General features: G+C 40.0%; 1 protein-coding gene across 3 annotated transcripts; it reads right to left on the reverse strand.

Moving 5' to 3' along the window:
• Positions 1–14,776: 14,776 nt before the first annotated feature.
• LOC149323708 (CDC42 small effector protein 2) lies at positions 14,777–117,457 on the reverse strand. Of its 3 annotated transcripts, none has more exons than XM_089491288.1 (5): positions 117,038–117,457; positions 53,689–54,017; positions 23,391–23,492; positions 18,376–18,492; positions 14,777–17,441 (listed from the first exon to the last, which is right to left on the reverse strand). In XM_089491288.1, the coding sequence occupies exons 2-4, from the start codon at positions 53,740–53,742 to the stop codon at positions 18,394–18,396; spliced, it is 255 nt and encodes an 84-aa protein (XP_089347414.1). In that variant the 5' UTR covers positions 53,743–54,017; positions 117,038–117,457; the 3' UTR covers positions 14,777–17,441; positions 18,376–18,393. The 3 variants fall into 3 exon arrangements, with proteins under 3 accessions (XP_089347414.1, XP_089347415.1, XP_089347416.1); XM_089491289.1 differs by lacking the exon at positions 117,038–117,457 and adding an exon at positions 116,111–116,216; XM_089491290.1 differs by lacking the exon at positions 117,038–117,457 and adding an exon at positions 115,773–115,884.
• Between the last annotated feature and the right edge of the window lie 26,722 nt (positions 117,458–144,179).

The following is a 144,179-nucleotide window of genomic DNA, read 5'->3' on the forward strand; positions in this document are numbered from 1 at the left end:
CATGCTCAGTGGGGCTCTGGACATTGTCCTCCTTCCCTGCCCCCTCCTTAGCTGTCATCCTTCATTGGGATGAAGGAGCAGTCAGGGGATGATGGGATAGGTGGCAGGTTGGCAGAGAGGGTGAGATGGGGATGCTGGAGCAGTCGGGGGATGATGGAATGGATGGCAGGTGGTCACTCGGGCCAGGATTGGGATGCAGGAGAACGCAGGGGATGATGGGATAGGTCACTGGGGGTCACTGGAGCCAGGATCGGGATGCAGGAGAAGGCAGAGGATGATGGGATAGGTCGCTGGGGGTCACGAGCCAGGATCAGGATGCAGGAGAAGGAAGAGGATGATGGGATAGGTATCTGGGGGTCACTGGAGCCAGGATCGGGATGCAGGAGAAGGAAGAGGATGATGGGATAGGTCACTGGGGGTCACTGGAGCCAGGATCAGGATGCAGGAGAAGGCAGAGGATGATGGGATAGGTGGCAGAGGGGGCTAGATGGGCTGAAGGAGGAGGAGGGGAATGATGGAGCAGGACGCAGGGGGCCAAGTGGGGTGACATCGGGGTGGTTTTCCACACCAGACCAATTTGAAGTGAAATTGAAGTGTGCCTGAATGCGAATTCTGTGAATTCCCCTTTTTTCTGAATTCATCAGAAAAGCAAATATTGGCGTATCCACACTTGTCATCTTGTGCTCTGAAATGTTCAGAATGCATTTCCAAGGTTTTCTTTTTAATAACTAGAATCACAAGCAACTCACCCGTATTACCGAGAGAACGGTCCCTGTGAGAAGCCAGGGACCAGCATCTGAAGAGGCAGACAGTATTTTAAATAGGCCTCTACTCAATGTGGATAAAGGAATGGGATGTATGCCCACTAGAGTCTGAATTGCCTTTGCAGACAGGCTATATTTCTGTACAAAAAGAGACCCCCCCCCAAGCTATGGAATGATGCCAGGAAACCTTGGCAAACAGTCTTGGGAGCTATCTAGTAAGATGTAACTCATCCAGAATCACATCAGTTTTGTGTACGGGAATAACACAAAATACATTAAGTACCAGTTTTCAACAAGAAAGGAAAACAGTGCAATAACATTATTTCAAATGCTATGTCCAGGGTAGTGATTGTAATAATAATAAAAAAGACAGGGTATAATGGGTGAGAAGGATTCAAACCTGCTAATGGTGAGAAGAAGGAGAGTGTTCTCTCTTTCAAGAGCAATAAAACTAAAATTGTATTTTGTAACTAGAAATCTTTTTCTTTAACTAGCAAAAACATACAGCTGCCCATTCATCCAGGTAAGGGTGTGTTCAGGGAGAAGTAGTTATGAAGAGTGAAGGCTTAGTGCAACCCATATTGCCTGACATACAAGAGCAAGAGTTGCGAATGTATTTCATCCCAGCCCAGAAGCTCATTCCATTTTTAAAGTATTCATAATTAAGTTTTACAGACAAGGAAGACCTGGAAGGTATAGAAGGTGTGGGAGACCATAATCTTTTTACCATCATCTTCCAACTTTGCATTTTCAGCTGATTGTTTCATTAATACGGAAAAATAGCCAAACAACTAAAAATGTACACCAAAATGAAAAGAGTCAGTCTGGTGTAGTGGCTTGAGTATTAGAGCAGTGATTCCCAAACTTTGGCCACTTCTTGTTTCAAAAAAGGCCACTCTTGAGTGTAAATCAGCTTCAAACATGGTGGAAATGCCCCCCACACTCCCCCGGAGGGCATGTGGGGGCATTGTGGAGCACAGAGAATAAAGTTGGAAAAAATCTGACTTTTACTCCCACATGAGCCCTGAATGCCACACTTTGCTCACCCTGTTCTAATCCAGGGGCATGCTTTTATGAGGGCCCCTTGATGTTTCTACTTTGGAGAAGGGATTGTGGACTGGTTGTTACTTCCTCCTTCCTTTCAGTTGCAACATTGTTCTGTAGCATGCAAGTGCGTTTGAAGAACTTTTAATGTTGGATTGTGACCTGGAGTGGCCTGCTGGCTTCAAGATCTTATTGAAATCCTTCTTTCTGTGTTTATCAAACTTCTTTCTTTTCTTCTTATCATATATTTTAATTCCTTTAGTTATGTTTCCTAATGTCCCAAGCCCATCTTGATCTTCTGGCCAATCAGTTCTCAAATAATGTATGAATTATGTTATTGTTAGAAACCACATGGGATTAACCTGGTAACCATACAGTACAACCTCCCATATCCAGCCTACCATTGGTTTCACTTACCTATCTGAAAAAAAAATTCTCTCTAAGCATTTTCTAGGGTCTTCAATATGATTCTATGGGGCCATTCAGACTACCTTTTCCCCTGAGTCCCAAACTGGATTAAAAGTGGGATGTTCCCACTGGCGCTGGTTTATGCAAACCCAGATCGGGGCTTTGCACACCTGATCTGGGGTAAACCCCCCTCAGCACGGGTTTTCTGAAAGTGGGGTATTCACCATTTCTTTTTGTAAAATCTGGTGCAAGTGAATGTAAACATGGCCACCGATTATGATCAGGTCAAGTTCGGGGGAGGGATAAAGGTCAGAGGGGGGCAGTGGGTGGAACATGCCTCCCTTCTCTCACCAGTTGGGGGACATTCCCATCCCCTCTCCCAGTTTGCTTTCAGTGGACATTGACCATAAAGTTGCATAGGAGAACAAACCATTCATTTCAATAGGATTCAGTATTATCTGCGATTATGCACTTCCACAGTAAATCTGGGAATATATGTCTGTGGATATGGTGATTGTACTGTATTTCTCACTAACAAGCCTGCTAGAATTTAAATGGGCCCCAATGTTGAAAGAGGATGAAACACAGGAAGTGAAGCAAGCATCTACTCAATAAGAACTGATTGTTTTGCAGGCTCCAAAATGGACTCTGGCTTCCAAAGGAAGTGTAACACTATACACAAGTATCTTAAGATGGGTCACAGTTCCAAATGAACAGTGTTTCCATCTGTTCTGAATTTTATTTTCATGCAATGCAACCCTGGATGTTGCATTGGTGGAACACACATTGCTTCTTTCCCCCCATTGATTTCTCTGAGTATGCATTAAGAGCCAGTGGGCTTATGAGTACAGAACCAGTTCCCTCTCTACTGATCATGAGTGCACTGAAATGTGATACAGCTTCTCTTGAGCACCCAGGGAAAAAGCAGTAACCACCATCTTCAATGTAATAGTGCACCTCATCACTTGGTGCAAGAGAGTAGCTAGGATGCCCTTGGTCACACTGCAGCCCCTGATGAGTGTGCAGAAAGTGGTGCCTACAACTTCCCTAACTGATGTTGAACATGCAACATCCAAAGAAGTCCCTAAGGTGGCACAAATATGAGTTACACTGGTATATATCATCAACAGGATTCTGTTTTGTCCATATTCAAGCCATTGACTTCATACACAAGAACAGAAACTGCACAACATCCTTTGAATCTGATCAAAAGGAGAGGAAGAGTTACCTATCATGAGCAAAATGGGTGCCAACACACTTGGAAACTCTCCCAGGTAGTTTAATTGAGATATGGAACACTTAAAGGGGACAGAATAGAATCTCAGAAAACCGAACAAGGGAATGTTTATGGAGAAAGCCAGCATCTTCTGCCATCACCTCCAGACTTTACTTTCCAGGAGGACTAGAATCACGGCAGTAATTTTTCCACCTCTATTTTCACCATAAAATGATGATACAGAAAGCGACTCTCAAGGATGATAGTCCTAAAAGCCACTGAAAGGTGCAAGGCAACCAACAGTGTCCAGTGGAGGTCATGCTCTGAGTTGACATCAATTGATTTAATTGTTTGTTTCAACTAGAGAAGACACATTGAATCAATGGAACTTATATAAATGTTAATTGACCATGCTCTCATTGATTCAGTGCATCTATTCTAGCTGGAACTAAGAATGGGATGCAGTCCTAAAATTCTGTTTGTGCTTTACTGCTCCCTATTTATATGCCTTCACCAATAGAACCTGCTCCTCCAGCTATCAGAGTTCTAGCTGTAAATATCTCACTGTACTATTTGATCTCCCTTAAGACTCATTAAACTATCCTCTTAAGACTATCCAAGTATGCAAAGCTTTTATTCTTACAAGAGTCAATTTTCTACTCACAAGAGTACTCTAATGCTTACTTTCTTAAAAGAATTCATTCTCAGTTCAGACTCTGTCCATGTAGAAAAGGAGTCCCTGGAACTTTAACACAGACTTCTGAATAGTCATTTCTATTTGATGTGAAATGTTGCTTTATTCGTTCTCTTCTGTTCAGTTTCCTCAGATGAGAGACTAGGCTTCTTATGTTACTGGGCAGGTGGTTATTTTCAAAAACTGCCAAGGAACTTGCAAAACCACCTGAGTATTCTTTGCCTAAGAAAACTCTATGAAATCATGGGGTCGTCATAAGTTGGCAGGTGGCTAGAAGGCGCATACCCATTTACATGAACATTAGAGCACATCCATTTCAGCTGAAGTTAATACGTTGTATCTTATTTCTCTCTTGTTTAACGAGTTTGAGTTGAATGAGTTTTATGACAATAATCAACCACCACACCATGCTGGCTCTTAATACTTCCCATTAAAATTTATATTTCCCTTTAAATCAGATTATTATTATTATTATTATTATTATTATTATATTTATCAATTGTGTATTTGGTATTGAACTCTCCATGTGTTTTATTATTGAATCTCTGTAAATTACAAAAGGTTATTTTTTTAAAAAAAAAGTTGAGAGAGATTGTAATTCTGTTCATTTATCCTTGTTCAGTCAACCCTTCAACCCCAACCTGGCAAAACAGAAGAGAAACCGATAGCTCTGATCACAATAAAGTGGAAGTCAGAGGGTTAGTAGATACCAACCTTGTTGCTGTTGATGGATCCATCTCTCTCACACTTTGTTGTTGCCCTTCTTAGTCTTGCAAAGAATCCAAGTAGGGAGCTGCTCATGAATGACCAAAGAGGATAACTAATGATATAAGGAAGAATCAGTTGGGTGGATACTAACCACAGAAACATGCTTCACCTCCCTCCCTTTCCACCTTGGAAGGCCTCATAAAACTCCTTGACCTTAGTATTCATGTTCTCTCAGCCATAGAGGAAGGCAAAGGCAAACCCCCTTTAAACAAATCTTGCCAAGAAACCCCCATGATAGTTTGCCTTAGAGTTGCCATAAGCCAGAAATGACTAGAAGGAACATAACAACAACAAGGTGAAGAATGCTTCAGGGAAAATGCAGAGGTGAGACAACTGAACCACACATAAATACATGATGTTGTAGAAGGAGGTATTGAACATTTACTTGTGCAATATCCCCTCCTCAATAAGACAGACTTCCTAGCACATGACCATCTATCAATTGGGAGAGGGTTGAAGGTATCCTGACAGTATCTGGTTGGAGTGCCACTGCTTGGAGAAGATAACAGAATCATGTTCCTGGATTTCTAATGAACATCTCCTACGTTGTAGATGTAGGTGGGCAATGTTGTTGTTTTCTCTCAGATGTGGAACTGCAGACAGCCACTGTTCTCTGCTCTACTCTAGCCACTAAATGGCTGTGGGGGCATGCTCCAGTGCTGGGAAAATGCTTTGTGCAGAGGACAAACAAGTAGCCAAGTCAAATACAGAGGTGGAACATGATGCTGTGCCTCCACAATGTCACATCTCATCCAATGGTGGCTTGGGAATGCTGTCAGTGAAGGATCTAGTGCATGGGTCAATGAAGGTTCGACATGTTTTGAAAACTACATGAAAACAACCAGCAACAGCCTCTATTAGAGCAGTGATTCTCAAAGTGGGCAGTACTCCCCCCCTTTGGGTGGTGGAAAGTGGATGGTAGTGCCCCCCTGTAGGAGGGTGAGGGGAAAGGGGGCAACAGGGAAGCAGTGAGGAAAAATGGTGTGGCAGGTGTCCTTCACTAGGGAAAGACATAGGGAAGCAGCAGCAAGCAAACAAGGGGAACCAGCAGACTTTAGGACCATGGTGGGGATGAGGAGCTAGAAGTGGCAGCAGAGAAGAACTTGCTGCAAAAAGGAGTTTTCACATTGGGACCCTACTTAAGCTTTGTGAACTTTGCTGGGACTTGTCTGGTCAGTTGGAGCTGCAATGCTGCTCCTGCTTTCTTTTATCGAAGTGGCAGACAGCAGAGGTTTGTGTGTGTGGCGGCGGGGGCGGCGGTATGATTTGAAACTGTATGGGGAAAGTACATCTCTGGGGAAGGAGTATCTGGAGTAGATTCTTTGAAAAAGTCTTTCACCTCTCTTGCCTCTCTCAGATTAAGAGTCCTTCTTTGCTAGGGAGAAGCTTCTTCCTTTGCTGTGCAAAGGCTGGCATGGAGGAGAGGCTTCTTGGTTGATGCTCAGCCAGAGTTCCTGCACCAAGGTGACCCTCTGCAAAGGGAGTAGTGATCAAGCAGCAAGTCAAGCAGTGACTGAGAAGCCTCTCACTCATGCAGTTAGAGATTCCTCACCTGTGCAACATATACAGTAAAGGTTCACTAGACATATCTCCCTTGTAATATGAATGCATCAGATACCAACAGAAATGTCTGGCAGTGACACCTGATAAACATCCTGGTGGTGAAGCAGTCTACAAATTGTGAGCAGTACTTAAAAGAGTGAAAGCTATTTTTGAGTCTAAAGTGAGAAATCAATTATTTCTCTTGGACAATTTTATTATTTGCATGAAAATGATTTACAGCTGCAGTTCACTAACCCACCATTAAGCATGGCTAAGCAAATGGACATCAATGGGAGAAAGCATATATTTGTATAGCACCATGGTGGAATTTCTTGGTGAGAAGGAATGGAATATGGTGGAATGATGGGGGACAGGGTAGTATATTTATTGTTTTATGTACAGCGCTGTGCAAATCTACAGTGCTATATAAATAAAGAATAATAATAATAATTATAATATTAATAAAGTCAAAATGCAGATGTGTTAATTTTTAGTGTTTTCAGCCAAAGCTTTTGGCACCTCCACATATCTGATTCACCAAAAGACTGGAGAAATATAAAGAAGAACATGTTAGTTTCAGCAGCATAGTATGGGAATGGTGATTCAGACAAGATTATTCTACCAGTAGTACATAAAAAGAGGTAATTCGTTTGATGAACTTGACCTATCTGACTGAACTGGTAAAGAACCAGCTCAAGCACTAATTGAAAATATATACAGCCAATTTTGACTGTTATATTTCATTCCTTTCCCCACATTCTTTTTGGCTAAGCTCATTTGCATGAAAAAGGATCTTAGATTTTTAAGTTCATTACTTCCCACTGCTTATTCTGTATAATCCCTTGTGAATATGATGCTGATGCCATTCAGCAGGAGAGGATTAGAGTAACCTCAGGTGGGAAACACAGTAGCAATGGACTTCTAAGACAGACTTGCTTTTTACTCACAAAGCTTCCACAAGGGATGGGAAAAAAAGAGGGGCCAGAGAGCCGGATAATGTGGCATGTCAGTAGAACTGACTGGTTTAAGGAGCTTTGAAAAACCTCCCATTTGTGCAAAAGCAAAGCAAAGGCAGCTTCCCCTCTCCCAAATCCTTTCCCTGTAATAAATGAAGATTTTTGTATGAAGTCTGATTTTCTCATTTTTATTTTGCAGCTTTTCTTTTCTAATTCAGTCCTGGCCAAAAATAACAAAAAATAACTGGGGGGGGGGGGGGGACCTGCTCTTTATTTCCCCTTTGTGCTCTCCTGCTGAGCTCATGACATGTAATTTTGTTCTTCCAGCAAAATGATCTGACATTGATGTTCAGGTGCCAAAATATTCATTTCTGTATTGCTTATGGCATGCTTAATGCCTATCAGGAGCCTCAGAACTGTGGCCATGGGATTGAAGCCATTAAGATTTAACATAAACACCAAAATGAGAGCAATTCTAATAAAATCGTGTTTTCTAACTCAAGTATAGAAGTGTTTTGAATTGTTTATCCATCATCTATGTGAAAAATGCATAAACACTGTTGGCTGCCCCCCAAATCTTGTGATTTAACCTACCTAGAGGTTTCCTCCTCTTCTAGTCTGATCCTGCGCATGTACCCACAAGTAAGTGCCTTTGAATTCCATCTTGTATCTTTAATTTATAAAGGATTACACAGGATTCTTAAAACAGCTGTCAATTTTATAACTAAATAATTTTACATCCTGAGATTCATGAGGCTTCCAGCAGTCTGTGACTGCTACTCAAATATTGTACTTGCTTTTGTTAATCCAGCTCTTTACGAGAAGAACAGAGATTGGTGTTACTATTGGAAAAAAGTGAAAATTAAAATACAATTGGCAAATATTTTAGTTTCCTACAACATATTTTTCCTGGTAGAGTCTGCCCTACACATTTATGGGGGGGTTAGGGGTGTAGGATCCTCCCAATGAAAAAAGAAACCATGAATATTGTAAGCTCCCCCCCCCCCCCGCAATGCATGCTACAGACCCCTTTCCCAGCAACAGCTGTAGCCCATCCCTCTAGGACATCAGAACTGATTAAAGCAGGCAGTGGCTAATCCACTCCTTGTCCCACTCCCTTGCCTCCAGTCCTGCCAACAGCACCAGCCCATCACTACCTTTCCCACCTTGACACTATGATACCTCAGCCAGAGTCCCCCACCTTCTGTCCTACCAACAGTGCCAGCACATCACTCCCTTTTCCACCTTGGAACCACAACACTACAGCCAGACTTTCAAAGGTCCTTAGGCAGTGATTCACCTCCTTAAATTAGTTTCAGTGTCCTAGAGGGATGTAAGGGCTTTGAAAATATGGCTGAGGCATCATGGTGTCAAGGTGGGAAAGGGAACAACTGTCTGGTGCTGTTGGCAGGACAGGAAGTGGAGAGAGGGAGGGAGGGAGGAGGAGGTGAGCAGGGGCGAAGTCGAGCCACTTAAGCAGCAGCTACAAAATCACAAATAATCAAATCCGCAAAAGAAAAACCAGCGAATGTGGAAGACAAGTCTATTTAAAATGTTTGTTTATATATTATTAATAATTCATTTTAGTTAGGATTATTTGTATGTCATTATGCAGTTGTGTGTAAGTATTTGTTTTACGTTCATGTGTATTTTGTTTTGTTTATGTGTATTTTATTATATATTTAATAATTTTTTTTAAATAATTCATTTTGATTTTGTTCCGATTATGAATAATCAGTTACTACAACATAAAAATCATAATGTAAATTGACAGCACAAAAATGTATGAGTTACTTTTAATAACAAATCTGAAGTTTGCGTAACCATAGTTGTTCTAGTGGTGTCTCTTCATGCAAGCCATTCTGGCTCATTGCTGATGTGATTACACATCTTTATTATTCTTTTAAAGCAATGATTCATTAAGTATAAACAGAGGTACTCTTGTGGGTGTGTGAATAACAAGTCCCTTAATTTCCTTTGGATAGTGCTAAAATGGTATGCACACTAGAAGGAAGTTTTCAGAATTAACATGACTCATTTTACCTTTGGTGTGATGGAACTTCCCTATGATAAGAACAGCACCCACTTTGTACACTCATTGTGTTGTATTCTGCATCAACAAACTGACTTAGCACCACATAGCAAAACAGTCCTTTCTCCTCCTTCTCACATGTTCCCAGGTTGGCTCCAAAGTGTTTCTCCAGCCCTCCAGAGTATTTAGAGACCATTGGGTTTGTGTTCAGGGGATCCACTTTTGTCAGTGGAATTAAACCATTAAGTAGCCATTTTCTATTATTTTTGGATTCCATTGCTATATATCACAAAGTGACAAACCAAAAACAGCTGGGTTTTCTTAAGGCTTGTCAGGAATAGCAATAGACAACTTGCCTGCCATACAACGTTGGGAATTAGGTACGATGGGTTATAGAGTAGAAATGGTATTGGTAAATTGTGATGATCTCACACACAGGTGCTGAGAGAATGCTGGAAGGGAAGCAAACATGCAACAAGTCCTTTCTGTGAAAAAAATCTAGTTGTAACAATAAAGAATGAGAAGAACTCAGAAATCCAAGTTATTTTTAATAACCTCTGGCAGGATTAAATCCTCTCCTGGAGCCTTCTCTAATCTTAATCGAGCTATCAGGCTTTTGATCTCAGTACAACGGATTAGATAAATGAACATCTAGCTGGGTTTTGTAATCTGATGAAAAATGTGTTTGATACAGTATTTTATACGACATAAGGATGTTTATTTATATTTATTTAATGGCTCCCTTTTCTATATGTTTAAAGAGTTTTAAATTGATTGTATTCTGCCTTTCTCATGCTGGTCTAAGACTGTAATAAAGATCTTTGTACTTTGAGAGAAGTGTGTTTATTAATTATAACAAATTAGAATTAAGGCCACCTGAACTTTGAAAACTGTATGTAGGTTACTTAGGCAATTTTAATGCTGGCTGGTCAGCTTTGACAATGAAGTCATTAGATTGGTTAATAAAGGTTTTCTGAGTTTTAACTACTGAATCCTGGACTTGTGAACTAAGTATCCTGCTGGACTTAACAAGATTACACCTTGAGCACCATTATTTTGCACTAAATGTAGAGCAGGGGCAAAAATCTTTCAACCCTCCAAATGGCACTAGACTGAAATTGCCATCATTCCTCACATGCTGGCTTTGAGGATTTGGAGTCCAACAAACTTTTAGAGAGCCACATACGTCCCACTCCAGATATAGAGGAGCTATTAGATTCTAGAGTGAGACAAAGGATGAGTCAAATCACTGGAGATGACTAGATCAGGATATATAGGCAGTGACAATAGTTTGACCTGCATTTCTCCTTTCTCCTTCATGAAGCAGCTTTAAACCTAACATATTGGAGCAGATCAAAGCACCCCCAGGCTTCATAGATAAACTAGTCTCTTTCTCTCTAGTGGTACCTGATAGAGGTTGTCAGAAGTAGGGCAGGATTCATGGAAAGTAGGCCAGAAGTGTGCCTGAGACACAGATGCTTGCTGTGAACTCAGCTGGGGAGATGAAGCTCATGCTGTAGAAGCCTAAGTGAAAGTGACACAAGTATATTTCTGCTTTTGATTTGGTGGCTCTTATCAGAACACACAAAGAAAGCAGCTACACAACCTGACCCACATGCTCATACCATTGGCATATCCATACTCATACATGTACCCAACATATTAAATGATTTAAACAATGGTTGGTCCACACAGGCCAGAATAGTGTTAAGTATTGCTTCATTAATTTCTGCCAGACATAGTTCTCTATTATGGCTATCACACACCTACCATGGAAGCCTTCATAATGTTATATAATACACTTTCTTACACTGACAGTGTAATCCTTTATTCACTTACCTGATAGTAAATCCATAGAAAATGCAATGAAGCTTACTTCTGAATAGAAATGTGTATGATTTTACTGCAACTGATAAACTGGAGCACATATCCATTATAAGAATGGGATAGTAAAGCAACAAGTTGCTTTAGGACCCATTTTGATAAGCTTTTTATAATCCATGGGGGTGGGATTCTGAAGGGAGTTCTGCTTCCTCAATGGAGTAGTGATGCCAGAATGCACAAGTGAGTTCTCAGTGAGCTGCTCCTAATATTGAGCTCACTGAGATAATTCAACTGCTAGCTCTTTTCTACTAACTTTCCCATGGCTGCCTTTGAGACTTAAAATTGTAGGGTGGCCTCTCCACTCTCAGTTTTCTGAGTAATTATTGCAGTCTAGGGGAAAGCATAGTCTGCACACAGCTGAGGTCTGTGTTGCTCACAAGCTGTGTAAAATAAGCTATGGACCCTTAGGATTTGGGGGCAGAGGAAAGAAAGGGAGGGACAAGGAGGTATAAAGCTGCTAGTATCATACTAAAATGTTAGTATTTAAGGTTTGTGTTGTAAAGATTTGGCATGGTAACATATCTTTGGGGACTCCTTGCCCCCCAAAAAACCACAACTAGAAAAAGACAAAACAAGAAAAGCTTAACCCAGTTTCAGTGTGATTTCCACAGTCTTCCTTTTCCTAAGGTCACCCCCCAAATCATCATCTGAATTTCAGAGACAGTCTGCTTTAAAACTAGCTGTGTTGAGCAAAAAAAGCTGGTGCCTTCATGTTCCACCTGTGGGTGTCACAGAGGCAATAACAGAGGTTTTCCATATGCTCTTATGAAGTTATTGCTTCAAAAATCCTCCAACTTCTTCTGTTCATTTGCACTATTTATATGTATACAGTCGCGCCCCCCCCCCCCATCTGCAGACTTGATGATCTATGGAGGGGTGACCTGCCATTGAGCTGAATGGGGCACGCTTCCGCAGTGTGTGCCCTATGCTTGCGTGCATTTATACGTTCAGCGAAATATGCAATACTTGATCTGTATATATATATTTTGTCTTCTTGAATCTTTACAATTATCCTTTTTTCCCCCCTTTTCTTTTTTTAAGCTTACAGCAAGTCATTTTCCCGTCTTGTTGGCATTCTGGAAATAATTTTGTTTAACACATTTTAATTCCCCCCCCCCCAACTTTCTACACTATATTTATTGAAAGTTGCTTCTGTAGTAATTTAACTTCTTTAAGTATCCTTAAGTTAGATGGATCCTTTTTTAAATTTTTCCAATTTCTTCTGTAATTTTCTGAATGTTTTCTTTATATTTTATTTTTATTTTGCAGCTAAGTATGAAAAACCTCTCATCACAGCTTTTGAGGCCTCCCATACAGTTATTTCAATTCCTGTTCTCTTTCCTTCTCCTCAAAATAGTTCTCCTCAGAACAGTACTTCAATATTTCCTTCTCAATTATTTCTGTATTTTGCAACAAGTCATCGTTCAGACACCAAGAGAATTCTTTCTTCTCATTCTTTAACGTTAAAAATATTGGGTTATGGTCTGATAAGTTTTTAGTTTGTATGTCCATTTTTATGATTTTAGGGCAAAGTGATCTAGATGTTTTAAAAAAACTATTCTTGAATATGATTTATGCCTTTCAGAATAAAAGGTGTAGTCTTTCGCCTTCCCATACAAATGTCTCCAGGTGTCTATTAGCTCAAAGGTGTCCAGCATTTTAAAGAAAGATCTTGGTAATTTACCTTGGTTTTTTGTTGCCTGTTTTATTGATGATCTGTCCAGCTTTGGCTCTGACACTGTTCCAGTTTCCTAGCATAATTATAGAGTCATAATTGTACTCTTGCATTCTGTTAAGCACTCTTTGATAGAATTTATCTGCTCTCCTGAGGAGCATACACTCCTACCAATAATGCTTTTTGATTTTGTATAATTATTTCTGTTCCAATGTAGTCACCATTTATATCATTGAATATTTCTGTTGCTTGAAATCTTGTGGAGACATATATAATTAGCCTTTTTCCTTTCTGAAGATATTTTTTTGACAATCTGTTATCTTTTCTCTTAATGTGCGTTTCCTGTAGACAAAATATATCTTGTCTAAAAGGGAAATACGCAAATGCTTAAATGATCCAGTGTGTTGTTACTGGCTGCCAGTAGCATCACTAGGGCCTAGTGTGGTAACTCATGCTGTCACCCCCAGGTTGCCTGGCACATCCCCACCCCCCTCAGGAGTAGATGGGCTGCTGTGGAAGAGAAAGGATGGCCTCTTTGTTGCTGATAGGGAGGTGGACTGGGATACCTGAAGGGACTTTGTCCTTCCTCCAGGCTGTTTCAGTCTACTTGATGTATCTGCAAGTCCAAAAAGAGGTTGAGGTGCCATTTGGCAAAAGGAGAAGATTCCAGTTCACACACTCAAGGCCTCCAGAGGGAAAGCTACTTAGAATCAATCCCATGGGGAGATACGTAGGGTCTGAAATGCTGGTGGGACTAGATGCTCTGGCTGTACAGCTGTAGGGAGGCAGGATAGAATTCTTGGGTGGACTCCTGGAGCCCCTTCTGGGAAAAGCTTGGACACTTGGCCCCTTCTGCAGCATGGAGAGGCCAGGCAAATGGTCCATCATGAGTAGATCGGGCCTCTGCAGAAGAAAGGCCACCAGGCAGGTGGACCAGGACACCTAAAAACATTCTGTCTGCTTCCCATGCTGTTCTCGTCTACCTGCCTTTTTTCCAGCTACCAAAGGGGTCCAGGTGCCATTCAGCAATGGAAGAGCCTCTAGGAGTTTGTAATGGCATGCCAACGGTGTACTGGCTGTCCACCTTGCCCCCTCCAGCTAGGTGGGCTGGGTCCTTCCCATGACCTTTCTCCAGGAGTCCTGATCTACTCGCAGAGGGGAGCAACAGTACACTCTACAACACAAGGCAGCCCCTTCCCACCAGCACACCAGGTGACACTCCCTGCTAAGGTGCCACCTCCCTCTGAGGTATCATGAGTGCAGCCCACATGCACCTAGTGATGCCTCTACTTGCTGCTGTCACTTCTTGCAGAAATTCTTAATAATAATAATTTATTATTATTATTATTATTATTATTATTATTATTATTATTATTAGAGACCTTCTTACATATCTCTTCATTGGGAGACCGCCAATGAATACCAGGTTCTGTCAGCTATATTTTTGAAGAAGGAACTGGCAAAACCAGCTCTGATTAAAAAGTTGACTTGGTAGCAATTAAGAACAACAACAAAGACATCCTAAAATAACAGAACAGCAGAACCATGTATCATGCATTAGCATGTGTGCACCATTGTGTATGCATGCACAAGTGTGTAAATTAAATATTGGTGTGGGGAAAAAAATCCTAAAAGTTGCCTCAGTGTAGGTTCTCTCCTTCATGCAGTTGGATGTAGTCAGCTATATGTGAAAATATAAAACAATTTCTCTAGGCTGGTTGATTTGTCCAAATTTGTCCTGATTACAATAAAGAAATAGGTAAACCGGCAACTGAAAGAAAACATTTATTGAATCAAAAGTCAATACTCTCCTTTTAATATCTACAAGACAACATTGAACTTACAGTATTTAAGAATGAACATAATGTACAAAAAATGTATGTTTGTTATAAAAATATGTCTCTCTTTTCTGGCGACTGAGCTGTGGATTATTATTTCATTTTATTTTTTGTGGACCTCGGATACCCTCTTTAAATTTGATTTTCTGTCAGTGACAATAAAAAAAATGGTCCTGAAAGCCTAGAATAATTTGAAGAGCATTTTTAAAAAGACATTTGAAATCTTGACCATGACAACATCTACTAGAATGCCCACATATTTGGCACAAGCAGCCAGAAGGTAGTTTCAGTCAGTAAAAATATCTGACTGGCCTACTGGAACCATTATTTACTCAACACTGCATTGCCTCCTCTGCATGCAGTGGGCATTGGAGAAGTCAGAGGTCCAGGTCACAGATATAGGATAACAGCTGGTATATCTGCTCAGCTACTACTTGTTCTCTTATCAGCAATGCTTACACAGATTACCAAATCAACAGAATGGGCCCAGCAGTGATCTTGGATAAGGCTATCATTCTATTATCGTTTGAAGAATGCTGACCAGGGTTTTGGTTTTGTGTCCATGTAATTTATCCTTTATGTTGATATTTTCCCCTTACATATGAATGGGAGTGGAGAAAATATCAACAGGGATTAACTACAAAGCAATGCTACTGTGTAATTGCCCTGTAGTTCCAGTGACATTTGCATTTAGTTTCTGTATGAAATGAAACACAAATATATCTCTCTCTCTGTGTACTTGTCACCTATGAAGATTTTTAAGTCCAATTAGGCTCAGTTATTCCACTTGCCAGTTAGGATGTTAAGAATTGTGCATGAGGAGGATTTTAAGTATATTTTTAATAAAATATTTTGCTAGTGTTCAATCAACTGACTTCAGTTCTTTGTGACAAAGGGAACATGAGGATGGACAAGACAAAAAGAAAAAAAAAAGGGGGGGAGGGCAAAAAAAGAAGGAAAGGGGATCACTTACAGAAATATTTCCAAAACAGTGCAATATTAAAACACAATTTTCACACTTTGTGAAAGAGGAACATGCTTTGGAACCTGAGCAAACGGCTTATTTACCACTAAAGCAAAAAGCCACCCTGTATGTTCTTTTTGCTGGCATCAGTTCCTGCCAGGTTACTATGTTGCTCACAGCAACTTACATGGCCCCTAAATATTTAGTACGCAGAAACTGCCAACTACTTGAGAGGTCAACTAAATTCCAGCTATAATACTGCAGGCAGTTTAACATGCTGCTACTGGAAATACCAGAATGGCCTAAAATTAAGCATTAAAAAAAAGGAGGAGGGGAGAGCTTGGAAGTAATTCTTTGAAATTAATTTTTTGCCACTATTTTACAAAAAATAAAATAAAATTAACAACCATTTCAAAAGCCCTTGTTTTAATTGTTATCTTGATGACACCAATGAGTTTTGCAGTGTTTAATGGTTGTTACTTTAATTTGTTACTGCAGCAAAGTAATTTAGAGGTTTTGATTGATTTTTAAAATTTAAAAATAGCATATACTATCAAATAATGCAATAATATAATGTCTTATGTTTTCACTAATAGAATTTAATGTCAACAAATTAATTTTCATTGTAATGGCAACTTTAACACATTAGCACCAATGCTAAAATTTCCAAGCTCGGGGTAGGGGGAGGCAGGAAAAAATAGGGGAAAGCAGTCAAATATAATGCCTCTTTAACCAGACAAAAGCGCCACCACAACATTTAGCTTGTACGTTACTACACTGGCTTACAATCTTGAGGTCAGCTCTTTCAAAATAAATATATTGAACATTTACAACAAAATGCCTTATGAATGCAAGCTCCCTCTTTATTATCTCAAGACCAGCTGGATCAAAACCCAAAGACAATGTATTTTCCAAAGCAGCTAAAAGTTACAAGTCCTCCCTACACACCCGCAAGAGATTGGCATGGTTGGGTGCTACTGCAAAACTTTTTAATAAGCAATAGTATCATCAACCTGCAAGAACAAGCATTTTTTTAAAAAAACACCTAAAGTAATTTTTTTTGGCACCCAACAGGCCACCATACCAAGCAATTTCACATAGCATGCGGTCATATACTTTGCTGATTTCTGACTGTGTGAAATGATAATTGTGCTTGCAGGTCCCAGACCGTTAAAAATACCTATATTAACAATGACAGGTCTGACACATTAATAGGAACCCAATTACAGAAAAGGAAATAAAGATTTTTTTTTAAAAAAAGCAACATATGAGAAGAGCACAAAAAGGGCCTTGCAGAGGAAACACAAAATTCAAATCAACCCAGTATTGAACCATATGTTGAGAATTTAGTTTACTTAAAATGTTTTTTTTTTAAAAAAACACTGACAGTAAATGGAAAAAAACTCCCCAAAACAACTTAACCAATACTATATCCACAGATGTTTTGGTAGCAGTGAAATGTAAGATTGCCACTGGAAAGGCACGACAAGACCAGTTTAAAATATCATCCTCAAAAGCAGAATGGGAATGTTTCAATGGCGAAATCACAAGGGGTGGATGATGAGCCATCAACTTCTCTTGTCATGAGCACAGGAAGCAGTCACCAAGGCATAAAGAGAAGGACACAGGAAAGAAGGTACAGAAATTCATAAGAGCCTGTAAAGAGCAAAGTGCCACATGAATAAAACTTGCAAAACAACATACTCAAATGAAGGAATAGAAACATCTATTAAGAGGAATAAAATACAGCTGTCACTGAAGATATCATCTATAGCTTGAAATCTCCTTCATAGTTAATGTATAGGAAAATATGTGCTATGTTCTGAGTGAAGCATGGAAACATTAATCTTTTAGGTTATAGAGTCTTGTGCTGGCCTAGTGGACTTTTCCAAGCTTTGCTTTTGACACCATTCAACATATTTTTCCCCACCAGCTGTAGCCAATATTTCAAGAGTGGAGAAAATTAGACCAGGCCACCACAGTTTAAGTGTGGGATGTGGGATCTACAGTCCTACAGCATCTGGATGGACACATATTCCTTACCCCTGCAATGATTCATAGTGGGGTTACGGAACTGTATAGCATAGCACCATGTTAAGTGTTCCTGTGATAAAATCACTTTATTTTATCTGGAACAACAAATGCATTAATATCCAATTACACAACCATTTGAGGTTTTACTGTAATGCATTCCTCCTGCTCTCATCTCTGCATTCAACTCTTCAGATTCTGGCACTAAGAAAAAAATTCAAGTGCAAATACTTCCTACAAAGATGAGAACACTGAGTGCCTAAAGCTAATTCTTGATGGATAAGTGCATGAAATCAGTTTAACCAAATCTTTACAAATAAATGGTACTAGAAATACTTGCTCTTTATTATCTCTCTTTGCTTAACACAGCACACAAATTTTTACACACATCATCCCCCTTTCTCACTCCAATCCAAGCTCAGCATTTTAGATTAACAAATCTAAACAAGTTTGCTATTTAGAGAACTGTTTTAAAGGGGTATTGCAGCTTACAATCATGTCTCAGCTAGGCAGCAGCAATAGGCAAGAACATCTACAAAAGTTATATTGTAATACTCACTGGAAATATGTGCCCCAGTTATCCTGCCTTTGTATCTACAAGCTGCATTTGAACATTTGCAGACATGCCTCCTCCATAGCCTCCTTTGGACTGCATTTGGTTCTGAATTGAACTCACCTAGACAAACAAGGATAAGGTAGAAAAGACAGATCTATGTGAGACATGAACTTGTTTATTAAATCAGTGCAAGATCACTGCCAAATTACAGCTTTCCTAGAGATAGCCAAACTATTGTTGGAAAAAGGACACATCAGCTATGCTTGTTCTTCCCCCTTGTTCCATTATATGTCAGTTCGATCTTTTCACTGCACAGAGAACTGAATCACTTTCATAAGACTGAAAAAATCTGTTAAGACTTATGTCCTCCATGGACTGATTCATATACATGCATATGAATACAGCTTGGGAGTTATGATTGGGGTAACAAGGACAGAATGACATTCCTTTTAAAAATAACAGAACAAATGGTAATGTAACAACATGCCTTTACTTGTTACTCCAAAATGGTTGCTGGGGGTCACTTTGGGGAGATTTTTGGCCACTTTTGTGATTTTCATAGAATCAGAGAAATTTAAAAATTACAAGGGGCTGCAAGAGCAATCTAGTCCAACTGCCTAGAATGCAGGAATACACAACCACATCAAATTTGTGCAGGAATACGCAAATACAAGTAAGTCTACATATGCATCACTTGATGCTTTAAGCTTTCTTCATACCTTACTAACAAGAATATTTCACTCAGTCAAGGGTCACTGCCATGAAAAAGTCTATGCATCTGGCAAACAGGGTTTCCTCTCCTAGGCAATCTATATGCATAGATCTCTACAAGTGTAAGCCTTTCTTTGTAAATGTCTACTTTGTTGTGTTGCTTTAGGGATCCAACCCGTCAATGTGGCCTTGTTATTTCACGACTAGCCATTATATGAGCAATGCAAAGCGGGGCATCTGATTACTTATGGCTGCAGTGTGATGGGTCTTCAAGAAAAAGTATGAATGGTTTTGTCTGTGATGGTCATTTCATCACATTGCAATTAACGTGTGTGTGTGTGTGTGTGTGTGTGTGTGTGTGTGTAATGTGTATGATCTCAAGCTATAAATATGGCATCAAAATAAAGGTGTGTTTTTTTAAAAAGAGAGAAGACAAATAATATCAACTGTAAAAGAAACTTCAGAAATGCAGTGTATGATTAATGTTGCATGTGTCCTAAAAATAACTCTATATAATAAGGTTGACAGATACATAACCATGTGAATGAAATGCCTCTCTAAAGAGATAGAGTAGGCTTTGACTTCTGAAAAATACAGTAATGCATAATCTGGCACAAAAGATTTATTTGTTTTCTAACTGACCCAACTCCCTTCCCTTTCAAGAGGGGATTGATTTAAGTGGAATGTTGATAGATGAAATAAATACTTCTTGGATCAAGTAAATAAAAGAGACAAAAGGTTTTGCAACCCTGTCCATAACAGTCTAGCACATTTCTCACTGGGATTTGCAAATCATGAATCAAAACAGTCACTGCTGTTAAAGACAACAAACTGTAATATTAGCGAAGCCTCTCTGGGTGCAACAAAGATGCAAAAAAGGCAGAACACAAAGTTGCTGTGATGGACACACACACAAATACAAAAATCTTACTCAGATCTTTGAGGTATGTATTACTGTGCAGTGCATTATTTTATACTGTATATTTGTGACAGCTGACAGTGAAAAAAGGGGATAAGAAGAAAATCAATTCGAGATGCGGTGCTGGGAAACAGTGCTAAGGATAGTGTGGGGCAGCCAGAAAGTCAAATAAATGGGTCCCTGAACTGATCAAGCCTGAAATCAACCTGGAAGCCAAGATGATCCAACTGAGGCTATCATACTTTGGCAACATCACAAGAAGGCATGGCTCGTTAGAAAAGACAATAATGCTAGAATAGGTAGAGGGTAGTAGAAAGAGAGAGAAACTGCATGCCAGATGGATAGATTCAATCAGGGAGGTCACAAATCTGAATTTGCAGGAACTATGGTGGGTTACAGACCGCCATAAGGGATGTCCTTAGGACGTCCCATTTTGAAAAAGAGGCGTCTCTTCCAGAGGCCCCTACTCCTGTTACAGACAGAGTCCGTAACAAACGGTGGCAGCCTTTCCACACGGCCGCCGCCATATTGATGTAGCGGACACTGTGCGTCCACACGTCATGCCCCGGAAGTGACTCCACGAGTGCGCGACTAGTGCCTCACGACGTCTTTTCCGGGGCCCAGCAGTTTGGCTGCTGCGGCTCCCGGACGCTGCAAGCGGCGGCGGTGGGAGACCGCTGCATTTCGGCGGTCTGTAACCCACCTTAGAGACAAAGCAGACTGGCTTTAAACACCGGCTTCCCAGCATTTTGGGGGTGTTTAGATGCTACATGCCCCCAAGATGCCTGGAAGCCACCCAGCTGCCCAGACATGGGCTGGCTTCTGGGCACTCCAGCAGCGTGGCATTTACATGCTGCAGGAGCACAGTAAACCCGGGCTGGGTGGAAAAAGCCAGCTTTTTTCCAGTGCAAAAAGGAGTGGCAATCTGCTGATTATTTTTGGCTTTGCAAAAAGGAGGATTGGGGCTGTGGTGTGTGGTTGCCATGGTCCCAAATCTAACTTTCTCAGGGGGGCAGGGGATTGTAGAAATGTCTCACCCACAGGGTTGCCATGAGTCGAGGCTGACCCGAAAGAAGTTAACAACAACAACAACAACAACAACAACAACAACAACATTTTTTTCCAGTTTTAAAATTCAAGTGTCTATTTTCATCTTCAAACATGGCCCCATGTTTGCACAAGCATTCTTGTGTCATTTTATCAACAATTGTCTCTTTCTCTGTGCATTTGTGAGTGGTCACTACACTATGTTACAAATAACATGTCTGAAAATGTACTTATAATCAATTTACGTATAATTTATATAATATATTTATATTTATAAAATATAGTATCTTAGAGTGATATATCAGGATTGTTCAGGCTTCTAACATTGTAAGTTCTAAAATACACAAAGCATAAAATGGCTGTTATAGAGATCACTGATGGTCCGCACCTTCAGAGCATATCCTTCTCACATGTAGACAGTTTATCACTGGAAAGAAAGCTCCCAACCCACCCTAGGAATGGACAGGGCTTCCTCTATCCCTCCTTTGAAGATGCTGTTGTGGAGAAACAAAAAGGACAAGGATATCTTAGGCGGGATCTACACCGCCAAAAAGGGGCATGGCAGTGGCGATTCTAGGGTTAGGGAGTGCACACCATTCGTACGCTCCCTAACCCTAGGACATACTCTGTATGTCAAAATGGCAGCGCCCTGTCTACATGGGCACTGTCATTTTGACGGGACAGACGTGCTGTGTACAAATGGCGTGGTGCGGGCGTCACATCATGGCGCCACTGTAGGGTGCTCGTACTTCCCTTTCGGAGCTCCTTCTGCCGCGCATATTGCTGGTGCAGCCTTTAAACAGCCGTGCCAGCGATACAGAGAGAAAGGGGCCGAGCAGCCCCAAAAGGGCGGTCTGTACCCCGCCTTAGTCACCCTGCACTTGCATGGCAAGGTGATGTCTAAAGCTATTCTCTACTTAGCAGAGTTTGAGCATCACCTATCCCACGTCAGCTCAGCCCTAACTCCTCTTGCACTCTAAAGAAAACATGCAAATTTCTGAATTCTTGCTTCCAAAGTTGCATTGCCCTTTTCCTACAGATAGAGGATCTCCCCACAATGATGTAAAATTTCTTTGTGATTTCTCTTGTCCAATGTGTTGTGTACGTGCATGCATGCTTTCTGCACCTGTTGGGGTTTGGATTCAGTTATATAAATCTTTCCAAGCTACTCCATTGGACAAATTGCAAGAAAGATAGAGGCAGTTTCTCTGAAGAAACTAGTTAATGTATGTATTTGTATGTCTTTTTAAAACAAACACTAGTGACTGCATTTGGATATCACACAACCACCATGACCAGAAAAGACAAGTAATCCCTGGTGTGACAATCAGAAGAACAACTGGATCGTTCAAATATTATATTGATGACACTATTACAATTCCTCTTAACACTGCAGATCGCTCATGGAAGGGGAGTAGAAGCTCAGTCTGCTGAATCTCAGTTGACAGGAGAACTATTAGCAGCAGCTGATTTGGAGAACTACAATCACTACATATTCCCTACCCTATTGCCTTACTCTATTGTGAGTAAGTATGGATCATGAAAAAAACCAATTATTTACAACTGTGATCATGAATTCTAGCATTATTTTTTTACTAGATAATGCTGCAAGATTGTGAGCTATAATTTCTGATACTAGATGAGAGAGCACATCTTCTTAGAATAGACACCAAACTGTATGACACATAATTCTTCCTTCTCTTCTTTGCAATAGGCGGTCTGTCATTTAGTTTCTCTCTGCCACAGACATCAATTCACTTCAATGTTTATACAATACATTAAGGCCACAATCCTATAAACACTTACCTGGGAGTAACTTCCACTGAATGCAATAAGGATTAGTTCTTCGTAGATGGATTATTTCTTAGTTGACACACGTAAGACTGAGCTGTAGTTATCATAAATTTGTTTTCTAGATTTCATTTAATAAGAGTTCCTTGACTAGAAACATGCTAGGTCTTAATTAACTAATGGATTCATTTGCACTTTTGGAATTTCCACTTAGTTTCCTTTCTTATTCTCTCTTTATAAAAACTGGTTTGTTTTTCTGTTCAGCCATCTGTATAAACTGGCTTTTCTGTACAAGAGCTGTAAAACTGTCCAGCCAAAATACCCATAACTCAGTAAGCTCTATCATAGTAAAACTCTGTATGAATCACAACACCATCACATTACTTTAAAATGTGAGCCATTTAACATTTGTGACTTTAAAAATACACATAAAACCTGAAATATTTTTTAATCTAAAATCTAGGGTAGAGAAGTTTGGTTCTAAATTATGGATCTTTTCAATCTAAATCTAAATCTAAAAAGCTATGGAATTCTTAGCAATAATACTTACCGAATTCATTCCACTAAAGAGGTCTCCTGAGCCTACATGAGCCGTGTGAACAAAGTTTGTTGGCTCACCAATCATACTCCGATCAATCCGTCGCCGTCTCTTCTGAAAGGTTGAGAAACAGATGATAAACTGGTTTAATCAACAATGGAAATGAGGTTTAAATATGAGACATGGGACAGATATTAAATGTAACTAAATAAAAGTTACTTTTAACAGCTTACCAGAGCTTCATTACATTTTCAGATCAGAACTCAAATTCTTGATTAAAAGCGCCACCTTTATGATTTCTTTTTTTCTTCCTTAAAAGAATTGCCTCTGAGTGTTATAACAAAAAGACCCAACTCCACTAGAAGTGGTCTCATTTGTCAGACTATCTGTTTATTTGAACGTATCCATCTGTTAGAACCTCTCAAGCTTTCATCCACCATTTACCATTTCAATTCCCAAAGCCCCATCAGCATGGATGATGATTTTGGGAGTTGAAACCTAAAGTATCTGAAGGAACAGTGTTTGAGAACCATTGGGGCAGTTGGAATTTTCTGCTCACTGGTCCCATCCTCTTTGTCTTCAATACAAATACTTGTTACTTTCCAAAGGACCAATGAAAACAAGCCCTCAGTCATTTAGAGCACATTTTGGGGTTCTTCAAAAAACAACACTCTTCTTTTGAAAAGTGCTGCACGTGGCTGTGGTATGTGTTCAATTTGTTGTTGTTTTTTTACTATATTATTGCTAATTCCTTGCAACAACATAACAATTACTTCAAGTCTGATTATTACTTTATACCTCCATTTGAAAAGCTTGTCCCTTTTGCATATTAGGCCTTAAGAGCATATCCAATTGTTAGTTTCCAATAGAGCGGGGCCACTGAATCACTGAAACCTACGTTGCCTAACTCCTGTTGATCCAATAAATTTCATTCTAGCTGGGACTAGTAATTGGATTTAGGCTTTAGTTCTTACAGAATTACTGCTATATTTTTCCTAAAATTGAATCACTCCCAGTGACAAATAGCAAATTCAGCAACCTAATAATATGGAGAGAGAGCCAGCAGAGTGTAGTTGAGTGTTAGACAATGACTCTGGCATGTAGGATTCAAATCCCCACTTGGCCATGAAAATCCACTAGTGACCTTGGGCAAGTCATTCTCTCAGCCTCAGAAGGCAAATGCAACCCCCTTCTGAAGAAAACCCCATGATAGGTTTGGTTCATGTTAGGATCACCATAAGTCAGAAACATTTTGAAGGCATACAACAACAACATGATATGGACAGGGGCTACCTTTTTGATTTAAAACACAGTGAGTAGCCAGACACTTTATTTTTTCTGGTTCAAGTTTCTTTCTCAATATTTCTATTCAGCAAAGTGAAATTACAGTAATCACTCAAATATCCAACAAATACTGTTCTCTTAACTGTCAGTCAGGTAGAAGCAAAGAATCCATATCTCTTCTGAATAATTCAGTCAAGAAAAACACAATTGTTCCCAAAAGATTTCTTGATCCACTATAAACATTTCTCTATCACATATTTTAAAGGAATCAGCATCCTTCAACCCATGTGATAAGATGGTAAGACCACCTAGAGCTTTGGGTGGGAGTTTACACGTCTCATCAGCAGGATATCTGCTGTCCAAACACTGTCCCTGTTGAATCACTGCAAATCAAAGCCACAGCTGAGAATACATCATGGGCCATAGCCCATAAACACAAGGTATGTTTGGAATGAACTCAGGCCCACAATAGACATGCCCTTTTCACAGACTCCCTGCTTTTACTGGACAACTAACACACTGGTCTGCTTGAACTCTGTTACATAAATGTTAAGCATGGAAAAGCATGCCAGAATTACAAAAAATAAAATAAAATAAATGCTGGCACTATAATCATAAACACATGTATTTGGATAAGAGTTCCATCAATTTCAAAGGAATTTATTTTAGAGTGCTTAAGGTTATAGCCAAATCCTGTCACCCAATTTAGCCAGTGGAAGGTACCCAAAAAGTGTTATCAACTGGAGGAAGGCAAAGAGACTGACATACGGTGTATATTTTTTTAAAAATCAGCCTGGATGTACTCAAAAGATACCCAGAGTATGATGTGGAGGAACACAACTACAAAACATTGCTTGTGTAACAGTTATAGTTATGAAGAAACTGGAAGACCACAAGCATTCCCTCTGAGACATCAGGAGACACTGGACCTAGTCCCTGTGACATAACTGAGCCAATTATATTCGGAATAAAAGTTACAGCAAACAGGAAAGATCCTATATACCTGTGTGTATGCCTTTAAGTCACCTGTCAGGTTATGACAATTCAATTACATAAAATTTTCTTAGGAAAGAAATACTCAGAGGTGGTTTTGCTAGTTCCTTTCTCTGAAATATAGCCTACAGCACCTGGTACTTGTTGGCGGTCTATCATCCAAGAACTAACCAGAGCTGACCCTCCTTACCTTCCAAGATCAGACAAGATCTGGTGCCTTTAGAGCATTTGCACAGTATAAATAAATGCCATTGCAGTTACCATTAATCCCACAGTTTTCAAGCAAATGCACAATAGACAACAGTTAATTAGCTCCTCAACCATCAAGTAAAAAAGATCTCTCTCTCTCTCTCCCTCCCCCTCATTCTTTCAGTGCGTGTTCATCTGTCTACTTACAAAATGATTGGCAGCACTAGGACCTCCATATACAAAGATTCTGAGAAAAATTCAGTTTCTTGTGAAACTAGTTTTAGTTGTAGTATTCCACCAGGATTCTGGTCATTTGGGTTTCTTGATAAATACTGTATGTGTATTTACTTCACAAAACTGCCTGAGTCAGGCAATTTGTCCATTTAGTTGGCATTGTTTACAATGGCTGGCAGCTGCTCTCCCAGTTTTCTAACAGGAAACTCTCCCATCCATAAATGGAAATCCCAGAAACTGAACTTGGAACCTCCTGTGTGAAAAGCACATGCTCTACCACCAGCCAGGATGTTGGGGAACTTACTGGGGATACTAAAAACAACAGTTCCTGGTGATCCCACCAATATTATGGTTATAGAACCCTATAAGAGCCATTTTACTATGTCATTGAGATTGCACCCATTATCTTACTGGTTTCAGAAAATTGTTCCATTTCTCTCAGGAAGAAGGTGAGTTTTGTTTTCAAAGATGGCTTCTTGGCACTTTAATGACTGAGCTATAACTGTTTACCACAAGCAAGCTGATGATAGGGTAACTGGCTTAACATGAAACACTACTCTTTGGGATAGTAGATAAAATAATATGTGAAAATCTCTTTTGGTTTCTCTGGACACTGTATATCATCCCCTCCTCTTCTACCTATTAATGGACACTTTTTGCAGAGAGACCTGTATTTCACTTTAGTATCTAAAACATGAAGGACCCACAACCAGAATATATATCAGTTTACAGCCCATTGGACTGATCCATGTGAAGACTAAAAGTGAGGAGGTGATGTGGGCATGTCCATGAGCTCCACTTCCAGTATCCCAATCCATTCAGCTCCCAACCTATCCAGGGTGAGTTGGAAGGTCTGACGTGGATCGAAAGCTGGGTGGATGAGTTTTTATTTGCATTTCCTTGAACAGAAGTAGAAATCTCCATAAAATCAGGAACCTAATAATGTTGCCATTTCCAGAGGTTGTTTCTGCCCATACCCTTCTACCTCAGCCCCCAATGCAATTTCTATAGTCTTCAGAAGATGCTTTATGGGCATGAAACCAGCTTCTGTCAGCCTATATTCATGCACATTTTCTGTGTTAAACCCCATTAATTTTCATTTTCATTGTACCAGTTACATAGGACAAAAACAGGTAAAATAAAACATGATTTGCTATTTTTATACGATCCTAAGAATATTCTTGTATATAAGTATGAAATGTTGAGCATGAATCAGGGCTCCGGGTTTATAGATTTAAAAATAGGGTATATTCATAAATCCAATACCTCATTTGGATCTCTACCATTAGCTCAATACAGAGGGTAGCTTGCAGACACATCTACATCTGTAATGCCACACTGGACTTCATTGTGACCCACCTTCCCTTCTCCTATGATCTTGTTGCCACATGCCATGCTAGATGGTGAATTCCAGGAGCTGTAGTCAAAATAATATTTTCCCTAAGCTCTGGAGGACAGATTAATTCAGTTAAGTTTGGGTTCAGAATGGGAAAAATAAGCAAATCCCCCCACAATTTTTTAAAACAAGCCATTAAGATATGTTACTGATAGTGCTATGATTTTTCTACACATTAAGGAGTTGGACTTTTGGAACTAGATTCTCAAGTTACTATGACAACTGAGACACTAGCTGAAATTGTTCCTGTTTTGAAGTGGCTAAGCAGAAACTTCACACCCACACAGACTTCTGTTGACTACATATAAGGTCCTTGTATCTGGATTTTTTTCATATGTGAATCTGTAGTCTTTTTCACTCCCACACTCCTCTTTCTCTTTTAGGGCCAACTTCATACAAGAAAAATTGCCCTTGCAGACCTTTCATCCTTGCAGGAAATTGTAGGTGTAATACATGTACAATTTTATCCACCAATTAAAAAAAAAACCTGTAGAAAATCCAGGTCTCAGTGAAGTAGTGCAATATGGATTCCTGCTTGAAAAACTGTCAGGAAAAGCCATCACTAGACTTGCTACTAATCCAGAAAATACATTTTATAGCTCTTTCCATACCAATGTGGCAACGTTGGGTAAATACTATCATGGCAGAGCTACATCTCCCTATTTCATTGAATGCCTACTATGAAAAATAGTCACAGGGAATTGAAACATTCCTCTACCCCATCTTTCTAAATTACTACTTGTTGCAAAGGTAAAACTGGTTCAATTGTAGATGGGTGTCTGATTTTCAAAGGATTATGACCAGAGGCTGGATTATTTTTCTAATTAGCAGTGTTGAAGCTTTCACATAACCTCCGCATGAACTTGTCTTTATACATCTGCCTCTACTTGTCTGGCCTATCTTTGCACATCCTTTCTGTACTTCTCAGTTGCTCCTGCAAGAGCTCATATAGCCCCAACATTATTACTGTTCCACAGCACACTCATTTGCTGCTAAGGAAGCAAGTGCACGAGCATCAACACTACAACTAGTAGTGGTTATAGTACGGTTGCAGCTGTAGCCACACATTAACAGATGTAACTAAGTAAAATATAACTTCTTGCATTAAAAGAGTTTAATAATTACATTATTTTTTTAAATAAATAACAATTAAAATATTGTTTTTAACATGAAAATCATTGAATTCATACCATCAGAGAGTTTTCTCTTATGCATGAGTGCTACACAAGCAGTGTTGCCAATTTCGCGACTTTCATGAGAAAACGGGGACTTTTCAGAGTTTTTCGTGTGATTTTCGTGCCTGGCTCTAATTCAGTGCCTTTTCCGTGACTTTGGCCCTTTCAGCTCCAGACTGCTGGAGTGTAACAGTTTTCAGCCAATCAGAGGAGAGGGCTGGAGAAAAAACTCTCTCTCTCTCTCTCTCAATGACTCCCTCTGAGAGCGAGGACCGAGCAAGAGCAAACCAACCAACCAACCAACCAACCAACCAACTGTTTGGAGGAATCACACTAACAGTTTTCAGCCAATCAGAGAGAGGACAGTGATTGCACCCCCCCCCCTCAGGCATTCAGGCTCCAGGGGAAAGCAAAGTGGCTGCTGTGTGATCATGTGAATGTGATGTCCCTGAGAGAGTGTGTGTTATTGATTAAATATGCCTCTGAGCATGGGCAGAGCACCTGGTAAGTTGGCACCCCTGCTGCCCTGTCTTCCCAGAATTTTGTTTTGTGGCTCTCTTTTCGTTCCCTTTTCTACTGCCATCCATACTGCAGAAATAATCCAGTTTGGCACTGCTTCTAACTGCAAGGCTCCCTGCGATGATGGGATTCTGGGCAGAACAAACCACCAAGCCCAGAATTTCAAGCATGGAGCCCTGGCTGCCGGTAAAAGCAGTGTCTCAACATGTCACAACAAACTACAATTTCCAGGATTCCCTGGTTTGACAAGGGAATTGCCTCCACACTTCCAGATCACAGCCCCAGAGAATGAGTCTACAGGATATCAGGGTTGCCAGTTTAAGTCCACTTCTTCAACTGCATTTGGATTTAATAATGATAATAATAATAATGGTGATGATGATAGAGAGATCTTGTAGCACCTTTGAGTCTCACTGAAAAAAAAGTTGGCAGCATGAGCTTTCCTAGACTTAAGCGTATTTCCTCAGATGCATGGGAATTGTACTTCATTGTGGCACCAGAGCTCTTTCTCATAAAACTACAATTCCCAGGGTTCCCTAGCACTGAGCCAGGGCAGTTAAAGCGGTCTCAAACTGGATTATTTCTGCAGTATGGATTGGACCTTGAGCATTTTTAATAACTAAGGTCCAAAACACACTGCAGAAATAATCCAGTTTCTGACCGCTTTAACTCTCCTCGCTCAGTGCTAGGGAATCCTGGGAATTGTAGTTTGTTGTGGCACCAGAGCTCTTTTTGATAAAGAAGGCTCAAAACTACACTTCCCAGGGTTCCCTAGCACTGAGCCAGGGCAGTTAAAGCAGTCTCAAACTGGATTATTTCTGCAGTGTGTCTTGGACCCAACTCAGGCTGCATCTTCACTCCAGACTCCAGAGACAATTCCCAGGATTCCATAGCACTGAGCCAGGGCACCTAAAGTGGTCTTGAACTGGTTTATTTCTGCAGTGTGTCTTGGACCTAACCCAGGCTGCATCTTCACTCCAGAGACAACCCAGTTTCATACCGTTTTTACTGCCATGGCCCAGTGCTATGAAATCCTGGGAATTGTAGTTTGTTGTCACACCAGAGTTTGCTGAGAGAGAAGGTTAAATGTCTCTGAAAACTAGAATTCCCAGGGTTCCCTAGCACTGAGCCATGGTAATTAAAAGGGTGTCAAACTGGATATATTTCTGCAGTGCGGTTGCAGCCTAAAACATTTCTATTTGGCACAAAGCTTCCTGAACCCCCTTCATGTCAAAATAAATATCTTAAAAGGACTGAAAGATTCTTTGTTTGGTTCAATGGTGATTTTGAGAGTTGAAATAAGTTACAATTATTTTTATTCAATTATGTTTACGTTTATTTGCAAAACATCCGCCATTTGAACATTATGGGAATTTTCCGGGAATTGTGACTGAATATTCCGTGTGATCTGGGGGGATTCAGCGGGTTTTGGACAAACATTTCCGGGAATTATCTTCGAGGCTTGTTGGCAACACTGTACACAAGTATCAATCCAGGGCAGAGGAGACAGATCTATTTGGAATAAAAGTAGCTTACTAAACCTAATGGCTGACATGGATTCTGCAACCAACCATGCTTCAAAAATATTCTCTCTCTCTCTCTCTCTCTCTCTCTCTCACACACACACACACATCTTGATTTTGCTGTTTTATATAAGGGACACAATTTTACATCACTGTATATAATGGAATTTGAGCATCAACAGATTTTGGTATCCTGGAGCCAAACCCCAGCAGATACCAAGGGCCCACTGTGTATATACATACTGGAAGGAAGGAAGGAAGGAAGGACTTCTTTCAAATTCTTATTTTTAACCAGGACTCCTCACACACACTTTCATATGATTTATCAAAGTGCTAAAAAAAAATGACAACAATTTTCTGTCTATCTAAAAAATGAACTCAGAACTCTCTCTTTTTCTCTATATATCCTAGTTCCTGTGAAGATAGTTTGTTGGGCCTGGACATATATCAATAGTTATTGGCAAACTATATAGATACCATTTCTCCCCAAACAAAGCAATTCATTTTGTAAATCAGATTTTGCATAAAAGTTTTTTTTGTTGGCATATGTCCCTTCTATTTTGAGTGGTGTTTTTAGCACAAAGATCAACCGGGACACTCCAGCATGTTCTTAGGGGAATATATCATATTTCTCACATTCAAAACAATCATCAATCAGCAATTCTGCCATTTATAGTGTGTCTGTGTGTGTGTTTTTGAGGGTTTGACTTCGCTGGCATTATGAAACAGATCCTTACATTGATCATCTTCATGTTACATTGCTGGGCCATGAACTTCTTTTCTTTTTACCTAACTCAGGACACCATCGCCTTAGCAATCTTTGAAAATATGCAGCTTCTAACCTGAAACTGCCATTACATTACAAATGTCTTGCTCAGCACATGATGAAACTAGCAATTGCAGTTCATGCTTCTCAAACAGTAACATTTATCAGATGATTCCTGAAAATGATCATTCTTTCAAGAAACATGTTTAAACAAGATGGTGGGGGAAATCCACCTTTAATTCTACAAACTCACACAAACTCCTTTAAAAAAATATTTAGGAAACAGAATATATATACAAGGTCGCCCCCCCCCCCCCCCATAAAAAGGAACTCTAACTTTCTATATTCTCATAAAGAATACAGAACAATGGCTAACATTTGAAAATCCACAAATGATTTTCAGTAACTCCCAGTTTTCTATATGAAATGTTTATTTGTATTTAAATTAGGGTGAGTACTGTATGGCTCTCCTGATGTCATTAGACGACAACTCCCACCCTAAGCCAGCAGACCCAATGACAAGGAATGCTGGGAGCTACAGTACAACAAAATCTAGAGATCCATTCAATTCACACTCCATCTCTAAATTTTAAATTCTAAAATTTATTGTCATTTTATAAAAATTAGGTGTATGAAAAGCTACAACAAATTTCTTGTTTAGGAATACATTAATTCAGATTTCTAAGGGAATTCAACATGGTTATTTTTATTTTGAACAATACATTTTATGACGGCATCATGCGAAGCAGTTGGCTAGTTGTTCTTGAAACACTGGCCAAGAGATGAAGATCTACACAAATGCTAGGACATTGATAGGCAAGAGCGAAGTAGATGACTGGTCATAATCACACTGTGATTAATCATTATGATATTTATGCTACAAGGTAGGATCTCCAGATGATTTTACTACATCCTGATGGTTGCCAGATGTTTCTGATGATAACTCCCATGATTCATGACCACTAAACATACTGAAAGGAAGTATAGGAGTTATAGTCCAAAATATCTGAAGGACACCAAACTGCTGTATCTGAAGGAAACCTTGCTATAAGTGTAAAAATCAACTACAGTAACTAACTCGGAATTTAGTGTAGAAAGTATGCTCATATTTATGTTTGAAAATAACTGTATTGCATTATTACTGGGCCATATCACAGGAAGAAATTCATAACTGAATTGGGACACTGCAAGATAGATCTTTATAAGAAAGCCTGCAGTCTTCCTCCAAACTTGAAACATGAAGAATCTCAAGGACCAAGGAAAAAATAAGAAGTGACTGCAGCTAAAAGAACATTCCAGATTCCTACTACTAAAAGAAGTACCACCTTAAAATGTAATACTGTATAATAATTTGTAAGAATTCTTGAGAGTTTCTAAAGTGACTCCTACAGTACTTATAAGCAAAAACAGCAAGCAGGAAGAAAACAAGCAAGCAAAAACTAAGGGTTCCCCCCCCCCTCACTTTCAGTTCAGGCTCATGAAACTAAAACAGGAAATATTTGGAGAGAGGTCAACCAACATGATGAAGTATTACAACTCCATCACAGGATATGTGTCAGTAGTTACAACACTAAATCCTTCCTATTCAACCAAATAACTGTCACATTCAACTGGGGTGGGTGGAGTGAGCAGAGCTGCCCTTTGCAAAACTTGCACAGAGGGAAAAGAAACTCGGGCAGAACATGGAATCTATAAAAAAGAGCTGTGAGAGAAATAGCATTTCCTCTAGTTTTTACATCATTACCTTTTATTTGGATAATTAGGCTTGTATTTCCATGAATGCATAGCTAACTCAATTGCCTTTCTGCCTTTGAAATCTAATTCAATTAGCCAATAAGATGTAACTCTTGCTAGAAATGAATCTTCAAAATCTGATCAAATCTGTTTTGTATTGTATCAAAAATGAAGGAGTCCTCCTAGGGGCAATATAGATGTTTTATGACCTATTTTTTCTAGGGCAAGCAGGAAGTGGGCAACTTTTGGCCCTGCAGATGTTGTTGATACAGTTCCTCTCCTTGAGACATGCTTGCTAGAGATGATGGGAATTTCCAACTCACAACCCCTAGATGGCTGCAAGTTGTCCAGGGCTGCTTTAAATGGAAAGAGTACATGGGAGTAGGGGAGTGAAACTAGTATGGAGTCTAGTTGGGGAAAACTTGCTTAAAGCAATGCAGTGGGAAGAGTTGAGTAAGAGCTCTCTTTCCCCTTCCCCAAGTGCTATTTTGCATGTAAATAACACCCTCCCCATTATATGTGAGCTGTGAAAGCACATGCTCAATTACATCAAATTAATCTCTCAAATACTGAAGTCATTTCTGACCTATGGCGACCCTAAGGTGAAACTATCATTTTTTTTTATTTTTTTTTTGCGAGATTTGTTCAGAGAAAGAGTTTGCATTTGCCATCCTCTGAGGCTGAGTGTGTGTGACTTGCCCAAGGTCACCCAGTGCATTTTCATGGCCAATCTGGGATTCGAACCCTGGTCTCCAGTGTCCTGGTCCAATGCTCAAACCACTATGCCATGCTGGCTTCCTCAGTATGAGGAAGAGGGAAATACCACTATCAAAAAATCAGATAGAAGCCTATTATTATTCTTGAGCCAACATAGGCTCATGACAAGTGCAATATATCAGCATGAGAGCAAGAATAGGTGCTGGACAAATACCTTCCTAATGCCCCAGAGCTTGGAAAAGTTACTTTTTTTCAGACTACAGTTTCCATGATCTGCCAGTCAGCAGTCCATGGATATAGCAGTGGTGGTGATGGTAGGTTTCAGGGAATTATAATCTAAAAAAGTAATTTTTCCAAGTTTTGGTCACAACTAATTAACCAATTATCAGTATATTCCTATTATCACTCTTCTGGATGTTTACAATAAACTTACAAAGGGCTGCTCATGTAATTGTCGATAATAATTTAATTCTAGGTTGCTGGGTAGAGCACTGTTGTGGTATGTTTCTGCTCTTTCCAGTTTAGGCAACAGTGTGGCACAAATGACTAACACAGGTAGATAAGTTTGCATGTAATGTTATGAGCAAATACAATTTTGCAGACTTATTTGCAATACTTCCTAGTCAATTTAAATAGCACCTGTGGTTGGTGGACAAATTCAGCGTCAACCTCAATTTTTGTAGCCCCCACCAACAAGTATTACTCCTGTCACATCCCTTCTGGCCCCTTCAACCAGAACTATGTATTCTCAGACAAAGACAACACAAGATTTACACAAAGGTAAGGATTAATGCTGAACATAAAGAAAACAAAAATTATGACCACAGAAGAGATGCAGATGTTCAATCTGGACAATGAGGAAATCAAAATAGTTAAAGAATTCTCATATGCAGGATCAAATATAGACAGGAATGGTGAGTGCAGTCAAGAAATAAGAAGATTGGGAATGGGAAGAATAGCTATGACTGAACTAGAAAAACTACTGAAGAGTAAAGACATACAACTGAGCACAAAAGTTAAAATTGTCTAAGCCATTGTATTCCCCATCATTATGTATGAATGTGAGAGCTGGACAGTAAAGGAAGCAGAAAGAAGAAAAATCAACTAATTTGAGATATGGTGCTGGAGAAGATTACTTAGGACACCATGGACAGCCAAAAAGACTGGGTCTTGGAACCAGATGGGTCTTGGAATAGATCAAGCCAGAGATCTCATTAGAAGCCAAGATGATAAAATTGAGACTGATGTACTTTGGTCATATAATGAGAAAGCATGGATCACTGGAAAAAAGACAATAATGCTAGAAAAGGTAGAAGGCAGAAGAAGGAGAGGAAAACCACATGCCAAATGGATTGACTTAATCAGAGGGGATATGGGCATGGGATTGCAGGGTCACCATGGGTCAAGATGGACTCAGGGGCAGTTAACAACAACAAAGCTATTATAAACCTACTGGTAGAACTTAAAAGAGGATTGGGAGAATGATATGTGGCAAGGACATTTACTGACCCTGAACACTGAGGATCTAGGCTGTTAAGATACAGAGAACTGGAGTGGGAAAGATATGGTCCTCCAGATGTTGGTGGACTGCAGCTTCCATCAACATTAACCAGCATAATCAGTGAGAGTGAGGGATGGGAGTTGCCACTGAATAACTTAGCAATATCAAGTACTGCTTATCTATGAACTAAGCACTCCATAAGCAGTTTACAATGTGTAAGCTAATTGCCTTCAACAAGCTGGGTACTCACTTTAGCAACCTACAGAAGGATGCAAGGCTGAGTGGACCCTGGAGCCCTGGGATCAAACTCACAACCTTATGGCCGCAGTACAGACATTTGACATTTGACAAATGGGCCACCAGGGCTCCCTTTGTCTGATTGTGCATTACAAAATAAATTATACTCCATGTGAATTTGTCTGAAAAAAATTAAAATTGAGCAGTTTCATCTTCTCATCAGACAGAATAGAACCGTTGTTATTTTAAACTTCAAAATACTTGTGTACAGTGGTGCCTCGGGTTACGAAATTAATTCGTTCCGCTGTCAATTTCGTAACCCGAAAGGCTTTCGCAAGCCGAATCCCCATAGGCGCTAATGGGGAAAAGCCGCGATTCCGTGTGAAATCGCGCAGAAAAGCACCAAAAGTTTTTTCGTAACCCGAAAAAACTTTCTTAACCCGGAAAATTTTTTTTAAATTATTTTTTTTCGTATCCTGAAAATTTCGTAACCTGGGTATTTCGTATCCCGAGGTACCACTGTATTTCAAAGGCAGATACTGTATAACATACTTAGTAGTGAAAATATGATTACCTAATGGCATCGTATGATAGCTCTGAAAAGTAGATGTTATTCTACTTCATAACCACTAAATTAAGTTGTTTTCAGCCAGCCAGCCAGCCTCTTGATTGTGATTTAAGGTATCACAAGTTAATAAGCCTCATCAATTCTGTGACAGTATTATGACTGAAGCATTACAAAGAAACACATTATTACACTTAAAAATAAAACAAAGCAAACTGACTTTGGGATAGAGGTGCTGGATTGCAATATTTTTACAAGGGAGATATAGATTTCTTCCTTCAGTCCTTTTCCACAGTGTTGAGATTCTGTAGTATCCATATGTGTTCTGGACATTATGCATCATTTTATGCAAGAGTTCAGGATACAGATTTGGTAAAAAAACAAGATTTTTTTTTTGTGCACCTTGAAAGACTAATGAAGATATAAAGGAAAATGCCCTCAGGTACATTGTCCATAACATCAAAATACATGGAGGAATTTCTGTATAAATTCTATATAAACTCTGCAAATTCTGTGAATAGTGAGGTCAGAGGGAATGGAAATGTTAAAGGTGTGTGCAAAGCCATCCTAAAATAAATGTGGAGCCATATTGATCACCTCTCTCTCTCTCTCTCTCTCTCTCTCTCTATATATATATATATATATATATATATATATATATATGCCTGTTATCTAAAGCACAATGGTTCAAGAAGTTGATAAAACAAATTCTATTTTTACCAATATTAATCTACTTTATTACCTAGTCTTAACATGTATATCATAATGAGTCAAGTGATCAGTCACTTTAGATAAACTAGTCCTGTGATCAGGTTACTAGCTGAATATCAGAAGATGACACAAGAACTTACAAGACATTGATATACAATAGCTAAGTTGTGTGATTATTCAGTGCCAGGAAAATGCCAAAAATATTTGATGTCAACAGCTAAGCAAGACTCAAGAAGCTCAGAAAAACTAGGACAGTTTCAGAGACTTGTTTGTTGTATGCACCTGGAGGGAATTTACCATCCCACTTTAAAACTGGTATATCACTCACATCATTTTAGCAGGCAAGGAATTAACTTGCATTAATGCAATAAGAAGTGATTGCAACACATTTAGATTTGTTCAAAGTGGTTAACTAGATGGCATATAGCTATTTATTTTAATTCTTAAGCAAGGATGTGAAAAACAGTAGCTCCCTTCACTGAGGAATTCCTTCACCTGCTCAGGGGAGGACTGTGAATAAAAATGAACAGTCTACCTTTGTAACATGGTGCAACAACAGCACATCTATGCAGGGGCCTTGCCTGCAAAGTCATATTGCTTTTGGTCTCTGAGGCAGTCAAGTTATCTTTTTGTGACTTCATCTTTTAAAACAAGATGGGGTAGGCAGCTTTCCCAGACAGTGTGCCTTTTCCTCTTCTTGCACCCTCCCATGACTTCAGCTGCCTCTCTGGACAGCCGGAAAGGAGGAGGAACAGGTGCACACCTATTCCTCCCCCTTCCTACCCTTCACATGCAATGAAAAATGGCTTCACATGCCATATCTGGCATGTGTGCCATTGGGAATCTGAACAGTACAGTTTCGCAAGGCCCACTGGTGTTCCATACTGGTGATGTGCAGGAGAAGCATGTGTGATTTGCCTGATCCTCCTCACCTGGCATACTGTAAGGAGATACACACCCTGAAAATGGCTTCCATCCATTTAAATATCAGGTGTTTTTCATTTTGACAAATTAAATAGGACTGTTTCTCCAGACTACTGTATTTCAGTAAGAAAAGCAACACTTTCTTGTACATGTTTTATTCAACATTAGTCCCTTCTTTCTTTCTTTAGTTATCTTTCAAAGTGAAAACAGTCCTGACCAAATATGGAGACCAGGTATATTAAAATCCTATTAATTTATTGTCACATTGATCACTATCCACTTGTAGAGAATATAAGGAATACAATTGGCCCTCCATATCCACAGATTCTGCTTCCATTGATTCCATTATCTATGGCTTGGAAATATGTTGTTCTTATTGTGGAATATGTTGTTATTGTTATTGTGAGCCTTCAAGTCATTTCTAACTTACAGTGACCCTAAGGTGAACCTATTATAGGGTTTTCTTGGCCAGATTTGTTCAGAGGAGTTTTGCCATTCCTTCCCCCGAGGCTGAGAGCATGTGACTTGCCCAAGGCCACACAGTGGATTTCTTGGCCAAGTGAGGACTCGAACCCTGATCTCCAGAGTCACAGTCCAACAGCAGACCACAACATCACACCCAGAAAATATACCCCCCCAAAAAAGGGGGGGGAAGCAAACCTTGATTTTGCTAAGGGGCATGATTTTCCTATACTGTATCATTAAATATAATGGAACTTTTTGGTAACCACATGAGTCCTGGAACAAAACATGAGTGAACACCAAGAGCCTACTGTATTTGTATGTTAAAGATAAAGATTATATTATGTTCCATGCTGTTGTTGTTTTGTGCCTTCAAGTCATTTCTGATTTAAGGCAACTTTTTTTTTTTTTTGCAGGTTAACTTCTGCCTTCCTCTGAGTCTGAGAGACTATGGCATGCCCAAGGTCACTCAGTAAGTTTCTATGCCTGATTAGAGATTCAGTCCTTTGACTTCAGAGTCACAAGTTTATCAAACAGGAGGAATTTCTCTTAAATTCAAATGAAAAGAAAGTGGGGCCAGAACGCATTCACTTAAAGTCGCTAGTTTAGCGCAATTACGTGAATGCACATTGCGGTTGAACTGGCTTCCCATTGCCTGAAAATAGCATGCCATTGCCCGAATTTGCGTGTGGCAGTCTATCACGCAATAACATGAAACCACATGATTGCATTTGGACTGACTTCCCATTGCCCGAATTTGCGTGTGGCGGTCTATCACGCAATAACGTTAAACCCCATGATTACGTTCGGATTGCCATTGGATTATACTTCCAATTCCCCTTGTCTGATAAACTCCATAGTATAATGCTCCAGTCCCTACATCATGCTAACTCTCTATTTTCCATGTTATTCATTTCAAAATGAATATGAGGTCTATTAAAATCTTTAGATATTGGTACTCTCTACATTTTTTAAAAAAGAAGTGTATCATGCAAAGCTAATCAGGAAATTATGCTCATTCATTCTAAGGATCTACATTCCATAACCTAGTCTTAACTAGAATACACCACCAACTCAACTATTCAATGGTAAATTATATCAGTCCCATTTATTTAATTACTCTACTCTAGCTATTGGATTCAGGCCACTATAAGCAGCACAGAAAATATTAACCAAGATAACCAGATGGTTAGAGTGCCATCCCTATGCCAGAGGTTTTCAGAATTATTCAGAAAAAAACTAACAACTGAGGACAGAAAAAAAATAAGCACATGCAGTTAATTTATGAATTCTATGGCCACAAGCTGGACAGTGAGGAAACTGGGCAGTTGAATAAAGGTGATAGGGAGAAAATCAACTCATTTGAAATGTAGTGCTGGAGAAGAGTTCTACGAATTCCCTGGACTGCTAAAAAGACAAATAAATGGCTTCTAGAGCAAACAGTAATAGCATTTTACATTTCTATACTGCTTCATAGTGCACTAAGCACCCTCTAAGCATTTTACAGTGTGTAAGCCAATTGCCCCAACAAGCTGGGTACCCATGTTACCAGCCTTTGAAAGGATGAAAAGCTGAGGGGGTCACACAAATGGGCAGCTTGGAGTGGCATCTGGCCACTCCAGCTGCAATTGGTCCTCGATTGGCCCAGTACCATGGCAACCAGAAGCTGCAGACCCAAAGCCAGCTACTGCTGTGGTCCTAAATGGGCAGCTGGTAAGGAGTGTCTTTTTGCCATTCCTTTTCTGGGCAGCTTTGAGTCACCTTAGGTGGCCTCAGAACAGCTTCCGGCAATGCCGGAATGTCACAACACTCCCCTGAAATGGCTGGAGGACTCACTTTTTGACCATCTGTTTTGGGCTTGAGTCAACCTAGAGCCTGAAGAATCAAACTCATAATGTTGTGGCTCCAATACTGGCATTTAACCACTGCATCACCAGGGCTCCAAATCAAGTCTGAACTCTCCCTAGAAGCCAAGATGACTAAACTGAGACTGTTGTACTTTGGATATATCACGAGAAGATCTGACTCACTAGAAAAGACAATAAGGTTTGCCAAAGTAGAAAAAAGGAAGACCATATAACTGGTTAATGGACTCAAATCAAAGAAGTCATGTAGCTGAGTCTGCAAGACCTGTGCAAGGCTATTGATGGCAGTGTGACCTGGAATTCTCATTCATAGGGTTGCCATAAGTCAAAATTGCCTTGATTTGATGGCACTTAAGAACATATGGCCAGAAAATATGACAATAGCAATGGGTTTGGTGACTTACTAGTTTGATAGATGAAGGGAATGCTGTCAATATAGCATATCTTGATTTCAGCAACCTTTGACAAGGTTCCCCATGACATTCTTGCAAACAAGCTTGTAAAATGTGGGCTAGACAAGGCAACTGTTACATGGATTTGTAATTGGTTGACTGGTTGAACCCAAAGGGGCTCAACAATGGCTCCTTTTCATCCTGGAGAGAAGTGATCAGTGGGGTCCTAAAGGTTTCTGTCCTGGGCCCAGTGCTATTCAACATCTTTATCAATGACTTGGATGACAGAATTAGATGCATAGTTATCAAATTTGCAGATGGCACCAAATTAGGAGGAGTAGCTAACATCCTAGAGGACAGGATCAAAATTCAAAATGACCTGAATAAACTGGAAAGCTGGTCCAAAGCTAACAAAATGATATTCAACACAGAAAAATGTAAGGTACTGCACTTAGGGTGGAAAAATGAAATGTATAGATATAGGATGGGGGACACCTGGCTTAAGGAGACTAAAGGTGAAAGGGATCTAGGAATCCAAGTAGACCACAAGTTAAACATGAGTCAACAGTGTGATGAGGTAGCTAAAAAGGCCAATACAATTTTAGGCTGCATCAATAGAAGTATAGTGTCTAGATCAAGGGAAGTAATAGTGCCACTCTATTCTGCTTTGGTCAGGCCCCAACTGGAATGCTGTGTCCAGTTCTGGGCACCACAATTCAAAAAGGATGTTGAGAAACTGGACTATGTCCAAAGGAGGACGACTAAAATGGTGAAGGGTATGGAAACCATGCCCTATGAGGAACGACTTAAGGAGCTGGGTATGCTTAGCCTGGAGAAGAGAAGATTAAGAGGTGATATGATAGCCCTGTTTAAATATTGAGGAGGGCACAAAGATGTCATATTAAGGAGGGAGCAAGATTCCATAGTAAGTAGCCATGGCAGTTAAATTGCTCCAATTGTGTAGAAAAGAGCAGAGAGAGAGAGAGAAAAAAGGAGAGGAATATGCGAGTGGGTGGTGCTTTATTGCTGGCTGGCCAACCTGCTCTTGGTGGTAAATAAAAGAGTCAGTGCTCCAGCAATGCCTCGCTATGGCTGCAAGAACACAAGGTGTGCTGGATGCTGAGTGCAGCACTGCTGCAACCAAATTTGCATGCCAGAGCTGCTGCTGCTGTCTTTTTGTAAATGTGAAATAGCAGCACTGCTGACATGCATACATGTTGGCAACAGCAACTCTCTCAGCAGGGTAAGTGGAATCAAGAGACCCCCACTGGCTTGCAGCCCAGTGGCCATGTTCCTGCTGGTTGACTGTAGGTATGCTTCTGTGAATAATTCTGGGCTGCTGTGAATTTTGAATGTGATGAAAGGTGCAACACTATTTGAAGAGTAACCATGTGCTACTAGTGGGAAGGGGTAAGAGAGATTACTATTTTGGGTTTTCTGACATGTTCCCTTTTTCTATCAATTGCATTGTTGCTTCCTTGTTTCATACACTGACAGACTTGACTTCACTTCCCACACTTCTTCCTTTTTTACTCTTTTGGCTAAGTAGTCAGTAGTAGCATAGTCTAAGAAAGACCATACCTCTTAGTTTAATTTTTTCCTACATTCAGATTTTATGAATTATGGTAAAATGATCCAAGTGAGCTGGAACTATCCCTGTCTTTGTTTATTTCACTTTAACAAAGTTTTCTCTTTACTCAAAGTAGCAAAACATCAACTTATACTGCTAATAGGGAAAGAGGCTAATAGTTTCAGCTAGCACATTTCAATGCACAGAAAATGTTCTGAACCCACTCTTATCAGGAAATTAGCTGGAAAAAAATTCCCTTTGCCCCTCTTCAGGGCAATGCTTATTTGATTATCTAGCTCCCCAACCTTCACTCTGATCAGCAACTCTTTTGCTTTTCTTTTTCACACTGATCCCTGATCTCCATCGTCCCTTTCCCTGGACAAAGAGGAGGGCATGACTGCAGCCCCTGAGCACTGCCCTCATATAATGCCATTATACATTATGCCTCACATGGGGTTAGCAGTTCCTCTCAGCAAAGGAGGAAAGGGCAATTTAAGACTAAATTCCTGTTGCCAACACAGTAGAGAAAGCATCTTTTGCCATGTTGTTCACTCACTGCTCATTTGATGTCTTCTCTTTGGCTGCTCATTCTGCCTTTTTGCAGTTTCACTGAGACCTGGTGGCGCAGTGGTTAAATATCAGTCCTGCAGCTATGAGATTGTAAATTCAATCCTGGAGGGCTCCAAGGTGAACTCAGCCTTCCATCATTTTGTAGGTTGGTAAAATGAGTTCCCAGCTTGTTGGGGGCAAATGGCTTATACATTGTAGGGAGTGCTAGTTCACTGATAAGCAGTATAGAAATGTACTTGCTATTGTTATTGCTACAGTGGAACAATGTGTTGTGTGCCTTCAAGTTGTTTCTGACTTACAGCAACCCTGACACAGGGGTTTTTTGGCAAGATTTAGTTCAAAGGGGTTTGCCACTGCCTTCCGCTGAGGCTGAGAGAGTAAGACTTGCCCTACATCATCCAGTAGGTTTCCATGGCTAAGTGGGGAATTGGACCCTGGTCTCCAGAGTCATAGTCTAATGCTCAAGCTATTATATTATATTGGCTTTCAAGTGGAACAATGGCTATTTCTCTTTCTGACACCATCTTTCACGCATTCATTCCCTTGCTATTTGTTGATGGTGCTTTCTCTCTTCCTAACCCAATGCACTGTGATACTAAACCACATTACAATACACTCTCTCTCTCTCTCTCTCTCTCTCTATCTATATATATCGGTCATACCCAAGTGATGCCCAGTGCAGAATGTCAAACAGATCATCGCCTTGTAAGATGCAAACTAAATCTTCATTTTCAGTTCAAACCTAAGAGGGGTGGCATCCTAAAGAGGAGACTCCAAGTCAACAATCTTCAACAAGCTGCCATAAGAGACAACTTCCAGGCAAATTTGCAAACAAAACTTGAAGACCATCCTGTAGACTCTTCTCCTACAGCGCTTTGGCAACATATCAAAAACAGCATCCTGCAATCTGCGGAAGAATCCTTAGGGTTCTCCCTCAAGAAAAACCAAGGCTGGTTTGATGAAAACAACGAAGAGATCCAGGAGCTGTTGGCAAAGAAGAGAACTGCTCATCAGGCACACCTCTCCCAGCCATCCTGCCATGTTAAAAAAGCAGCCTTTTGCCTTGCATGTAGTCAACTCCAACAAAAACTTCGAGACATTCAGAACAAGTGGTGGATCAATTTAGCAGAAAAGACACAACGTTGTGCAGATCTGGGTGATTCCAGAGGATTTTATGAAGCTCTTAAAGCAGTGTTTGGAGCTACATATCAGATCCAAAGCTCCCTATACAGTACAGATGGTCAAACACTAATCACAGATAAGGCTTCCGTTCTGAACCGATGGGCTGAACATTTCTAAAGCCTCTTCAGTGCCAACCGAGTAGTCCAAGACTCAGCTATTCAACATATGACACAACAACCGATGAAGAAGGAATTGGACATAGCTCCCACTTTGGAAGAAACTGTTAAGGCCATACAGCAGATGAAAAATGGCAAGGCTGCCAGGATTGATGGAATTCCACCTGAAGCTTGGAAACATGGAGGTCATGTACTCCATGCTAAACTCCACGAGCTCCTTGCGAGTTGCTGGGAAAAAGGCAAACTGCCATCAGATCTCTGAGATGCAGTCATCATCACCCTGTACAAGAAAAAAGGAGCAAAATCGGATTGCTCAAACTATCGAGGTATAACACTGCTCTCTATTGCTGGAAAAATCCTTGCAAGGATACTGCTGAACAGATTAGTCCCTGCTATTGCAGAAGAACTTCTCCCTGAAAGCCAATGTGGCTTTAGAGCTAATAGGAGCACTACAGACACTGTATTTGCCCTTAGACAACTGCAAAAGAAATGTAGAGAGCAGAACAAAGGACTCTATGTAACATTTGTCAACCTCACCAAAGCCTTCGACCCTGTGAGTAGAAAAGGTCTGTGGCAGATCCTGGAACGACTAGGATGCCCCCCCAAATTCCTCAAAATGATCATCCTGCTACATGAAGGTCAGCAAGGTCAAGTCAGATATGGCGACACTCTCTCGGAGCCCTTTCTAATAACTAATGGTGTAAAACAAGGTTGTGTTCTTGCTCCAACTTTATTTACAATCTTCTTCAGCATGGTGCTCCAAAGTGCTACGGCAGATCTCAAAGAAGACGGCATTTATATATGCTACCGTACTGATGGTAGCCTGTTTAACTTAAGCCGCCTGAGGGCCCGCACTAAGACTCTAAACTATCTAGTCTGTGAGTTGCTTTTTGCCGACAATGCTGTCCTCGTTGCCCATACGGAAGCAGCTCTGCAGCGCCTCACATCTTGTTTTGCTACAGCTGCAGAGCTCTTTGGACTAGAAGTCAGTCTGAAGAAAACGGAAGTTCTCTACCAGCCGGCACCTCAGGAAGAACACTACCATCCCCACATCACTGTAGGCACATCTGTGCTTAAGTCCGTCCAGCAGTTCACCTACCTGGGAAGCATCATCTCCTCAGATGCCAAGATTGATAAAGAGATCGATCACAGACTGGCAAAGGCATATTGTGCATTCGGAAGGCTTCACAAAAGAGTCTGGAGTAACAAACACTTGAGGTGAAGCACAAAAATCAGTGTGTATAGAGCCATTGTACTGTCTGTTCTCCTTTATAGGTCTGAAACATAGGTCACCTATCGCCAACACCTACGACTCCTTGAACGCTTTCAACAGCGCTGTTTACGCACAATTCTAAATATACACTGGACTGACTATGTGATGAATGTTGCTGTCCTTGAGCAAGCAGGGATCACCAGCATTGAGGCCATGCTATTGAGGACGCAGCTGCGCTGGGCAGGACACATTTCTAGGATGAAGGACCATTGCCTCCCAAAAATAGCATTCTACGGTGAACTCGCCATGGGTCAGCGTAAGAGGGGCACCCCAAAGAAGAGATACAAGGACTCCCTGAAACAACATCTCAGGCTTGGCCAAACTGATCACCAACAATGGTCCGCCCTGGCCTCGCATCGGGAGGCATGGAGACGCACTATCCACGATGCTGCAGCCTTTTTTGAAAACTCACGCCGAACAAGTCTCGAAGAGAAACGACAATGCAGAAAGAACCGCAACCCAGAAACATCACCCAAGGAGACTTTCTGCTGTGCTTTCTGCAACCGGACCTGTTTGTCCCGTATTGGCCTTTTTAGTCACCAACGCGCTTGTACAAAGCGTGGGATGAATCCTTCCTGAATCTTCGTTCGCGAAGCAAAGCCAGAGAGAGAGAGAGACTATCTATCTATCGATCGATCGGTTGATCGTACAGTATTGTGGTTTAGTATCACAGTGCATTGGGCTAGAAAGCACCAGCAACAAATAGCAAGAGAATGAATGTGTGAAAGAAGGAAGGTGTCAGGAAGAGAAATTGTCTATGGGTAGCCATTGTTCCACTTGAGCACCAGTATAATATAGTGGTTCTTCACATTTAAGATTGTTCAGAGACCTTCATAGCAACAAAAGAGCTCAGTACAAAAGTACACTGCAAACAAAGGCTGAGTATTATTTCAAGCTTTGAAGAGGCTTTGGGAGTCATCTAGCATTTCTATGTGCAAAAAGGGATGCTGAGAACCTACTGTACGTCTACACAGAAAAGCAGAGAAGGTTGGTAACACCAGTTTATCTTCAGAAGCAGTTCTAGGCTTTTGGCAAGAGACTCTTTGTGAGATCTCCTTTTTTCTACACACAAACACCTCATATCGGCAAATGCAACACCTTGTCATGGTATTGTTTATTTCTGGACAGATTGTTCAAATCATGGTGTGTCAAAGGAATTTCAAGTGACAGGGCATCTGGCAATTCATTAGACTGAAAATGTTAAAATATATTAACAGACTAGTTGAATATCAACATTTTTAAACACTTGACACCTTCTCTTATGTGTAATGAGAACACTCCAGATTTAGCAACTTCACATTGTGTAAGGAAGCATTTTGCAGACTGCAGAATAGTATACTGACCTCTTCATTCAGATAATGGATTTAAGATTATTTTGCATACACAACATTTTAGGTTTTAGCTTATTACCACAAATACTGTATGATATCACAAAGTGGGCAAGATGCAACCACTAATTATTAGACAAAAGATATCTTTAATCTGTTGTCACCCCACATTGCCATTTAACTTAGACCATGTATATATTGACATCTCATTGAATCAGATTCAGATCACACCTCAAAAGGAGGGAGAGGCTACATGTACAGACATGCCCTTTGGGTGATCTCCCTGAAGCCAAGTGAGAATTACTGAGTATTGAGATTCCACTGAATGATGTGATTTTGGGGTGGGAAAAAGTATGTGACTTTTTTTCTTTGCAAAAAGAAAGAGCATATGCTTACAGGTATACCTTAGTTAACAAAGCCTTTGATAAAGAAGTTGTGTTTTACAAAGTCTTTTTATGCTTACCCAGCCCTTTTTTCCTCCACCAACCAGCTGGAGATTTATTTTTTAGTAGCATCAAGACTGAGATGATGATGCAGGGCTGGAGAAACACAGACATCCAGTGCTAACTAGCAACATGTCTGCAGTAAATAATGCAATAAAGCTTAAACCGGGAAATAATGTGATTCTGTACTAGCCAACCTACTGTAGCTGTGTGTGCCTTCCAGCCAGGAGCAAGGAAAACTGTCTGTGATTCCCACCAAAATTCCTTAATGAGCATGCCTGAACAGGAAAGGAGAGAGACACAGTCTGCCTTGCCAGCAACCACCAACATGATAAAGGATAGATTTAGAAGTTAGGCCACCAAAAAAGAAATCATAAAGAGGCTGATGCAAGGATAAAAAAAGATGCCTGGCTGCATTTTGGAAGGTTCTTTCAGGTAATCTTCTGAAGGTACCAAATGTTTTTATTTATTTGTGGAAGAATAATCTGATCTGGTAGTTTTATTTCACATGTGTGCATTGTTAGTTTTGAACAAAAAGTTGGTTGAAACATATTGAACTGCTATTCTCTTTTGTGGTATCCCTATTCTTTCCATGCCCTTTCTGCCTCTGATACCAAATTTTATTTTAAAGTAATGCCCAGGACCACATATACTTTGTTAATTGAGCTATACCTGTATTTCTCAGCAATACTCAGGCGAGGACTCAGGCAAGAGTAGGGATTTGAACCTTGGTCCCTAGGAGTCCCAGTTCAACACTGAAACCAGTACATCATGTTGGCTCTTACTAAAATTTAGCACTAAATATGTATATGCAAAATTTGAGCTTTCCAAATTGTGCTGTGCAAAAGTGTCCCAAGCTTGTACCAACAGAAGGTATACACTACAATAGAGATACCCTCCTTACTTGAGCAGGGAACCACCTACATTTGAAAGTTTTCCACATATAGACTGAAATACCAGTCTATAAGAACCAGATCAGGGTGCATGAATTCTGTAACACTGCCTTTTAAGCATTTTTTAAAAACTGGAAATAAAGAAAACCATGAATTAACTTAAAATTACATTTTTAAAAGGTCCAATGTCAAACCTCAGATACCAAAAAACCCTACTTACCTAAGAAGGAATGCTTGGCTAAGAGTTCACTAACATTATTTATTGTTTTGTAGCCCACCATTCCTTTATTTATTTATTTATTTATTTATTTATTTATTTTGTATACTGCCTCTCCTCCTTTGAGCATAAAGTAACAAGTCTACTTCTTCTTATTTTATCTGCATGACAACTCTGTGCGATAGATCAGTCTGAGTGAGCATAATTAATCCACATTTACTTGTGAGTTTCATGGCTCACTATACAGAAGAACCTAAATTTTCCAAGACCCAATCCAGTACTCTAACCTTTACTCCATATTGGCTGTCATGAAATTAAACTAAGGTTCCACACTCTGTTTACTGTCATTAAGCTACAAAAATCCCAGAAAGAGTACTGATAAACTATTGACTTTATATTGTATCATAGGGTCCAATTTAAATGCACACAGGTTCTTAGGGATTAAAGCAGTGGACCAAGAGAGATAATACTCAGCAATGCTATTTTACAATATCTTAGGTGCATAAAAGGCAGCTCAATTATTACAAAAGGTGACTTGGAGATAATCATAATAACCTTCTTATTTGTTACCAAATAACCTTCTTGATGTCTTACAGAAGATCTGTCAAACTGCCAGCTTAGACAGCTTTAAAAAAGCTGTCAAGATGGATCTCTTCTGGCAGGCATTTCCTGAATAAAGTGCCCAACCACAGAATGACTGCCCCCCACATCATGGATTAGCCCACCGTTCTGTCCTTGTTATATTTTTATTGTGTTTTAAATTGTGTTTTTAATAGATATTTTAATTGTACACGTCTATTCCTGTTTTAAGGCGGGGGGGGGGGAATTTGGGACATAATTTTGTAAATGTGGATTTTAATATGTTGTGAGCCACTTTGATTGTCTTGTAACAGAAAAGCGGGATATAAATAAAAGTTTTATTTATTAGTTTTATTATTATGTGTGTTCCAAGTTCTGGAAATGAAAGTATCTAAAATGGAACAATGGCAGGCTGTACGACAGATGAACTGAATAGATACACTACAATATTCAATGAATGATTATTTTTGCTGTCCAGTTCTCATCCTCCAAAGTCAGAACCAGGCTTTCAAACAGTCATCCTGGTGTCTCAGCTAGTGGATCAGGAGAAGGAACAGAACCTGGACCAAACCGTCCCGCAATCCACCAGCACACAACAACAAGAACAACAACACAAACACAATTATTATGATCAGTAGTCATTTCATAGCCTTTGAAATTGGTTAATGTTTTTTGTGATGAGCTTACACCCGAAGAGTCACGTGACGGAGTGAGCTCCCATCACTAGTCCCAGCTTCTGCCAACCTAGCAATTCGAAAGTATGTAAAAGTGCAAGTAGATAAATAGGTACCACTTTGGTGGGAAAGTAACAGCACTCCATGTGCCTCAGCATTTAATTATGCTGGCCACATGACCACAGAGTCATCTTTGACAATGCTGGCCTCCTCAGCATAGTAATGGAGATGACCAGCACCCCCTATAGTCATGCATGACTAGACAATCATGTCAAAGGGGAAACCGTTACCTTTACTTTTTTAGTGCAATCTTTTACACATCTACTAAGACTTTACTGAAGTTTACTGAATTCAAATGGAGCTATTCCCAGATAAGTTTATAGAGGACTACAACGCTGAAATTGCAAGAAATGTTTTCTACAGCCTGTATGCTGTATATGCCTGAGAATGGTCAATAAACTGAAGCTGAATCCCAGCAAGAAAGGAGCTCTATGTATTAGTAATTCCCAGTTTGGATACTAGGCAAGCACTATACTCTGGATGAGATTGGACTCTCCCTAGAGGAGTATATACATAGACTGGGAATACATCCATGCCTGTCACTGAAGGCTAAGGTGGATGGCCTGAAGCACCAGTGTCTACAGTATAGCCTTTAGAGGGGAATCTGTTGGCCACAGTAGTTAATGCACTGAGAAATGCCCAAAGAGATTACTGCAATGTGCTGTTCACAGGGCTGCTCTTGAAAACAATATGGAGGCTCATGCTAGTCACTAACTCATTATGTAGCAGTAAGACTGCTGGCAGAAACCATACAATGTCAGATTCAAAAGAGCTGCACTGGCTGAAAATATCCCTTTGGTCAGAATTCAAAGTGCTGGTGATGCCATTTAAAACTTCAAACAGCCTAGAACTGTAATGTGTGAAGGAGCACCACTCCCTAAATAGCCCTGCCTAAACATTGAAGTCTGCTGGAACAACCCTCTTTTTTGACCCAGCAGATGGAGCAATGCATAAGGGGAGATGCAGGAAAGGGGCTTGGTGGTCTTCTGTGTATGGAGTGATATCTATATAGGCATGCCACTTCTCCATCTGGTACTGAAAAACAAAGTCCAGGAATTCCATTAAATTCCATTCTCAAAACAATAAGGTACTTTCCATGAGGTCCAGAATGCCTCAGTCCTTTGTGAGGCCACAAATCCCTTTATTAGGCAATAGAGGTATCACTGTTTTGTGGATTTTGGATGTTATTGTACTTTGCTATATGGCCAGCATGAGTACTTGGATATGTTTCAACAATTTAAAGATACTGAAACTAAGTGTTGGTCTGTATTATTAAAAAAATAATAACCATGTGACATAGTTTTAAATAATCACATGGGCTCAGGCACTTCAAAATGTAGATGGTGAATTTTGTGTTTGGTCTCATGAAGGGGCCCTCCAGCTGCAGAATATGAAGACTGTACAATATATATATATTCCCGAGTATTTTAAACCAGCCTTAAGAATTCAAAATTGGCACTCTAACAGAGTATATAAACTCCCCAGTCTGGCATCCAAGATATGAAAACCTCCCAAAATTCTGTTCATTAAAGCTGGCATTGGTCACATTTACAGTCTGAACTGTGGAGGAGGAAACAGGCCAGCAACTAGTATCACTGTCATTTTTAGAATATTTGTTGTCAGGCTTTTCAAAGCTACATTCTTTGACAGTCAGAATAATAATGTAGTTATGCTTTTGTTTTAGAAAATGTCTGGATCAGTTCCTAGGATCAGTGCAAAACCTTTGGGATAAGCAGTGACTATAACCATTCCCTCTGTGCAGGGGTAACTGCAATGTCAGTACTGAATCTCCTCCGGATTTTACTCTGAACCTTATCTCCAAAGTGTACTCAGCACATTTGATAGCTCCTCTAAAATTATGGTTAGAACTTGAAGCAGATTCAGTATTTCACTGGCATTGAAGGTAGCCACAACCAATGTGACTGTTTAGTAGTTCTACCTTTTAGCAATTATAAACCCTACAGAACTTCCTGACCTTAAGTGCCATGATTTTTAATCATATGCCATATGATTAAGGTCAAAAGGATTGTGGTTCAAAACATTTGGACAGTACATGATTGGGAAACAGTCTTCATTTTGCTCTCTACAGCCTCCCTACTCTCAGAGTATGGTACATAAACCTGAGCTAGCTATTTATGTTTCCCATTAAATGAATTCCTCAACAGACAAATTTGAGGGCAATTAAATCGATTCCAGGTTTAGAAAAGCCTTGCATCCCAATAAAGATAATAACGACAATGTTAATGTGAGTATTTTTGTAGACTGGGCTCTGCTTTCAAGGACTCTACTGCAGGCAGTAAAGCAGATGGTAAGCCAGACAATGGTCATTTTACCAGTGGCACCTGGGGGGGGGGATTGTTTTGTGTGCCCTCAAGTCATTTCCAACTTAAGGAGACCCTAAGGTAGGGTTTTATTGGCAAAATTTGTTCAGAGGTTTGCTTTTGCCTTTCTCTGAGGCTGAGAGGCTCCCCAAGGTCACTCAGTGGGTTTCATGGCTGAGTGGGAATTTAGTCTCCACAGTCCCAATCCAACACCCAAACAATTACACCATGCTGACATCAATCCTGGCTTCTTTTCAGCATCAATTGAGTAATCTGTTTATGAGAACAATTGTTAATATATTGTTTACAATTGCTGCTAGATTGAATGTGTTAGTGCACATATGCACATGTGTGCATATGAGTGGCCAGATGAAAAAAGGATAGAATTCCTGCACTTTTAATAGTTTTGTAGGAAAGGATTAACAGGTGTATCTTGCCATGCCCTGTCCTCTTTTGTATTTTGCCACTCAGTAAGAAAGCCTTGATATAAGGAAGGCAAGTTTTGAGTTCTGATCAGAACTTTCTTTAGTGTGTCAGATTCCTAAATGTACTTAATTGTTCCCCCATAGCCTAATCTTCTTTTTTTTTTGGGGGGGGGGTGGGGAGACTTAAAGGCTAAACTGACAGAGTGCTATGATGGATATATAAGAACTGAGACTTTTGTAAATGACTGCACTACACTGCACATGAATCAGACTGCAACTTCAGTGTGTTTTTCTGGAAAATAATGGCTACTTTGGCTTTTGCTTAGCAGCCTCAATAGGAACCAACTACTGTAAGGTACATGCACACACATTATAATACAATCCACTCACCATATCAGCAGACTTGCCATCCGCGGATTTAAACATCTGCAGACAGCAAGCCCACAGTGAGGTGACAGCGAAAGAGGAAACATCAGAGGCAGAGGAGGATGAGAAGGAAGAGGAGGAGGAAGAGACAGGAGGAAGAGGAAAAGGAGGAAGAGGTGGCAGCAGAGGAGGTGGGAGGAGGAGCAGAAGGAAATGAGAGGAGGAGGTGGCAGTGGAGGAGGAAGAAGAAGAAGCAGGAGAAAGAGGAAGAAGAGGCAGCAGTGCAGGAGGAAGAAGCAGGAGGAGGAAGCTGTGGCAGAGGAGGTGGCTGCCCGTCCACCTGCCACCAATGAGAGCCAAGAGGGAAGGAAGGAGGGAGGGAGGACAAGTCCCATTGTCCCCAATGGTGGCACAGCTGTGTGGCTGCACCACCATTGGGGACAATGCAGACTTGAGCATCCAAGGATTTTAGTATCCATGGTGTGTGTGTGTGTGTGTGTGTCTGGAGCAGATCCCCTGTGGATACCGACAGCTGACTAGTTGATATCCAACAAGGGTGGGGTACACACATGCATATTTGTTGTTCCTGTTATGTGCCTCCAAGTCAACTTCTATTTATGGTGACCTTGTTGTAGGGCTTTCTTGGCAAGATTTATTCATAGGAAGTCTGTTATTGCTGTAAGGTTGAGGGAGTGTCACTTGCCCAAGGTTATCCCATGGGTTTCTGTGACCGTGTGGGGATTCAAATCCTGGTCTCCCACAGTCGTGCTCCAACACCAAAGCCACTACATCACACTGCAACCACTACAACACTATCAAATGAAAGAGAAGTATTGCTGGGACATCAAATACAACCTGCTTTAACATGAAAAAACCAGTCTGAAAATCACACCAGGCACATCAAAAGGAGGCCCATTTCAAGGCACTAGCAGACTTTAGGAATAAAAGGCATAGTATGCAAAAGACAGCGGTCTGATGGCTTCAGCAACTCAGTCAGTAGACAATTTGGTAATTTTAAATACTGCCGTAAAGAAGCAGAGAAGTGAAGGGTGCTAAGTGTAACAAACGTCACTAAACTATAAGTGTAAAATAAAATCCATACTTACAGGCTGAGGCTGTTCTGCAATACAGCAGTTGAAACACAACCAGAACTCACTCATTTTGTTAACAGTTCAAAGTGCAAATCCCAAAGTTAGGAGCAAGACACAAAGCTCCAAATTTGTAAGAGAGTATCTCCGCAGTCAGTGTTTCAGTGTTCACCCAGTCAGTGTTCACGAGCAGCCACAGCTAATAAATAAAATGTTGCCTTTACAGCTTCAGTCCCTACAATATAATTCAAGCTTGCATCTAGTAGTGGTCTTCTCTCTCTCTTTACTCTCAAGATATTGCTTCTGGCATCACCAAAATGGGTTTTTCTTCAGTTATTAGTAGTAACCTGGAAAAAGAAAAGGGACAACATATATGTTACAACTCCTGAATTAGCTGGTTAAAATCCCAATATTTACTCAACAGACTCTATTTACAGAATAGTATAGGTTTGACATTACATATCAGAGCATACAAGGCTCATGTTTTTGCTACAATGCAATCTGTAGGGGAAAAATCTCAAAATGCAGAGAATCAAAGTACACATTTCACTGTACTTTCATTTGTGTATTTTTTTTACATAATATCACAATATCACAAGACAATGAAGTCCCCCCAGCTCTTGAGAAGTAATATTCATTTCTTAATCCAGTTAAGTCTCTGAAAGGGCACAGTTCTCCACTCCCCTGTAACACTTATTCATGTTCATTTGTTCATGTTGCCAGCCTGTTAAATAACCCAGTCTTCTTTAAGTGTGCGGGTGGTATTTGAGCTCACATGCTGCCAGACTAACATAATTTAACTACTGTTACACTGCTGCTCTAAATAGTAGTGTTTTCAAAATGGAAAAATAATATTTGAAGTATGAACTGTTACCTTAAAAGGTTTTAAGCTCCTGGAATGGAAAAACTGACACACACTAGACTCCGTCCATTCTTTCGTGAGACTGAAGGGCTAGTTAATCCCTAACCTGAAACTATGTAACTCTGAAAGGGTAATAAGTATTATCCTCCCAGTGATTTTACTTTGTAGCATACAGTATTACCTATTCTCCCAATATTATCCTTGTAAATCAAGGTCAAGATACATTACATCAAAAGATATGGAACTCTAACATGCACAATTAGAAGCCTTCGTGAATTTATGTGCTCCCATCATTCCTTTCAGTACTGCATGTGGGTGGTCCTTTACCAACTGCATGGGAAGTAGATCGAGGGGCATTAAAACAATAAAGTACTAGCACCTGCATACTTGGTAAACTCCTTGGTATGCAGAAGTGCATTTGTTCATAAATTAAACATTAACCACCACCACCCTGACCAAGAACTATGTTCAGTTACTACAGCATGCTAATGACAGCTAAACATAAAATGTTGAGCATGTCACATGGGGGAAGAAAGAACCTTGAGTTCATCAGACGTATCCAGGATGGGGCTATGGGAACAGGCTGAAATGTGCCATGATATTTTGAGTCACAGAGTTAAATTACATGGAGAAACTTCCCCTAATTTCTCTTCTTATACAGATACACATAATTTTGGAATGTCAGCTAGCCCTAAACATGCACTCTTTAGCATTATACATCACAGTTGGAGGAAGTTTCATGAGGGTGGGAAACAAAAGTTGTTCACCTTTTTCACCTTTCAGAAATAATCTCCCATCTCAGCAAGGTCCAAAGTGCCACAGTATTTTCATTCTGCTTGGCACTTGAACCAAACTTCTAATCCTAAGGCTGGACACAATATTTTGTACTAGAACCACTTTTGTAATTTCTCTAATTCCAGTATTCTCAAGTGGCAAGGAGATTGGACTGAAGTTCCTTCTATCTCTAAGATTCTATGATTCCAGTTATAAAGTACTTCCTTGAAGTTTCTTTCCTTCTTTTCCCTTTCACCCCAGGCATGATCTATGCCAACAACAGAATACTGTTTACCAAGATGCACTGTTCTGTAGTGGTCATACAGTCACATGAGGTGCTCCTGGCCTATAGCTCTGACTAAAATGGGGGGAAATGCTCCACATTGTATATATATATATATATATATATATATATAAAAGAGGAAATGTATCACTTCCTAAAATTAGAAAACCTAAAGATGGTAGTACATGCCCTGGTAACTTCAGAACTGGACTTTGGAATGTGCTACCTTTGTACCAAGTTTGGAAACTTCAAATAGTTAAAAATATGGCAGTTAGATTGATCATTGGTACCTGTAGGGTAACCATATCACATCAATATTAAAATCACTCCACTGGCTGGCAGTTAGTTTCCAGGCAAAGTACAAAGTGTTGGTTATTATCTTTAAAGTCTTACATGGTTTAGATCCTGGTTACCTACAGAATTGCCTCCTTCCAAATAATCCATGTTGGACACTCAGGTCATCTGGGTGACATTTACTTCAACCAGCCAGGACTAGATGGGCAAATGTCACAAGAGGATATTTTCATTGGTCAGCCTGAGACTCTGGAAAGATCTGCTGGAGAGATTTGACAGCTAAACATGTGTCACTGTGTTTGAAGAAGACTATTTCTTTCCTTTTCTTGTGAGAATACGGTTCATTCTGTTGACACTGGATAGCAAAGAAAGTATGCCTCTGTCTATCCTTTGACTGAGCACTGAGTACATTTCAAAAGGCAGAGGGCCAAAGAACACAACTTCAGTGTGGTCAGCCACTTTTCCTTCTTGGACCAGATCACTGTTTGCTTCTGGTGAATGGATCAAAAATGCTGGTCACCAGCAAGAGCCAAAAACCCTGCCTAGCTTTGTGGGTATTTCCATCTGCAGATCCCAACACCTGTAGACTGGGAACTCCAATCTGCTTTTATTTTATACTATTTACTGAACTTAGAAAGCATTACAAAAACATAGGCTTATATATGGAGTATAATTAAACTAGATCATAAATATAACTATTATCAGATCCCAGACAAAGTAATGTGTGATAGAATAGCAATTCCTCTACGGGCTGAGTCTCCCTTATCTGAAATCCTTGGGACCAGAGGCATTTTGGGATTTTTTATTTTATTTTGAAATACCTATATTTGCATATATGTTCATAATGAGGAATCTTGGAGATGCAACCCAACTCTAAACGTAAAATGCATTTAAGTTTCATATACATTACACACATAGCCTAAACGTAATCTTATACAATATTTTAATACTTTTGTATTAAATGTATTTGTATACATTGAACCATCAGAAAGCAAAAGTGTCACTATCTCAACCACTGATGAAAAAAGGTTTGGGTTATGGAATATTTTGGATTTCAGAATTCCAGATAAGGGAGACTCAACCTGTATTATTTTATTTATTCACTCATTCAATTTATATCCCAGCTTTCTCCCAACAAATAACACTAAAACTAGCAACAATGATAAAATTAAATTAAAACAAATGCAACTTGAAAAATAGATTCAACATGCAATTAAAATGCATAAATTAAAAAATAAAGCATTGCTACCCTATCAAACAACATCTCAGCAACAATCCAGCTTCGATATCAAACACCTGCCTGAATAAAAAAGCTGAGAGGAAAACAATCAGGGGACAATGATATCCTCCCATTTAAGACCCAAAAAGGCTTGTAAAGAAGAATGCAGTCTTTCAAACAATCTGACCCTGATCAGCAAGAGAAAACAGTCAGGAGCTATTGAGGAAAATACCATGGCTATTTCCCTATTCCTGACATCAACAGAATTGTTTACTGAAATGACAGAGAAATACAGAAGAGCCATCAGAAAATCACACTGATTAATCAGTCTCCTGGAGCAGGCCATTTTAATTAGTCCCCTACTCATGTTTCTGAATTCCATTAAGCATAAACATCCATGTATGTATAAGTAGAAAAGGAATTAAAAATAAAATGGCCAGTATCGTACTGCCCTTATACCAATCTGTGGGGTGAACACATATGGAATACTGTGTATAGTTCTGGTCACTCTAGAAAAAGCACAGGAAAGGGCAATCAGAAAGCTCAAGGGTCTGGAGCAATTGCCCTATGAAGAAAGGTTACAACACACAGAGCTCTTTAAATCAGGGGAGAAAAGGCAAGTAAGAGAAGAGAAAATATTGGTGCACAAAATTATGCAAGATGTGGAGAAGGTATATAAGATGAACTATGACCCAGGGTCATCCACTGAGACTAGGTGATGGGAGAGTCAAGACAGAAAAGAGAAAGCAATTCTTTACCAAGACCATAGTTACACAGTCCATAAGTGCTCCCTCTATCCCAACCGCCACTGTGGCTACTAGTCAGAATGGCTGTTTCACCTCCAGTATCAGTACATTTCTGTATATCAGTTGTTGTGGGACATGAGTGGGAGTGCATCAAGTCTAATAATGAACTTTCTACCAGCACCAGATAGGCCACTGTACTGAACAAAATGTTGGAGTAGACAGATCTTTTGCCTGATCCAACATAGCTTTTCTGATGTTCCTATATGTATCTCATCATGTAGTAACAAATGGATCTAGGTGAGAAATTTATTTATTGGTTGGATTTATATGCTGCCTTTCTCCCAAAAAGGGACCTAAGGCAGCTCACAAATAATGATGATGATGATGATGATGATGATGATTTATTTCTAGCCCGCCCAATCACGAAGAATCCGGGCGGGTTACAACAGTAAAATACATCAAATTCAAAAAGAATCAAACCCTAGACCTACCCCCCCCAATTCCCAGTATTAAAACAGAATTAAACAGTAATAGTATAAACACATTAAAAACATTAAAGACATCAAACAAAACAAAACAAAATAGGCAGAAACATAGGCAGGGAAGAATAGACAGATGAGGGGACAAATATCTCTATATCTGGATAATAAAATAAAAATTCTAACAAACATATTACAATAAACAATTCAAAACATCAGCTAAAACAATATACAATTATAAACATTAAAACCATAATAAAACCACATTACAACCACAGTACCCACCCCATATAACAAACATGCCATATAAAAGCAATCCCATGATTACACATTAAAAGCCTGCCTGAATAAAACTGTTTTTGCTTGCCGACGAAAGGCAAGCAGGGAGGGGGCCAACCTTTCTTCTCACAGAAGGGCATTCCAAATGATCGGGATACACACACATTCAGTACCATCCAATCTGGGATATAAAAAACAGGTAGGTTTGTTTGTTTGTTTAGTTAAATAATTAATACCCCACCTTTCCCCCAGTATGGGACCCAATGTGGGACCCAGATTGGCATGTATATTCAGGGTCAAGTCTTGAATGATGGTATTTTTATTCACTGACCTGGCATTCAGCAGCAGCATTCTAGTTAAAAATTAATTTTTATTGTTCTTGGAAAGGAGATTTAAGCATATAACTTTCTCATTCTGAGACCATGAAAGCATTATGGCTGTTCTTTTGGGGAGAGAAGAGAAAATGAAAGCATTTGGGCACACATTTTGCAAAATGCACATGAAGATCCAAATAGGTAGACAATTATGCTACTCCATGGGATGTTTGAATCCCTCTCAAAAACATGGTATCAAGCCAGTATACTGGAAAAGGATTTACTGAGTTGCAACTTGCTAATTTGTTTTTTCTTTTTCCAAAATAATTTAAGGCATTGTGGTCTAAATCCATCTGCTTGTCTTATAGAGAGTAGATCAAACGACTCAGTGGAATTACATAACTGTTCAGTTAATTATACTGATTTAATTGGTCCACTCTGTATGGGACTAGCAACTGGATTTAGAACTAAAGTTTCAGGAACACAGAAAGGAGAAAGTATACCAGGATCTGCTATCGACTGATTACTAGATGAAAAGCTACTTCCTAATGCTGAGAAGTGTAGTCTTGCCTTCGTCCTGCAGGAGTGTAAAGACGTTTTTTTAAAGGAGCAGGTAAAATACTTATAATTAGAGACTCATGAGCTCAGAATTTGCTTTGAGTACTTGAATTGACAAGAACTCAGTCCTTCCACACAAAAATCTACCCCAGCTTTCTTAATTTCAGGACTAAAACTTTCAGGGTAGTAGAAGGGTAATTTTGTGGCTATCATTTTAAGCTGCTGCCACTTTTTGCTGATAAGGAGTCCTGGTGGTGCAGTGATTAAATGCTGTACTGAAGCCACTTACTCACAAACCACAAGGTTTTGAGTTCAATATCAGCCAGGAGATCAGGGTTGACTCACCCTGGCATCCTTCTGAGGTTGCTAAAATGAGTACCCAGCTTGTTAGGGGAAATTAGCTTAGGTATTGTAAACCACTTAGGGAGTGCTGAAGTGCACTAATAAGTGGTATAGAATTATTATTATTATTATTATTATTATTATTATTATTATTATTTATGTGCCACCTCTTAGATAAGATTGAGGCAGCTTACATCAATAACAATCATATAATACAATAAAATAAACCCCACTATCCCCTCTCTCCTTAAACCAAATCAACATAATAATTACAACACAACAATGACTATAATAAAATACAGTTAAAATAATTTAAAATCACAAGAACAGGACATCATGGGGTAGTCATTAGGATAGTCCCCATCAGTGGGGGCAAGTGAGACAGTCATTCAGGGAAGGTCTGTTGGAAGAGATCCATCTTGACAGCCTTTTTAAAGCTGTCAAGGTTGGTAATATGTTGGATCTCCTCCAGGAGGCCATTCCATAATTTGGGAGCAGCAGATGAAATGGCCCTCTGGGTAATTGCAGCCAGCCTGGTCTTTGTTGGCTGTAGTAAAATTTTCCCAGATGACCTAAGTGTGTGGGGCAGATTATATGGACGAAGGAGATCCTGCAAGTAGGCTGGACCCAAGCCATGAAGGGCTTTAAGGGTCATCAATTTGTACTGTGCCTGGAAACTAATAGGCAGCCAGTGAAGAGATTTTAAAATCGGTGTTATATGGTCACCTCTAGATCTCTCAGTGACTAATCTGGATGCCATATTTTGGACTAATTTAAATTTCTGAACTAAGCATAAGGGTAGCCCTATGTAGAGCGCATTACAGAAGTCAAGTTGTGAGGTTACCAGCACATGTACCACAGTTTTCAGGTTCCAGGAAGGGTTGCAGCTGATGTATCATCTGAAGCTGATAATTACTGATATTGCTATAACATACCTTCTCTGCCCCTATACTTTTTCTTGATGTTTCAGACCAAAATCACAGGAGGCAGATGTGCCTTGAAATTGCTTGTGGTTTGGTTTGAATTGAAGCTGTAAGCTGATGTACTACAGACGGAGAAGTTGATAGGAGTCAGAGAGGAGTTTGTAAATATTCGTATATTGCAATTCAAGATAAAGAATCTCCAAGGACTTGGATGAGTTTTTTCAGTGTGGAAAGTGATCAGTTCATTGCCAATACCTGGATTCTTTTTGCTTCCATACTCTGCTATATTATTGTTGAGCTGCATCTGAGTGCATCATCCTCAGATTATGCTGAAAATTGGCTCCTGAAATGGCAGTAATTAGAGATCCAGTAAGTCACACACTTTCAGCCCTAGGGGAAGCCAAATTTTCCCAAGAAAACCCCATGATAGGGTCACCTTAGGGTTGCCATAGGTCAGAAATGACTTGAAAGCACACAACAAAGGAATTTCATAGGCATTAGAGGGTGCTGTTTGTCAACACAATGATGTCACTGATGATGTCAGAGGCATCATCCAATAGGTACCTACAAGAGTAAGCCACACAGCCAAACTCCAACTACACAGGAATTGTAGAAGTCTTGCAACTGAAGATTTAAAATATGCCATAGCCTTGCCAATAAAAGTTTTAAAAATAAATTTCAAAGCAGTTTCAGCAAGTATTTCCAAAATAGGCATTGACTGTAAGTGAATATTGTTGCTTACTATTGAGTGCAATCATATGAAAAGCTTTTCATGTGTACACCTTTACACATTATTATCAGGCTGCTCAGCACCTTGAACTAGAAGTATAATTCTTACTATTCTTTCAGAAGTACAGTAGGACGAGAGGCAGGATTAAGACGTTAATGCTACATTTGGAGAGAGAACTGTTTTACACTCAGTACAATACTTGCCTGTCTAGGCTTCACAGCTTAACTGAAGGCCCGCTAGATTATCCTCTTAAAACAAGACTGAAGCATAGGTGAAGGCAACCAATACTTTTAATTGGATGTTTTACTGTTACATAATTCAGCAATAGTATTCCAAGTAAGAGAGAGCCCTATAATGAATTTCTAATCATATTAGATCTATAACCTTATTAACTGGAGTGAAGAATGTATTAACAACATAAGAGTTATAGACAGCATTAATGCTCACAGCAGGAAATCTTTCCATATTATTTGCACCCATAACTGTATGAACTCTGATGCAGAGGACCATTATTACCTTCATATAAACTGAAGTGCATTCTAAATCCCCACTGGAACTGTACTATTTACCCACTTTAAGAGCTGGTCTTTTGTCTGGCTTTTGTAGCTTACAACTGAGAATAGACCAATTTGTGAAAAATAAAAATAAAGAAGGGGGAGAAGAAGTCTTCACAAGGGGCTTTCAAAAACATTCCCTCTAAATGGCAATAAGGATTTAGTCACTTTATTGTTACCTAAATTTAAACAGACATATGTTTGGTAGATTAAGGCCTTTGATAGCCATTATTAATAACCTCTTCTCACTAACTGTAGAATTTACTGTCATAACAGGCAGTATCTACTAAATCCATGGAGGACAAAACAATCAATGGCTTTTACTGGCCATTAGAGCTATAAAATTATATCCAGGACCTGAGAGGAAATGCCTTTCAGTACCAGGAACTGGGGCATAGGAATGGGTGGGTACAATTGCACTGATGTCCTCAACAGGTTTGCCAGGTCGGGCCCCATAATTTTAGGGTGAAACCAAAGCTTATAGCTTGTTAACATCATAGAGGGCAGGGCCTGGTGATGCCATTATGGATGAAACATTAAGCATCAACCATAGTTGCTCAAAGCATGTCTTTCAGATTTTTTTTAAGGAAAAAATTTCTTTGGTTCAAAATGTAATTTTACAAGCTCTTTTAACAACCTATTATAATCTGTAATCAAATACAGTAATGCCATGAGCTATAATGATAACAACAAAAACATTCCCATGCAGAGGTCAAAGTTTTTCAAATTCTGTTGATACCAAACTAGGAGGAGTAGCTAACACTCCAGAGGACAGGATCAAAATTCCAAATGACCTGAATAGACTAGAAAGCTGGGCCACAGCTAACAAATTGAACTACTATTATTATTATTATTATTATTATTAACCTTTATTTATAAAGCGCTGTAAATTTACACAGTGCTGTACATACAATCTTTTTAATTGGACAGTTCCCTGCCCTCAGGCTTACAATCTAACAATTTAACATGGAGAAATGTAAGGTACTGCACTTACGGCGGAAAAATAAAATGCATAGATATAGGACCTGAATGAGACTACATGTGAAAGGGATCTAGGAGTTGAACATGAGTCGACAGTGCCATGTGGTAGCTAAAAGAGCCAATGCAATTTTAGGCTGCATCAATAAAAGTATAGTGTCTAGATCAAGGGAAGTAATAGTGCCACTCTATTCTGCTTTGGTCAGACCTCACCTGGAATATTGTGTCCAGTTCTGGGCACCACAATAGTAGTACTGTAGTGTGTCCAAAGGAGGGCAACTAAAATAGTGAAGGGTGTGGAAACCATGCCCTATGAGGAAAGACTCAGGGACCTGGGGGTGTTTAGCTTGGGGAAGAGAAGGTTAAGAGGTGATATGATAGAGGCGATATGATAGTCCTGTTTAAATACTTGAAGGGATGTCATATTGAGGAGGGAGCCACCTTGTTTTCTGCTGCTCCAGAGACTAGGACCCGGAGCAAGCTACAGGAAAAGAGATTCCACCTCAACATTAGGAGGAACTTCCTGACAGTAAGGGCTGTTCGACAGTGGAATGCACTTCCTCGGAAGGTGATAGAGTCTCCTTCCTTGGAGGTCTTTAAGCAGAGGCTGGATGGCCATCTGTCGTGGATGCTTTCATTGTGATTTCCTGCATGGCAGGGGGTTGGATGGGATGGCCCTTGCGGTCTCTTCCAACTCTATGATTCTATGTTTTTAATAGGTTGCTCTCACCAACCAGTGCCCCACATTGGCTGGCTGGCTAGGTGGCTTGCTTTCACATTCAGTTTGTGGTATCTCCCCTCTCTTCCAAAATAATTATAATTACAGTAATGCACTAGGAATAACCAAATATTTGGAGAACAGGGTGATAAATGATTGGAATCACAATGTAGGGAAAGAGAGGTCATAAGGGACATCCTATCTGCATATGTCTCTTCAGATGCAAGGCCTATTGAGTTTCACATGACTTACAGTTTTAAAATACTCAGAAATGAATATATTCCAGTCATGGCTTCAAGGATTTGGGGATGTGGTAGTGAAGAGTAAAGGAATATCAGTGTAGTTGGGAGATGCAAAGTAGAAGAAGAAATAAGGAAAGAGAAAAATGGATGAGGAAGTAGAGAAGAGACAAATTTAGAAATGAGAATTAGGTAGGCTCACTATATGTACTGTTTTAAATGGGACAGTGCCATTTTTTCCATATTTCCAGATCATCCCATCTTTTTAATATAAATGTCAATTTTGTCCCATTTTCAGTAAAATTGCCCTATTTCAAAGTGAAAATGCTTTGAAGATCCCTGTTTGAAATTGTGGTTATCAAAAAACAAAACAAAAAAACCCACAAAATTGTGCCATGGAGTGTGAGTTTTATGTTATGGTGCTGAAAGACCAAAATTTGCTGCATAAGATTACTGCATCAGAGAAGTATTCATCATACCATTATGGTGAAATACAGTTTGAGACTGAGTAGGGTCTGCCATGTCCAGAGAGGGGCAGTTAGAGTCCAGAAGGGAGGGACTCAGGACACTTACAGAACTCTGGGAAAGGGAGTTGCTGTAGTGTAATATCATGTGGGATATTGTTAGCCTTGGTGGCTGGTGTGGGTTTAGGAAAAGAACCTAAAGACAAGGACAGTGTGATGGTCTTGGATATAAGTATGTTAATTGCTGGAGGGAGTGTGGGAAAGTTAATGAAAACTGTAACTGAAGGAAACTTTAAAGTAACAAACATGTGCAGCATCTCAATAAGCAAAACATTGTTTAAACCTTCTTGCAAATAAAGTTTTATTCCTGTTTCAGATAGAGGCTGGTTTGGCACTTAAATACATATCATGCGCCTACAAATTCAAACATACTTTGGGGTTAAAAGTACAAGTGCTTGTGACATTTATATGACAGCGGTGGGATGAAAAGGTCCAGGATGCTGTCATAGAAGAAACTTAGTGGTAGAGAAATAAGTGGTCATCACAGCGTGATATAGTGGGTGGGTAGAAAGAGAGAGAGAGAGAAAGGAAGGCAACAATATTTTGCCAGTAGTTGTTAAGCAGAGAAAAGGAGAAAAGAGACAAATATGGGAGTGGGGAGACAAACAGGGAATGAGGGCAAAGATGAGTGTAGACAGGAGTGAGCAGGTGAGAAGGAGAAAGATGATGAGAGACAGACAAGGGAAGTACCACTACAAGTTGACTATGCATGGCTATTGTGATTTCTTCTGTCATGAGAGCTTGAAAAAGTTCTATATTAACACACAAATCCCACTTTCTCCATATATGGGCCTTAAAAAAATAAGAGTACTGCTACAGAAGCACTATCAAGATGTGACCTGAAGAAGGTTTTGAATTGCACACAGCCATTCATAGTGAAACTAGCAAATGTTGCATACTGCTCTAGACAAAAAGAAAAAGATGGGTAACTTGCTGAATCATGTCATAGACAACCAGTCAGCTGCATCAAACAGGCGAAGTGGTGCCCTGAGGAAAGAGAATAGTATGCCTGACCATGGATAATTAGGTAGAACATTTGTTCCTTCTCACAGCTAGAAAGGCCAACTTGACATACTTAGAACACCTCCCCCCCCCCCCCCGGGCAAAGGAATGAATCGATGGGTGGGATATTTCTGCTTAACACACATTAACTGCTAGGGGTTCCACACTACCTAACTACAACAGTTTGATCCCACTTTAAGAGTCACAGCCACATCATCTGGCAATCTGGGAAACCTGTAGTATGGTGATGTGCTTAGAATTATTTGCCAGACCTCTTAACATTGTCATTCACCAAAGTACAAATCCCATGATTCCATAAGACAGAGCTGAAGTAGTTAAGGTGGCATCAAACTACTATAACTGTAGTGTGGAAACTGTCTGTCAAATGCAGGAAACTAGCTTCTGCAACCTGGTTCTCTGTTACTACAGCATCTTACAGTTAGTGGTTCACTGGCCACTATAATTCTCCCTACCTATGAGGGGCAAACTGAGATGGACCATCTCTTTCTCCATCACTGCTACAATTCATCCCAATCTTGCCAGCTGAGCTGCCTAGGTGAAGAGCCCTTCTATTTAAACTCCTTCTGCATAGTTAATAATGAATCAAGAGAATGTTGTCTCTCAATAATTTCCCCCCTCATAAATGAAATCCCTTACTGAATTATCAAAATTCAGAAAGCACACTTGTCTAATTGGGGGGGGGGGGGGGACAACCCTGTCTAGCCATTATAAATATATGCAGGAAGAAGTGAAAGAACTGTTGGAAGGTGAATGAGTGGGAAGCAGGATAGTTTTCAAATATCATCAAAAGTTCACTTTGCATTATGCTATCAAACTGTTATTATAACCTAAAGTAAGAATGTGAGAAAAAATTTTTTTGTCCTTGGCATAAATTATTCTAATCTCACAGTTTTGAACAGAATACAAGACTAACTTGAAGTATATAAAACTGAAACTACCATCCAAAAGCAGTAATTCTCTGCTTTCAAATTTTCAACAGACTCACTTTAAGGCTCAGCCTATCTTGTCTTTTTACTGCCCCACTTCTTTGCTGCAACTTCAGACAGGAAGTGTGGTAACTGGTGCATTTCAGTGTTGAAAGGAAGAGATAACATGTACAGAAGACCAGAAGAGGAAGGAGGACTGTAGGTGCTCACAAATAGCTTGGAATTAAAGTTTCTTTCCTCCACTCAATCTGTCTATCACAGCTTGGACAGTATGCCGTTTTCAGAAAGAAAAAATGGAAAGGAGGAAAGAAGCAAGAAATCATCCTGGAACAAGGGGCAGACAATACATTTGAACCTGTCAACTATATGATTTTGATCTCAAACATCTCTAACTCACATTGTAGTGGAAATCATTTCTATAAAAGTGCATTGATTTTATGTCCAGACAAGAGAAGATGCAATCTCAGAAGGAGGAGGAGGAGGAAAGGTCTGTGCTTCTCTTCAAAAACTGTACATCAATATCTTGGGATTGATAATGAGTCTGGAAGACCAGCATGTTCCCATGATTTCCACGAAATGTCCCCTCCCTCAATTCCACTTTTGATGTCCTAGCTATAAACTTAGAGTGCTAGAGGATAGGCTTTCAAATAGCATGCACATTTTACTTATTTATAGTTTGGGGTTGGAGTGGGGACTCACAAGCATGCATCAGTGGGAGGCTCACAGTCCACTTGGCAAAGCTCATTTTCAACACCACTGCTTTTTTCATTCTTGCATTCCAAAAATCTAAGTTTTAAAAAGACTTACACACACCCATCCAATTTAAATACTACTTTTAAAATTAAAACAATCATGACAGTTAAAATACACAATATGTACTAAAACCACCACACCCAACTGCATATCACTGTAATCTGGTCAGCCAAGGCTGAAGGTCTATTTAAACAAGAAGGTCTTTCCCTGTCAGAAAAAAGACAGCAGAGAGAGGTGAGTTAACCTCCCTTAGGAGGATGTTCCAAAGCTTAGGAGTAGTCACTGAGAAGGATCTCTCCTGTGTCCCCACCAAGTGAGCTTGGAAAGCTGGCTATCAGATAGTCTGGACCTAAGGCATATCGGGCTTAATAGGTCAAAACCAGAAATTTGAATTATGCCTGGAAATGGACTGGCCACCAGTGAAACTGTTTCAGCAAGGATTATATGCTCTTAGAAAGTCATACAGTTTGTTTTAATAAGATATGTTGAAGATTGAAGTCTGACTGGAACTTAAAGGAGGTCTGAAAACTCATCTTCAGCAGAAATAATTTACTACCTACATTATTTTACTGGATGGTATTTACCATATATACTTGACTATAAGTTGACCTCATGTATAAATCGAGGGCAGGTTTTGGGTCCAAAATTATGGATTTTGATAGGACCCAAGGATAAGTCAAGGGTGAAACTCAGGGGAATGTAACAAAGGATCGAAAGGATAAAGCAAAGGAAAATGGTATCAAAGAACTTAGAAAATTCCAGCAGGCACAATTGTTTGTGTTCACACACTAAAGGATGGATGGATGAGAGAATAGAGGTGGGTCAGTACTTCCAGGACAGAGTACACTCTTGCCTTCCATCAGGAGATAGTTCCTTTATTAACATAAGAGTTAAAGTACAGCACTTATATTGACCCATGGATAAATTGATTCTGTTTTTTCAGGTCAATTTTTAGACTAAAATTTCTAGGCCTATACATGGGTATATACAGTACACACTGTAACAAGCCTTGTACAATGCAAACCAATGGGCTCTGTGTGTGCACGTGCTAACATCTTCAATCTTGGGCCCATTTACAATAATCCATATTACATAGCCCATTAGCATTAGGCCTGGTTGATCAGGATCACTTATCTAAAGGCAAGAGAAGCTTTGTTTGCTGCATTGATACTGAGGCTAAGACTGAAATTCTACTCCACTACCTACTATCAGGAAGTGCACCCTACTGAATATGATGAGACTTATTTTTAATAGCCATGTACAGGATTGTGTAGTGAAACCACCACCCTAACCACACTGATTGAGAAGAAACCCTCTTTAAACTCCATGGGACATGAGTAAACATGCATAGTACTGCACTATAAAATGCCTAATTGAATATAATTAATTTGGCAGATAACTTCCAAAGGTACTAGAATGCAACACGTCACCAGCCAGTATGATCAATAATAGGAGTTGCATTCTACTACATCTGCAGGGTTATATCAGCTCACATTATTCAAAGAATATCTTTAGCATATCCTGGGTAGATTCTGCAAAATTGCCTCTGAAGATTAACCTTCATGGTCAGACACATGTCCTTCACTGCCATTTTGATGAAACAACAAGGAGGAGGATGTTGGCTAAGATTATTGATAACTTCATGGGCTTGGAAACACCATGTAGTAAGTAAGTGCTGGCAGATAAGTTTCCTTATGTCAATTATAAAGCTTTTTTTTAAACTTATCTTTTAAAATCAGAAAGAGAATTGTATCAGCTAAACCTGCTAGAGATGTGCCTATATTATTACTTGTTTATTTTCCTTTTTTAAAATCATATTTCCGGCGGGCCTATCTAACTGATCTCCTCTAATTTGATTTTGAATAATATTTTACTATGATGACTCGATCTTTATGTTTGTGAGCAATACTGTAACAACCCCTCCCCTTTTATCTCTTCTGATTAACGTATTTCGAATTATATGTATTTTATGACATTTTTACTTGTAATCCCGCTTCGATCCGAAGGGAGAAGTGGGAAATATAAATAAAATTTTATATTATTATTATTATTATTATTATTATTATTATTATTATATATTGGTGGCATTGCAACTAAGATCCAAAACACACTGCAGAAATAATCCAGAATGAGACTGCTTTAACAACTCTGGCTCAGTACTAGGGAGTTCTGGGAATGGTAATTTACTGTGGCACCAGAACTCTCTGACAGAATTGACTAAATGACTCACAAAATTACAGTGCCCAGAATTTCCTAGCATTGAACCAGCGCAGTTAAAGCAGTCTCAAACTGGGTTATTTCTGCAGTGTGTTTTGGACCTAAGAGGGTATCAGGTTGAAGAATGCTGCTCTAAAAACTAAATGTATTATTTAATTCAAATGAACTCACAGCAGCACTGTTTTCTTTCTGTAACTAGATATGGTCTTAAAGCTCCACACTGCTTGTGATCTTCTTACAGGAAAACACAGCGTGCAGGCACGTGTCTTTAGGGTGTTATTTCTATGGATGGATTTACATGTCTCTTGGGGCAATGAGGTTAAATATCTGATTCTTTGCTTGAGATATGTAAACTGCTAAAGATGATGTACTTATCTATACTTATTTTCCTTCCTCTCTAATACTACGAACACATGTTACAACACTTGAAAATTTAGAACAGTCAACACATTCTTAAGAAGCCTCAACAGTGCTTAATCCCAAATTCTCTCTCAATTCATTAAATACTCCACAAAGTTTGCCAGCTTGTGCTGATTTAGGTTTTTTTCTAAGATTGTTCTATGCACTCTACACAAAGCAAATAACTTGTGGCAAGTAATATTTGCAACAACCATATGTGAGTGTATGTGTGTGTGTGTGTGTGGGGGGGGGGGTGCTTCACATTGCCTGGTGACTTGGGGTTGACTGACCTCATGAATTTCATAGCATTTTCTTAGGCAATGAACCCTCAGAACTGGTTTGTCACTGCCTTGCCCTGAAATATAGCCGGCAGTATCAGGTACTCCTTGGCACCTTAAAGGTTATAATATCCTATCCATCCTTGAAGTATTCTGTATGATACCACTGCTAACTAGGAACTTTTATACTAAGGTGGTATGACCCACTTGAACAATGAAAATGACATACATGACATAGTCTGGGACTAGGCATTTGAATATTTTTCTCCATATTTTTAAGAAGTAGTTTGCATGTGTGTGCCACAGCACATAAGCGCATGCACACACATACATGCACTGCAGCTGTGCAGAAAAGTGCACCCTACCCCTTTTTATTTCACAGACTCCATGCAGTTCAAAAATATGTCAATATGGTATTTGCCCATCTGTGCATGTATGACTATTTATGCTTTTTTTACATGTTTTATTCTTTGATTATGACTGCAACTGATTATTTTTTTCACTAAACCATCAGCTCAACAAGCAGATTATTTTATGCTTTCTGATCATGGCATTACTGTATTCTAGGACATGTTTTGGTTGCTGAGGTATCATAACAGATAAGTATTGCTCAATGGCAGGGGGCTAATAAGAATGTGCAAGAAGTGAATTTAGCTTGTGTGTTAGGCCTCAACTCATCTGGTCCTGGCAATTATGAAAGACGTTCCTTGAGCACTTGGGCTGAATTTGCACAAGGGCTGTATCTGTGTAGTATTCCTGCTCCAGTTTGAACCCTGTACTGCCACACACAACTGTTTTAATTGAACCTGAAATCAGTTTGGGGGTGTTTCTACTGTATGCATGTTATTGTATCAGTTTATGTTCAGTTACACAACTGTAGCAGCCCCAGTTTTTTTTTTAATTTTCACCATACATGCACGTATTTGCATAGTTGTTTAACCAAATAGCCTTTTTCTGTTTTCCCATTATTTTGATTGCTGACTTGTGCTTCTATAAACTAGCTGGTAGAGCAGGGGAAGGCAAAAACATGCAAATGTGTGGAACACTATGTATATGAAAGTTCACATGTGAATACCATTGAAAAATGGGGGGTGGGGGTGACACCAGACTCTGCTACAAACAAGGCAACTATCCTCCCATGACAGGAATGCTCAAGTGTCCTAGGTCACCACCCACCAACTTCTCTCTCCACTCCCATTCTACCACAATCCCAATTCAGGGATCAAACCAAATGTTTTTAAAAACCAGATCGCAAAGACAGCAGAGTAAACTGGAGGTTCTTTTAAACTGCAATAAAGCCCTCAGGCATCAAAAAGAAATGTTTTCACATTGGAATGAGAGGAACACTGTATACTCAAACAGGGCTGGGATCAAGGTAAGGACACATTATTTAGTTTATGCAGATTCAGCCTTAGTTCTTTCTTTGCAACACAATGTATCACTTTCCCTCTGGCTCAGGTCAGTGTGAAAGAGAATGGCAATTAGCTTCAGCCACCTTTGGAGGTTATCACAGAAGCATCACCAGTGTTGTTTTAATAATGAACATGTTAGACTATGTCTTCCATGATTCTCCATCAAGGTCACCAAGGCTAGAATGAGGTTTAACTGGCAGGCTGTACAACATGACCTTGCAGACAACATGCTTGCCTCCCTCCACTCCATTGTTACAGGAGTGGCATGGCACTGCTCCAATATCAGCCATCACACAAAGTAATTCCTCAGCTGAAATGCTGTATTGAACAGGTTGCAGCTCTATATACAACAAGATAGCAAAATTATTACATTGGTGGTTTAATTATTATTACCTCACTAAAGCTAATGCCATTGCCTGCACCCAATGCATAATAAACACAATTTTTCCTCACTTTAGAAACATGTATAAGTTTATTACTTTTTAAAAGTCTACAAATTAAACAGACATTTTGCTTTCACATAATACATTATGCTGCAGTTACTCCCACACCACTTCCTCTTGCAGCTAACAAGGCATATGACTATTTAAGGTCTGGTAAGTAATGTGGTTATTTTTGGATTTTCTATGCTTTGTGAGTGTTACAGCACTCAGCACAACCCAGGGAAATTCTGTCTGATATGCACACTCTTAAAAAAGAAAAGAAAAAGACATCTCTCCCCACTCCACTTTGTGGTCTCATACGAGCTTAAAAATGATGGAAACATTTTACACTATAATACAACACACAGGACCAACCAATAATTAAATAAATATGAACAAAGACAAAAATCCATTAACACACTCTGAGTTTTTAACTCTAGCTTTGTTATCTGCCTCATAATCTTTGTAAAATAGTATTTCTCACTGGTTTCTGTGCACAATTTAAAGAGAATTAAAGGTACTGTAAGATTATTCTTCTGGCATGATGCAGTGGTTTCAATACTCGACTATGATTCTGGAGACCAGTGTTTGATTCCCTGCTTGGCTGTGGAAACCTACTGGGTGATCCTGAGTGAGCCACACACTCTCAGCCCCCCAAACCCCTGTGATAGGATCACATTAGGTTCGCTATAAGGTGGAAATTACTTAAAGGAACATAACAACAAAATGATTTTACCTCTTTTGTTTTCCTGATAACTCCATATTTGATGTTTAGGTGAAATGAACCAATTTAAATATATAAGAAGGCACTCTTCCCAGCTCACATTACTGAGTTGCACATATGCATGAAAGCTAGGGTGACATAATGGTTTAAATGCTGTACTAGGTCTGTCAGGGTTCAAATCCCTGCTAGGCTATGGAAACCTGCTCGGTGACCATGAGCAAATCACATTCTCTGAGCCATAGAGGAAGGCATGCCAACCCCTCTCTGAACAAATCTTGCCAAGAGCCCCATATAGGGTTGCTGTTACCTGGTGTAAGTTTGAAGACACACAGCAACAACAAATGCATGGATGTGGAAGCTGGTCACCTTGGTATTATTTAAATGGAATGTGTAACTGTTTTTTCTGTTGTGGGGTGATCAGTCAAAGATTATTTCCCAGGAGAGGACAGAAAGGGGCAGCCATCCCACTCCTTTACTTCCACACATAGCAATCTACTGAGAGTGTAACAGATAAATCCAGGAAGAGATGAGAAATTAAGTTTTTCAACATATGTTACACTAGAAATGGGAGTTGGATATTAAAGAGACTAATTTTGTTGAGGTTAACTGTCTTCAAGTCAATTTGGACATGAAATTCATTCATATAGTTACCTTAAGTAGAAATTGACTTGAAAGCAGTTAAGAATAACAAATTTAGGGGTGAAAAATATGGGCGGAAGGGTGGCTTGAAGCTGCCCCTTCCAAAGATGGACTGGGCTGTGGTGAACACTTGCTGCAGCCCCAATTCGCATTAAAGCCAGCCGAAAAAAGGAGCGGCAAAGAAACTGCGCCTATTTCGGCTGAGGAAACAGTGGCTTTTGCCACCCCACCACAGCCCAATGGCAGCCTCAAGCCACTCCAGCGGCATGTGACATATAAACGCAACCTTGAAGCCACACACATCTGGGTCGCCATCCAACTTCTGGGCAGCTTCAGGATGGCGTGTGAGTGTGTGGCATATAAACATCATGTTCCCAAGCAGCCCAGATGGCAGCTTTAAAGGGCCATCTGTTCAAGCCCTTACGTCTCCTAAAATCAAGAAAGTCTGAGGGGAGGACAAGAGAAAGTATTTATGTAGGAATTCCAGTTGTAACACTGAAAAAAATTGCATGGGGCATCTTTTTCTTCATTTCTTTGCCTGCTGTCCAGAACAACTATTTTGCACTTGGCTCCATTTGTTGGATATTGCTGTTACTATAAAAAAGAAAGCACGGTGTGTAACACTATTCCCTCATGCCCATCCTTATTTTATAAAGGTTAAGGTATCACAAATTACATGAATCTGAAATTTTAAAATCATTCCTATGAGTCAATGTGATGCGTAGTAGTTTGGACTTTGGACTATGACTCTGGAGAGCAGGGTTTAATCCCTGTCTGGACATGGACACCCACTGGGTGACCATGGGCAAGTTAAGCTCTATCAGACTAAAGGGAAGGCAATGGCAAATCCCCTGTGAACAAATGCTGGCATGAAAACCTTGTGATAGCATCTCCTTAGGGTTGCTGTAAGTCAAAATTACTTGAAGGTACACAACACTCAGACACACACATAGAGACATGGATAAATACCACATGATTCCAAATAATGGCAGGCACATTACATCAAATAATATGGTAAAACCTTTAGCATAATGAAGACTTTATGACTGTATAGTTCATTATAAGACAGACAGAATGGAACACAGTAATTTAAAGAACCTTATTACAAGAAAAAGGAGCAATAGGCATAGGTACCTCAATGCATTACAGTAATGTGTACTTTAAGTTCTATAATTACAAACCTCTTTGGTTACATGGAACATGATTATATTCATTAACTACTTTCAATGTGAAAGACATCTAATGCAATCAGTGTATCATATAGGTCATGCAAATTATAGAGGTCTTTCTCAGTTTTCCTTCATATTGCTCTTTATTTTACATGGACAGATCACTCTAGTCAATCCAGCATACAAGTACCAAATGTTTCCCCACTGAACACCAAGTGATTATATCCCTTGCTGAACTTGCACATCTCTTCAGAAAGGAATATCCTAGAACAGAAGAAAGCAAAGTGTGACCCTGAGGCCACATGCACCCTCCCTAGCTGTTTTTCCAGGCCTTGATCCCTCCTGACTTTTATGCTTCCCTCTTTCTTAGCCAGAAAAACAAACAAACTGAATAGTCTTTTCTTGAACCAGGATCATTACTTCACTTTTAAGTAGACTGCAAATGTCCCTTCCTATACTGTTTAACATTTAAAAAAATGTTTTTCTTGTTTGTCTGTTTTTCAAAACAGGAAGAGGTTCTAGCCATTTCCTTCAAAGGAGGCCTTCTGGCAGTCCGTATGGCCTTAAAAGAGTCCCATGGACAGAAAATTGACCCCTTGACCCACTGCAGTTGTCCACACCAGTTCTAGAGCCATCTATGATGCCACTTAGAACTAGCTCCCAGAAACAGTACATAACCTTTGTACTCTTAATACCTTGATCCTAAGCACATTTCTGGTGAAGCCATACCGAGCCAGTGAAACAAGTTTCCATTTCAGCATTATGGATCAAAATGTGCACTTAGAAGACTGCCTTTCTCTACACAACTGACTCAAATCATACCAGATCATAAAATGCTTCTGCAAATTTCTGTCATAAGGGACATCTGATTAAGATGTATGAAGTCCGTGGACCCACACACTATCTGGATTTTATCCTAAGACAACAGCTTGAGGCTGAAATTCTGAATGTTTCCTGTACTGAGGTCCGGTACATCAAATGGCAAAATTTATGAAGAAATAAGATGAAACAAAATGCGCTTTCATCAAGTGTACAACCTATTCCCACATAGCGTTTCCAGATTAATCACATGTACAAAGGCAGGTGTTATTGGACATTACTCAAAAATGCTAGAAGAGAAAGTGAAAGTGAGATATGCAACGAAAATAAGGACCTTGACACTGCTCCAGGTACTGAAAATCTTCCCCTCTGTGTCTCTACACGGCTCGCCTTTGACACCTTACTTCAGCATCACAGAAAGGGGAAGTACAGTTTACTTCCTTCTATCGCTCTATGATAATGTATAAATTCATCATCAGCATGTTGTTCACTAACACTGTGATCCTATTCAAAGTAACAGGCACACATCCACATCTTATACTCCCCTTCTACTACTGTATTTACAAAACTAATCAGACAAGACCCCCCTTCTCAGTAAAGGAATGGTAACCTAACATTGCATCATCTTAGCTCTTTGGACAAGGACAACTGCATATACACATCCTTCAACCACTCTTGTTTCAAGTATATCAACAAGGGTCAGATCAGTTGAAAGTCCTAATGTCAAAAATGGGAAGCTTGATCTTTGCCAATCCCCTCTTTTTCTGTAAGACACAGCACAACCTTGCCATGTTCTGGAAAATCTCTTCCCAGTCCTTCAGAGGAAACTGGGGTAGTTGTAGGAGAAACTGATAAACATCACCTTCAGCCTCATTCTGTCAGCAAAAATGCTTTGTTGGATCAGAAGCCTTCTATGCACAGAATGAGCCATTTCATGTGTAGAAGGAATATCCAGTCCATTGTTTTCAAGGAGTTACATACTGTTCAGTTTCAACATTCCTGAACCCGAAGTGCATTATCTATAATGCTTTACATAACAAGTAACAAGACTAAAATACAGAAACAGCATAAGAAGTTTATAAAGCTAGACATATAACAAACAGGATTCGGCTGAATGTTGTTTGCTGTTATGTGCCTTCCAAGTTCTTTCTGACATATGGCAAATCTAAGGCCAACCTATCAAGAGGCTTTCTGGGGCTGAGTGTGTGTGACTTGCCCAAGGTCACCCAATGGGTTTCCATGGTCAAATAAGGAATCCAACCCTGGTCTCCAGAGTCATAGTCCAACCACTACATAAAACTTGGCTGAATAACTGTAATACATTTGTTCTTCTGTCTCCTCACCAACAGTTATTGTTTTGTTTCCCTCATATATGCACTTGTAAACCTATGACTCCTGTCTAATAGGGGGTGGGGGAAAGCAGCAGATCTTCACCACTTTTTATTATATAGTCAAAGGTTTAAGGTACATATATGAGTGAAACAGAACAATAACTCTGTAGTGTAGTGTTTTAAGCATTGGGCTAGGACCATGGTTCAAAACCCCATTTGGCCATGTTAGTGGCTTTGGGGCTAGTCACACTTTATTAGTTACAGAGGGAGGCAAAAGAAAAATCTCCCCATGAACAAATTTTGTCAAGAAAACCCTGTGATAAGTTTGCCTCAGTCGGAAATTACTTGAAGGCACACAACAATAAGAACAGATTTAAACTGCCCCACTTCTCATCTTCTCATGTAAACAATGTGAGTAGCTGCTGATGCTGCTCTTCCCCAATGCTAGAGGACCCAACATAATAACGGCTTTGAGAATTAGCTGACATATAAGGATTCAGCACAAGTTACTATCTAGAGAGAGAAAGGCAACAGTGCCATTGTAAAACTGCTGTGTGTGCATATATGAGGGCAATAAAAAAGATTTAAACACGACACTTTTACTGTTCAACTATAATGCCACAATCTGCAGCCTGCTTGTTAACCAGTCTGTGTTATAACTTTTGTCCTAAGCAAGTTTAGTACTAAACAAGGCCAACAGTTTTCCAAATTCAGCTAATGTGATGTTCTGTTATACATTGTTACCCAGGTGATATGGTCAACATTTATTTCTGGCACCTGATCTTACAGAGCACCAAAATACAAACAAATCTCAGAAGATAATGTCTTACTGGTCATAGCAATCAGAACTTGCTAACATAATTTCAGGCAAAATAATTCCTTACTAAGCTATATGACAAGGCAGTCTGCAAGTGTTTTCATAAAATATTATGATAATATTGACAGTAAGAGTGGAGAAACCCTTAGTTAGGTTCACAGACCAGAGTTTACAAGTTACAATTTTGGACTATGGATCTCAGAATCCCTCAAGCAATTTGACCACTAGTCATACTAGCTGAAGATTCTGGGAACTGTGGACCCAAAATGTTACTTTTCCAAGCTCTATCCCAGACAGATATCAAGAATCAGTTGAAATTCATAGTATTATTATTATTATTAACCTTTATTTATGAAGCGCTGTAAATTTACACAGCACTGTACATGCAATCTTTTTAGTTAGATGGTTCCCTGCCCTCGGGCTTACAATCTAAAAAGACATGACACAGAAGGAGAAGGGAGTGGTGGAGGGAAAAGGTAAGAGGTCCAGCAGTTCCTCTCTACCTCCAAGGCCTGGACCAAGGCAGATGGACTGGAGGGAAGGCTTGGCTTCAAAATGGAAGGTTAATCTTCATCCAGGGAAAATACATACTCTCAAGTAGGATAATACATATACAATACATAGCAATACAGGAAATGGTTCGATAAACAGGCAGAGGTCTCAATCCTATGTGTTTTCAGAGATGCAGGCAACATTTCTCTGAGGGAGGCTAAAGAATTTTACCAAGTAAGAAATGTGACCAGGAACCCAATAAATGTTCTGGGGGAAATCATCATACAAGCTGGGTTTTCGTAATTCACTCTGGTTACTTAGAGCACAACTTCCCCTATATTTCTGGCCACTCTTGCAAAACTTTGAAACATACTGATAAATTGTTCAAGGGACAACCTTTCAGAATTTGCCTATGGCTATATTTGTTGGTCTGTTGAACAATATTTGGGTCATCCAAACTAGATGTGAAACATACAAACCCAGAATGCATAATCTTGACATAATACATTCCATCTGACAACATTCAATTTATGCAAGACACATACTCCCAGTTCCACTAAGCCAACGTGAATTAATACTGTTTGGTCTTAGGAACTACTGATCTGGAACTGTCTCAATTCCTTTCTGAATTTAAGATGCTCTAAATAAGTTCCATTCCCGCAACCATCTGGGTACAAAAGCCACTATCATCCAATTTTGTATCACTTCCATCAATCTTTTATATGTTGTTACTATATTTTGGCCACTTCCAGTCTTTTATCTGCTAATTAAATAATAAGACCTACCTAACAGCACTGCAAACTCCCAAGGACAACTAGGATGACAGCCAAGCTTTCAGTCAATGTTTGTATGTCCCAGTTCCCTGAACTCCCTCAACTATACAATGAAGCTTCAGCTCACTGTATTGCTAATCTGTGCAAACTGAACAAATTAAAAAGGAGATACATGAAACAATCAGAGTGATTAACATACAGCAGGATCTTTGCTTTATTCAGCAATAGGATGTGAGTCATATTTAATATACAAGCACTTTAACTATTGTCTTGAAACTTCATAATTTTGCATGTTTGGGCTTGCATGAATTCTAGTGTTTCTTCTTGGAGCCTTGTGGTCTCCAAGAATACAATGCAATCTTTGGCCTCTAGCTGATACTATGAAGATAAGTTTAAGCCTAGCAGTTCATGAAGCTTTCAGACTGGCTTAATCGTGCTATTTTACACTATTCCACTACTATCACTAAATACAAGCAGAAGTGTCCTTTTCCAGTTCCATAAGGTATCAGAAAAGGCTCCTGTGAGGAGCTTGATGTTGCTGCCTCTGTTCCTGTTCAAATTCTGGATATAAAACAGAAGACTGTATGCAAAACGTTTGGATTTTTTTTCCAAACAGGCCCATGTTACTGATGATCACCTTTTGTGTGTGTGCGAGCACTTTTGCAGGACACACTGCAAGCCTGGAAATGTATGGATTTCTAAGTGCAACTTTGAAAGACAGTTTTTTTGTGGGTTTTTGGGGCTATGTGGCCATGTTCTAGAACCACTCTTGATGTTTTGCCAGCATCTGTGGCTGGCATCTTCAGAGAATGTTGCAGAAAGCATGCCAACATTCTCTGAAGATGCCAGCCACAGATGCTGGTGAAATGTCAGGAATAAACTCTTCTAGAACATAACCCGAAAAACCCACAAAAAACTATGGATGCTAGCTTTCGACTCACTTTGAAAGACAGTGTTTCTGTGTTTGGTCCAGGAGATAATTCAGGTAAATCCCTCCTCCAAAGCCTCAACTGAGTAAATCTGTCACACAACCCTATTCTAAAGATGCTATCTTCAGTTTCATGCACATTCAGCAGTTTCCTCCCCAAAGCTCCATTTGTTTGCCACTCAGTCACAGATCATTTGGCTTCAAATATAAATCATTCAACCCTGGCAGCTTGGGGGGGGGGGGGAGCAGGGGACGGCACAACCATCCCCCTTCCACCAAGTCTTTACTGCAGCTTTGCTCCTTGAATCATATTAAACAGCTGGGTCATTAATGAAGCCTATTGTATTCACATCAGCACCATTATCCTGATTAAATCAGTGCTTATGCAAACAGTGTATCACATGGCTGAAGACACACATCTTATTCCCAAAGAAACATTTCTAGTTACTTCTTTCAAAGGATTATACTACAAATAGGTGCTACTCAATAGCAAAGGTTTGGGTTTTTTGTTTTGTTTTTTGTATACAGTACTTAGATGGGGGTGTGAAACAGAACTTGCTAAAAGAATGGTTTTTAAAAAGCATAATTTCTTTAATGATTCTCTCTCACACTCTTGCGCTCTCTCTCTCTCTCTCTCTCACAAACACACACTTTCTATGCAACCTATTGAAACAGAAGGGGGGGGGGGGCTGTAACTGTTTTTAAAGTTCTACATGAATATCAAAGCACTTTCATGCAGTCTCAAAGTTCTCAGGCTCCAGGTCACAACTTGAAGGGAAAAGGCTAACGAAAGCAATCAGATAGTTACTATTTATCTTTTTTAAATAAAAAAAGCAAACAAAACAAGCACAATCTAACACTTTGCCTTAGAAAGTAGTACTCTTGCTTACTGTAGAATCTTGGCATTTCACTCATCTGCAAAAGTGACCACTGTCTCTGCCTTGCATTTTGGAAGACTGCCCTAATTCTTTTCTGCTAGATCTTGTTACCAGGGTTGCAGCTGCACAGCCAATTCCTGCTGAAATGCAGGTCTTTGGAAGGGGTACAAAGGGCTTCATTATCTTTTCTCAGTGCACATACACAGAGAGAATAGAGCTCTTGCTCCCCCCTCCCCACTCAAACAATCCTACTCAATCATGACTATTTACATATGAAGAGTCATGCAGGGAAGGGAATCTAACCAAATTTCAGAAGCCACATGTGTGTGCCAGAAGTTATCCTAAGGAAGCAAGATCTATTGGTCCATTGATTTAGAATCCAATAAGTGTTAATGTGTTTAACTTTGAAGTCTACTTTAATTTTACCTTTTAAAAAAATAAGCATAAAGAGAGAAAAAAGAAAACACACTCAACAAGTTATGCATTTGTTTTCAAAATCAGATCTAGGTATTTTCTACAACCTTCCTGAACAGACAACTTGAGGAAACATTATATAATGACAGCTACAAAATGACTATCCAGATGGTTGGTAAAAGTGTATACATCTGAAAATATTTTGTCAGAAGAAGTCATTAATGGAATGTAATAGGATGCAAGTAATGAAGTGGAACAATCCAGGAATTCAGCCATGAATCTCAAAATCATGGTCCTTCACATAGGAACTGGTCAGACAATCCCATGTAAATAAAATAATACCCTGTTTGAAAAAAATCAAAAAGTTACTAGGATAGCACTGCACCAGGAACTGACTGACCTACAATGGAGATTAACTTTCAATTATAATGAGTAAAAATAACAGACTCAATGGGAAGGATACACCTGAGGTGGGATGGAAGGCAGAAAGAATGAGGATTGGTAAAATCAGACACACTAGTCACTACCTCACCTGTTAGTTTAAATCTTACATTAATTTATTAAGAGCTGTTCAATAGAGGGCTATGTTGGCTTAGAGGGTGGTGGAGTCTCCTTTGGAGGTCTTTAAACAAAGGCTGGATGGCCATCTGTCAGGGGTGCTTTGATTATGTATTCCTGTATGGCAGGGGATTGGAGTGGATGGCCCTTGTAGTCTCTTCCAACACAATGATTCCTCACTGTACAACTGGATCTGGCTGGATCCTGTATCTTTATTAACTCACTTTTGGTCACATTCAGTAAGAACAATGTAACTGTTTCTCTCCTCTACTTGGCTTAAAGCAAAAAATCTCATGGTGTATCTCAGCTTTCAAAAATACTAAGCTCTTAAAGGCACTGGATTTCATTTAATGGCACTGTAAGGACATTGGTGTAGTGGTTTGAGTATTAGACCATGACTCTGGAGACCAGGGTTCCATGCCTGGCCATGGAAACCCACTAGGTGACCTTGGACAAACTGTACACTCTCAGCCCAAGAAAACCTATGATAGGTTCACCTTAGAGATGCCATAAGTTGGAAACCACTTGAAGGCACAAGAACAACACTGTAATACCATTTGATGAAATTGTAAAGACAAATGTAGCTTATGAAATGTTAAGCTTAGACAAGAAAAAGTTTGTTTTCATTTTTACAATATACAGTAGCTTCTATTTTTCATCAGGGATGAAAACAAAATTGTTCAGCATCAACATCAACCAAGAAATCCATATGGCTTTGGGACTGGGTAACACTACATTTTAACTGGAAATACAGTTTCTGTACATACTATAATCTGGGGCCTATACAGTAGTAGAAAATGCTGTGTTAAATTATTCATTGCTGCAGGGGAGAATAATTTTTACCCTCCTGCCAGACATCTTCAAAAACTATGCAGTAATGCTGAGAGGAAGCCAAATGAGGATAAGGGAGGTTATAGACTTCCATGATCCTGTCTCAGCATCCTCATGCAACAAAACTGGGGAACTGAGCACCGATTAAAGATCGTACCATAATCATCTCATCTTCCCCTCTTCCAATGTCATGGGGGAGGGGGGGGACAGTCTACAATGATCATTCTTGCTCCCCAGCCTCCCACCTTGAGCTGGGCAGAAAATAGGTGAGTCTGAACTGGGAGGGTTGGAGTAGTTCTCAAGTATATTTGAAAAGAGGAGGGGTCACAAGAAAGGGGCTTGGGAAGGATTATCTATCCTAGGTGGAATTTTGAAATACTCGAGAAGCCCCTTTCTTTCTTTCTTTTAACAGTTAAATAAACTATGCTATTAAAAATAACACACTGAAAAAAATTCAAAACAATATAAAACATAATAATGACAAAGGCACATCACTCTCTGTTTTAAAAACCCTTGTTTAATAACTAATTAATAGCCAAAAGCCTGTCTAAATAAAATGTAATTGACCTGACAATGGAAAGAGAATAAAGAGGAGGCCAGATTAGCCTTATGTGGGACACAGTACCACAGTTTAGGAGCAGATAAATCTCTTAACAGTGGATGATTGATAATAATAATAATAATAATAATAATAATAATAATAATAATAAATTCATTTATATACCACCTTTCCAAAAAGATCAAAGTGGTTTACAAAATTACATAAAAATACATAATACATAAACAATTTACATAAGCAAACAAATAAAATAATTGAATAGTACATAGCATATACAAACTAAAATTCCATCCCTTAACTAAAATACAACCATCATTAAACATTAAACAAAATTATAGAAACAAAGCAATATTAAATAAATTCAAATTACAAACATAACATAGTACCAAGATAAAAAAGAAAAAAATTAATAATACAAAATACAGTATGAGGCATAACAACATATAATCAACTAACAATAATTGACTCTACCCTAGGGAGATCCTCTGAGGATCTCTGGGGGAGATACAGTCTTTCAGATAGTCTGGAGAAAATGCTGTAGCGCTAAGAATATGGATTTCAACACAGTAAGAACAAGTCACTTGCTACTCCATCTACCATTACCATGTATCTATCATCACCTGTAATCCCACTGTTACCAGGAAATCATCACATTAATAAACTTGTCAGCAAAAATCTTATTTGCACTTCTACTGTGCTGTATTTATTTAATGTTAAATTAAGTGAATAACAAATTAAGTGAACAGCAAAACAAACTTCATTCAGTAGAAAAGTATGAGAGAATAACAAACGTAAACCATAATGTACGGTTAAGTACACATTTTCTGGGTAATTGCTTCAGGGAAATCCTCAGTAATACACTAATGCACATAAATGTGAACATATAATCCACTTGTACACATTCTGTAGGGAGTATTATTCCCATCACCTGGGAAACTTAGACTAACCAGGTTTCCCAGACACATTTATACCGATGTTGAAAGATATATATGCATACACATTTTATTTCAATATTTGTATGGAATTCAGATGAACTACATGCCTTTATGCTGGGGTACATGCATTACTAGAAGGTCTCAGCATGCGAAGTTGCTATATCCCAAAAGTTCTCAGCTAACAAGCCAGAATCAACACCTTTCTTCCTCAGCCAAGATAGCCACCTCACACACATCTCACCCTAGGCCACCACCTAGGCACTACAACATCTCTGGGGCTACTGCTACCTTTAACATACAAACTAAAACTGAAGCACAGAACACCAGAACAGAAACAGGGGTTCACACACTGTATTCAGATTGAGAGGTACCACAATTTCTGTCAACAATTTTTAAAAAAACTATTTGCATTATCTCCCTTTTACCCATGTCCACAGAATTACATGGCATAAGTACTGAAACTTCAAAATCTGCAGACTGTCAGAACAGTTTTTGCTAGCATTATGGCTACACGCAGAAATATCATTAATCCTCATGTTGCTAGTTGCAGAATGAGATGCTCCAGATTAGAATTGCATAGCCACATTAATATGATATGTGTTACTTCTAACTCATATGCATTTAAGATAGAAAGAACAAAACATCAATTTATCCAATCTGTGTGTCCACAATTAGAATAGTAGAATCATAGAATCATAGAGTTGGAAGAGACCACAAGGGCCATCCAGTCCAACCCCCTGCCATGCAGGAAATCCAAATCAAAGCATCCCCGACAGATGGCCATCCACCCTCTGCTTAAAGACCTCCAAAGAAGGAGACTCCACTACACCCCGAGGGAGTTTGTTCCACTGTTGAACAGTCCTTACTGTCAGGAAATTCCTCCTAATGTTGAGGTGGAATCTCTTTTCCTCTTTTCTGGAAGACAAGTCAGTCTAGGAAGCCTAGATGAAGGCATACATTTTAAAAAAACCATGATGTGCTTGTATGCATACTGCAAACGTACCAGAGTGTGATGCTGCAGAAGAATAATTTGAATGGCTCTGTTTCAGTTCTCATCTTTGATTATGACTGTCAATCTAGATCTTACTTCTAGCTTCTCTACTCTGAGCAACAAACAGATTGATTGATGTTTAATTGGTCAAGAAACAGCTTCCACTTATTGGTTACAACACTGGAAGGCAGAAGCAAACTTGATTCCAATGAAACAAAGGACAGAATACTGCTTGTATATTTTCTTTTATACATGCTCAAAATTCTGCAGCACGGAGTCCGATCATATATGGAGAAAGAATTGCCAGATGTGCAAGTGGGGTTCAGGAAAGGAAGAGATACTAGGGACCACACTGCAAACACATGATGGATAATGCAGCACACCAAAGAATTCCAGAAAAAAATAGTATGTGCTTTATAGATTATAGCAAGGGCTTGACTGCATAGATCATGAAAAGCTATGGAATGACCTTGAAGAAATGGGAGTGCCACTTCATTTGATAGTACTGATGAGGAATTTGTACTTGGGACAAGATGCTACTATGAACAACGTACTTCGAAAAAGATGCTATATGGAGAAACACAATAGTTTCCAATTGGCAAAAGGGTTAGGGAAGGCTGCATTTTATCACCCTATCTGTTCAACTTCTATGCAGAAAATATAATATGTAAAGCAGTTAGATGTGGAAGAAGAAGTAATCAAGACAGGAGGAAGGAGCATCAACAATCTAAGATAGGCAGATGACACCATTCTACCAGTGGAAAACATTGGATCAATCACTAATAAAGTCAAAGAAGAAAGTGCAAATGCAGACCTAATGTTAAACATAAAGAAAACAAAAATAATGACCTTGGAGGATTTACATAAATTCAACCTAGATAATGAGGAAATTGAAATAGGTGAAGATTTACCATACCTTGGATCAAAAATTGAATGGAGACTACAGTCAAGAAATCAGAAGATTAGGAATGAGAAGGGCAGCTATGAAAGAACTAGACAAAAAGCTAAAGTATAAATATACAGCTGAACACTAAAGTTAGAATCATCCAAGCCATTGTATTCCATATTACCATGTACAGATGTGAGAACTAGACAGTGAAGAAAGCAGAGAGGGGGAAAATTAATTCATTTGAGATGTGGTGCTGGAGAAGAGTGCTGAGGATACTGTGGCTGGTCAAAAAGGCAAACAATTGGGTCCTAGAACAAATCAAGTCTGAACTCTCCCTGGAAGCCAGGATGTTTACATTGAGGTTGTTGTACTTTGAACACACCATGAGAAGGAAAGGTTCATTAGAAAAGACAATGATGCTGGGGAAGGTAGAGGACAGTAGAAAGAAAGGAAGACTGCATGCTAGATGGATATTCTCAGTCAGGGAGACCAAAGGCCTGAGCCTACAGGACCTGAGCAGAACAGTGGAGGATAGGGAGGATTGGAGACGTCTCATTCACAAGGTCTCTATGAGTCAAGGACGACTCAAAGGCAGCTAACAACAACAAAACCAGTCCTCCAGATATTTTAGATTCCACTCCCCAAGGTCCCAACCAGCATGGTCAACAGTCGGGGATTCTGGGAGCTGACATGGTAAACAGATGGAGGATAAAACCTTCAGAGTACTGTCCAAAACTACAAATACTAGAGATTAATTTGAAAGCAAGTTAAGAACCTGAATCATGCAATGCCCACAAGAGGTGGATGTCTAGAACCAAACTGAAACGTAAATATTGGGGCCACAGAGCAGGTCTAAATCTAAGCATATTGCCTTGTACATGAACTTTCTATTACTAAAACTTCTGCTAATAGATTGATTAAAAATTAAGCCTTTCTTTTTTATGTTAAACGTGGTTATAAATTCTCAGCCTTCTCAAAATTCAAGCAAACAATACACATTCAATTTGCTCTTAGCAGGGCCATATCGACAACAAAGGTATATGCTCAAGCAACATTCCTAAAATAAAACTCATAAAAACAGTCAGCATTTGGTAATTACTTCTTTGATGCACCCATCTATTCTAGTAGACAACAGTATCCATAAATCTCAGTGTTTTGTAGGAATGAGAAAAATGCCCTACTTGGAACAATATTCACTACAATATAAGAATATTTTACACCAGTAAATCATTTATATTTTGTCTCTTGTAACCATCTTGTTCCAAAATGAAAGAAGTTGTTTACTTCTATGGATCAATCTCTCTTTAAATCTGTTTTGAGAACAATGGCCCCCATCCTAACATTGAATAGTGAATTACATCTTCCTCCCACGAAAGAAGCTTCAAACAAGAAAAATTAAAGTAAGAACACATTTTTAAATTGAATGTATATGGGATACCATAAATACCAGTGCCAGCAGGGGCAACATGAGAATTAATTACCGTCAAAAGTAATCCAGTCAATTAAATGAGGGTCACGAAGCACCTGGACCTTCTGTCAAATTTAGTTTATATTATATATGAATATTAATATGTCTGTTTTTATTGTGGAAACAAAAGATATTTGCATATTGTAATTCCAACGTACTGCTCTTCAGAGGCTCATTACCAGAGAGATACTTGAAATGCTGTTTAGAAATTCATGAAAGTGCCATGAAACCAGATCCAATCTATTTAAGGTTAAATTCCCTGTCATGCTTTGATGAGCAGTACCATGATGAATTTGTTTCCCCATCTGTTCCAGCTATTTAGCCTAACCATTTTCAGGTTTAAAAGCAAACAGATAGATTTCTCATTGTCTTGTTTCTTAATCAGACACTCTTCTAGATGTTAAAAAAAATCTATACACACAACAGTGTTTAGTAAAGAACTCATCCTTTCTAGAAAAAATGAAAGAAATACCACAGAAAGAACAGGGAGTGTGTGCCTTCAAATCCTTACTGATGTATGGTGACCCCATGAATTTCATAGAGTTTTCTTAGGTAAGCAATACTCAGAGGTGGTTTTCCCAGTTCCTTCCTCTGACATATAGGCCCAAAATACACTGCAGAAATAATCCAGTTTGAGACCGCTTTAACTGCCTTGGCTCCATGCTAGGGAATCCTGGGAACTGTAGTTTTGTGAACCAGTTAGCCTTCTCTGTCAGACAGAGCTCTTGTGCCACAATAAACTACAATTTCCAGGATCCCCTAGCACTGAATCAAGGCAGTTAAGGCAGTCTCAAACTGGGTTATTTCTGCAGTGTGTTTTGGACCATAGTCTACAGCAGGGGTAGGCAACCTGCGGCCCGGCAAGGCCTTGGGACCGGCCCCAACCCGGTCCTGCCGCCAGAGCCTTTGGCCTCTCGCGTGAGGGTGTGGAGCCTTTGGCCTATCAGGAGGAGGCAGGCAAGGGGGAGCAAGCGGTGGGCAAGGGGGGCAATTGTCTATAGAAGCCTCTGAAACATGCATTTATATTAACATTTTTTAAAAAAAAAACAGCAAATTTTTTCGCGTGTCCTCCATTTAAAAAAGTGTCCTCCAATTTGGAAATTCTGTCCTACATTTGTCCCGGTTTATTTATTTATTTAATTATTTTAATTATTTATTTTTTGGCTTTGGCCCCCCAGTTGTCTGAGGGACAGCAACCCGGCCCCCGGCTCAAAAAGGTTGCCTACCCCTGGTCTACAGCATCTGATATCCATTGGCAGTTTCCCATCCAAATACTAACCAGGGTTGACCCTACTCACCTTCCAAAATTGGATGGAATCTGGTGCTTTTCAGGTACTTAGGCCCTAGAAACCACAGCAATGTCTTAATAAACTAGCACTAGCAATCTGGAGAGCAACAAGAAAGGCAGGACTTCCAAAGGAAACCATGAGAAAAAGGCTGAAGGAACTACTAAACAGAAAGCACAAGGGATAATCTTATTTGTTTATTTTATTTATTATGGTATTTATACCCTGCTCTCCAATCCTAAAGACTATCAGAGTGGCTTAATTTTAATCTAAAGACATACAAGATCCTTTTTCAATTTGCTGTATTAGTTCTATATGCTGTATCATATATTAGTCATGTAAATGTGATTTAGTAAATTTATACTAAATATGAAACCCTAGTATTTGCAATTTAATTTATATCATTTTTCCCACCATGTTTTTCTGTGCCTGCAGAATACAGGAAGGTCTGAGTACTCCCACAATGCCATCTGAAAGATGTTTTCTCTCATAAAAACCTCCCTGAGCTTTGAGATCTGTGATGAGACCCTTCTGCCACTTATTTCCTCAGGCACTCCTCCTCCTCCAAAATTGGGACAAAAAGTTGCTCACAAATTCTCAGCAGTTGCTGCCAGGTTGTAGAACTCCCATCCATGTGATACTAGGCATTGCTGTTCTTTCTAGGGCCTAAGTACTTTAAAGGCACCAGATCCCATGTGTCCTTGTACCATATTTATATTAATGATGGTTTTCAACAACTTGCTGGTTGCTAAGAAATGAGCATTTAATGGGTGGCTGCTGATTTTTAAAGAAATGTTTAATGGAAAAAAAAAAGACTTCCAAGTACTTCATTATAATGGAAGTTCAAGGCACCAAGAACATATTTTCACAGGTTTTGAGAATGTAAAAGGTTATCAGAAAGAAGAAAGAGTGTGGGAATAGCCTCATCCTTATCCATAGAATACAGAATGACAACAACTGTAAGGTTTAGAAGAACACAGAAGAGTATGTTTAAGTAAAACACCAGTGAAGACAAGGAAATTAATTACAACTCTGAGGATTCATGATTTAGAAGTAATTTTAAGGTACAGCCACTATCACAGGTGATGCACATTAACTAGCTGTGCATATTGACATTTAATTGATTTTGCTTTCTTTTTTCACCAATAATTGAATGTGAAAAAGAGCATCAAAAGTGATATAAAAATCAAATCTCCAGGGCACCACAACACCTGTCAGAAATGCCTTGAAGAACAGGATTTACTGTCTCCCAAGCAGCAGATTAAACATAAACAGACTCCCAACTCTGCTACCCAATTTTTATTCAGTTATCAGAATGCTAAATTGATTGCTGGAGATGTGCATGGTCTTTAATGCTACTAGAAACAAAAAGCAAAATACAGAATTGAAAAGAAGAGAATTATATTCCTTCACATACACACAAATGAAATGCCATAAATAAATTTAAAAAATATTAAACTATGGAAACACGAACCTCCATTTAAGAGCAGGAGATGCAACTTTGTTTTATTTTAAATTATACAGTGTTATTTGCACTTAGTTAACCTTTGCACTTTCAGTATGCCTTGTTTTACATTTATATGAGCAAGGTGCAGTCAGCAAGATTATGCAGTATCAAAGCAAACATGTACTTACATATGTTAGATATTGATCTGTTCTAGCAAATTGTGAACATTACCAAACAGCTCAAAGACTATCAGCCCTATCACACTACACTGTTTCAGCACTACTATTCCACTTTAACTACCATGGCAACATTGTATGGAACCCTGGGATTTGCAATGTAGGGAGGGGCATTTTAGAATTCTCAGCCAGAGAGCTTTTGGGCCTCACTAAACTACAAACCCCAGAATTCCACAGGAGGAGCCATAGCAGTAAAAGTGGAATAGCAGTGTTACAATAGTGTAGTATGATATAGGACCCCAACTCTATTTACACACACACACACACACACACACACACACACACTTTTAATTACCTTACATATCAGCCTAATGTAGACATTTTAATTATGGCATGATGAACAGGAATGACAAATAGTAACTTCAAAACAAGTGGTATCACAATGCATGACTGCAGAGGTTCCCTTTACGAGAGGTTTAGAACAGATGGAGCTCCAAATTACAATCATTTGAAGATTCAACATGAGCAGAGGCGGCTGGAGAAGTTATCTTTCCACCTTTAGAAGGTGATGAAATGGCACAACAGCAATGCCTGTTTTCACTTTCCTCCTTATGTGTTGATCACACACAGAATCAGAATACCTGAACAGAGCTAACAGAGATAAAATTAGCACCCAAATACTTTCACCCCATACCAACTGATCTATTTTCCATTTGAAGTTGGGCTAGAATCGATGTTGATCTGAAGTGTGAGACTGGAAGCGTGAGGTATGTAATCAAATACATTAATCTACTGGCCTTAGCACCATATAACATACTTGTGAACACAAGTATGGTATGAAACATATAGGTAATCAACTTCAAGATTATGCATATATTCCATAAAGGTTCTTAAGTCTTCTTACTACAGTTGGCCCTCCTTATCCCTGGATTCAAGCATCCATGGCTTGAAAATACTTCCTCAGGCAAATTTTGATTTTCCATTTTATATAAGGGACATCATTTTGCTCTGCTATTATATTTAATGGGGTTTGCATCCACTGTATATTCCAGTACTGATCTAAGACATTCTACCACTTAAACTAACATCCAAAACCACCATGTTCAGGTGAAAACATGTTGCTCCATACAGGCACTGAATAGTATCTGCCACACACATATGGTGCTGCCTAAAGCAGGTTGATTCCCATTGCTAAACAACAGGTCCATTCATATCACAAAGAACTGTAAATCTGAAAAACAGACCATCAAATGATACTTGAATTCATTATTAAAGGACATATATAACAAAAACAAACATCAAGACAAGCCATCTCTTTCTCTTAAGCTCATCTCACAACTTTACCTTCACATGACTTCTATCAGTAACCCTAAAATAAGTAAGAAGTGACTGAATGAAAGATGTGCATGCATGAATACACTTGTAGTCACAGTTCCCAAGGTCTCACTAGTAAGTTTCCTTAGCCAGGGAAATATAGGAATTGCAAGGAAAGCATCTTTATTCAGCTCTGTTACAAACTGTATCTGTTATTATACTGTGTTACAGGAAACAAAGATATGAACTCAAGTGGAAAATGTCACTGTCACTTATTTACAGCCAGAAAGTAACCCAGAAAGGACAGGTACATGCAGACAAACATTTGCTAAGAGAGAATTTGAAACAGAAGACAATATTTGCACCAGTTACATCGTCACCAAAGTGAAAATTGTTTATGCAAGATATTGAAAAGTTAAGAAAATACCAAACAGTTAAGAGTGGTTAGAAAAAGCAACAGATTTAGCAGAACTGGACAAATTAACTAATTATATAAAGGGAAAAGATGGAAGCCTTTCCCAGTCCACATACAGAAGCAAAGGAGGGATAGTACCGTTATGGGATTTGACATTTAGATAGCCAGATTCCCAGATCTAGGAAAGAAAAGTGGATGCAAATTATATGACAGATAATTAATGGGGGAAAAATAAGGATAAAATAATGCAGGGAGGAGGAATTGGAATATATGTTTCAGTGGTGGTTAGAGAGAAGTCAATTTTGGTGGGAGATATAGTATATTTTATAAGAAGTTGTGTCTTTTTTCTTTATCTTTTCTTTTTTGTTTGTTTATTTCTATGTTTATGTTATAGTCTGAATATGTATGTTGGTTTTTAATTTTTGAAAACTACTAATAAACATTATATTATATATAATGAGACACTGTAATGACCGTTTAATACAGAACAGAAATGCAAAGCAACCACAGAGCTTTACTCTTAAAATTCTAAATGTAGAAAAATATTAATATGGACATGATACTTAGCACAATGGAAAAGATTTATAAAAAAAATTAAACTGCAATGCATTACTGAGTTTGACAACAACAACAACAAAAACCTGTAGCTGTGGAAGCCTTTGAAACTCAAGGATGCAAAATATGCTTAAGAATGGGGAAAATATGGCCCACTAGTTGTTTCTGGACTGCAACTTCCACTATCCTTACCACCAGCCATGCTGGCTATAGATCAGGGGTCAGCAACCTGCGGCCCGCCGAACCATTGGGACCAGCCCCTGCTTGGTCCTGCTGCCGATTGCTGCCGCCAAAGGCCCCGCGGGGCCTTTGGCGGCGGGCAAGGGGGGCAAAGCCCCCACGTGCAGGTGCGCGGGGCCATTGGCTCTCACACAGGCACACAGAAAGGAGGAGGAGGAGGAGGGAGGAAGGAAGGAAGAGGAGGAGGAGGAGGGAGAAAGGAGGAGGAAGAAGGAGCAGGAGGAAGGGGGAAGAAGAAGAGGAGGAGGAGGATGGTGATGGTGATATTGATATGAGCCAGCTTCAGAGGCACGGCCAATGTAAGTTGCTGTGATTTTTACAAACTCATGCGCAGTGAAGAAAAACCACAGTCCCTTGACCAAGTAGTACACACTTCTGAGAAGAACAGTTGAACCCGAGGGCAAATCACTTCTTGTGAGACCACCTTGACATGTTCAATATGCATAGTCATGTGAACCTTTCTGTCATCTGTCTGGGAATAATGCCCAAATGTCCTCCATTTTGATCATGCCTACGAAACATGCATTTATATTAACATTTTTTAAAAATCATCAAATTTTTTCGCATGTCCTCCATTTTTAAAAACGTGTCCTACATTTGAAAATGTTGTCCTATATTATTTAATTATTTATTTTTTTGCTTCGGCCCCCACCGTTGTCTGGGGGACACCAACCCGGCCCCCGGCTCAAAAAGGTTGCCTACCCCTGCTATAGATAATGGAGATGTAATCCAACATCTAAGGAAACAAAGTTTCCCACCTATGTTATGGCTGGCCAGGAAAAAAATGTATTCATTTCAGAAACGTTCCCTTTGGGGGGTGAAATCTGCAGCATCTAAAAATGTCTCTCAGCTAATCTGCATACAGTGGCATCAAGAAGCAACTGTTCAGAGACATAATTCTATTCATAGCTACTTTGACTCTTGTGAGCAGTGCAGGGAGAAAATTAAAACATTCTTCATTGACACACATAAATGCCTAGCTTTCACACCCAATTAGAATCAGTTTGCAATTGTTCAAAGAGAACAGTTACTCAAAGGGCATCATAATAAAATCACCACAACAAGGAAAAGAATCTTAAATAGCAGGTTATTTAAAACAATCTTTGCATTGTTGGCTCTTGCCACTTGTCTGGCAACTGCTTGCACAGACATCTTCAAGGGAAGAACACCAAGCTTGAAGTACAGTGGGCCCTTGATATCTGCTGTGGTATGATTCTAGGGTACTTGTTAAGTACCCTGAGCTCTCCTTTTCTCTCTTATTATGTCTTTAGCTGGATCTCTTCTCCAAGCAGTTAGAATGGGGTTGTCTTCCTGCCATTCCACTAAAGGAAATGGTGCCAAATGCACCTAATAAACATCACTAAAAACAAATTAATCAATACAATTATTAAACCCATCTCAACAATTTAAACAAGTTTACAGGATTTAAAAGGTCAAATTGGGGTGGGTGGGGGGTGGACATATGCAGACAGTCTTCCTAAAAATCGGAACTGCTTGCCATAATTTGGGAGCAAAATGATAGAAAGCTCTTTCCAAAGATCTATTAAGCAGGTCTCTACAAGTGAAATATTCTCAGGATATACCATCAGCAACCATCAACTCTTTGCTTCTGTAATCTTTTGAAGAGTACCAGAGAAAAGAAACAGTCTAGGACTATGGCTGTCCTCCCTTTTAATTACATCTTTCTAATTTCCTCTCAACATAAATGTGGAGGAAAGAAACTAACTTAAAGCTTGCTTACTCAAAGATATGTCATATCTATATCACAGATATTGGATACTTTTCTTATCAGGTCAGTTGCATGGTAATCATGGTAATTCTGTTATATCAATAACTATGGCCAATTTCCCCAAGATTACATATTGAAAGAACTCAAGTTTCTACATAGCAGTGACTTATGGCTACCATGTCATTGAGATGGTGAATCCACTCCAGGTTTTATCCCAGACTTTAATGGATCTCTCTAAGGAGTTACACCCAAGGGCTCCCGCCATGTTCCTGCCATGTAAACGTCACCAAACTGAGACGGGAGCCTCCTGGTGGGATCGCGTTATTTAAAAAGGGCCCTTTTTAAAACACGAGAACGCTTCCATGACGAAAACAGAAGCGTTCCACCTTAATGGCACCATCCGTGATCCCACCAGGAGGCTCCCATCGCAGTTTGGTTACGTTTACGCAATGGGAGAATGGCAGGAGTCCTCGGGTGTGATAAACTCCTAAGATGATAACCCCTATACCCTTAAAATATTCAGGAACAGGTGCAGTTCATTTAATGTCTGAACTAAAATACAAAACAGATCCACCATTCCTCTGGCAAGGGAGCCCCCCAGTCAGCACTATTTTTCCTGATATGTTACTTATCCTGAACATTCATGTTTCTTATCATTGTGCCCTACTCACTTTTTCATCCAGAATGCTAAAACCTCACTGAAGTATAACCATGAACCTAATAGTTAAATATCAAAGTTCAGTAAAACATGGCCTGATCACGATATTTCTGCTCATAGCATATAACCCAGGGCTGACAAGAACCCAATTCTATTTTGAAGTATGTATTTTTGAAGAGCTCTCAGCACAGCCTAATAGTTTCCCTTTGCATACCAAGCTAGGAGGCTGGAGAAAGCAAACAAATCCTGTCTGAAACATTTGGCAGCAAAGCGTACATGAGATGCAGGGATAAAAACCAATGCTCTTGGCTCAACCTCATAAATGGCTAAAGCCACACATGGTGTTTATGAACATGCATACTCAAGAGTATGTATATGTGCTCATTCTATTGTCTCCCACTTCAGCTGACAGTGAACTGAAATTAATTAGTAAATTGTCAAGATGTTCCAGGCTGCTATTAGCAGCATAGCAACCATGATATTGAATCTCGCATAAACTTTAAAAGTGTTGCAGAATTCTCTCTTTACACTACTAGTGTTATTCATGAGGACACTAGTGGCAAGGAACTTGCATATACATCGACCATGCATCTGAGGAAACAGACCAAGTCTAAGAAAACCGATGCTACAACTTATTTCACTCAGTTAGTCTCAAAGGTGTTACAAGATCCCTTTGCACACTGATATTCCAGACTAACATGGCTATGTCTCTGAATTATACACAGACCATGTAATCCTGCATTGTTGCTGGTTCAGTTCTGATTAGGGATGCAATGTGAATAATTTCTGGTAGTTACTGAGTCTCAGTTGTTAATGGATTAGGACAGCTATTGAATACCTGCAAATACTTTCTTCAAATGACTACTGTTATTTTCAAGAGGTTATACCATCGTCACAGAATCATAGAGCTGGAAGAGACCTCAAGGGCCATCCAGTCCAACCCCCTGCCATGCAGGAATTCACAATCAAAGCATCCCTGACAGATGGCCATTCAGCTTCTATTTAAAAATGACCTAAGAAGTAGACTCCACCACACTTCAAGGGAGTGTGTTCTACTGTCAAACAGCTCTTACTGTCAGGAAGTCCTGACAATTAGCCCTTACTAATTAAAATAATTTAAATTTTAAAAAAAACACCAAACACTATATCAACAATACAGGCTGCTCTTTGCTTTTGCCACAGCTAGTTCTAAACATGCCTATGTGGCATGTCTTACATTCTCTGCTAATTTGAAAAGGGGATTCTGTTCATTGTAAATACAACATTGAGTTCATATAACACCTTAAGACAATGTTATCCTCTAAACAACAGGACAGGCATTCTGCATATGAAAACCTGCTAATGGACGGTAGCAAAACCTTTATCCTGAAGGAAGAAGCAATCTATCTGGTCATATTCTTAGACATCTAGGTGTACAACTTAATGATAAATTCTGATTAACTTTATTTCCAAAAAGTGATCTTAGTGATGATTGTATACATATCTTGTCCCATGTTCCTGTTTCATAGTTCCCATTTCATCCCCCCCCACCTTTTCAATTTATGAAACCATTGAGAGAGGTATTGGTACAGTGGACCCTTGTTATACGCTGGGGTTTGGTTTAAGATCCCCTGTTGATAACAAAATCTGTGGATGCTCAAGTCCCATTAAATATAATGACATAGCAAAATGGTGTCCCTTATAAAAATGGAAAAGCAAGGTTTGATATTTGAAATTTATACTTTTTTGAACATTTTCAAACCATGTATGCTTGGATCCCTGTATAAAAAATCAGTGTAAAATCCATGTACTAGCAATGAATCCCCTTGTTAGGTACTAATGGTAAGGCTCCTCTTCTCTCAGAACAACCAGAGAACAGTTCTCTCTCCTGTTGTCTCTTTTTGCATGTCTGACTCAACACCACAGGAGACATTTCCTGCCTCTTGTTGTTGTTGTGTGCCTTCAAGTCATTTCCAACTTATGGCAACTCTAAGATGAACCTATCATAGGCTTTTCTTAGCGAGTTTCTTCAGTGGGGGTTTGTCATTGCCATCCTGAGGCTGAGATGGTGTGACTTGCCCAAGGTCATCCAGTGGGCTTACATGGCTGAGCCATGATTTGAACTCTGCTCTCTAGTGCTCAAACCACTACACCACACTAGCTCTTCCTGCCTCTTATCCTATGATTGTAGTTGCAAATTGGCTCTTTTGTCCCTCTGACCATCCACACAAGATTAAGATAAAGTGGCTAAGATTCACTCAGTACAGAGTATTTTAACTGCCTTCTTTTAATCCAATCATGGGCATTAGAATGGTAAAAGGGTGGGTTTCCTGTTCCTCCCCCATCTCTTTTTCTGTATGCTTAATAACAAAGGTCTCTCTCTCTCTCTCTCTCTCACACACACACACACAAATACATACACATTTTTAATATAAGACCAAAGGCTCATCAATGTCAGTGTCCCTTGAAAAAATAAGATTATCTGACATTCCTCTGCAGCACACCAAAGGAAGTATCAGTTAGCTGTATGGAGGCCAATTGTGCTGTCTTGTCTTTTTACATCAGTTGTGTCATTTTGGAATAGAAGCACTGGTCAGGAAGCTCCCTGAGACACCTAGGACTCACACATGGACTTGTGGAATGTAAAGCTGCTTGGAGCTACTTCTAGTTGTCAGTACTGCAACAGCCACTTCCAGTGTTCCTCCCTTTTGTCCTTATGTCAAGCTAAACTGCCCTAAATGCCCTAAATACTCTAAAAGAACAAGATCTGATCTTAAACACTAAGCAGGATCAACCCTGGTTAGTACCTGGATGGGAGATTACAATGAATACCAGGTGCTGGAGGGTATATTCAGAGAAAATGTCTGGCAAAATCACCTTTTAGGATTCCTTGGCTAAGAAAACCTTGTGAAATTCATGGAGCCATAGCAGATGACTTAGAAGCACAAACACACATATCAAATGCCATAAATCAAGGTCAACTTGATGGCAGTTAACAACAACAAACAGCAATAATGACAAGAACAATCATGGCAATGATGCTTTAGCCTATAGTTAAAATTATCTACAAAAAGTGTTCATGCTTCTGGGTCAGCCTTAGGTGAATCTTGAGAAGATGAGCCATCATTTTTGGAAGAGTTTTATGTCACCCTTGGGGGTGAAACTAATGTTTTCTGAACAATGTGAACAGTTTAGGGGAAGGAAAAATACTTAAGTACCCATATACAGCAACTATTTCCAAGTTTCAGACCTGGTAAAAGTTAATTTTTTGAATGCCTATTTCCAGAATCCCCCCTCAGCCAAGATGGCTGTTTGTTGTTACCAGAGCTACAATCCTCTCCTTGATGTTTAGAAGCAGTGGAAGACCTTGTACAATCAATCATTTACTCTTTGCATAATATCTTTAGAGAACCATACTCATGTCAGATTTTAAAGAGAATGCTGGGAATTCCATCCATGGGACTATGATGTATCTGTTTCACAGAAAAAAGAGATATTTAACTGCCAAGACTGCACATTTTCTACCTTCAGTAACCAATTCTAAGGAGGGTGCATGGGTGGGAGGAATCTTAATGCCTTGTCAGGGAAATTTTAAGTTCATTACTTAAAATTCCACTCTGAATCATAGTAAGCACCATTGGATCCCCCACATATGATTTGGCCAAGTTTCTGGCTACACAATTATAAACCCATAAGGGGAAAACCCTGCACTACATCAAGCTCACTTCATAGAAAAAAAATCACTTCAGAGAAACAAATCAAGAACCTCAAATTCAAACCCAGAGACATACTAATCAGCTTTGATGTGGTCTCCTTGGATGTCCTGGTCATTCACAAACCGAACCAATGATTGGGCCACATAGTATACAGAAAACCTACACATACGAACAGATACCGACACAAGAACTCCAACCATCACCTAGGACAAAATGATATAAACACTGGTACACCAGGCAAAAATGATCTGTGAAACCCACTTCCTGGAAGATTAATTGAAGCACCTAGACTGGGTTCTACAGGTTATTGGTTACTCCAGCTCAGACATCAGAAGTGCTACCAGACCCAGAAAAACCCAGAGCAGTGAAGACAAACAAGCACCAAAATGGAAGGTATTTTTATCATACATCAAAGGAGTCACAGACAGAATAGGGAAACTGGTGAGGAAACACAACCTTCAATTGGTCTACAAACCGACCAAGAAAATTCAGCAAATGCTGCACTCAGCAAAGGACAAGAGAGACCTCTCACAGCTGCAGGAGTTTAACACATACCATGCAGCTGCAGAGAAGTCTACATAGAGACCACCAAATGCAGTGTTCCAACACAAATCAAGGCACATGAGAGACACTGCAGAATGGGTCAGCCAGAAAAATTAGCAGTAGCAGAACATGTTATAAACCATCCTGGGCATAAAATGCTGATTGAAAACACTGAAATTCTGGACCATGCGAACAACCATCAGGTCAGAATGCACAGGGAAGTCAGTGAAATACATAAATACCTGGACAACTTCAACAGGAAAGAAGAAACTCAGTTATGCTTGCTGGAATTTTGTAAGTTCTTTGGCATTGTTTTTCTTTGCTTCATGCTTTAGATCAGGGGTTCCCAACTTTTTTTGACTTGCAGAGCTCTAAGGGCCCCATGGAGCATAGGTTGGGAACTGCTGCTATACATCCTTTGTTACATTTTACCCTCCACTTATCCATGGGTCATATCAAAATCCATAATTTTGCTCCCAAAATTTGCCCTTGACTTATATTATGAGGTCTATTTATAGTCAAGTACAGTATATGATAACCTCATAGGGATAGGACAATTAAAACTGTTGGGTGATTGTGCTTCTATCACCTTCCCTCTCCAGCTTCTGAAGGACGTTTTTGTGGGTTTTTCAAACTATGTGGCCATGTTCCAGAAAAGTGTCTTCCTGATGTTTCGCCAGCATCTGTAGATGGCATCTTCAGAGAAGGAAGCTTCTGCAGACTACAACAATAGGGGGAAACTTGCCTCCACCTAGTCCTGATGAGGTCTGATGTTCTGACACCCATATTTCAGTAGCTGAAAAAGTTACTTGGGACAACAACCACAAGAATCTCCAAGTCAGCTTGACTACCAGCCATGCTTTCTGCAACATTCTGGAAGCTGCAGTCCAAAAATGTAACATTTCCAACTTCTGAATTTAAACACACATTTAAGGTGGCATGTCATTTCCACAGATATTCTAACACTAAGGGGGCCATCAGGACTCCTTTGTTTCTTACACTAGCCAGACCTTCTATCCCTTCTTGATGGTTGTTCCCAATCCCCTCCTCACTGGCTGGTCCTGCTAGACAATGAAAACATTTCTAGGCTGACAGGCTTTTACGAATTAATCACCATGTAGTTTTAGTGGGATGATGTCTGGTTATTTTTAATTTTCTACTTTTAATGGACTTCTAAATGGCCTTAATTCTGTAAAGTGTAATTTTAATAGGTTTTTTTTACTAATGTAAAAAAAACTATGCATATTATGTAGGCATTTTAATCTGCATTGGTCTGAACATTTTGTAAGCCATCTTGAGTTCCAGTATAGGAGAAAGATGGGATATAAATTACGTTTTATTGCTGTTTTATTCATATATATATTTTTGAAACACTAATCCTTCCTCCTATAACACAGTAAGATCTAGCATTTAAGGTTGACCTTCTTACTTTCTTCTAGATCAGTATTTTTGGTTATTCTTTCAAAGGCTGAAGTAGAAGAGTCTTTCAGAAGCAATGTATTTCTGGTTTCAGGAGTCATATCAAGAATCAGACGACTCTCAGCATCACTAACTCTCAACATGCCTGTAACTATAGAACTGTAGGAGACTACAGTAGGGTAGGAAGTATGAAGCACTAGTTTATAAACACACAATCACTGCAAATATAAATGTGCCACTAAGCAAGTTCTAGGCTTTAGTATTAACCAAGAGAGTTGATCTCTCTACCTTTCAGTGTCTGAACTGTTTGAGAGCTCACAAGAGTCTGAAAGATATTTTAGAGTATTTAATTATTTTCAGAAGCAGAGATATCTCTGCCAAAAAAAGAGGTGACAGAAAGAAGGTTGCATGTCATAGGTTCTCTTTAAAAGCTGCAATAGTTAGCAGCATGCTGCTACTGCTGAAAGTGTTTTGCAGAACTGGAAAAAGGAACTCAGAACAATACAGAGTTTCAGAAAACCATTACAAATGGGACTGAGTCCTGTGACAAACAAGTGACTTTAGTACTTATAAGATCAGAAACAAAAAGAATCCAAACAAATTTCTTTAATAAGTCAACCAAAATACCTGAGGATATATCAACTCAATAATTTTTACTGGAGCCTAAGAAGGAACACCACATTCATTAGGTGATGAACCTCTTAATTTCAAATGTTTACTTTTGCAGAGATTGTTAATAGTACATTCTGAGCGGAACACCCCCCCCCCTCAAAGTTAACTGCACAAGAACTGGGGCCAGCTGAACAAGGAACCCAGCTGTTCAGGACAGCAATGTTAGTACTGCTGATCAAAGTAACAGTCTTTGCCTTAGTGCTATCACAGATTCTATACATGTTCATACTAGAAGGCTGCAACATGAGTAAACATTCTACACATAGTAGAAGTAAAAGTTCCTCTACTCTCTGGAGAGTCATATTATTTCAAGCTGACACTACAAAAGCTTTAACTTTTAAATATCAAAATTTTGGGAAATATATCAAATGTGAGCTAAGAAGACTCATCGATCAACAAATGGATTGTGTAGCATTTAATAAATGGGCCACTTACACAAACATTTTTATTGTCCTAACAGATCACCACCTCTAGAAACAACAGCCTCCCCAGCATGAGATAAAGGGTGTCTACCAACAGCGCATATCATATTTATTCTTTAAAGGTGAAAAACACCTTAGATAATTGGGTAGGTATTTTTATAAAGGGCAAAGCAAGAACCAGTGATAGTATGAAAATGACAGAATTCAAAAAGAAATGCCAGTGGGTTTAATTTAACATACACAATGGCAGATATGACACTATCATCCAATCAGAAAGATACTGTCAGATACAGAAGGGTGTTTATTTGTAGACACTGACGTTTTTCTCCACAGGTGTATCTCAGTCCTCATTCCTGGCACAGCTCCTTCCAGATATATTGGACTATAATTCCCACCATCACAATTATGCTGACTGGGAGAAATGTTTGGAAGTTTTTGCTCAACATATTTAGAGGACACTAGATTGGAGCAGTCTGTCCTAGAGGATATGATTCTGCAATGAATGTAAGGCATGTTTGTTGTAGCTGTTGCTTGTTGAAGGAGGCAACTACCTAATAACAGAGGTAACTTTCAGCATATTACTCAGGAACATCTGTTCAACCTAACATATTATGAATGCCTTGGAAGCCATATCAAGATTTAGACATCATATAATTTCATTCTCACCCCACTGCAAAAAATCTTCTCCAGAGAGGCCTGGAGGCAACCCATCGTTCTAGATATACACAAGTCTCTCCCCCAATTTGCTACTGTTTTGTTGCCTAAAATAAAATAGATTTTTTAAAATCAAGATGCAGCAGTCAAACACTACAAGAACACCCAGCCTACATCCACCACAATCCTGTGAACTGTATTTCATTTCTATTAAATCATTCATGTAATCTCTTCTAAAAAATAATCTGTTGTAGTAGGATGAAAACTCTTGATAAACTGGAGATGGTCAACATTCTAACAATAGTTCTCATGATCTATTTGCTCTTCACCTGACTTTGATTCTGCCCGTTTTATGTTTTGCATGGATTAAATTGCATTTATATTTTTCATCTGTTCCTTCTGAGAGACCCACATTAACAAATGCATTTCACGTTGAACTTGTTTTTCCCGTTATCTTAATTCCTGGTCAAGTGTGCAGAGTTTTAAATTGTGGGAAGTCGACACAACTATAGTAGCCCCCATGCTGCAGCAGCTTATCCCTAATATATAGGGTAGGGATGCAGAATACTTGGCTCACTTGATGGTTTTGGACTTCAGTTCCCACAATCCTCTCAACTGCTTTCACTGTTTATCCTGCTCTCCTGCTAAATATCCAGAGTGGCAAACAAGATAATCTGAAAACCATATAATAGACAAAAATACAATGTGGATCTTCTCCCCTTCCTCTACAGTAGTATAGAACAACAGTATGAATATCGAAGAGGGAATGGTGCACAAAAGAAAATATGAGATGAATACAGGGGAAGATCATTACTAGAGAAATGAGCAATGTGCAGTTCTTTCTAAATGCCACTATCCTCCATAAAGTAAGGAAACAGGTGAAAAATTCTAACCACTGTGTTTGTCATGCCCCTTACCATCACATGGTCATATAAAATAGCAGTTATAGCAAAGATCTGGCATCAACTACTATGGCAGAAAAACAAAAATGGAAACTACATCTACCTAACAAATGTGCTTAATGAACAACACTGCCAAGTTCCATTCAGGGAGTAGAACACTGAACTCTTATCTTGAACAATACAAATTGAACACTATAGATTTAAAAAAACCTATGGCATATGAAACATTCTCAAAATGTGATTATTGTAATCTAGTTGTGTTCTTTAGCACATCTGTTCAGGGGGGGGGGGGATGGGAAAATATATATGGAACTGAGTGATTTGCTTCATTTTTCTTCCTCTGAGCCATTGCTTGAGTTTTAGCAGCCATATATTGGTACTGGAAGGGTTAGGGCTTTCTTTAATGGAAAAAAAAGAAGACCAGCATCGTATTAATATTTGCTCTCCAAACCTCTGTCCATGTTAAGGACTTCAGCTTAGTTTATAAAATTCCTACTCAAATGATTTCCCTCAATGTACCTTATTTTGGAGACTGATCAACTGCATCCATTATAGAACCAAAACAAGATGTACAATAGTGCCAGATGAGCAAAGCTGGAGCAAAAAGAAATTCACTCCCATTCACTTAATTAAAAAAAGAAAAGAAAGAGTACAATGATATGTAACAAGATTTAACAATTTAATGTTCTTATGACCAATTTTGTTCATTTGACTAAACAATTACAAAAAGCGTATTGTTCTCCATTTTTAAAAGATCACCACACATATACACCATCAGTTTTGCCTAACAAAAGGAGTTTCTAAGGCAGTAATAAACAATTTGATAAACTGTATTGTATTTCATTTCGGAAAGATGACTACACATACCCATATACATGCATGCATACTGAACATGGCATACACTTGTATTCAGATGGATGCAATAATGATGTAGATATGATGAATCCCCCCCCACACACACACACACACTACACACATCTCCTGTGGCCTTTTGAAGGATTTTGCTACAAAAACAAAAGTTGGGTGAAGGCAAAAGGAAGGGAGAGAAACATCTCCTCAAACAAACATTTTATTTTTAAAAGATCACAAACTTATAGTGCTTTAGTATGTTTAGCAGCCACGTGTGACCTCGAGTTATTCAGCAAACAAACAGCTTGCTGTCTGTTCTATACAGAGAGGAAACAAACAGCTCATTGTTCTGTCCTAAAATAGTTGCAGAGAATTAAATATTTTATCCCTACTTGTGTCTTAAAGTACTACTACAAGTAATCTACTATGAAGATGCAGATAACATTTAGGACAAGAACAACTGATCATCTTGAAGTCTAAAGAAGTTAGAGCCTCCCAAATAAGCCACATTCATCTGCAGCAACAAGACAACAATAATTTTTAATATTTATATAGCCAGCAATCTATCTTCCTGTCAACAAACCAACCAAGGCATTTTAGAGGCTATCTAGTTCATTTGTGGACTGATGATTCGCAGGCAAACAACTTATTTCATTACAGGCATGAATAAAACAGAGATTGGGATTTATATAAATGCTGTGGTGGATCAAAGGGAAGGCCTATCAGCTCCAGGATTCTTGTCCAACTAGTGGCCAACCAGATACGTATGGGAAGCCCATACGCTCATCCTCCTTAGCAACTGGTATGGAGAAGAAGAGTGTACTGGATACTGGAGACTATTATTATTATTATTATTATTATTATTATTTCCCCACCACTCCCCACAGATTGAGGAAGGGGACAACAATTAACAAAAAATCAGTTAAAAAAATCAGTTAAAACACATCTGTTAAAACATGCATCCGTTTAAAAGGACAAATATTAAAACATATTACACATATTACAACAATCCACATCTAAAATTCATCATTTAAAATTCACAATTTAAAAATCATCTGGATAAGCCTGCAAGAAGAGACTGGTCTAATCAGACAGCGTATTCCACTGTCACATCTCTTCAGACAGGTCATTCAACAGTCTAGGGGTGATTGAAGAAAAGGTCCTTTGGCTGACTGTTGCCAATCTAGTCCTGGCTGACTGGAGTAAATGTCTGCCAGATGACCTAAGTGTAAGGGGGAGATTATATGGAAGGAGACAATCCTGTAGGTAACCTAGACCCAAACCATGTAGAGCTTTAAAAGTAATAAGCAGCTCTTTGTATCTTGCCCAGAAACTACCTGGAAGCCAGTGGATTGATTTTAAAATTGGTATATTGTAATCACTCCTGGATGTCCCCAATCAGGCTGTCATCATTTTGGGTGGGTGGGATATGGGATTGTTCTTTTAAACTGTAATTTTTAACTGTATGATGTTTTATTCTTATACTTGCTATTGCTAAATTTCTGTATTTAATACAGAAGTAGCCCAATCTACAGCACATCACAGAAGTTCACCCTTGAGATTACCAGTGCATGCACTACCATCTTGAAGTCCTCCAGTTCTTGGTAGGGGTGCAGCTAGCACAACAGTCAAAGCTGATAGTAAGCACTCCTAGCCATCACATCTGTCTGAGCTGTCAATTGGATCAAAGGATCCAGAAGGATACCCAACCTGCAAATACAGTCTTTCAGGGGAAGTGTAAACCTAACCAAGACTGGTTGACACACTTCCTAACCCAGGTTACAACCACTGACAGTAAGCACCTCTGTCTTGTCTGGATTCAGCTTCAATTTGTTTTTTCTGCATCCAGCCTATTACTTCCTTCAGCCATCAATTCAGAGGAGACACACTATCCTTTGCTGAAGCTGTATCTGAAGGCATAGAGAAATATATTTGGGTGTCATCACCATACTGATAGCACTCTGCCTCCGGATGATCTCTCCCAGCAGTTTCATGTAGATGTTGAACAGCATTGGGGGTGGAATGGTACCTTGTGGTACACCATATAAGAGCTCCTTTTTTGAGGAGCAGCTATCCCTAAGCACCAGCTGCCCGAAAGATATGACCGGAACCACTGATGTACAGTGCCTCAGATTCTCAGATTTCCCAGGTGTTCCAGAAGAATACCATGGTTGATAGTACTAAATACTGGTGAGAGGTCCAAAAGCACCAGCAGGGACACATTCCTCCTGACAAAGCTCAGGCTAAGATCATCCACTAAGGGGACCATACCAATCTCAACTCCCTATCCTGCTCTGGAGCCAGTTTGAAATGGGTCTAGATAATTTGCATTATCCAATACTACCTGGAGTTGAAAGTCAACTGCCCTCTCAATCACCTTGCCTAGCAAAGGGAGATTTGATATTGGTCTACAGTTGTTTAAGTACAGGGAATCCAGGGAGGGCTTTTTAAGAAGTGTTCATACCACTGCTTCTTTTAAACAATATATAGCTGTAATGTCTAGTAGCCAGTATCCTTCTTGAAATGTATATAGATAGAGGTAAACAAGGGCAAACTGAGATAAATCATGTTAACCAACTAAATTCTCTAAAGATAACAGTATTATCACACATAATTTTGTCATTACAGTACTAAATATAACACAGACACTGTACATTATGTAAAATTATCTGATTAAGTAAACCACCCATAATCTTATTTAAATCATAACCAACATAATCAAAATCTTCAAATTAATCAATTAATTTCCATTCTAATCCCTCTGGTATCAATTGCCTTTTCTGACTGGTTTTTTTTTTTTTCATTATCATGATTCCAAAGCCAGTTCAAACATCTAACAGTTCCCACAAAGGCCAGCCTAGGGATGGAGTACAGAACCACAAAATAATAAATTAAATTTACAGTTAACAATAATCACTTCCTGGTAGCAAATTTGAGTATGACAGCACATTTTCTACCCGCTGTACTTGCAAAGTATCCATTTAACATCTTAGGATATAACAAGACTATACAAAATACTCAAAACCCTGAACCAGTCGTCTAAATCCAGTTAACAATGTTCAGTGCAGAAATTCAGGAAAAGGCTGTTGTTGTGTGTCTTCATTTGGTGTTTGACTTATGGCAACCCTAAAATAAACCTATCGTGGCATTTTCTTTTCTTTCTATGCCATGTTTCTCCCAAAAAGGGACCCAAGGTGGCTCACAATATACAAACACATAAAAACAGATTTTAAAAGACCATTAAAATAACCTAATTAAAACACTACGAAGTTAAACTTTAAAACATACAAAAGTTTGAGAACATAATCTAAAACAACTCCCCCAAATAAAGCCACCCTTGCATGATTTTAAAAATCCTGACTGCATAAAAACATTTTCCCTGCCGGTGAAAGGCCAGCAGGGAGGGGGCCAGCCTAGCCTCTCATGGAAAGGAGTTCCAGGGGGTGTGAGCAGCCACCAAGAACACTCAGAGGGGGTTTTCCATGGCCTTTTTCTGAGGCTGAGAGAAGCTGACTTGCCCAAAGTCACCCTGTGGGTCTCCATGGTCAAAACCACAGGACATTTTACCATTCTGCACCACTTCACAAACTGGCAAGACATGTAGGTTTAAATCTGAATAGCCAAGACACTGTGTATAGACCCCTCTGTATCAAATTCCTTTGAGTTTTGTTAACTGTTTTAATGTATGCATTAATTCTGGAAATCTATTGATGTACAGTAGGACAAAATAAAAAAAGTGAGGTGAGAACCACTTTGCTTGACTCCTGGCATGGTAAGTGGTCACAAATTAGGAGTGCATCAAACTCTGGGTTCATTTCTAATCCTGATGCTTTACTAATTCTAAAAAACAATATCATAGCTACTTAGTGTCACTGCAAATCTCAATTAAAATTCTAACACACACAAAAATAAGCTTAATAGAGTAGTGAAGATGCCACATTACTGATCCAGTTTCCAAATGATTAAGTCATCCTTGGCTTTGAATTCTAACAAACCAAAGCAGGCAAGAATTAAGAGGAGTAGGTGTAGAAAACACTTGTTTAAAAATGAAGGCAGCTGGTATCAGCAACAGTGATAACCTCTATCAAAATTAATTGTATATTTAGAAAGCAGAGGTTAATTGATTTATCTCCAGAATCTATTTTCCATTACATGTTTACAGTACCAAATAGGGCCTTTACTTCTGAAAAAAGCTACATAGTTGTACTCACTGTAACAGTGCCACATAATATTGTTCTTCCCCATTAAATCATTCATTTAAAAAAAGAACTTTATGGCAGCAAGAGATACAAGGTAAAAATGATGCAAAAAAAGTTCATTTTTAAAACACTGTTGCTGTTTTTTCATCTATTACTTAGCCTGCCTTTTCCTGCTCTGCTAAGGTGAATTGACTTTTTTTCACACACACAAAAAATACCAAGACAAGATGTTGAAAAAGCCCCTGCTGTCTTCCTGTCATGACAAGACACAGCAGCCTTTACTCACATGACAGTTCCAGTGAAGCAGGCTACAGAAGACTTCTGACAAGCAACAAGCAATGTGGGGGTCAGAATTACTGAAATGCTACTGGAAGAGTTTTCTCTTGCTGTGGGGCACTGTTATGAAATTACTCACAAACCACGACAGAAACAAAGCAAAATTTCTTGATCTGCTTGTTTGCCCCATTTTTTAAAAACATGGCTCCACTAAAAAAAAACTGGTTCTCTTTCTCTTTTAGGCTGAAGTTTTCTATGTAACATCTTTCCTCCTATGAACTCCAGACAATGTGCATGGCTCTTGTCAATTTTATCCTCACAAGAACCCAGTGAGGTAGGCAAGGCTGAAAGATTGACTTGCCCAAAGTGACCCAGTGAGTTTTATGGTTCTCTGTATATGAGGAACATAGGGGCTGTACAAACTGGTCATTAAGGCCGCCCTGGAGGTGAAGTTGGGGCATGGCGTCCATATGACACACTCCCCAAATCTGTCCCCTGGCCAGTGTGAAGTTGTCTGCTGCACCACATGGTGCACAGCATCACAGCACTCCTCTGGTGCTGCATCTAGGTGACACAGTGCTAAAAGAGTGCTGGTGGCTACGTTGCCCTTTCCACAGTGCAGAAAGGAGCCAATTTTTGTGGTTCCTATTTGTGCCACAGAAAGGTGAAATCAGGGCTGCAGCATGTGGTTGCTGCGGTTCCAATTTGGCACTAAAAGGGGTGGCCTGTACAGCCCCTAAATCTTCCAAGTGTCATCATATTAGTATAACCACTAACCAACACTGGCTCCCTGCCTTACCTGTCAGAATAAGGCTCAACTGAATTTGCCACTACTTAAATATTGTCCTGCTCATACCCTATGTTTATAGGGCTAAGAACTGCTGATACTTCTTGTGACAGTTTCAGAAACTAAAAAGGAAGCATTAATAATTACAAGATTAGACTTCTCAAGCCAGTATATATCATTTGTTCACACAAATATTTGCAATAATAATATGAATTCAGCATTATATATTACATTGAAAATGGATCATACAAAGCAACTGTGTAAAATGGCATGTACTATCTTATTTCTGAGCATTTGCATTTTCTTGGTATATGACTGGATTGTAATCCCCCCCCCCACACACACACAGACACACACACACATATGAGACTGCCAACATTGGTTGTAAGTAAAACCTTGCAAAGCTGACAAAGCTATTCCTTAGAAGTGCACCAAGATTTCAAAAGTAGTGTTCACACTTCCTATTGTTTCCAGAGCACAGCAATTCTGTTCCCACAATAACTACTTGCTTCTGTATTTTTTCCAGATTAAATTATTGCCTGTTTGCCCCAGATCTCTCGTTCTATATATTATAATAGGAATGGGCTGTATTTTACTCCTTTGAATGAATCAAAAAATTATAGAAACAATTGCTGTATTCCAGAGAAGAGAACAGGGTGGGGGAAATAGTTACTGTGACTATAGAGATAGCCAGTGTTTCTTTGCCTGAGACAACTAATCTTGGGAGCTCAAAACAATTAAAACAAGACAGAACTACTATGGGGAATTTGTGGAACCACAAATAGCTGCAAGTCAAAAAGTTAATCAGTGGGAAACTGGCAATGAGTAATTACCAAAGAACTGTACAGTTACAATCTGACACACAGCATCTCCCAGGAAATTATCTTCACTGAATACAGTGGAACTTACTAACTTATGGTGGCATTGAGGCGAACCTTAATGTTTCCTTATCATGAGGTTTTCTTGGCAAGATTTGATCAGAGGAGGTTTGCCATTGCCATCTCCTGATGCCGAGAGTATGTGACTTGCCCTAAATCACCCGGTGGGTTTTGTGGCTGAGCCAGAAACTGAATCCTGCTCTCCAGAGTCATAGTCCAACACCCAAACCACTATAACACACTTAGTCCCTTAAGTGTTGTAGCTCCATCCTGTGGAATCCTGGGATTTGTAGTTTCACAAAGTCTCTAACCTTCTCTGCCAAAGAGTGCTGGTGCCTCACAAAAGTAAAAATTGCAGTATTCTATAGGATGGAGCAATGGCAGCTGAAGTGGTGTAAAACTGCATTATTTGTACAGTGTAGGTGCAGCTTCAGCCATAAAGACAGGTCGCAGGCAGTATACCAGAGAAACCAGTCCTGGGAGCATTTACAGATTTTAAAGTTGTTTAAGGAACAATACTACCAACCTGGCTAAGAAAATTTGTAAGAATTGCAGTGAGAGCATTTTATGTCCTTTCTGTGCTTTAGTGCTTATCTGTGACATACCATTTTGGGTAGAGACTAAAAAGAAAAATAGAGATTGAAAGCAAAAGCTGTAAAATAAGGTTATCAAAATGTTGACATTATCAGAGGCACTTACACTCCACTAAATAATGGTAAAAATAAAGGTTAATCTAACAAAAATATATCTTTTTTTACATAATAAAACATTAAAGAACAAATTATAATTAGTTATAAAATATTGACCATTTATTGATGATCAACCTATAAGGTTCCATAAGATGGATGGGATGGTTAACCTAAATCTGAGGGATTTTTAAAGTAACGATACGAATATCACCTTCCTTGCCCTTACCCCACATCTCTTCTTGTCTTCTGTGTACAGTACGTGTTTCCCTTGTCTCTACAGCCTTCTAAGTGTGGCCGGAAGAGAGAGAGAGAGGGGGGGGGGGGAGGGAATGAGAATGTGTGTGTATGAAGGGATAGATATGTTAGATGGAGAATAATCCTAGGAAGATACGGATTATGCAGAGTTATACTTTGCTTATTTTTTTTAAAAAAATTAAAACTTAAAGGAAAGAAACAAGAAATTAAATTGGAATCAAATGGCCAAATGGTTCAAGAATAACATGTATGATCCCATCCTATCATCAGCAGCAGCAGTAGCAGCAGCAGCAGCTCTCAATTTACATGGCAGCTTGCAAAGTAAAAGAAGAAAGCTTATAATAAAGCAAAATGTTTTGGGGAAGCAACTGAGGGAAGGGAGAGTAAACAAATAAATAATATGCTTTTGGTTCAGTTAAACATAGGCCTAATTTCACTAGGGCAGGGTTGGTGAATGCATTACCCTCCAGATATGTTGGCATTGCAACTTCCATCAGAGCTAATCAGCACAGCCAGTTATGAGGGGTGATGGACGTTGCAGCCCAACCCACATGGAGAGGCACACATAATGTGCCAAGGCTTCACATTAAATATGTTTTGGGGTGGGGTTTTTTTTTAGGAATTTGTTTTTCTGTATTTATAGCCTGCTTTTTCCCAAGCTCTGTGATTCAAGGTGATTTATAAAGTTAAAAGTAAAAATAAAATTCCACAGCATTAGGAAATACAGTGGGGTCTTGCCATCTGCAGGCTTGCTATCCATGGATCTGAGCATCTACAGACAGCAAGTCCTACTTTTTCAATGGCGGCATGTGCACACAGCCACATTAATGGCTGCACACTTGTTGTGCTGCCAATTGGGGACAACGGGAGTTGAGGCCCCACATATTTCCTAATCTGCAGGAGTGTGTGTCTGGAATCCACTTGTGGATAAGAAGCACCAACTATGCAAAAGTTAAAATAATTTGGATAATGTTATAGGCAAAGAAAGTGTGAGGGAAATCTGACAGGAGACAACATGGATGTTCCTGGGGAAAGTTTAAGGCCTAAGGATCAAGGGTCTGCAGAACTGGTTAATGCAGTATCATATCTTTAGACAGTTTAAGAAAGTGGTTGTGCTGGAAGAGTGAAACCCATAGGTGAAGTTATGAGAGAGCAAGACCACAGAAAAGATTCAGGGCAAGGATCCAGGATGTGCTGGGAGTCTAAGGACTGCCTTGGTTTCATATGGAACATGAAGTTTTAAAAACTGGGTAAGTTCAGTGGTAGCTGAGTTCTGGATAGAAGTGAGATGGCTCAGGCATCAAAACTAAAGGATAAAACACTGAAATGAAATCAGATCAGAAATAAGGGTTGGCCATTAACAGTCTTCATTTTACCAGCTGAGCTGCTGAAGGGAACAGGAACAGTGCAGTGCCTTAATTTGTGAGGCCCAGCGTTTGGTACTTCATCCATGCCAGTAATAGATGCAGCAGTCAGCAGTTTCATACAATGCATGGGGTAGAAAGGTTAAATGAGGGCACAATGGGAAATGACTCACCAATATGACAATCAAAAGACATGGTCTATTTGTTGTTATGTGTCTTCAAGTTGAGTCCCACTTATGGCTATCACAGGCAAATTTTCTTGGCAGGATTTACTCAAAAGAAATTTGCTATTTCCTTCTTTTAAGGATGAGAGGATGTGGTTTGCCTAATGTCACCTAAGCAGGGATTTGAACGCTGATGTCTCATAATCCTAGCCCAACACTCAAACCACAACATCATGCTGGCTCTCCACACGTGCATCAGTACTTGTGTGTGTGTCTTCAAGTCGCCTGTCAACTTATGGTAACTTCATGAAGGGTTTTCTTAGGCAAGGAATGCTCAGAGGTGGTTTTGTCAGTTTCTTCCTCTGAAATATAGCCTACAGCACCTGGTATTCATTGGTTGTCTCCCATCCAAATATTAACCAGGGCTAACCCTGCTTAGCTTCCAAAATTAGATGGAATCTAGTCCCTCTAGGATACTTAGCCCAGACACATCAATGTCTACCACATACTAAAAGCCCTGCCTAGAGCCTCTCCTTGGGGATTTAAAGCATATCTAGCTTCCCAGCCCCCTTCTCCTAGATAGATCTGCTTGACCTCATCTCAAGAGCAAACATTATCAACTTTTGTATCTAGAAAAACTCACTGGGAAAATCTTCAAATATTCTCCTATACTGTAAAATCAACACAACTTTGTTGTAATCTAACGAGTTATCACATAATATGGCTAAATTCTCAAATTTTATTCTTGTGAAGTTTTCTATATGTGTGTTTACTAACACCTACACATATGTGTTTCCTGAAACTTACACCAATATGTTCCTCCCCCATCTCCAATAAAAGTGCTGGGAATTGATAGGAGGAAAAAACAGTCTCCCAATTAATGTACTGGACAAACACACAAACAAAAAACCCTGTGGTGCAGCCACATTAATGTTCAAATATACTGTGTCGTCATAAACTGGCATGGAACTATATATATATTCACACATATATGTATGTATATTTATACACGTGTGTATACACATACACACACAGCTGTTATATGCCTCCAAGTCATTTTTGACATAGGTCTTTCTAGGCAAATTTCTTCAAAGGGGTTTACCACTGTCATCCTCTGATACTGAGAAAGCGTGACTTGCCCAAGGTTACCCAATGTGTTTTTATGCTCAAGCGGAGAACCTGTGCTGGCTCTCAAATATATATACATATATATGTAATACATCTTTAAAGGGGACCTTGGTTTATGCTGGAGTTTGGTTCCAGAATCCCTCCCCACACTGATTCCAAAATGCATGGATGCTCAAGTCCCATTAAATACAATGACATAATAAAATGCTGTCCCTTATACAAAATGGCAAAATCAAGGTTTGCTTTTTGGAATTTATATATTTAAAAAATATTTCCAAGATGTGGATACTTGAATCTGTGGATAAAACAAAACAAAAAATCTATGGATATGGAAGGCTGCCTGTATTCATGTAAATCTTCAAATGTAATCAAAGTACTACAAACTACTCAAGTAAAATGCTTAATTGAAATGTGAACAGTTTTTCTTTATAAGCATCTAGGTTAGCATCATCTTAGGTCCAAAACACACTGCAGAAATAATCCAGTTTGAGACTGTTTGAACTGCCCTGACTCAATGCTAGGGAATCCTGGGAACTGTAGTTTTGTGAGATATTTACCCTTCTCTGTCAGAGAGCTCTGGTGCACCAATAAACTACAATCCCCAGGATTGACTTGAACTGAGCCAGGGCAATTACAGCGGTTTCAAACTGAATGTGTAATTTGGGCCCCAATTACTACTTCTAGTTTCATATCAAAGTACATAGACATATTTTATCTGACAGTTCTCCTGTACAGCTGCATTTAAAATCTAAACATTTCTTTTTAAGGAAAAGCAGGAATCTAATTTTAAATATTAAATTAATAATAAATAAATAAATCTGTTAAGATGAATCTATTCTGGCAGGCCTTTCCTGAATAGATCCACCAAAGGAATATCTAGCCTATTGACCCTGATTTCTGCTGCAATCCACTGTTTGTGTTGTTATCATTTTAAGTAATGTTTTTAAACTGCTAATTGTTTAATTGTATTTTAATGGGTTGGGTGTGGGAGATATGAAATGTATATATTATAATGCTGTAAGCTGCCCAGGTTGCATTGCGCAGAGGGACAGGGTAAAAATAAATTTTATTATTATTATTATTATTATTATTATTCACTTCAAGCCAGGCATCATCATCATCTTGTAGTTTACAAAGACGTGGCCCCTTGCAGCTAGAAGCGAGGCATTTTGCACCTGTGAGAAGCCAACCGTTTGGGCAAACCCCAGGATTACAAGAGTATTCTGACTAATAAACTAACTCAAACTAATTTAAGCTACAACCTTAAGAAGACTTGCCTGGAAATAAGCCCCAGTGAGTAAAGTGGGAGTTCACATCCAAGTAAAACAGGGCTGCACTAACTGTGACAAAAAGGCTGAAGATTGAAAGACAATCCCAAAAATATTAACTGCGTTTAGTAATGATAGCCTTTGAATTCAAAGAAATATTGTACTATAATCCTACTCTAACTCATCAATTAATTTTCACAGGTTCAATGCAGATTTGGCAGGTGATTTCCCTCCCCCCCCCCTTTTTTTTTTTTTAAATTACTATCTGAGAAGCATATTGTTATGTTGGCAATGAAATCTGGACAAACTAAGCTGAAGGGGCTCTCTCTGCCTTCTCCCTGCCAGACCCAGAAGGAAGGATAGGGCTATTTCTCCTCCACATGCAGTGGCACAGAGGCGCATGTACTCCTAGCAGTGCTGCATTACAGAGCCACTACCACACCCTTTCTCTCAAGGAAAACGTATACACACACAACACAAGCCCAAAGTACGGAGCCTCCATTTGTCCTTGAGCCCAGGAAGCAACCTGCTCCAGGCATCATCATCATCATCATCATCCCCTGCCCTTCCTTATCTGCCCCTTCTCTCTGCCAGCCAAATCCAGCAGCCTTGATGCCTTCTTCCACTCCCAAAGAAGCCCAACAAGACCGCTCCCACCTCAAAGCTTCCAACCTCTTCTTCACCTGGCAGCCATTCTTCCCAAGAGCATCACCCAAGGAAAGCCATTCTATAAAGCACGAAAGCAAACCTGACATCCTGAGCCACTAGAAATAGAATGAAGAGGAGAGAGAGAGATGAAGGCAAAAGGCTGCCTTGCCCTTCCTCCTCCTCCTCCTGCTGCTGCTGCTGCTGCTGCTTTAGGGCATGAAGAAACCAAAGCACACACTGAGCAGAAGAGAAATGAATAAACGAGCCAAAGAGGCCTCTCTAAATCCTTGCTGAGAGATTTCCTAGATGGGGAATAATAAAGAAATAACACACACACACACACATACACACTATATAATGTCCCCTTCTTCTCTTCAGCCTTGTCTCCACAGAGGAAGCGCCCCATTCAATGGTACTGAAGATGGCAGAGAGGTGCACCCACGGTTTCTATATGAGAGACCTTCCCCTGCTGCTCATTGCAACATGATGTCCACACACACACATCACACACACATGCACACAACACACACCGTTTCCAATGGCGAAGGCTTTTCCCTCGGTTTGCAGCTGAATGGGCTTTCTGCGCCTCTCGCCGGGCTGCTTCCCACCCAGCAAACCCTCCTTTCCCGAGGAAGGAAGGAAGGAAGGGCAGAGAAGCCGACTAGAAACCCTGGAGCAGACTTACTCCACAAAACACACCTCAGCCTGGAGACACAGCACCAAGCCCCCGAGAGAAAGAGGCCTCCTTCGCCTCCAATGCCGGGGAGCATGCTTCCCAAAGAGCCAGCCAGGGTCCCCTTCTCCTCCGCCCAGAGACCAGGCCCAGCCCCCCCAAAGTGTCTCTCTCTCTCTCTCTCTCTCTCTCTCTCGCCTTTCGGGGGACACCAGCCCTGGCCCCAAGGAGGACAAGGCAGGGGAGGGGGCTCGCTAATAAATAAACAAACAAATAGGGAGGAGACGACGAAAGAGCAGCTGCCTCTTTGGAAAAACCTCTCTTTCCAAACACTCAAGTCGCCTCCTCCCTGTTTGTTTGTTTGTTTGTTTGTTTCTTTTTAGTGACCCCCTCCTCCCCTTTTTGGCTGGAAATCCCTCCATTTGCAGCCATGCATCATCCTCTCCATTCATTCGTTGCGGCAGGAGGATCAACATCGGTGTCAAGAGAGCGAAGGCATCATCCCTGCTCAAAATGGAGGGCGTTTGGCCAGTGCCTGGGCTGGGCTGGAGGGGGGGATGGAGGGCAGGTCCTGGAAAAGGAGGACGGGGAGGGCGCTTACCTGGCCGAAGGGGAGCGGGGCTCCGGGGGAAGGCGCCCCACACTCCCTGCTCCTGCTCCTCGGCTGGAGCCTCTCTCTCTCTCCCTCTCCCTCTGGGGCTCCTTTGTCTGGGGCTGCCTTTGGAGAGGCTGGCTGGCTTCACCCTCCGAAGGAGAAGGGCCCTTCTTTCCCTCCGGCGCCTCTGGGGCGACAAGCACAAAGGGGCTGGGCACCAAGGCAGGCAGAAAGGGAGAAAGCAGTCCTTGGGCGGCAGCAAGAGCAGGAGCAGGAGCAGGAGCCTCGCCCGGCCGCAGGAGGAGGAGGCGGCCAGTTCCCTGCAGACTAGAGGCCGGCTGGCTGGCTGAAGGATGCGGCTGCAGCAGCAGAGGCTCCCTCCTTCCCTCCTGGCTCCTCCTTCGCTCCGGCCCCGGGTTCAGCGGAACAGGCAGCACCGCCTCCGAAGCGCCATGGCACACGCCGAAGAAGGGGGCTTTTAGGGCTGGGAAAGGGGCGAGAGGAGGAGGAGGAGGAGAAATGGGGAAGCACCGCCCCAGAGCTGCCTCTCTGTGGACCCCAGTCTGGGTGGCTGAGGGGTAGAGCCCCAGGAAAGGAGGGGAGGGGGCTTCCAGCCAATAGATACCGACTGACCCCAAGGAAAGCCCTCAGGGATCTGCCCCTCCGCTCCAAGGCAGGTTGAAGGGCTTCTCCCCTCACAGCACTCTGGGAGATGTAGTTTGGTGAGGTTGGGTTTCTTTGGTGGGGAGAGTGGGCTCTTGGCAGGAGAAGACCCCTCATGACACCCCCAGAATCACCACCACTACACGCCTCCTCCAGAAAGACGCCAGTTTGGACCCCCTGAGGCCTTGCCATTCAACAACAGAACAAGCCACAAAACCCTCAGAGCTAGCTTGCAATGGATGCCAGCTCCAGGAACAGAGAGTCCACCTCAACATTAGGAGGAACCTCCTGACAGTAAGGGCTCTTCCACAGTGGAACCCATTCTCTGCCTCGTGTTGAACAAACAGGAACAAAAGCCCACCGCTGATGCCTTTATGGCCAACCAAAAGGCACACTATATTTGCTGCAAGCTTTCCAAGCTCCACAGGCTTCTTCTTCGTCAGGGAAGATGTTACAAACCAAACAGGAGGAAATAAAAATAAAAATTGGAGATGTTAGAGGCCTACATGTTGTTTTAGTCCTTAGTAAAGGCAGTATGTTGGGGAGGATACCTTTTGCAGGCAGGCTCCTCCTCCTTCTGGACATGTGGCAAGTTGGAAGAGAGCACAGGGCCCACCCAGTCCAACCCCATTCTGCCATGCAGGAACTCTCAATCAAACTATCCCCAACAGATGGCCATCCAGCCTCTGCTTAAAGACCTCCAGGAAAGGAGACTCCACTACCCTCGAGGGAGTCTATTCCACGGTTGAAGAGCCCTGACTGTCAGGAAGTTCCTCCTAATGTTGAGGTGAAATCTCTTTTCCTGTAGCTTGCATCCATTGCTCTGGGTCCTAGTCTCTGGAGCAGCAGAAAACAAGCTTGCTCCCTCCTCAATATGACATCCCTTCAAGTATTTAAACAGGGCTATCATATATCACCTCTTAACCTTCTCTTCTCCAGGCTAAACATCCCCAGCTCCCTAAGTCGTTCCTCATAGGACATGATTTCCAGACCCCTCACCATTTTGGTTGCCCTCCTTTGGACACGCTCCAGTTTCCCAAAATCCTTTTTGAATTGTGGGACCCAGAACTGGACGCAATATTCCAGGTGGGGCCTGACCAAAGCAATAAATCACTTCCACTCAGCAAAGGGTCACACAGTATATATACCCCACTAACCTCCATGCCAGCATTCTCTGAAGATGCCACCCATAGATGCTGGCAAAACGTCAGGAATAAACTCATCCAGAACACAGCCATATCCTGAAAAACCCACAAAAAAAACCTACGGTTTGACATTACTGGAACTTCCCTGGCTCGGTGGTGTGGAATTCTGGGAATGGTAGTTGGTTGGGCCACCAGGCCACAAGTTTGGAGTCAGGGTAGTTAAACATGGTATCAGACTGGATTATCTGCTCTGCTGCCACAACCAACTACAATTCTCAGAATCCCATAGTATTGAGCTAGGGTTAAAATGGTGTCAGGCCAAATTATTTCCTCTGGTGCCACAACTACAGTTCCCAGGATTCCATAGCACTAAGCCAAGGTAGTTAATGTGCTGTCAAACTAGATTATTTACTCTGGTGCCACAATCAACTACCATTTCCAGAATTCCATAAAATAGAGCCAGGGCTGTTAAAGTGGTGTCAAACCAGATTATTTCCGCAGTGCAGATGCAGACCTGAGAAGCGCTGGAGAGAATGTGACAACCATCATAGACAGAGCTTGGAAATAAGGAGTTGCATGCAACCCATGTTGCCCTGTTAGTTGCTTTTGGGGGATGTTTTTTTAAGGGCACAAGGAAACCCTATTTCAATATAAAGATACAAATCTGGATAGAAATGTGGCATGTGGAAAAGAAAACAGAACTGTTACATGTTCTGTGCTACATGTCCTGTGAGTATAACAGAACTAAGATTGACCTATTTGCATTATTTTTAATAGGAAAGGTATTTCAATGGAAATTTTAATAGGAATTTTCTTGGCTTTTATGTTCCCTTTACTTCTAAAGGGCTTTCTTGACAGAATAAGTTGTTAATGGAAAAAATAAGCAGTAGTACAACAGGAAACATATTGCACTACCATTGGTCCTCCACATTTGCAGGTGTGACTTTTGCAGATTTGATGATTCAGTGATTATTTGCTGCCACCTCCCCTGCTGCCCTAATGCTGTTTTCAATAGGGACTGCAAGCCTCATGAAGCTAAGAAACTGCAACCATGCAATGAGGCTTGTAAATCCTTATTAAAAATGGCAAAGGGCAGAAACAGAGATAGTGGCAAGACCCAAAAGCCGCCCACTTCTATCTTATGAAGGGCATTCATGGTGGGTTGAATCTGTAGATTGTACATTTTTGTGTTAAATATGATTTGAGGGAGGCTAGAGATATTCACTTGTTTTCTAATTTTCATGGGGGTCCTGTGCCCCTAACGCCTGTAAATGTGGAGGGCTTGGTTTACTCAACATATTCATTAATGGGAATAGGTTATTTTTAAAACATTATAATTTATACCAGAACAAATTTTTTCAATAAGTAATGTATTTAATTTATATCCCTCTTTCCTGTTGACAAAGAATTCAACATGCCTTACAACATAATGAAAACAAAATGCAGCTAAAAACCCGATAACACAAAAGTGAGGAAACGTCCCAAACTCTGGATGTATAGTGACTTTGGGCTGCACCCACACTGCAGAAATAATCTGGTTTGGCACCACTTTAACTGCCATGGTTCAGTGCTGTGGAATTCTGGGAAGTGTACTTTGTTCTGGCACCAGATGTGGTGCCAGAACAAGCCAAACTTCCCAGACTTCCATAGCATTGAGCCATCGCTGTTAAAGTGGTGTCAAACCAGATTATTTCTGCAGTATGGATGCAGCCTGAATATATGTCCAAATTTTTTTCTTCTGATAAGAGTCACAACTTCAAAACACAACCTCAAAACATCACCAAGAAGCTTGTGTTTTGTATTCCAGAACTGCATTCAGTAAAGCGCTAGCTTTACCAAAAGCAATTCTGGAATACATAACACAAACTTCTTGGTGGAAATAAATTTGTGAAAGTTACACAATCCAGTCCTTTCTCCCCACTGCTTTGTAGGATTCAGAAACAGAAAGGAAGGTGCCAGACAGAATCTAAATGCTAGGGATGAAGAACTTTTGACCTTCCAGCCAGATTGGCCTAAAACTCCCATTAATAGGGTTGCTGAGTCAGCATACTTGCAGTTATCTGAGATTTCAGAGCCATAGTGCAAAACAAGATGTTGGGTCTTTTTTAAGGTGAGAGAAGTTTGCTCAGAGACGAGCTGGGACTTGTGGGTCAGTTGACTATGAAAACAGGCATAAGGGAAATCCAGGTAGTTTTGCTGATTCAGGATCATTCCAGGCATGAGGTTTCTGGGTCAAAACCTAAGATGGCCCCTGATGATATCATTCAGTGTTTTGCATTATGTACTAACCATAGTTGTTCACAACTTTTCATTCTAACAGAGACAGAACATCTTTTTCCTGTTTGGAAATTAAGATAGAAATCTTACCCAAAGGTTACCAGATCAAGATGACATGATGGATTTATTCCTTCTAATTAATTTATTGAGATGTCATAAGGAGCATTTACTCTGGTGTACTTGCTTCTACCCAGAAGGTGGATATAGAGCAGAACAGAGGCTGAGACCTAGCACCACGAGGAGAAAAGGAGGAAGTTAAATAAATACCTAGACCCCCTGGAGAGTGTTTGCAAGTTGCAGCAAGAAATCAATTAAGCCTTGCAAATTGTAGCAATCTGCCACTCTCCTAATGGAGATAGAGATTTGCACACATCCTTTCCCCTGTGCCTGAAGCTGCTATCAAGTCAGCTTCAAATTATGGCGACCCTACAGCCTCAGAGGAAGGCACTGGCAAACCCCCTTTGAACAAATCTTGCTAAGAAATCCCCATTATAGTTTTGCCTTATGGTTGCCATCATTCGGAAACAACTTGAAGGCACACAACAAATGAGAGACTCTCACCCTGTCACCAGCAGCCCAGCGCAGGTCTTCCAAACTCAGGACTGGTGCTGCTTCTGATTGAAACTAACTGTAATATGACCTTCCTTTCCTCTTTTCCTACTGCCTTCCACCATGCCAATTACTAGAGTATTTCCAGTGAGCCATGTATTTTCGTGATACTGTATGTCCAAAGTAAGACAGTCTCAGCTTAGTCATCTTGGCTTCTACAGGGAGTTCAGGCTTGATCTGCTCTAGGACCTTTTTGGTTCTTTTTGGCAAACCACACTATCTGCAGAACTCTTTTCCAGCACCATGTTTCAGATTAGTTCTCTTCCTATCCCCTATACTGCAGAATTAAATGCAGTTTTATACCACTTTAACTGCCAGGGCTCAATGCTGTAAAATCCTGGGATTCGTAGTTCTGGGAGATATTTAGCCTTCCCTGTCTGGTATCATGGTAGTTAAAGCCTGCTTTAATTCTGCAGTGTGGCAGCAGTCATAGTCTTCAGATTTATTGGCTGCAATCTCCATTTTGATTAATTGAACCAAGGTACAAGAAATCTTGCACTATCTCAGTGCCTTCATTGTCTTCTTGTTGTGCGCCTTCAAGTAATTTCTGACTTATGGAAACACTAAGGCAAAGCCGTCATGAAATTTTCCTGGCAAATTTTTTTTTCAGAGGGGGTTTGCCTTTGCCTTTCTCAGAGGCTGAGGGAGTATGATTTGCCCAACAGCAGACAGTGGGTTTCCATAGCTAAGCAGGGATTCTAACCCTGGTCTCCAGGGTCATTCAGCACTCTAAACACTACACCATGTTTTACTGTCTACTTTGAAATTGTGTAAATCATTGGTGGTTATTATTTTTGTTTTCTTAATGTTCAGCTGTAAACCCAACTTTGCACTTTCTTCCTTAATTTTCCTTAGTGGTCATTCCAATTCTTTGCTAATTTCTGCTAGCAATATGGGGTCATCTACAAGCCTGTGCAGACCTGCCATTAAGGCCAGCCTGGGGGTGGAGTCGGGGTGTCGCATCCACACAACTCCATCCCCATGGCGGTGTGAGGCCGCTTGCCACACCACATGGCACATGGTGTCACAGTGCTCCTCTGGCTCTGCGTTTAGATGATGCAGCACCAAAGGAGCACCATAAAGCCACGGCATGGCGGCTATGGCACCCTTTCTCTAGTAAAAGGTGAAAGATTTATACGATCTGAAGAGAAACCAGAGCATAGCACCCTTTCCAGGGCACACAGGGCTTTTTGCAGATCCTTTTTGTGCCAAGGAAAGGCCAGATTGGAGCTGCAGTGTGCAGTTGCTGTGGCCCTGATCTGGCTCTAAAAGGGGAAGCATGTACAGCCCCTACATATCTTAAATTAGTGATATTCCTTTCCTCAGATTTACACCTTCCTCAGAGTCTAATCCAGTTTTGTGTATAATATTCTCAGCATACAAATTAAAAAATATAGGGTGACAAAATGCAGACTTGCCCAACTACCTTGCCAACTGGAAACCATTCTGTTTTTCCTTATTCTATCCTAATGGCCGCCTCTTGTCCTGAGTACAATTATGCATTAAAATAATCAAATATTGTGGTACACCCACTACTTTAAGAGCAATCCATAGTTTTTCCTGATATGCACCATGAAAGGCTTTGCTATATAACGCACAGGCTGATTTTCCTCTGAAATGCTTTGGTATGCTGCATTATCATGTTTGCAATATGCCTCTTCCTCTTCTGAAACTAGCTTGGACCTCTGGCATTTCTTGCTCCATACGTGGTAAAAATCTTTGTTTTTTGCTTACAAATTGTAGAGATCTAGCAACTCTAAATCTAGATAAATGGGAAGAAATTCAGTAAAACCTAGCTAACAAGATAATAATGGTAACCCAAAAGCAAAACAAAACATTGGGGAGTGGGTTACTAGGTTGAAAAACATTTTTAGTAGCTACTAAAGTAGTTCTTTTAATTCTCAGTCAGTGCTCTTAATTCAATCTGTGTCCAAATTCCCCACCTCTTAATTTCCCAATCTGGAGTGAGCTCTGCTGAATACAGTGGGATTTACTTCCAAGAAAACATGGCTAGGATTACATTCTGATTTTACAGAAAATGCTTGAATCCCTTTTCCTCTGTGTGTACTATGTATTATCACTGTGCAGTGCATTTTGCAAAGCAACAATTAGAAGATAGGTCTGCAGCTCCAAGGAGATTAGAATCTAAAAAAAAACAAAAAAAAAAAACAGGAGGGTCAACAGAGAAAGAGAGAAGGAGAATGGAAAAAGATAAGCTGGGCAGAAATGCAGTTTCTTCACCTTTTCTATTTGCATTCTGCCTTTGCCTAGTATCCCATTATAACCATTTCCTTATCGATCGTTTAGTCCATGAGATCCAGAGGTAGAGATTTTGAATAGGTAGACGTGAGGATAATGACAATCCAGATGGAATGAAGAAGAGAAACTGAATGAACATTCCCAACAAAATAAATCAATTTTCATGAAAGGAGCAAGAAAGCCTTGCCTTTAGCATCACTTGCTACTCAATGAAAGACAATTTTCAGACAGAACTCTAAAAGGATAGGTAATCATTTTAAAATTATAAACACATACACACAAACATGCATTTTCTGGTGTACGTTTTACACTTGAATAATAGGGGATGAAAACAAAACAGATTTTTCAAGTGATATAATGGGGGGGGGGGGAGCTCTGAAATGCTTGTATCAACATGCCTTACAACATAATGAAAGTATCAAAGGCATTTTAGCTCCACCCAAAAATATCACCCTTTTCACTTGTTTTTACAGGAGGGGACAGGGCTGCAAGGTAAATCCTTTTTCTTTTGCAAAGAACAAGAACATCTAACCTTAAAAAGCCTGAAAAAAAAGGGGGGGGGTTAAAAGGGGCTTGAACAGGCTGTTATTTCAACCCCCACCAAAAAGTAGCAATCCCCCATTTTCTTGTTTCTTAGAGCACTCACATATAAAATTAGGGATGCCATAACCCGGTGGCCGCCGGGAAAACCACGCTTTTGGGGGCCCCTCCCGGTCACGGTCTGGTTTGGCCCCCGGCAATGCATTGGTCCCGGCCCCACGCACAGGCCTCTGAAGCAGGAGCTCGTCCCCTGCTTTGTTGCCAGCTGGCCATTGGCCAGCTGCCCAAAGGGGACGGGCTCCTCTGCGCGCGCCTCCTGGGCGTCAGCAGGGGCCAGGGGCAGCGATCGCGGCCAGCCCCCGTGCGCCTTCCTGGCCTTTAAGGAGGCCTGGGACTCCTTAAAGGCCAGGGAAGAGGGAGGAGGCCGGCAGCAATGGCAGGCGGCTCTCCCTCTCTTTCCTGGCTTCTAAGGAGGCCTTGGTCTCCTCAGAGGCCAGGAAGGAGGGACACTTTTTTATGTAGGACACTTTTTTATTAAATGGAGGATGCCCCGCGCCCCTTCCTGGCCTTTAAGGAGGTCTCGGTCTCCTTGGAGGCCGGGAAGGGGCGTGGGGTGTCCTCCATTTAAAAAAAGGGGGGGGGGGGAGTGTCCTACATTTGAAAACGTTGTCCTACATTTGTCCCGGTCTGGCGGTCCTGAGGTATGGCAACCCTATATAAAATTCACTACATAATCCACCCTGCACTCTCAGGTACTCTCAGGTCCAGATAAGATCCGTCCAATCACCAGTTTAGAGAGCTTCAAAAAAGCTGTAAAGATGGATCTCTTCCGGCAGGCCTTTCCTGAATAGAATGACTCTGCTACAAATGAATCCTCCCCACTCTATGTATATATGTATTATGCTACCACTTGGCCCATTAGATCATTGTTATTAATAGTTTTTAACAGACTGATTTTAAACTGTAATATGTTTAATTCTTTTTTAAGGGGTGGTAAGACATAGGAGATTATCGCACATGGCGCTTCTGTCACCCAAACGTCATCAAAATGGGCGGAAGCATCACCAGTGTGATCATGCTGCTGGCACTACTAAAGTGAAATGGAAGCGTTATCACCATGGAATTGCCATGGAATCGTCAGGGAAGCAGCCCTTTTCTTATTAATGGATTATTCTGCTAATACGTAATAAGAAAAGGGCTTCTTTGCTGATGATTCCATGGAGCTAACAATAACGTTTCACTATAGAAGCGCCAGGCGTGATCACAATGGTGACGCTTCCGCCCCATTTTGATGACGTTTGGGTGATGGAAGCGCCACGTTTGGGCGACGGAAATGCCACATGTGATAATCTCCATAGTTTTGTATATGTAGTATATATTGTATATGGGTTCTGTTTTAATTATGTATTCCACTTTGATTGCCTTGTAACAGAAAAGTGGGGTTTAAATATAAGTTTTATTTATTTTATTAATTTAACCAGTTCATCTATGCTGATTGTTCATTTAATTTCCCAAAAAACAGCAATATTTACTGCAAAGTTGATGAGCTCTAATTTTCTCCACCTTGTAAGCATCATGAAAGATATGACAGGCCAGGGTGCACTCGCAATGGGAATGATGAGTACCTTCTACTTTCCAAATCTCTCCCAAGATGTAGAAACCCTGCTTAAATGACTGGTTTGGGAAGGATCTACTCTATTCTTGAACTGATTCAATATATGCTAACTGGAACTAATCAAAGCAAAATAGTTACTGGAAGTAAGCCTTCCTTGAGAACAAGGTAAGCAGACAGGCAGGCTTTGTCTGCAACTGTTTTAAGAGGCCATCATGGACTGGATTTGTTGGTTTTCAGCAGGGTTTGTTTGGCTTGTTTTGAGGAGGAATCATGTAAGTTTGGGACAGGAGGAGGGATGTGGGTGATGGTTATGACTGTTTGTTTATTTAATGTATGAATCAGTTCTTTTCTGCCCACCAGGGTTCCAAAAGAAATGTATAACAAAACAGATGAAAACATTTTGTAGCAGGGCTGCCTCCTTCCTAAAGATGTACATCTTTATAATTTTCCATGGACAAGAATGAAAAAATATAACAGCTTTTCTCCCCACTATGGAAATTATCACATGAGTCTTTAAGTCTGCTATTAAAGCTAGAGAATAGCAACTTTGGCAATACTTATTGTATGATGTTGTCTACATTTAGTTGCCGCTCTGCTATGAGGCATTGTTATAACGCCCCTTGTCATTGACAAGGAACATCCATAAATAAGCTCCCAAATGTGCAGTAAGTTCCTTTTGTGGTAGTTCTGGTATTACACCTATTTTAAAATCCCTACACTGGCTCCCTATTTGCTTCCGGGCACAGTATAAGGTGTTGGTTATTACCTATAAAGCCCTAAATGGCTTGGGTCCAACATACCTGAGGGAACACCTCCTCCCATATAATCTTTCCCACACTCTCAGGTCCTCTGGGATGAATCTATTGCAGTCAGAGAGAACTAGACTAGTAACCACTTCCCAGAGGACATTTTCTGTTGCCGCTCCAAAAATCTGGAATGATTTACCGGACGAGATACACCAAATAACATCTTTAGGTGCCTTCAAGAAGGCGATAAAAACTGATCTTTTTAAGGGGGGAAAAACATAGGAGATTAGCCCTGTGAAATAATACTTTAAAATGGCAAATATTTTTTAAGCCTACTGTATTTGAAGATATAGTCTGTGGAAAATTACAACATTTTTATGTAGAAAAGCATGTTTTCTCTGCAGAACCCCCCCCCCCCCCGAAAATATTATTTTGGGGTTCAAATATCCATTTTTGGTCCAAAAATGCCATTTTCTGTACACAAAAACCACATGCACTTTTCACATAAAATAAGCCTTTCCAGGACACTCCTCGTCAGAGTTTCCCAGCATTCTGGAGATCACTTCTTTAAAGCTGGAATTCAAATATTTGTGACTATCCTTTTCATATTTGCTCTTTCCATTATTTACCTGTATGTAAAATAAATGATGCTCCCATATTCTGGAGTAGAACTGAGTTTGGTGTTGGTGTTGTCTAAAAGTAACGTAATTATGGTTTGAAGAAAATAAGTTTTAGTGATCCTCTTTCATTCTTGTGTGCATTGTACAGATAGGGTGTTTTTGTTAAAATGTTCCCTTGTTCATGCAAAGTACCATCTCCTCATAATTTAAGTCCCCAGAGTTGTGCCTTATGTGTTCTAAGTGTGTATGACATGAGTCAGAGTAATACAGTAGCATATCATGCATCCTATCATCTGTTATAGATCCCCAGGGTGGGTTTTTATATATAGATGTTCACACGTTGTGACTAGCTATTCAATGCCATTTAAAACTGAATAATAATAATAATAATAATAATAATAATAATAATAATAATAATTTGTATACCGCCCTCTGGCAAACCAATCCGGGCGGTTAACAACAGTAAAATATAAAATATGTAATAAAAATAAAATATAAAAACAGTATTCTGCTGTGGTGAAAGGAACAGTGTCATTACTATGTGATTTCTCCCCCAACCATCCACTAAATTCAGTAGGAGAGAATGTGTTTGCATCAGCTCCGCTGACTCTCCATAGAGTTATGCTGTTGATGTGGTCATGGTTGTGTTTTAAAGCATTGCTCTTTTATTAATGTTTTGCCTGATTTTAGCTATTGTGTCACCAAGTGTTCTTCTGGTTATCTTAACAGTTTTGCCACCATATCTCTTTGTGACAGCAGGGCTGTAAGTCACATTTTGCCAACACTGTGGACCTTCTGCTATATCGTGCAGTCACAGAGTCAGCATATCACACAGACTAGCATTGTGTCCTTATCTGCATAAACTAGCCTGCAATTACCTTGCTATAGTTTTAATGTCATTTTCTCTTCCTCTTTTAGTTTTTAACTGTTTTGCATTTTGCTTCTGTTGTGCCTAGATTTCATCCCCAACCTGATTTCCTAACTGCTCTGTACAGCTCTTAAATGTCTTTCTCTGCTTTTTAAAATGTTAAGCTATTTTTGCCATGTTTGGATGATTTTTTAAACTGCTGCAATTTATTGTTTTTAATGAACCAATATTTATTTATTTAGACATTTATGTCATCCAGGGTATACATTGTATTTTTAAAAAATAATGTGAGACACCATTGGTTTCGTGCTGAAGAAAGGTAGGATACTAAATAAATAAATAAATAAATAAATAAATAAAGTAAGTATTATTATACCAAACTTGCCCAGTTCTTTTCACCATTTCGTAGGGTACCCATGTCCTCCTAGATGTTGTTGGACTCCAACCCTGTCACCCCAGATGCCATCAACAATGACCAAGAAGGAGGGAATTTGTAGTCCACACTTATGGGAGCACACATCTCAACTTGCTTTAGTATTTATATAACATGCACTTTATAAAAAAAAATGTGATCTTTACTTTAAAAAAAAATGATCTCTTCCAATTTCTCCAGTCTGTTTATATCATTTTAAAACTGTAGTGACCAGAATTCTTTTCAATATGGTTACTTCTTGATAAAGCTTATACTAGAATTGCAAAAATGCTCTTTGAAAGCTATAGTCCTGTAAGCAATGTATGAGGGAGGAAGCATCATTAAATTCAGTGGTGCTTACTTCTGAGTAGACATGTATAGGAAAATAGAACATTGCCAATATAAAGATACCATACAGCCTTTGTTTCTTCAAAAACCCACCCTTTAGGGAGTCAGAGTGTCTCCTTTTTTGCTTTAAAGTATAGATTTAGACTATACTCCACCTAATTTAATTGGATATTTATTGTATAAACCTGCAAGCAAATTTAATTTACTTGATGAACGTGTGGTATTGGAAGCTGGCTGGCAAATAAATTTTGGCCTTGGTACAGGTGTTCTATTATTTTGTTCCTAAATTATTTTACTGCCAGTTGAATTCACAGTGCATGGTGACTCAGACATTGTTGGCATTTTTGATTTGCAGCCAGTTTTCTAGTGTAATTTTGCTAATTTTTCCTAGCTACCAATTCAGTTTGAATGGATTCTTCTGAACAGACCATCCCCCCAACACATGTATGGAAGGGAAAAAAAACATGCCTGCGTGTTATGCAGAAGCTACCATACTGCATTCCCACCCACCCCAGCCTCCTACTCCGCAGAGCCAAACAAGATGTTCTGGGTGTACAAAAGATGGCAGGTGGTTGGAAAAACTTCCCCCATTTCTGCTAGCAATAGGGTTGATTTGATGCAAAAACAGAGCGATGGTACCAGAAATTTTAGTGACTGACTCACTGACAAATGTCACAAGCTTCCCCTGTCGTCCATTTCCACACAGGTCAAGTCCAGACCTAACCCAACATGTTTTCTTGGCTAAGGTGAAGAACAAGAGTCCTGTTCAGATGTTATTTACTTACATTGCAAGTAAAGCCTTAATATGGATAAAACAGCACATGTTTAGAATTTCTTTTCAGTCCGCTAATATACATAATTTTATTGTCACCACCATCTTTTAGGAATGATAGAGGGTGAAGTTGTGTGTGTTTGTTATTTGTTGTAACAAAAACCATGTGATGAAAGATGTAAACCCTACCCACTCCAAATCTCCTTTTAGTTTACAATGCTGATGTATTCAGTGTGTGAACTAGACATCAGTTCAGTTGTAGAACTGCAGTGTTAAGACTGAGTGGTGAATTGCTTCAGCCAATATGAAATAAACACATTATATAGCATTTGATTTGACATAGGACAAAGTTCACTCTTGGGCGTAACTCAATGACTTACAGAAATACGCTGCAGCGCAAAACATCCATGCTGTCTAAAGAGAAAAGGACCATTATCTTTCATAGTTGAGCTGTCTCCACTTCCCACTGGTGCTCAATAGGAATGTCTTCTTTTGCCCCATAGTTTCATACCAGAAGCTTGTCATGCCAGAAGAGATTGGCAGATAGTCCCAAATAATTAATCCTGTGCAGGCATACTTTTTCAGATGTTTTCAAAAGTCCCAGTTTTTCTCTCCTCCTCCCACTATCTCCTTTTGTCTTTTGCTTGCTTCAATTGTTTCAAACCATTCAAGGTGCAAAAGTAGTTTTTATTCAGTTAATTCATCAGGGGGAAGAGAAGAGGAGGAGGCACAATCTTGGCCTTTCCAGTAGAAGCAAGCAAAAGCAAGCTTGTGTGATTTTTCTCATTAACAACTTTTTCTATTTTAACCACACTATGACTTAGCAACATGTGTCCTGGCTTTCATCTGTGAAATGTTGGAGGAAATGGGATCTGCCTTCCTCTGCAAATGAAAAAGCACTTTTTCCTACTACACAGGGGTAAAACTGACCAAATGTGTTGTGACATGGTGGTATTTACTGCTGTACTTACGGTTTGGTGTGGGTTTTTTTAGACATCTTGCTAATAACAAAATTTCAAGGGCTAATTCCTTTCCTGTTTTGACCTTTTTCATTCCTACTAGGAAGGTGACTTTAAAAAAAACACCGTATTTCTGGTCTTTGAGGGTGTGCTTTGAGAACATGGTTTGTGATAGGATAGGGGGCCGTATCTAATCCCCTGGACACTGGCCCATTTTGTCCCCAGATTTGTTACCACTTTCCAGTCCTTACATGTTCTTTTGTTTCTCCTCAATGCTGCTTGGCAATTTCTACAATTATTTAAAAAAAATCCTTTTGATCGTGAGTGCTAAAGAGCTCTGGAACTTCATGTTTAGTGATGTTGGACTCCTGAGAGAGGTCACAGAGAAAAGCAAACAAGAGCAGTTCTGTTTCTTATCCAGCCACCCGATCTTGGCACTTTTTTCCATAGCTTTCCCCTTTGTGCTGGGAAAAGCTTGATGGACAAAAATGGGCTTTCCTTCATAATTCACTTCAGAACCAATTTTAACAAATGAAAATTCACACACCTGACTGATGGTTATTAAATGTTTTTGATTTGCAAGCTTAAAAGGATCTAGTGGCCTTCATCAACACATATGGGAACCAGCCCTTTTCTGTAGGCAAAACCCCAATAGTTATTTTTTCCTATTGCAGGACTTGGAAGATGGAAGGAACATGCTCTCTGTCCCCCTCCACAGAGCTTAAGGCTGCATCCACACTGGAGAAATAATCCAGTTTAACACCACAAATTCCATAACATTGAGCCATGGCAGTTAAAGTGGTGTTAACAAGATCATTTCTGCAGTGCAAATGCATCCTAAATTACAAGCACATCCAGAAATGACACAAATATGCAACACTTAATATCACTGCCCCCCCCCCCCACACACACACACCAAGACAGGTGGATAATTCTAACAGCCTTTGATGTGGAAGCAACAAGAAGTATCGAGAAATGCCAAGGAGAAGAAATGGTATGGCAGAAATCACCAGTCTGAATGTTGTTTAATGTTTTTTTTTAAAAACTTTCAGCAAATGCCTTCTACATTTGTCTGTCTGCCTTTAGTACAAGCTTTAGTTGCAAAGGATTCTGGGGAATGGCATGAACACCTGTTTGGTTCAATTAAGGTGCAGCCCAGGCATCATCAAGACATCATTATCTTGTGTGAACTAAAATGACAAAGTATTCCTTAGCCAGATTTAGATAAGAATTTCAAGGGCTTGCAAAAGAAGATGTGGGTTTTACAATCCCCTAAAGCCTTCCTCAATTGAGATTAAAATCAGAGCTAGAAAAAAAAATTCTCTCCTTCTTTCTGAAAGGTCTCATCCTCTAAACTATAAACTAAGGCTATCTCATAATTGGCCTGTCTCTTCCCCTCTTCTTCCTGTTGCCCTGGAGGAGAGGCAGAAGAGTGGTCCTTGGGGTTTTTGTGTTTCCAAACCCTACTGCAGTAGCACCTTCCCTCCACTAGTGAGAAAGGAGGGATATAATTCATTCTTCTTCTATCTTGGGCTGTTGCTGGCCAAGTCACTGAGAGGAAGGGTGTTTTCAAAGATGCAGAGGATTCACAGAGGGTGATTTTACTAGCCCCAAGTTAGCTTGGAAAATATCACCCCACCCCCACATGCACACATATACCCAGTCATTGTAAGCAACCTACAGTTGGCCCTCAGTAGCCACTGATTTTTTATCCATGAATTCAACCACCCACAGCTTTAAAATATTCAAATATATATATAAATTCAAGAAAGCAAACCTTGATTTTGCCATATTATATAAGAAATACCATTTTACTATTACATTGTATTTCATGGGACTTCAGCATCGACAGATTGTGGTGTCCACTGAGCTAAACCCCAACAGGCCCCAAGGGTCCACTGTAGTTGATCTATGAATTTGTCTGAGCTTAGCAAGGTAGTGCTTGCCCATCTCTACTGTGAACCAAGAGGCTGCCCTAAATGTATGCACCCAACCCTTTTCCTTGGCTTGGCACTAGCAATTCACTAAATTTCTGGTGATTTATTTGCTGCTTAGTAATTGATTTCCATTTGTTGAATGACTCTTCTGCTGTTTATATGCTTCTACTTGGTTAATTGGTTTTAACTATTGAGCTTTTGACTGATCTGTCTTTATTTTCTGAATTGATCTTGTTTTTAGTTGCTTAAGCCATTTTGAGTATATTCTTTTGAACATAGAGAGAAGGGATAATTTTTATAAATAATAAATGCCAGTCCTGTTACCAATCGATTTCCAAGGAACCCCAGAATTCTCCAGAGGACACCTGCAAAAATTATGCCCATGTTGCATTTAATCTCTTAAAGCTTTAGGCGGGATACAAACTGCCGCTTTGCGGCGCTTCCCCGCCGCCGCCGTTTGCTCCGCGCGGGAGCTGCAGCAGTCAAACCGCGCGGCTCCCGCACGGAGCAAAAAAGAAGCTCCATTTCGGAGCTTCTTCTTGCGGCGCCTCTATGACGTCGCGAGGCGCCTGGCACGGACTCGCGACGTCATAGGCGCCGCGACACGTCTGGACGCTATGCGTCCAGTACGTAAAGATGGCGGCGCCCATGTAGAAGGGGCGCCGCCATCTTGTACGTATAGGATACGTACTAGGGTTAGGGGGGTGCGGAAGCACCGCCCCTTCCTAACCCTAGTACGTATCCTATACGTACTATATGGCGGTATGTATCCCGCCAAATTCTGTGGTTAAAAGCAACAATATTTTCTTAATTAGTACTACATTTGGCCTATACTGTCTCACATTTTAAAAAGTGGGTTGTGATTTAATATTTAAAAATGATGTATTCTAATTGTTTTGATATTTTAATGGTTTAATGATTGGTTTTCTGTGTCTTATTTGGTTTTTTATCATAAAGGCAATATAGAAATAATAAATAACATTTAAAATATAATAAAATACTGTTTACATAACTTGTTATATTTTACCACGATTAAAACCTAGCATTGGAACTGGTACATTAGCTGTTGTCATTCTGTTAACTGCACCAATGAGTCACAGAGGAGAGCGAAGGCAATGCACTGTGCTGTGGCTGCTAATACTGATATATTTTATTATACAGGAAATCCTTTGTGGTGATGATGTTGTTGACAATATAATAATGGGCTGAGTAATTTATTTTGCAGTGTGTGAAAGACAGTCTGTTTTCTAGTTTTCAACATCTTAAATCCAGCTTTGGATACTGTTAGATTTGGGCATGATGTGCCTTGGGTTTGAAATAGTCCTCACTTCATAATATGGATATGTTTACTTAGAGATTTATAGTTCATTTTAAGTATCTAGTTTTCCTTTTTATCCAGAGTAGGAATCTTTTGGCCATCCAGATGTTGGGCTGCTGCCTTAGCCAGCATATTCAGTGGTAAAGAACTCTGGGAACTGAAACCGAACAACATCTATAGAGCCAAATGCCTCTCACCCCTGCCTTATGTATACACATTTGTTACACTGTAAGGACTCAGAGTTTTCTTCTCAGGATTTTTAAGAAGTAACAATAGGAGTGACTCAGCTCTTTCATCATTCTTGCCCAATGACCCTGAGGCTTTCCCACTTCCCTTGGTGCAGGAGAATGGAGGAGAGGGTTTGGTAAGGAAATTAAGTGTTCTTTCAGAATAAACATAGGTTGCTTTTGGCTAGCATGTGCAACCAATCAGACACATTTCTTTTTCTTTCATTGAAGCAGAAACACATGGATGCAATAGGACCCGTAGAAAGTTTGTTTGCATAATATTCCTTCAATTGAATTTAATCACAATAAACAAAGAAAGATCTCAGATATTGAATTTACAAAAGAATGCTTTGACCATCATAAATGACAAGAGCAATTCAGCATATACACTCGTCCCTCCACTTTTCTGGGGTTAGGAGCACAGGACCCCTGTGAATGTGGAACAACTGCAAATAACAAAAACACTATGTTTTTACCTGAGAAAACACCTCTCTAGGAACCTCTAGGTCCTCCAATGCAACTTTGTTGTCAACATCTGCCAGACATTGACCATAGAATTGCACTAGGGGAGCTACAAATGCCTAGTGGAGTGCTCTCTCTAGGGATCTCTTGGTCCTTCAATGCAACTTTTGGTTAAAGTTGACCACAGTGTTGTGCTACAGGACCTAGATATTCTTAGAGAGAACATATTAATAAAATCTGTGAATAATCAAATCTGCAAAACTCAAAGCTGCAAATGTGGAGGGGCAGGCATACTGACAGTTGTACTTGCACTCTGTATACCTGCTTGTATGCAGCTGTATTTTCATCTATGATCCAATGCTTCAACAGAATTAGATAGAGGATATTCCTCCAGTTGTCAGTCCAAGTTTTGTAGGCCCCTAAAACCTGCTCTAGGTTGCTGAGAATCTTCCAGGGATCATTTCTGGGCAATATGGAAGGCTATAGATTGTGATGCCTCACATATAGAATGTCCTCCCCTTGAAGGCCTGATTGTTTTTTTTAAGATGTCAGGTTAAAACATAGCTTTTTAATAAAGCATAATTTTATTTTGTTTAAATATATGTGCACATGTTTTTAACCTTTTCAGCCTTTTCTGTTGTTTTAACTTGGTGATCTGTTTAATATACTCTCATCCTGCCCAATTTATTTCATTTGGTTTTATCTGGAATTGTTTTAAATTTTTTATATTGTTTTAATTGTATGCTGCCCCGAGATCTCATGGTAGAGGGTGGTCCCATGGAGCAGAGCCCATGGCTCACTAAGAAATCAATGGTGATGAAACGAATGAGATGGATACTAGAGTATTGTCAAAGGGTGTAAGAAGGGGAGGAGTCGGGTTGGGGTCCCACATGGGAAGACGACGGATGAGAGGACCCTGAAGAAGCTGTGAAGGTCGGAAAGATGGGGGTTTCCAGGGAAACAGCTGTGGAAAAAATGGGGCCACGCGAGGAGCAGAGGCTAGAGGGCAAAAAAGAGGAAGAGGGGTCGGAACTTGGGGAGGGAGAGCATAAGAAGCCAGGAAGAAACGAGGGGGTGACAGGCTATGAGGAGGAAATAACAGTCTGGATGCAAGAAGTGTGGGCGGCGGAAATAGGGTGTCGCCACCTACGAGGCTAACGGAATGGAAGTGGGTGAGGCCGTGACCAGGACGCTCCCTTGGAAGGCTTCTTCGCCAGTAAATGCACCCATCTACATTGGAGGGAGTTGAGGGGCCCTACGAAGCCATGCCTGTACTCGGTCTAGGACCACAATTATTTTGGGACATATGGGGAAGGTGTTGGTCCACCAACCAACACCCAGGGGCTAGAGGTGTGGGAGATAGTGCACCCGACGACAGAGGCGCCAATCCCGAAGCCTAGACGCGGGCTCTAGCCAAGAGGAGTGGTGAAGTAACCAGCCTCTCTGCCTTGTTAAAGTAACAGTTAAAATTGTGTTAATAAAGTTGAGTTGAGCAGCACTCAGTGTCTGCAACTTCTTCTATGATGGAAGTACATCCTACCCCACACCCACCAGAGCAGCTATAGGCCCGGCGACAGTGGTGGAGAATGTGGAAAACGTGGAGCGAATCCAAACACAGGCTAAAGCCCTTTGGGGTTCTATGGTGGTGGTAGCAGTGAAGAAATCATTCTTCTCTGCCACTATTGCATCTGCATGGTGTCGTCCATTGCAGCTGTCTTGCAGACTACTCAGCAGCCTGTTGTGAAGAAACCACACGACAGTTTGCAGATGAAATTTCTGGAAGCCACTCTGACATAGACCACTCCAACATACAGGTGTGGTAGATATAATCTTGGAACTGGCTTGTCCTGTATTATTGGATACATTTCAATTTGTGCAGCCTGAGGATGTGGACAGAAACCTTAGAGAAGTAACAGCCATCATATACTGTATATACTCGTGTACAAGCCAATTTCATGTATAAGTCAAGGGAAGGTTTTAAGGCTAAAATAATGGATTTTGATATGACCCATGGATAAGTCGCAAGTAAAACTTAGTGGAATCTAAAAAGATCTAAAGAGGAGCACCACTTCCTTCCCTCCTTCTTCATCTCCAGACCTCTCCCGACCACCTAGCACCACTTCCCTGGTGCTGAAGGAGAAGGTTTTAACATCGGGTTGAAAAGGGAAGAAACTGGAGTGAAATGACATATGTTTGGGACCAATTGCCTAAGAGAACCCTATGAAATGAATGAGGTTGCCCTAAGTCAATAGGTGACTTAAAATCTTACACACACACACACACACACACACACACACACACACACACGATTGCTTCATCTGGTACCAAGGAGGGCACATGCACGAAGATCTGTCTAGCTGCTTTGGCTCAAATTGTGTTGCAACAAGCATTGTCAGCTGCATCATCCAGCGCTCCCATTGCATCACGGCTGCAGGATACATTGGCACCTAGAAAGTACTGGTTTTCATCACTAGATTTTGTAACAATTTTCAACACTACATAAACATTGTCAATTCTGGTTGAATCCAAGTGGCAGTGTCAATGTATCCTCATTAGGCATATTGGTGAGGACACTCTGTGTCACTTCACAAGGAGGCAGAAAGCCACTACCAAGGAAAACACCCTGGCACCAGATGTTGCTTTGCATCTCCTACAATGCACTGCATTAGTAATAGCGACAGCAAGTACATTTCTATACTGCTTATCAGTGCACTTAAGCATTCCCTAAGCAATTTACAATGTGTAAGCTAATTGCCTCCACAAGCTGGGTACTCATTTTAGTGATCTACAGAAGGATGCAAGACTGAGTGGACCCTGGAGTCCTTCCTGGGATCAAACTCACAACCTTATGGCTGTGAATGGCTGCCATACTGGCATTTAACCATTGCAACACCAGGGCTCCTTATATTAGCAAGCAAAGTAATATGTTGTGCTAGGTAGATTAGGAAAAAATGTTTCCTTGGTATCAACTTTCTGGTTTCTTGTACAGTTAGGGGAAAAAAAGGCTTGAATAATTCTAGCTTCCATGTTACTGCTGTAGTGAATCCATTCTGGGCTTTAGCCTGAATTTCAAAAACACTATCCAAAAATAAATCTGGAATAAAGCCTAGACCAGATTTACCACCTGCTGGCATAGAAGCCACCAGCTGCAATGGAAAAAAAGATCTCTGGAATAGAAACACCAGAGGCAGAGCTATAAGCACAAGAAAATTAAGGAGACAATTTTCATAAAGAATTTACTTCTGTTACTTTAAAATTATGAATGAGGCCACTCTGCAGAATTTAAGGAACAAACTAAATGTTAACTTGGCAAGTATGAGCTCAATCATATGCTTGTAGGCAAGATTTACTGGAAAGGATCAGTGGGACAGAGAACATACTTTTAATATTCACACACAGAGTGGCATCTCATGTTTCCTGCAAAAGGACTCTGCACCTCTATTATTTTCTCTGTTTTCAAACCCCCTTGGGGAGGAGGATTTAAAACTGCAGGAGCAGGCATTTTAAGGAAATACCTGTTGGAGGGAAGACTTGTTCATGCCCTCTAATTTTCCAGTTCTACCCTGGATGTGAGAGCCACTATGATGTAATGGTTTGAGTGTTGGACTAGGGCCTCAAGCAGACGGCACAAAAGGAGCACCCAGAGTTCATTCCTGCTCTAATCACTGTGGGTCCATAGTGACCGCATGTGACCAGCCCCGATACAGGCTGCCACAATGATCCTGAACTGGCCACTGAAAAGGAGCAGGTTTTTTTCTGCTCCTGTTTGGACGGCTCTTTGGGGTTGTGGCAGGCTTGGAGTGGCTTCTGGATGCATTTGGGGCATGGGGCATGTAAACGCAATGCCCCCAACGTGGCCTAATGGTGGACCTTTTGGCCTGTCTGTTTGAGGCCTGGAACACTGGGAGACCAGGGTTTGAATCCTTGCTTGGCCATAGAAATCTACTGGGTTATCTTAAACAAGTCACCCTCTCTCAGCCACTGAAGGAGGCAAGGGCAACTCGCTTCTGAACAAATTCTACCAAGAAAACCCTGTGATAGGTTCACCTTAGGATCATCATAAATCAGAAATGACTTGAAGACACACAATAACAACAACAACAACAACAACTCTGAATATGTGCTTCCCTCTCCTTTATCTATGACAGTGGTTCTTAACCTTCCTAATGCCACAACCCTTCAATACAGTTCCTCATGTTGTGGTGACCCCCCAACCATATTTTTTTTTCTACTTCATAACTGTACTTTTGCTACTGTTTTCTGATGGTCTTAGGAGACCCACAGGATGAGAACTGCTGATTTATGAGGAACACTGGGGTGGCATATTTCTCTGACAGCGCAGGCCAAGGTCTGGCATTACATGCACACACATGGAGCATAACATAATAATAATAATAATAATAATAATAATAATAATAATAATAATAATAGTTTATTTATATCCCGCCCCTTGAGGTCAATCGGGGCAGCTAACAACGATAAAATACAATACATTGTAGATCAAAATTCCCTTCTCCCCTTAAAAAATTATTAAATCAATTATAATTAAAACCAACTAATTAAACAACATTAACACATACACATTATTACAAGACAAAAACAAAACAGAACAAAACAAATAAAACAGTAAACAACGGTAGCATTTCCAAGGAGGACCACATGTTCAGTTCTACGTCTCTCCCCACCAGCAGCTGTCAAGTCCTTGGTTGGAGTGGACACTGCCATAACTGGATGGAGTGCACCCTCATTTCTCTTTCCCTGGCAGCGAAGACTGGTCACTTTTTGTCTCCCGAAACACTTCCTCTCCAGAAAATAAGCTTCTTTTGTGTTCATTGTGCCTCATTACTTGCCAGAAACTTTTATTATGTAAAAATACCCTGTGTACCATATATAATCTGAAATAGTTTAATAAAAGGCTAACAAAGCTATTTTTAATGTTTCAGTCATAAGATTTAATAGTATGAATTCATTCAGGACTGCCTTAGGGAAAATAAACCCATATCCAGAAACACAGTGGCTAATAATTCATGCCAGTTGCTGACTGAGCTAAGTTGGCTTGGAAGAGTCAAAGCTAATCAGCTAATCACATATATGCCTAAAGCATTCCAACGTTTATATCTTAGTACTGAAGCATATACTCTGCTATATCATTATGATGAAAGGGGAAGATTAATTGTGGCAGTCCTCAAGGGAAATCCTTTTGTTGCTGTAACATAGAAATGAGTCCTCAAAGTTGGGTTGCAGTGTAAGCCCTACCATGTCACTGTGAGGCATTTTAGGCAGTTCACACAACCTTCTGCAGATGTTCTTGGTCTCCATTTCCCATTAACCTTGACCAGTGGCCAGGATGGCTGAGCCTTTGAGGAGCTGGAATCTGCTGCAGCATCTCAATTTTATGTTACCAATCAATCAACACCATTGTTCTAAAGACACATGAGTTTTCATGGCATGGTTCCATGGGTTTTGCCACTTGTTATCATCTATGTATCTACTTGTTCCATTCTTTTGAGGGTTGTGCTTCTGTTGATTTCTTCAATCTGCACTAAGTTATTTCAAAGGGTTTTTTCTTTTTTAAATCTGGGGGGTGGTTTGCTCATGTGGTCCTATGATTTGAAGGACAACTTTTCCCCTCTGGTTTTTTTTTTTTTTGGGTGCAAAATTCTTAAAGTTATAGTATAAAAAGGTGGAAAGAAAGGGGAGGGAAAAGAAATAAAAAAAGAAAAAATGTGGCAGCACCTTTAGCACTAACTTTTTTTTTTTTGCATGCACTTTCATAGATATAAAACTATAAATCTAAAGGAGAGCAAGAGAAAAGAGGACTACAGAAGTAGATCTTTGTGGGAAGGTAAAAGAGAACCAGCATGGCATAGCCAGATTACAATTTTGGAGACCAGATTTGGAATCCTTGCTTGGCCATTGAAAGCCACTGGGAGACCTTGGACAAGTCACACATTCTCAGCCTCAGAGGAAGGCAAAGGCACCTGCCCCCCCGAAGAAATCTCACCAACAAAATCCATGATAGGTTCGCCTTATGGTTGTCAGTTGTTGGAAACATCTTGAAGGCACACAACAATGAAAACAACAAAAATCAATTAAAAAGAAACACATTCACGGGTGGGAATAAAATCTTGTAGCTGAAACTGGGAATTGCAAGAAAATAGTCTGTGACAACAGACATTTTGTTTGGATATTTCACTGAGAATAATGACAGCAAATACCACAACCTCTTGGCACATTTGCTGCATGCAGAAAAGCCCATGAGTAAGTGGATGAAATTTTTACTTTGGATTCATTAAATAAAGCAAAGTATGATCGTTTTAGACCTTGCTAGTAAGGTAACAATAACTGACTTGGTTTCTGTCTCTTGTTATAATGCAACAGAATGGATTTCCTGCTAACACAGTGTAAGATGGGGTTACTTTCCAACCTAATTATGCCCTTCTTTCTCCCCTGCCTAAAACTGTAGTCATGTAATGATTCCAAGCTCTTTTGTGGGTGCAGGCAACCTGAGGCTGTAGGGCCACATGATCCAATTTCTAAAGCCCTCTGAAAATAATCGGCTCAGATCTCTGACAAGAGCAATGTGTTCCTGTCATGAAAGCCCACTGGTTAAAATGGAAGACAGAAAGAGAGAGAAAAGGGAGAGAGTGGGGGAGAGAGTGAAGATAGCAGAGCCCAGTTGTGGCTGTGGCCCTTACAGTGCTGTTTTTGGGCATTGCGCTGCATACTGCCAATTCTGTAATATAGATTGAGACAGATTCTTCCTACAAAAAAGTGCAGGGTAAACCTTCCCCACTTCGTGTAACCAAGATAAATTCACCTAGCTCCTTATTCTGACAATGCATTTCCCAATTCCTCAGAGAACCCAACCTGTTGCTGTAGTCCAGATCTTCCTGTAAAGACCCCTTTAGATTTGAAAACGTAATGTAGATGTTATTTTCATATGGAAACTTTCCACAAGCCCTTGAGTAAGGCAGTTGTGCAACTGGCTGTGCAAGTTGTGCATTTAGTTGCACAACTGATTAACAAACAGCTTTGCATAGCAATAAAAACTATATGGTGACCAACCTTGACCTGACCCTGAAAATGCATACCCTCTAGTACAATAGGATCAGTGTCATCATTACATACAGGCCACTGGCATGATAACAAAATGACTTCAGCACTTATGTATGGTAATAATTATCCTATCTGAGAAAAGAAAAAGAAAGGGAGCAGGACACACATAAACTTATTAAATTTATTTCTGTATGCTTTCTTGTTTTTTCAAGGAATCATTTCTTTGCAATAGTGATTCTGACTCATTTTATAATGGGTATAGCTCCGAATACAGCTTTTATGTGTGTGTCTTTATGAAAGGTCCTTCATTTGGTGTGTGGGTGAGGATTTATTGTAAAAAGAAAAGCTGTAACATTCAAAGTGTATGTTTTTACAGACTTTGTAGGAGTCTGGTTGTTAGAGACTGAGGGCTTGTTATATAGCAGCAAGGAGCTGTTCCACTATTGGGGGTGGGGTGGGGTGGACTCCTGTGTATTTGATATGAAGGGGAGAAGGCAATTGGAGGTCCAAATAGGCAGGCTGAATGCTGGAATTTACTTAGTTAACGGACCTATAAAAACTGCCTTTCAAACAACATAATGAGATCACACAAAATCAACAGCATTAAAACTTTAAAACAACATTAGCACATAAATCAATAGATCAGACAAAATAACCAGATAAAATGAACAACAGCAATTAAACACAAAAACAAACCCAAAACATTAAAATAGCTGCAGGAGATACTATCGCAAATAGTACCATAAATCATCCAAGAGTGAACTGGAATGAGAAGGTCTTTAAAGCCCACCTAAAGGCAAACAAGGAGAGGATCAAACATATTCTCTTCAGGAAAATATTACCAAGTTGGTAGGCCACTTAAAAACATCAGATCCTGCCTGATCTTGAAAGATACACAGTGTTAGCCCTACACAGTGTCAGGTTGAATGGGAGACCATCAGGGAACACCAGGGAGTGTTGGCTGTATTTCAGAAGAAGGAACTGGCAAAATCATCTCTGAGTATTCCTTATGAAGAAAACCCTATGAAATTCATGGCTTTGCCATAAGTCGACAGGTGACTTGAGGGCACATATGCACATACACATACAAGCAGATAGAGAGGACCACCACAAAAAAATCCACTATCCCTGGAACTTTGTGGATCTAAAATAAATACTGATGGAACAGAAAGCAGGGTGCAGATGCTGCTCTTGAGACTCAGGTGGATACCTATATGAGCAAGCTGCTGTTCCAGTGATGTGGTCACAACTATTTATGGTTTGAAAGGTAATACTTGCACCTGCAGTTTGCCCTGCATTTGCCATCCAACACTACCCCCTCCCCCAAATTAACTTGATAGGTCAATTTGCCATTATTCCCTTCCTTAAAAAAAACTATTTAGAGAAGGCCTTCCAACAGATGTCATAGCTTAGGGCAGTAGAATTAAGACAGTCTTTGCTGCACCTGGAGTCTTAGGCTGTAAAGGACATCTTGAATTGTGGTGCTTTTATGCTAGTAACCAGCGCATATTGCTTCAGAATAATCCAGTGCCCTATTTACTTGGAAATAAGTCCACAATGGGGCTACATAGAATAGTGTAGTGTAGGCTAAGCCCTCTCTTAAACTCTTCTACAAAATGCATAGAGGAGGAAAAGGTAGACCCCAAAGGGATGGCAATCTTGATGGTTTGGGCTTTCTAGTGCAGCCCTCCTGGTCCCATTCTATGAAGAGAGGTGTTTGTGTAGGGGATTTTACATGGGAATAAATCCTATAGTCAGAGGGCCTGGCTTCTCACCTTAGGTAGGTAAGGATGTTTGTGGCTACTGCACAGTCTGTTTCAGTTGTATATCATAGCTCTTTTTAAAAATGATGTTCATAACTACTCAGTGTATTTGCATAGATTAATTTGTAACACAGGCCTGTTTGTGTCTTTGTGTAATTCACTGGTGTATGAGGATTCAGTTGCACATCTAATTGCAGCAGCTTTTAGCAAGCAATTCATGTATCAAGGGTTCCTGCTGTGAAGTGCAAAAAGATTAGAACAGTCTGCTGTCCCCACAGGCAAATCCCTCCCCATCAATATGGGTAAGCATTAAACATGCTGAGGCTTGTGTATGAAGTGCTTTGGGAAAGGACCAGAGTAGCTTTTTAAAAAGGGAAACATATCTGTAAAGATTATCCTTTTTCTTATAGCAGTAATGTTTTTTATGAAAGAGAAAGAAAGTGCCAAGAACATAGAAACAAAGACAGCAAACAAACACACAAACAAATGTCCGGGGGGGGGGGGCATGAATGAATTACATATCACTGAATCATCCAGACCACAGTCTTT

This window comes from Sceloporus occidentalis, unplaced genomic scaffold, assembly GCF_023333645.1.
Source record: "Sceloporus occidentalis isolate IW3139 unplaced genomic scaffold, rSceOcc1.0.p SCAF_1, whole genome shotgun sequence".
Taxonomy (NCBI): Eukaryota; Metazoa; Chordata; class Lepidosauria; order Squamata; family Phrynosomatidae; genus Sceloporus; species Sceloporus occidentalis.

What these genes read in the sequence shown, in the direction of transcription:
- LOC149323708 (XM_089491288.1), bottom strand. Translation starts at nt 53,742, where the DNA reads ATGAGTGAGTTCTGGTTGTGTTTCAACTGCTGTATTGCAGAACAGCCT. An exon ending in TTGCAGAACAGCCTCAGCCT is followed by an intron (nt 23,493 to 53,688) that starts GTAAGTATGGAT and finishes TCAACCTTTCAG; the next exon opens with AAGAGACGGCGACGGATTGA. An exon ending in TCTTTAGTGGAATGAATTCG is followed by an intron (nt 18,493 to 23,390) that starts GTAAGTATTATT and finishes TTGTTTGTCTAG; the next exon opens with GTGAGTTCAATTCAGAACCA.